The 115,123-nt window shown below is 35.4% G+C and overlaps 6 protein-coding genes and 3 long non-coding RNA genes across 11 annotated transcripts; 4 read left to right on the top strand and 5 right to left on the bottom strand.

Annotated features, from left to right (window-relative positions):
- Positions 1 to 15,716: 15,716 nt before the first annotated feature.
- On the bottom strand, positions 15,717 to 18,478 carry LOC142613494 (protein neprosin-like). Its single transcript, XM_075785858.1, has 7 exons — positions 18,326 to 18,478; positions 18,135 to 18,224; positions 17,787 to 17,999; positions 16,613 to 16,765; positions 16,471 to 16,524; positions 16,238 to 16,372; positions 15,717 to 16,094 (listed from the first exon to the last, which is right to left on the bottom strand). The coding sequence occupies exons 1-7, from the start codon at positions 18,476 to 18,478 to the stop codon at positions 15,717 to 15,719; spliced, it is 1,176 nt and encodes a 391-aa protein (XP_075641973.1).
- A 13,286-nt stretch (positions 18,479 to 31,764) lies between these two features.
- LOC142613429 (uncharacterized) lies at positions 31,765 to 37,630 on the bottom strand. Of its 3 annotated transcripts, none has more exons than XR_012840280.1 (4): positions 35,804 to 37,630; positions 35,583 to 35,704; positions 33,119 to 33,313; positions 31,765 to 32,071 (listed from the first exon to the last, which is right to left on the bottom strand). It is a non-coding gene; the product is annotated as an uncharacterized LOC142613429 (long non-coding RNA). The 3 variants fall into 3 exon arrangements; XR_012840279.1 differs by having other exon boundaries at positions 33,119 to 33,248; XR_012840281.1 differs by lacking the exons at positions 31,765 to 32,071; positions 33,119 to 33,313 and adding an exon at positions 35,269 to 35,338.
- A 6,480-nt stretch (positions 37,631 to 44,110) lies between these two features.
- Positions 44,111 to 46,827, top strand: LOC142613493 (protein neprosin-like). The gene is made up of 8 exons (XM_075785856.1): positions 44,111 to 44,121; positions 44,164 to 44,263; positions 44,360 to 44,452; positions 44,568 to 44,780; positions 45,772 to 45,921; positions 46,010 to 46,063; positions 46,165 to 46,299; positions 46,447 to 46,827. The coding sequence occupies exons 1-8, from the start codon at positions 44,111 to 44,113 to the stop codon at positions 46,825 to 46,827; spliced, it is 1,137 nt and encodes a 378-aa protein (XP_075641971.1).
- A 315-nt stretch (positions 46,828 to 47,142) lies between these two features.
- Positions 47,143 to 53,444, top strand: LOC142613492 (uncharacterized). The gene is made up of 6 exons (XM_075785855.1): positions 47,143 to 47,303; positions 51,439 to 51,538; positions 51,642 to 51,734; positions 51,854 to 52,066; positions 52,637 to 52,690; positions 53,070 to 53,444. Exons 1-6 carry the CDS (start codon positions 47,143 to 47,145, stop codon positions 53,442 to 53,444), a joined length of 996 nt encoding a protein of 331 aa, XP_075641970.1.
- Positions 53,445 to 53,566: 122 nt separating this feature from the next.
- On the bottom strand, positions 53,567 to 55,298 carry LOC142611640 (uncharacterized). Its single transcript, XR_012840082.1, has 4 exons — positions 54,581 to 55,298; positions 54,361 to 54,473; positions 53,959 to 54,136; positions 53,567 to 53,883 (listed from the first exon to the last, which is right to left on the bottom strand). It is a non-coding gene; the product is annotated as an uncharacterized LOC142611640 (long non-coding RNA).
- Positions 55,299 to 60,396: 5,098 nt separating this feature from the next.
- LOC142613491 (uncharacterized) lies at positions 60,397 to 63,720 on the bottom strand. The gene is made up of 4 exons (XM_075785854.1): positions 63,472 to 63,720; positions 63,277 to 63,369; positions 61,276 to 61,831; positions 60,397 to 61,217 (listed from the first exon to the last, which is right to left on the bottom strand). Exons 1-4 carry the CDS (start codon positions 63,718 to 63,720, stop codon positions 60,397 to 60,399), a joined length of 1,719 nt encoding a protein of 572 aa, XP_075641969.1.
- A 4,429-nt stretch (positions 63,721 to 68,149) lies between these two features.
- Positions 68,150 to 68,890, top strand: LOC142613490 (uncharacterized). Its single transcript, XM_075785853.1, has 2 exons — positions 68,150 to 68,555; positions 68,649 to 68,890. The coding sequence occupies exons 1-2, from the start codon at positions 68,150 to 68,152 to the stop codon at positions 68,888 to 68,890; spliced, it is 648 nt and encodes a 215-aa protein (XP_075641968.1).
- A 20,251-nt stretch (positions 68,891 to 89,141) lies between these two features.
- LOC142613488 (uncharacterized) lies at positions 89,142 to 98,391 on the top strand. The gene is made up of 14 exons (XM_075785851.1): positions 89,142 to 89,152; positions 89,195 to 89,294; positions 89,391 to 89,483; positions 89,624 to 89,836; positions 90,821 to 90,970; positions 91,059 to 91,112; positions 91,214 to 91,348; positions 91,496 to 91,837; positions 92,242 to 92,354; positions 96,405 to 96,504; positions 97,344 to 97,496; positions 97,585 to 97,638; positions 97,738 to 97,872; positions 98,017 to 98,391. The coding sequence occupies exons 1-14, from the start codon at positions 89,142 to 89,144 to the stop codon at positions 98,389 to 98,391; spliced, it is 2,028 nt and encodes a 675-aa protein (XP_075641966.1).
- Positions 98,392 to 98,545: 154 nt separating this feature from the next.
- LOC142612556 (uncharacterized) lies at positions 98,546 to 99,594 on the bottom strand. Its single transcript, XR_012840145.1, has 4 exons — positions 99,480 to 99,594; positions 99,260 to 99,372; positions 98,858 to 99,035; positions 98,546 to 98,782 (listed from the first exon to the last, which is right to left on the bottom strand). It is a non-coding gene; the product is annotated as an uncharacterized LOC142612556 (long non-coding RNA).
- Between the last annotated feature and the right edge of the window lie 15,529 nt (positions 99,595 to 115,123).

The following is a 115,123-nucleotide window of genomic DNA, read 5'->3' as shown; positions in this document are numbered from 1 at the left end:
ATGAAGCATTTTATATATTTTAAATGTTACTTAAATGTTCTATGATTGTTGTTTTATACTTCTCTCATAATTTTTGCTTGTGGTTTTGTCACGGCTTGCCAAAGGGGAAGATTGTTAGGGTCATTTTTTTTTCTTTATGTTCTCGCCTAACCTTTGACAAAACGTACTTTACTTGTAATTGGATAGATCTAAGTTGGGTTTAATGTATCAAGAAGTATGTTACTCAAAGACATCAAGTGGTATCATTAAAGACATGAAAATTGATCCAAGAAATAAGTAAAGAAAAACTAATTCAGTAAAGCTCGACACTAGTATCTATTGGGATTTAATGAAGCAGCTCAACACAAGCTTGATCTATCGATACTTACGAATTTAAAATTCTCAAATCTAGATTTCGGCCGATGATGACTTGAATGATTGGGATTTCTCTCTTTACAACCCTAGCAATATATATGGCTTTATTTTAAAAGTGATCAAGAACAAAAACAAAGACTTAGAACTCATATACTCTGTGAGAAGCTAATGCGTTTGTACACCTTAAAGTTTTGTAACCAAGTAAGAAAACCAAATATAAACTAGATACAAGGAAGCAAATACCGAATGACAACTCATAAAAGCAAATGTAATTTGTTGTCATACAGAGAACCCAACATGCATGAGACATCTAAATAGAGGTCACCAAATATTTCTTCTTTGCCAAATTACTATATATATATATATATATATATATATATATATATATATATATATATGGCTGTTACATCCAAATTGTAGCAATTGAGTACTTGACTACTTGGGTTCTCGTTGAACATGGAAGAGATAAGCCGAAAATTAGAATGCAAAATTTTTATGTGAATCAGAATATGAAATGGCATATACCTATGCTCCATGAAATCCAACCCTCTGTGTAGCTTCTACCGACCTATAAAAATAGCAATGATACAAAAATTTACAATCCAATTAAGAACTTCTTTTGATATTTAAAATAAAAAAAAAAAAAGAAGAAGAGAGAAAGTTACCTTAATAGAGACATGAAGAGTACATGCTTATGCAAATCTGCTATAGTACCCAAACTTTAAAATTAGTATTCAGATTCTTTTTTTGTTTTTTTATTATTGAATTTAATTTTGTAAATATTTACAATATAGATACTTGGATGAGTTTAAAATTATTCACTACTAAAATTTAATTGATCTAATGCTCTACATTAACTCATCAAGAATATATCCTACTCACTTAAAGTACCCCAACTTACTTGATTTGGTATTAAGTTTGTTTGGTCATGAAAATCCAACAAATAATAAATAAATAAACACGAAATTGTTGGTGTTCCAATGAGTCAAAGAATGAGAAAAGAAGGTACCTGTGAAAGAAGACATTGGTGGTGATTGTTGGACAAGGCTTGAAATTGCTTCGTTTCATATAGGGGTGGCAAAATCTGACACGATCCGCAAACCTGACACAATTAACCCATTTATAAACTAGTCATGGGTTAAGGCTAAACGGGTTTGAGTCATATTCAGGTTGACACGGCTAACCCGTTTAATAAACGAGTTGTGTTCGTGTTCAACATGCAAACCCGTCTAACCCGTTTGACCCGTTTAGCTTATAAAGTTATTATTTATTTTGATATTATTGCTTCATTAATGGTTTGTTTTATATGTTTATTACTATATTTCTAGTTATAATTGTATTTTAATTTTAGATATATGGGAAATGATAAAAATTATATAGGTTAAGTATGACCTATTAATCAAATATATTATTAAATGAATCATTTGTATTGACCTTTACATGGCTTGTTAATTAAATGAGTTAAACGTGTCGGGTTAGGTCAACCTGTTTAATAAACAGGTTGTATTTAGGTTGAGGATTCTTGACACGTTTTCTAAACAAGTCGGGTTCGAGTCAACCTATATAGCTAAATACTCATGTCTTAACAAGACACGAACCCGACCCGCGAACACGAATTGCCACCCCTAGTTTCATAGTGTCAGCATTGAACTCAAGGATCCAAAAATCACAAACACAATCAAAACTAATTAAAATGCAAAATTGGACTTCGAAATCAGAACCCCACAAATAAATAAAAATCTATGAACTGCAACCTCAAAAAATAGAGAAGTATGAATGAATAATAGTTATGTGATGAACAAAAGCATAATTAGAGATTAGAATCTGAGCACGCGCTCACGTGCGTGTTTAGAGGCTCTTTTATGTTTTTGGAAGAAATTAATAATTTGCATCCATTATAAATTGGGTTACTATTTTTTTCAATCACAAAAATACTTAGGAGTGTGATGAGTGTTATGTGTTTGTACCAAATATTAAAATTATTAACCTTTTTCCACGCATAATACTCATTACACCCCTATGTACTTTTGTGATTGAAAAATATAATAACCCAATTTACAATGGATTCAAATTATTAATTTTTTGCCAAAAAAAAAAAAAAATAGAAGAGCTTTTGAGCACACATGTGAATGCGTGCTCAGAGGCTAGTATTGTTAAAAATTATGCGGGTTATGGTGGAGAAGTTGGTGGAGCATTATTTTTATCGCCCATTCTAATTGCTTTCTAGCAGTATTTACTATAAACCTATAAGCAGAAATACAAAATGTGTTACTTTTGTGTTATTAATAGACACTTTAAAACGTACACAACAATGATAGGTACAATACATATGAAGCGTATACTTGTGGAAGGAATATTTGAATTTACCTTGTGATGATATTGCATAGCTCTATGTATGGAGAAATTGTAAGATCTTCATGGTAAATCAGGACAAGTGATGTGATTCACCATTTCACTAAAAGACTTACACTTGTTTAAAATTGACGAGTTAGAAAATTTTGTAAAACAAAAATTGATTACTAACTCAACAATTTTAAACAAGTGGCAATTTTTTAGTAGAATAGTGGACAAGTGACGTGGTCCATTAGAGAGCTGTATAATTTCTCCTATGTATGTGAAATTGTCTATTTCTTGGGACTTGAAGAACTATCATTTAATTACCATTTAAAATAAATAAATAAATAAAGGTCTACTTAAGATGAGGAGTTTACATTTATGTAAATTTGGACTTCGAGATAATTCACGAAATCTCTCCACAAATGGGTTATGCATGTCTAACAACCCAGTTTTGAAAATAAAGAAAAAAAGAATATTTGTGCCATCAATGTAAACTTAATTAAAAATATATCATTATGAACCAAATCATGGGGTCCATACACGCACATACATATAATGCACAAATACATACCCCATATATACATGTTCATAGCATCATATAAAACCATTTTCCTTCATCCAATAGACAACAGTGTCAAACCCGACATATCAAAGAATTTTGGAACTTTTTCATAAGACCCAATATTTTATTTTAATCCTTATATACATTAGCATATGTTACATCTTGGTTCCCAAAGTTGTACATATAACGAAAACAAAAATAAAAGAAGAAACACCGGTATTAAGAATACTTACCAAAATAAAAATGGTATTAAAAATAGGAAATGGACAGAGCAGAAGTTTGCAAATATCTATATTCTAACCTAAAATCTGATTACAGAAGCCAAAGAGTTCTCAGTGTGTGCAATCTTTTTTTTTTTTTTTTTTTGAGAAATGAATACTTGCTGTTTTTATTAATCAAGAATTAGGACAATCATCCAAAACAAAAGAGATAATATCCAGTGGAACACACTTCAACTAGATTTGAGAAGAAAAAGATTGTTTCACTCATTGGGCTAAGGCATGTGCAACTGCATTGCCTTGCCGACCTACATGGGCAAAAGAAATACTCTGAAATGAGTTTGATTGAGATATGATATATGAGATGCCCTCCCCTTGAATTTTCCATTCCTGATCCCTTTAATGAGTTGAAAACAGATTCAGAATCACCTTCGCAAACAAAGTGAGCATGACTTGATTCTGCAGTAAAAGTGACAGCTCGCCAGGCAGCAAAAAGCTCCAGGATTTCCACTGTTGGACGGGATTCACAATCTGCTCGGATAGGGCAGCCAACACCTGACCCTCACTATTCCGAATTACCACACCTATTCCCGCTTTGTCAGACTCTCCGTACATTGCTCCATCATGATTTGTCTTCAGCAAGCCCACTACAGGAGGTAGCCACCTGTGAGGAACAACCTGTCGTCTGTGGGAAGGAGGATTTTCCAGCCCCTGAATTCGCTGAGGTAGTTCTTTGCAAAACCAGCAATATTGCGAAGGGGCAGGGGATTTTCTTGGAGGCGAGACCAAAGTGACCAAGCCGTCGCTGCAAACAAGGATAGTAAGGCAGGTTTGGATCGGATTTTTTGTATACATCCGAGAAAGAATCAGAAGTTGCTGAGCTCCTATCCACCCAGTCGAAATCAGTTTCCCAGACCACTTTGATGCAGGCACAACTCCACAAAGCATGCACAACAGTCTCCGATTCTCCAGAGCAGCGAGGACAAACCGATTCTTGAAGAATTTTTCGCTTCTGTAGATTTTCTTTTGTAGGCAGTGAATTAGTGCATGCCTTCCAAAGAAAATGCTTGATCTTGCCTGGGACCTTCAACTTCCATGCTTTTCGCAAAAACCCCTCTGTGATTCTGAGACTTGTGGTCGATTTGTGTCAAGAGTATGAAGCTCACAGAGAAGTTTATAACCTGACTTCACTAAGTAGTTGCCCGATTTTTCTACTCTCCAAACTAAGGTATCGGGCTGTGGGGTGGAACACAGGCAGAGACTTGATAAGTTTTGCTTCAGGTGGATAAAAACAAAAATCGATTAGATTGATGTTCCACCAACCCGTTGCAGAATTTATCAGAGAATCCACAGTGGAATCCGGTGCTAGGTGCAAAGCTGGAGAGCAGATTCTGCCTTCAGGACTTGGTAGCCAAGCATCTTCATATATCCGGACAGATTCACCGCTACCAATTCTCCAGATGGCTCCTTTTTCAATTAAATCCCTGGACCATAGTCTTCCATGAGAGAGCCGGTAGAAAGTTTAGCTTCAAAAATTGAGCTATTTGGAAAATACTTCGCCTCAAAAATTCTATAAAATAGAGACTCCTTATCATCTATCAATCTCCACAACTATTTAGCCAACATGGCTTTATTAAATTTGCAAAGATCTTTAAAGCCCAATCCCCCCTCGCTCTTTGGTTGACATAAGACCTCCCATTTTGCCCAATGAAATTTTCTCCTATCACCCCTTTGTCCCTACCAAAATTTTCAAATGAGCATCTCAATATCTTGGCAAAGACCAATTGGCAATCAAAAACAACTCATGACAAACGGAGGAATGACTTTGACCACCGCCTTCAAAAGAACTTCTTTACCCGCTTGCGATAATATTTTCTCTTTTCACCCTTGGAGCTTACCCCACACTCTATCTTTTAAGAAATTCAAGCTTGCCTTTTTTTTTTTTTCTTCCCACCATCGCCGATAAACCCAAATATCTTTCATACTCCTTTATTTTGGACACCCCAAGCAAATTTTTTATTTCCTCCTTTGTAGCAATAGAGGAATTATTGCTAAAAAAGAGAGTAGTCTTGTCCGAATTTATTTTTTGTCTCGACGCCTGTTCATATTTCCCCAATATCTCCTGAATTTTTTCCACGTCCCCCACTCTAGCTCAACAAAACAAGAGGCTATCATTTGTAAAAAAAAAAAAAAAAAGGTGAGAGATCTTTGGGTCATTTCTACAGAGAGAAACACCCTCAATATGTTTACCATCCACTGCATGTTCAATTAATCCATTTAGACCTTCAGAGCATAATAGAAAAAGATAAGGGGAAAGAGGATCTCCTTGATGAGTACCTCATGTGAGAATAATATGGCCTTTTGGTTCACTATTGACTAAAATCGAATAGGTCATAGATTTTATACACTCCAAAATCCAGCCTATCCAAGTCAAATGAAAGCCTATCTTCTCCATGATCCTTTGAAGGAATACCCATTCCAAACGATCATAAGATTTGCTCGTGTCCAATTTTAAAGCCATATATCCAATTTTCCCTTTTTTTTTCCTCTTCATATGGTGTAAAGTCTTAAAGGCCACCAAGATGTTATCAGAGATTCCAAAATAATATGGGGTAAAACTTTCTTCAACCTGTTTGCCAACACTTTAAAGACAAGTTCATATAAGATATTACAAAGGGTAATGGGGCGAAATTCAGTAACAATTTAGGACTCTTCAATTTTGGAATAAGAGTAATAAAAGTATGATTCAAACCTATCTCTATTGAGTTAGAGTTTAGACAAGATAACACAGCTTTGACTACATCATCCCCTATACTCACCCAATAATGTTGGAAAAAGATTGGCATGATTCCATCTGGATCCGAGGCTTTTAATGGGGTCATTTGTTTCAAAGCTATCTCCACTTCATCCTCTGTAAAATTTCTAATTAAACAACAGTTCATGTCTTCAGTCACCACCTGTTTTGTAAATTGAACTACTTCCTCTATTTCATGCGGATTTGAGGTAGTAAACAATTGTTTATAATACTCTACAATTATCACCCAAACCTCTTCATCACCTGAGACCAATTTGCCCTATAAGTCTCTGAGTTTTGAAAAGTTGATTCGCCAGAATCGCTGTGATGCCCGATTATGGAAATAGCTAGAATTTTTGTCACCCCATACCATCCAGTGCACATGGCTTCGCTGTTGCCACATTTTTTCCTCCAATCTAAGTAACTTGGCCACCTCTGCTTTTAACTGAAGAAAAAACTCTTACTCGACAAAGCGTTAACTACATTGCAAAAAGACTTCTTACTCTAAGCTTGCAGCTGGGTTTTACACTTATCCACATTCTGCATAACTCTGGTCATAGGTGGCTCCATGGAGATGGTTTTCCAAGCACTTTTAACAATGTCGTGGCATCCTTGCTCATCAAGCCTAATTTATTCAAAACACCAGGGGCATTGGGGCTTTGAATTGATCCCCTCGAGTAGGACCATGATAGGACTATGGTCTGAAAAAGCACATACCAGAGTTGTTACACATGTTGCTCGGAACAAGTCAAACCATGCTGTTGTGCTCATAGCTCTGTCCAGCCTTTCCCAAACCACTCCACCATCCGAATGAGTTTTAAACCATGTAAACTTATTTCCCACAAAACCGATGTCAAACAACCCACACTCGTCTAAGGCTTCTCTGAATTTTTGCATCTGTCCATAAGGTCGTAAAGAGCCTCCCAACTTTTCACGTGACTTCACAAGTTCATTAAAATCACCTCCACACAGCCACGGTATGGAGAAGCGATTGTTTAAATCTTGTAACAAATCCCAGGATTCCATATGAAGCTGAGTTTCTAGTGCTCCATAAAAACCCTTAAACGGCTAAACATTTTCCTTTCCTCTGTTGATCAGGATATCAATATGATTATGAAAGGAAGACATGGCTTACAAGTCAAACCATGAGTTAATCTTGAAACCCCATGATGATGACCAAAATGAAGCGAGTCACGAATTCCAATTAGCCTAGTATCATCCAGCCATATTTTGGCTAAAAACACTACTGTAGGATCTTGTGTTGAATTGTCTGCAGGTTCCCCAAGCTCTCGACAGTTCCAACAAAGGAGACTCATTGTTTTTGGCAAGGCTGGGAACCAGCCGCTGCCAATACAAAATCAATATCCTAATCATCACAAGAAACCAATTTTTTCTTCTTTGGTAACCCACAATGATCTTCCCGTGTTAGAGCTTCGTTTGTTTCTTGTATGTACTTCAATCTTATCTGAACTCCCATGCCCAACACGTGATAGACGAACCCATTTTGGACCAGCTAGAGGTGTGACCTGGCTTGTAGGCCCTTGCAGATTTGAATTGTCACTTAAAGGAGTTTCAAAAGGATCCAACAAAGATTTTGACTCCTTGCTGTCAAGGGAACTTTGTACCTGATTTATGGGATTTTTACATAAGGAGAGCCAGATTTTGGAAGACCTTTGTTTCCTTCACAATTCCCTCCATGCTGTCAAACTTACATATCTCTTTATCAATTTCCTCCAACTGGCATTCAAAATTCCCTTTTTTAGATTGTTGACCCTCAAAACCCGGAGGAAAATCCTCATTTTCCGTGAGAACTTCAACCAAAATAGGATTAGTATTAACTAGGGGCAAGTTTTTAGGATATACCTTATGTGAAGTAGTCCCCTGAGATTTTGAATTTGGCGGTGGTGGTCGTGGTGGTGATTGGGCGGCGTCACTGCTAGTAGGGTGTCTGCTTCCACTCCCCTTTCTTTTTTCATAGAACCTTGGAACAACCATTATGGATTTTTTTGCAAGATTAAAGATTGGTGCACGAGTCCATGGGCCATATTGGCGAGATTCCAGGGTTAGAGTGCCTTCGCTGTCGAACTACAATTCACATTCCTTGTCACTGTGTGTTAAACATCCACACCAATAGCAAATGTTTGTCAACCTCTCAAACTTGAAAGATACCCAGCCAACCTCACCATCGTCCAAGGTAATCTTTTGACCTTGACTGAGAGGTTTTGAAATATCCATAAGGACACTGCTCTCATAAAATCTCCCCCCTCCATCTCTACATAGTCCGAGGGACAAACTTCTCCTATCCCTAAACATATTCCTTCTGTCACCTCTCTATTCATGAAGCGTATGGGGATATCGCAAACCTGGACCCAAAAAGGAACCATGTTGAAACATACTTCATGGATATGCATACTGCGTTCATAGTGTTCTATAGCGACTAAATGTTTATCGAAACTCCATGGTTGGCTTGCAATAACTCTATTGGCTTCGAGTTTGTTATCAAAAATGAACAGAACAATGTGGTTTCCTATATCCTTGACCTTGAAGCCGTTTCAAGAACACCAAAGTTGCTTAAAGTTTCTTGCAATAGCATCAGTGTTAAGCATCCTCCTCATGAAGAATTTTGCAGCCAAAATGAACTCATTAGATCCCATCTCATTCCTCAGCCTAAAACCATCACCCTCTTGTCCTGACAGGGATAAACGGCTCCATCCCTTTGTTATCTCTTCCATTTGAAGGAGGCTCAAAGAACAAAGTGTTTCCCAAATCCCCAACAAAAAAAAACCCACAAGCCTTACATGAAAATAAAGTTCGAGTAAGGGACAGACTAGCCTTTACAAAGAAGGGACAGAAAATTCTACTGCCTAGGAGAAGCAAGGAAAAAAACCTTGCTTTCTCTAGCGACAGAGAAACCTTCAGTGTGTGCAATCTAACTATCAAAAAACAAACTCTTAGAAAGGTAACGGTTCCAACGGGTAAGGTACAAAGACACAAATAGAGGGCTGCGAATTAGTCTTTTTTTTTGATAGGGTGAATTAGTCTATTTAATAAGAAATATATTTTTTTTTTTTGTTTTTTTTTACAAACACGTAAACCATTTGAATTTTTATATAACTATTTTTTTTAGAATCTAGTTTATAATAACTATGTGAGCAAGTTTACTATACACTCTTCTGTGCTTTGGTTGACCATAAATCATTCCAAACATATTCCACTTTCTTTGTTGCACTTTGGGCTTTTCTTCCCTTCTCTAGATTGATACCACTCCTAATAGAATGAGTATCTTGAATAGGGAATACATTTAAAGGATTGGTGCACTGAACATCAAACACATCACCCTTATCTTTCAAACCCAACTTATTACTTAAATCTTAAATAAACTTGAACCAATATCTGGCCTCAATTCTTAAATCTAAAATAAACTTGCAGATACAGTTAATATATATATTTTTTTAGAGCTCTTCCATTTTTTTCCCCAAAGTACAATACTTTCAATTCAACATATTTGTTTTTTAGAGCTTCAAAAGGACTAAGAAATTGTAACAAAGAGGGAAGATGTTAACAATAAAAAGTAAATCTCAACAAATGCTTGCTAATAATCAGATAGAAACAACCCAGTTTTGAAAATTTTTCACATCAAGATTTTAAATAGAGAAGCAATTCGTCAACTACACACATTATCACAAAGAAAGGGAGGGAGTGCAAATATTTATAAAAACCGGCTAAGAAACGCATCAAAATCTTAAAGTAAATACCTAAACATCGATAATTTAATTTTCTCACCTCTATTACTTAGATTCTGTAACAAATTACACTGGGGTAATTCACCCAAAACTTACCTCTTTTTTTGTCTTCACATAAGCAAAGAATTTTAGTTTTGAATTTTGATTGATATACTGTAATCGTCTTTTATAGCAGAAAATGGTAGCTTGGTTGGATAATGTTTTGGGAGTTATTGTCTTTTTTTTTTTTTTTGAATTTTGAAATATAAAAAAAATTGTTATAAAAAAGAGTGGTAACTGTTTATTAAAACGCGGATGAGAAACTAATTGTAAGTTGGATAATTCAGGGGGAAAAATGGAACTGGGATAACGGGATAAGGGGATTGAGGGAAAAAACTAAGACATTGATTTAGATGGCTAAAAAAAAAAAAAAAAAAGACAAATTTTGACGGCTATAAAAAAAATGTGGATTAAGGAAAGAAACTATCTTTTTAAAAATTCCAAGTAACGTGTTTTGATAGGAGTGATTATAGTAGATTTTTTTTTTTTTTTTTTTTGAGAATTAGGGATTATAGTAGATTTGAATACCTCTTTTGTAGGAAATGTTTTAGGTCCTATTTTGCAGAAGTGTTTTAGGTGGGAGTTAAAGAAGCATTTTTACCAAATTTTACTCCTACTTAAACATAGATTGTAGGGGTATTTTAGAACACACAAAAAATTCGGTCCAAACAAGAGAAGCCCTTTAAATAATAATATAGAAGAAGAAGCAATTTGAGTTTGAACACCAACGTGAGTGCACTGGAGTGTGATCCTATTTTGTAGATAGTATTTTACGTGGGAGGTGAAGAAGCATTTTTACCAAATTTTTCCCCCTACTTAAATGTAGGTTGTAGGGGTATTTTGGAACCAGGAAAATGTTCAATCCAAACCGGAAAAGCCCCTTAAATAGTAGTATAGATAAGGAGAGAGAGAGAGAGAGAGAGAGAGAGGAAAAACAAAAATGGCTAGGTTTTTTTTTAGGTAAATTACAAATTTGATCCCTAACCTTTACATTGAATGTCAATTTCCCTAATATTTTTCCCTAACCTTTTGGTTTTGTGTCAAAATAGTTCTTGTCATTAAGTAATGGATAGAAGATGTTGACATAGCTAATGGTGATAATAATAAATTAATTTTCATGCCACTAGACACCCATGTAGATAGCCATGTGGCCTAAATTAAAAATAATTTAAATAAATAAAAACTCAAGTATATTAAAATAAAAACTTTCTTGTAACTCAGTAATAAAACCTGATGATGCAAAGAAAATTAGTAGGCTGGATGCTTCGGATTTGAAGGGCCTATTTGCTGTCTTGATAGCCTGAAAAAGAAAGAACAATGATCAAAGGTGAATCGGGTTGCCGGCCAAGAACCTTCCGATGGCAAAGTTAGTTTTCTTTTTATAATTTTGGAGTTCCAACTTTTTAGAAAATGTCAAAACCTACCTTTGTTTGGTCTGAATGAGCGTTTATATAGTTTCCTAAAAATAATTATTAAACTTGTAACCTCTTCTGGATTTGAGGAGGTGTGAGGGTTCAAGGATAACTTCCATAATTGTTTAGGAGTTACATTTTTCTCATATAACGGTTATTGGAAGTTATGCATGTGATAAGGAGTTGTAGTACACACTCAGAAATTTTCCTAAGTGTCAAGGGCTCGTCTAAGGGTCCTCTTGTTGAGCGCACCTCACTTCCATGGAAGGTCGTTCCTCTATGGATGACCTTTTTCAGGACGAGGTTGATGGCACTCTTGGATGAGACGGTGTGGTTTTGTCAAACTTGACCATGCGAAGCTCATCCAAGCATCTAACTGCAAAGATTTTCTCCAGAAAATTGAACTACTCGATGGTAACCTGTGGACGATCACGAGCTGTAAAAAAGACGATTAGGACAACCAAACAAAAGTAATAGGAAAAAACCTAATAAGGACGGAGACATACCAGACGAGGGCATTATACCCCATGTCATATCAATAGGCATATACTCATGATCATCTGGACGACCCATCCAATTATCCCCACGAAGGAAAAAGTAATGACCCTTCCAGTTCCTATTAAAGTTTAGGATCTCGCACACTAGCCTAAGTACCGGACTTCGTGCGAGAAAACTATACATCCCTTTAGATTGGGCAATCTCAGAAGGATGGTAACAATGGAAAAATTCTTCCACTGTCAACCATCTCGCCCCATTGGACATTACCCCGTACAAGACTTCTACACCCAAGAAAACCCTCCAGGTGTTCGGAGAAATCTGGGAGACGGACAATCCCAGATATTGGAGAAGAAGATGGTGAAGAGCACTCAACAAAAAGCAAAGCCCAGCTTTCAACATCTACTCATATACCCTGACGTCTTCAAAACCCCTATAATAGCACTTCTCTGACTTAAAGGGTAGACAGATAGATCTGTTGTCGGGTATTTGGTACTTCTCCCTAAGTGTGTTGAAGTGCAATGGTTTGATAGTGGAGACGAAGTCATTCGCCGTCCACAAGGGAAGTATGATGAATTCCTTAAACCCATCAGGACCTATGACGGATTGGATGGGAGGATCTATGCCGTCTAGATCATCATTTGAGTCATACTCTAACCCGTCCTCATCCTGCACCTCATCCTCCATATTGGAAGGTGAGTTGGCTAACGGTTCGCTCTCCTCGCTGGAGGTGCCGGGGTCTGCTTAACCTGACGGAAACACCTCATCGTAGCCCGCTCCATCGCGGACAAACGATTGACCATTTAATGCCTCACTAGACATCTAACCTACAAATGATGGATAAAAAACCCTAAGACTCTAGGTCTACACTGACGACAGACAAGCGAATGGAATAAATAAAGAGAAAAACTTGAGTTAAGGGTAAGAATACTCACAGTTGACAGAATGAAAAGGACAACGGGAGTCTGAAAAGCATGGTAGATCAAAATCAACAAGGTGATAGTCCGAGAAGAGTGAACGGAAGCGCTCTGATCAACAAAAATTTCTCCAAAATGTGAAAATGAAAGGGAACAGCAACATATATAGGGGGAACGGCGCAGAAGACGAAGGGATGCTTCGGTTCAAGCAAACAACCATTAATAGCTCAACACGTGTCCCTACCATCTTAATGACCCTAGACTAGCCTGTCAATCAACACACGCTTCTTAAGGATAGAGACATACCGTCACTTCATGGATCTGTGAGAAGCGACGGATCCATGGAGTAAGGAGGTAGCTGAAGAGGGTAAAAGTAAAGTGGACGGTCGGAACTTGCAAAACCCACAATGGGATGACAGATTAAGTCATGCAATGACAAATCCCATAAACAGTGGACGGATAGTGTGTTGGGACAGATCACCTCTAGTGTACAAGAGATTCCAAGAAGGACAGGTTGCTTGAAAAGGACAGATAGCCCCCTAGACGGACACTAAGGTTGACAAGACCAAACACACATGGCGATGACATGGCTTACGTGATTTCCAAGGACATTTTGAATAATAATGACTTGTGAACCACGCTTAATCCTAGTCAATAAAACCCTTATATGGAAAGGGTCCCTAAAATCATGTGCATTTATTAAGATCTTCTTTATAAGGAAATATTCCTCTTCTCCAAGGAACCAAGGCCGGTTCCTCATCACTATAAAAAGGTCATAACCTACAAAAAACAGGTACGCATAATTCATCCCAGCTCTAGCCCTCCAGAGTTGTGACAATCTCTCTAACTTAACATTCGGAGGGTATTTGACTAGTACCACACTGGTACCTTCTTGAGGTCTTTTTCTTTCTTGGTGTTGTGCAGGTGTTGTCGTGAGCAAGTAAGAGCTATGCAGCCTACTGACGATTTTCAGCATCATCACCTCTCATGGAAACAAACTTCTGATCTGCATATATGATCCCCTATCAGGCTATCCTTGCATAAGCATGATAGCCTTTGCAAGAGAAATATGGTTGTTTTAGTTTATTTTTGTGGTATGTTTTTAACATACTAGAAGCATATATACTCATTTTGGTTGGTATTTGAGAAGTACACTTAAAATTGGATATGGCCCTATTGACAACCATTATCATTTACTTTGGTTCTTTTACGTTTCCAGTCCCCCTCCCCCACCCCCTTTCTCTCCCCCTCCTCTAATTATCTCAGAATTGATTTCAAATACAAAGAATTTCCTGATTACCTATCTCCCATAGTTTCTTTTCTGTGCAATGCTTTTGAGTGCAAAAGCATTGGGTAGAGCCCATGATGATCTCATTTATTCAAAGACAAAGGCATTGTCATAACCTTGTGTCATAACTATTTGTTGTTCACCATCTTTCATTTTGGCAGAAAACTTCATCATCATACAATGTTGTTATTACCCTAATATGTGCTTTTGTTTATTGCTTTTCCCTCTAATATTGTTCTCTCTTTTTTAGGGCTTTGCTAAAAAATTTTGAAGTATGATGAAAATCTCTTTTGGATAGTATTTTGGATAATATACTGCACAGTTAATGGATAGCATTTTAGACATTATTGCACAATGGAGGAACATCTTAAATAGTATTTTTGACTTGATAATTTTTTAAATAGTATAACTGAAAATTTGGACAAGTGATTGCATAGCCAATGTTGTGGGGCTTGCTTTCAAAAGTACAAATATAAGAAAACCAATTGTGAAATTTTCTTCATGTTTAATAATATGAATCTTAATTAATTGGTACAACAAGAAAAACTGTATAATTAGGATTTGATTTTGAAAACCAATAATATATATTATATTATTTACTCCAAAACGAAGCCAAAAATAGGGCATGCAATAACCTAAGGATAGGTACAAAAGGCTTCATTTTGGATACAAAGGAATAACCTCTCATATGCCAATGCCATCTTTCGTGCAGTAAACATGGAAGTTGCATATTCACGACATGCCGGTCCTATTTTTTAATTCAATTTTAATGTGATTTAAAATTGAATAAATTACCAAAACCTACAAAAAATTAAACTTGAATATCTAAAATATTTGAAATGTTTGGTTCCTTTGAAACCCCAATTCTCATGGCAGAGGAGATATTGTTGATGAGTTGTCACAGTGGTTATTAAATTGAGACCAAGACCTCGTGCACAGTAAACGCACTCACAAAATATTAGTATTTTTATCTACTGATTTTATTCCCAAAAATATTCCATCAATTAAATTTCAATCACATGGATTTATCACTCAGAAAATCCTTCAAATCCCACAACTTGTTCCAAGGGGAAGAGGGACTGGATTGCTTGACGTTGATGACAACTTCATGTGAAGGAATTTAGAGTTAGGCTGTGAGTTATTTGGTTACAAGGTTTTATTATACACTTACACATGTAGGAAATTGCAGACTACAAACATAAATTGCTGACTGTGTTTGATTGCTCTGGTACAACTGTTTAAGAAAAGGAACAGGTTCTAATGTAAAAAATTTTTACATAAATAAAAATTATGTCACAAACGCTTTTTTGACGTTGTAACAAAGAAATAAGAGATTAAGGAAACCACAAACATGGTTATTAACAACATGATCTTGCCAACTTTTGAATGGATCGGGCTAATACCTATGTACAATGACAATAAGAATGATACACATGAGAGTTACAAAACAGAGATGAACAATGGCAATTATGATCATAAAATGTGAAATTTATTGATAAAAATCTTAAATGATTTGATAAGAATACATGCACTGAACCAAAAGAAAACTTAGAAATCTTAATCCCCTGTATAACCACCCACACCCCCAAACAATATTAGGTGTTGAAAATCAGCTGAACCTGTTATTCCTTCATCAAAAACGTCATAATATGGTTGGATGTCAGAAAGTTTTTCAGTATCAACAGCGTTCACAACATAATCAGTCTCATTAATTGTTTTAATTTGCTTGCAATATGCATCATATTTGATGTCTTGTTGTAAGTTTCTATTAGAGCCCATGGGAGGGCTAGGCACATCTGGAGGACTAAAAACCTCTCCTCCCCATTCAACGTAATTAGCACCGTCTCCTAAAGCAGTGAATACATTTTTTGGCCAAAATCCAATTACAGTTTCATCTTGACCAAATTTTAGAAACCAGTTTCCATTGCTAGAATCCTATCATTCAAGAGAAAAAACACAAACACAGGAAGTAAGAACAAATTATGTGCTTTTTTTGTATCATACTTGATGCACAAAGAGGTTAGTACCAAAGAAACACACACGCACATCTATATAAACACATGTATCTATTTATTTACCCAAAAAAGCATTAATTGCAAGTCAAATTGCTGTTCTGGCGTTGAAATTGACTCTAAAGGCATGCCGAGAGGAATATCAGTCCTCACAGGAATTAGTGAATTACATAATGTATCGAAGCATGAGGAACTAGACGTCTGTAGATGGAAACATCAATATTAAAAGGTAGGTAAATACCACAGTTTATAACCTAATTAATAGAACAACATATGAATAGGAAAAATATAGTAATTACTTTTGTAAATGTGTATAGTCGGGTTTGAGTATCGTTGTACAAGGTTGGATTTACCTAAGACAAAAAGAAATGAGTATTAGATTTAACAAGCTCATATACATATATAAATACATATTGTAAACTTGTTTCCTCTGTCACTTACTGTCCATCCAACTTCTATGCTCTCTGGACCATTAATAACCTTTATGCGGGCAGAACTATATTGAGCTCCTTCAACTTTTGGGTTATATATGCTGATAATTGCAGAACCTCCATGGTACACGATGTTCGTATTTTTTGTCCGCACTATAGCATACTAAGAATAAATATATAAAATTTTAAAGCAATCATATGAAAATTATTCTTAAAGGAAAATGTGTGATTATTCTTAGTATTACTCCTCCAACTCTATTTGCACATTGAGTATGTGTGTGCTTATGCACTCCAAGCCAAATTACTAATCATCAATCACACCATATTAACAGCAAACTCGTTTTTTTTTTTTTTTTGGGTGTATTATATGCTAAATTTGTAGGAAACTATAAATATATTTGCATGTCATTGAAGATCAAATCAATATATTTAAAGCCAAAGAATACCATGAGATTTTTAAAATTCATTGAAGACAATATCATGTCATTGATTGTTAAAGAAAATTATGAGATTGGCTAATGAATCAAAAGATTTATTTCTAAGGAGAGGTAATGGTGCAACCCACTCTTTTTGCTATGAAAATAGATGATGTAAGGAAACTGAAAAAACTAATCACGCCGAACCGTGGCTTTCATGGTTAGTTTGGTACAGTTTTGTTAATGTATTAGTCTGTATTGGTTTTAAATCTAGGAAAACTGAGAAACTCCCCCTTCAACTCGACCAAACCTGATCGATTTCAATGCTAGAAAACCATTGTAGTGTATTATTATTATTATTATTTTGAGTAAAATTGTAGTGTATTATTAAGTTAAGTGAATGAGACATTGTATCACTTTCTGCTTTTGTTCCTTGTGTGTTGATAAGAACTACATACACTCTCATGTATTCTCTCCCTTTTCTCTCCTCTCTTATCCCAAAAATTATCAAATTTGTTCACATCACAAAATAATCAATCACATATTCATTGGACCTTTGAAATAATTAATATGGTATTGGATTGGGTTGGGGTGTATTAGTTAAAACTTACAGGGGGGAAAGAAAATAATTCACACAATTAGATATTTATTTTCCTATCAAAAGAAAATAATATACAAAAAATGAACCAACTACTACAATAACACAAAAATATATGCAAATGTATGAAATAAAAATAAATAAATTAGACTGTAGTAATGATAACTCACATGAGTACCAGGTCTATCAACAGTGAGCGGTTTATATTTTGAGTTCTGTATCTCTGTAGCTAATTTTGCCCTTTTGAGATCATCCTCTGTATATCTCTTAATGGGAACCATACCATCTGGACAACCTTTCCCATTTAGCCAATAATTAGATGGGTTAAATAGTGATGAAGACTTTTGGTCTCTAATTCCTTTAGGGTTGGAGGTAGATCTCACCTGTACATTAATTAATTCAATATTGAAGTAAGTGTTACTTTTATATATATATATATATATATATATATATATATATATAAAATAAAGAAAAAGACTAAAAAGTAAGAAAAATGTGACATAGTAATAGAAGTTTACTGGAAAATCATAAGTAAGGTTCTTGAGTGAACGATAATTGAAGTGTTGCTCATAGATTCTTATGCAATCATATGTATCGCCATACTTTGTCTACAAATCAAAAAATCATTTTTTCAATATAATAGCTGCAACATTATTTCTTCAACATAAATATATACACACATACACATGAATAGAAATATTCATCTCACCCGAATAGTTTTCTTGGCGAACTCATGTAAAAGCTTAGGTTGCCTTTTCAACTCCATGTGATCTTCTCGATATATTCTCTTGCAACCAACCTCTTTATTGCTAAAAGAGAGAAACAATGTGAACAAAACCAGTAAGACAACCATTTTAGCCATTAGTATGTGATCTATACCCCTATACCACAAACCATGTCTGTTGTCATTTATATACCCACAAATTAAATTTTATTTGTTCTGTGATTTGAATTTCCCTTCATATTCCTATAAAAAGAAACTTATTAATTATAAATAAATTGTTTAATTCTCATTATAATGAAATTTATTTGTAGTTAATCTTGTGGTAGATAAAAAGGTATAAGTTTTAATTTTTATGGAGATTTGGATTCTTGCATTTAACTTTAATCTTTATTTCCCCCTCAAAAAAAAAACTTTAATCTCTATCTACAAATTCTCACCATGACATAAATATGTATATTATTTACGTGAATAAATGGGTTATAATTCCCATTAGTATTGATATATTTGTTGCCCCTTATAGGAAGTGGTGCCGCTTTCTATAAAATTTGGAGTGATTATCTAGAGCATTCATGAAAACAAGATTAGGCACAAGGCCAAAACCTGTCAACTTAAAAAGCTCATGTTAACACCTTGATTGTTATGTGCTAGGTTCTAAGTACTTAGGAACTAATCTATTAGAACTTTAATATGTATTGTTGGCAAACCATGATCAAAACAGGTGTCTAGTTATGTTTTAGACTTGCTCAAAATATGTGATTTATGTAAAGTTGGAATCAAGTTAACTGCAGAAGTTACTGTGTATTTCTGTCTGACTCGATTAATCGAGAATTAGACTCGACCGATCGAAAGTCATGCAGATTGTTTTTTCTGCAGAATTTCCAACTCAGCCCTAAGCCCATATGACGTGTAGGGTTTTATGTTTTGCCCTAGGTATAAAAGGCAAACCCTAATCATGTTTTTGAGGTTGTTCATATTGCTATTTGTGTGAATCTCTTGTGAGATCTGAAAGGTGTTTGCCTTTACACAAGCTTGGAATTATCAAGAAGGAGATTTCTTCGAGAACTTGATAATCATTCAGTTGCTGTCATAAGAGTTTAAAGATACACAAGCGGGAGTGTTTGTGCTTGTACTTGCTGGAGAATTCAAGAAAGAAGAAGTCTGTGGTCTCGGAGCTTGCACATGGTCGTATCAGTAAGTTCTTGGTGGGTAGCAATAGGATGTTAGTGGTCTAAATCGCTATTATACAAGTTTGATTATTTCATAATGGATCCAGGTTTACCTTAAGGATAGCTAGGCTAAATCCTCCCTAGGTTTTTTACCGGTTTGGTTTTCCTAGGTCATCATATCTTTGTGTTTTTATATTCCGTATTTGATGTGATTATATGATTGTGTTAACCTAGATTTGGAATTTGGACTAAGTAATAACTTGGCTTATTAACTAGGTTAATCCAATTGTAGTTTAAGGGGTCTAAATAAACTCTACAAGTGGTATCAGAGCGGGTAGTTCTTGTGTGTAGATCTTTTGATCTCTGAGTTGATCCTTGACCCTTGTTGTCATGGAATACGGACACTCTCTTGTTATTCCTCCTCACTTTGATGGGAATAATTATGCTTACTAGAAAGTAAGGATGAAAGCTTTCCTGAAATCCATAAATGATAGAGTTTGGAACTCTATTGAATACGGATGGGAGAAGCCCACTACTCTTGTGAGTGAGTGCAAACTTCTTAGAAAGAAGCAGCAGCCTTTAATAGCATAGCTATGAATGCTATCTTTAATGCTGTTTTTATGGAGGAATTTAAGAGAATCTCTAATTTTGAGGTTGCTCACACTGCTTGAAATATCCTCCAGACTGTGCATGAAGGCACAAAGGCAGTTAAGATCAATAAATTGCAACAATTAAAAACTAGATTTGAAAGCATTAAGATGTCTGATAATGAATCTTTTGATGAATTCTATACTAAACTAAATGACATTGTTAATTCTGCTTACAACTTGGGTGAAATCTATGATCAACCTAAAATTGTTAGGAAGATTCTTAGATCTTTAACTGAAGATTTTAAACCAAAAGTGACTGCCATCACTGAGAGCAAGGATGTGGACTCCATCCTTGTTGATGAACTTGTAGGATCTCTTCAGTCCTATGAGTTGGACCTACCCAAAACTAGCAAATCCAAATCAATGGCTCTTAAGTCTGTTGATGATGTTGAGGTATTGATTACTATTGGGTTGAAGAGGGAGTCTATTTTTATACATATTTAAATTAAATATTACAAATCTAAGGTTTAAAGAGTCTCACATTATTTAAAGCGTAATTCTACGATACTCCTCAAAAAAAGGAGGGGTACGGTACCCATTAGTAGGTAACCTGCTATACCAGGTTACATTTTTCTCACATCTGACGGTTTCATCTTCACATTGTACAATTCCAACATCACATGTGACAGTTCTTTTATCATATTTGGTGATTCCCTTACTTTTTTCTCACATTTGACGGTTACATTCTCACATTGTGCAGTTTCAACATCACATGTGACAGTTCTTTTTTCACATTTCGTAGTTTCCTTACTTTTTTTTCTCACATTTAACGGTTCCATTCTCACATTGTGCAGTTCCAACATCACATGTGACAGTTATTTTGTCACATTGGGTGGTTCCCTTACCTTTTTTTCACACTTGACGGTTTCATCCTCACATTGTGTAATTCCAACATCACATATGACAGTTCTTTTTGTCACATTTAATGGTTCCCTTACTTTTTTCTCACATTTAATTGTTCCATCCTCACATTGTACAGTTCCAATATCACATGTAACAGTTCTTTTGTCACATTTGGTGGTTTCCTTACCTTTTTTTTTCACATTCAACGATTTCATCTTTACATTGTGCAATTCCAACATCACATGTAACAGTTCTTTTGTCACATTGGGTGGTTCCTTTACTTTTTTCTCACACTTGACAGTTCCATCTTCACATTTTGTAGTTTCAACATCACATATGACAGTTCTTTTCTCACATTCAATGGTTCCTTTACTTTTTTCTCACATCTGATGGTTTTATCATCACATTGTGCAGTTTCAACATCACATGTAATAATTATTTTCTCACATTTGGTGGTTCTCTTACATTTTTTTCTCACATTTGACGGTTTCATCCTCACATTGTGCAATTTCAACATCATATGTGACAGTTCTTTTCTCACAATTTGGTGGTTCCCTTTTTTTTTCTCACATTTGACAGTTCTATTATCACATTGTGTAGTTTCAATATCACATTTGACGGTTCTTTTGTCACATATATTGGTTCCTTTTTTTTTCTCAAATTTGATGGTTTCATTATTATATTAAGCAGTACCAACATCGTATCTGTTCTAGTTTTGTCACATGTGATAGTTCTTTTTTCACATTTGATGGTTCTCTTACTTTTTTTCCCATATTTGACGGTTTCGTCATCACATTGTACAATTCCAACATCACATGTGATAGTTATTTTTTCACATTTAGTGGTTCCCTTACTCTCTTTTTTTTCTCACATTTGATGGTTCCATTATCACATTATGCAGTTCTAACATCACATTATTTATATATGATGGTGAAACAAAAATTAGACTATCTCCAATTCGTCCATAGTGTTGTCCAAGACTAGAAAAGTCATCCAAGTGCAAGAATGTCGTCTAGCATAGAGTCACCTAGACGACCGCCAAACACTTAGAAATTTTCAAAATAAATCTATATCCAAAAACTTATGATTCGGACCACGTTCTACTATTCTAAACTAGGAACAAAATCTTTATTCATCGTTCTAACTTCCCACTAAATTCTTAACTTCTGATTGCAGTTATAGAAGTTAAGTTTGAACCTTCTAACTTCCATCCACGTCGAGAAAGTTACTAAACAAGTAACCACTCCAAAGCTCACTACAAAAGGACTCAGCCATATAAAATCAAAGTAAGTTTTTCACCACTTGTAGAGTTGGAATTCCTGAGTTTAAGAGAGAAAACTAACTCAAACATCAGAGGGTTCTTGGCCAGTTCACCCCGGTCAACTTTGATCTTGTTCTTCTTTCTTTTTAGGCCTTCTAAGTAATCTCAAACCCATTGAAGCCCAGATAAATTAACATTAATGTGTGAGATTAATAGGGATAAATTATTTATTTATATCTATTAATATATATTTTAAGATGTGCTTTGCAACATCTTAGTGGCATTAGCTTGCTAGTAATACGAACATGTTTTTGCTTGTGTACATTTTTTTTTTTTAATCTCACACATAAAGGCACAATTATAAATTTGCCAAGTTTCAATAAAAGATAATCCAAACACAAAGGAATCATTCCAAAGCAATATGCAAAATGAGAAAAAATTATCTTGATTAAACAAATAGTTAGATGTTTCACTAGCACAATCGTCCATATATATCCCATTACATATATAAACCGTTTCATTTTTTCCTCCAAGACATAGATTTCATGTTCTTGAAAAGCAACACACTCATATCTCCACCTAAAAAAATACTTACACTCCCCATGCTTGTCAATATTTACTCAAGCTATAAGTTACAGATGTAACAAATACTTTCCGAAGTGCAGCCAATAAATGTTTGCAGCTATGGTTGTTCTCGTCTGGAATGAGGCCACTGAGCAAGACTAATCTTCTTCTCGGTCCCTGCATGTCAAACAGCTTTGGTGAGAACAAATTAATTATTTTCCATTGGACATCTATACATAAATTGAAGATGATACACAAGTCAGCTCAAGGTGATTGGCCAGTAAAGGGGCCTTTCAGCTGCGGTCAATAGTCAGTATTTACACTGAGTTGAACTTATTTCCATACATTTTATTGGGCTCACATTAGACTAAAATGTTCAAAGAATAAGACAGGAATCAAAATGTTCAAAGAATTTTCATCACTTTAAAACTCATTATAATCTCAAAGAAAGCACTTCCCTAGACCACCTTGAACCTGGTGGTGCTTTTGGAAAAGAAGCTAGGAACTAAATTCACCCCCTGCTATAACCAAGGTTTAAACTCCTATCTCTTCTCTCTAATTTTGCAGCAACTGAATAAAGCATAAAGCTTCTCCTATTTTTCCTCAGCAATCAAGAAATGTATTTAATTGTCTCAACAGCCTATATGGTCCTAACCTAAAATCCCTAAAACCATCAATCTAGACCATCATGAAATACTAGCAAATTATACCCAATCAGTTTAAGTTCACAAAGCAACTAAACAATACGCACCGCTTGTTCATGGACCAAAAACCATTGGCATTACTCCTAAATCTCTCTTCCCTGGACCATTTTCTTCCACTAGTACTAGGATGTGTGTGGGCATAGCCTGATATATTTCCTTCCCCCTTTACTACCTACAAAAGAATTGAACCACACAAACATTGAATCAACAAAACAACACACACAACGCAACTACAAAGGAACTAAACTCAATCTAATCAACAAAACAAGTTACTTCTCTAAAACCCAAATCCAATAATTCACCCACCAATTCACACACTTAATAAAACTAAACTCAATTTAACCAACAAAATTAGTTACTTCCCCAAAACCTGTATCTGAAAACTCACCAATTAGTTCACATGGTCCTACAAGCTAAGCTCAACTTAACCAACAAAATTAGTTACTTCTAAAACAAACCCAAGTCCGAAAATTCACCAATCAATTCATACATTCAACGAGTTAAACTCAATATAACCAAAAAAACCCAGTTCCTTTTCCAAAACTCGAATTCGAAAACTAGTCAATCATTCAAGCAGGCACAAAAAAGGGTATACAGAATTAGAATCATGCAACAAAACAAACAACTCAAAAAAATCCATAGGTTCATAGTATCGTATCCTCCCCACACTCCGAACCAAATCTAATGTCATCCCAACTTATGGATAAGGGTTCCCATGTCTCACTCAAGTTTCAAGTTTGAACATCCTCAAACTCAAAAGTGCAACGATTAAATCACATATATAAGAACCGAAACTCAAACAAAACAAAAATAGCATAAACCCACAAAGTTTAGAGAAATAATATAAACCCATATCAGTGTTAATCCTATGTAGAGAGAGAACCTGAAAAATTGTGGGTGGCGCCGCTGAGTGTGATTGGAAGAGAAAAAGCGCTGCCGATTTGAGGTTGTGGGTGTGTCGCCGAGTTGGATTGGAATTTGTAACTCTGTTTCTTCTCTTGTGGGTATGGTTTTGTTTAGTAGCTGTCTGGTTCTTGTGGTTGGATTAGAAGAGAAGCTAGAGAGGCAAACCGGGAAGAAGATGAGATAGAGCCTGATGCCGTAGAGAGAAAAGCGTAGATGAATGATTTGTTTGCTTCTTCTATTTTTGGTTTATATACAAAACCTGCCTAACCGGTAACCAGTACCCTTTAAAATTACATGAATGGTGAAGATTAAAACAATGATAAATTAATGGTTGAGATATAAGTGGGTACCGGTTTGGGTACGGTAGAATGATTTTTACGCTGTGTTTGTTTCAATAATGATGTTTTTTAAAAAATGAGTCATCTTTCAAGAAATATTTTTTATAAATTTATCTCATATTTCAATGTTTGGTAGCAACTTTAAATGAGTTAAAAAATAACCTCCTAACTTTCCTTATTTAGCTTAATGTGAAATAGTATTGTTTTCCAAAAAAAAATTAATGGAAAATAATTTCTAAAAATAAACCATACTTTTTATGTTAACCAAAAATAATTTTCTTTTGACTCATTTTTTTTTTTATGCTATTAAACAATGAAAAATAAAAAATACTATTTTTACACAAAATTTTCTATCCAAACAGACGGACCATTATTTAAAACTAAGTTTGTTTAGCCGTCACTTTAAAATAACATGATAAGCACGGGCCAATGCAAGAGAAACTAAAGTAAACTGATCAGATCAACGAAACCAATTTAGTAATTGATCCTAGCTTGACTGCCAATATAACAATCTTTCAACATATATTCCATTTACTGATTGATCCTACGTACGTACTCTGACAGCGAATATAAGAATCTTTCAACATACCAATATACCATTTAAAAGCTTTACGAAACCTCCCAATATAATTTCCTTCTAATATTTATAAGATATATAGTAGTCAATAATCCATTCAATACACAAAAAGGTTAACAAAAATTTTGTTGTTTTTCTTTTATCTTTTGTCTAAATTAAATATGATAATTATGGTAATTAAGAGTGAGTATTTTATTATAAATGTTTTGGGATTTGACTTAGTTGCAGTACTTTTTTAATTGGATACTCATTTTATTTTAAACATATAATAAAAAGTGGTAGAAGGTGTTAATTTTTATTTTTTATTTAGTTAATTAGTGATATAATAATTTTTCATTAAAATAAAAATAAATTCCAATTAAAAAAATATTAAAAGTAAACCAAACTGTTGTTTTGTATATAGAAATATCTGATCTAATATGATGTAGTAAGGTTCTTATTGAAGGTTTATTGACTACTATCTAATCTAATAAATAGTAGAAGGAAGTTTATTTTGAGAGGTCTCATAAGCTTTTAAATAATACGTTGGAAGATTATTTATTATATTATTATATCAAATAAATATTACATGGAAATTTAACCCGGCATCTAATGTGACGGCCAAACTTATCTAGTTTATGATAATGATAATATAACAATCAATCAACGTTTTGAATTTTACTTCCCTTTGCTTTGACATATATATAATCTTCCAACTTATTACTTAAAAAGCTTATGAATGCGACCTCTCAAAATAAATTTCCTTTTAATATTTATTAGATAAATTTCCTTATAATATTTATATTAGGTTTAAAGTTAAGAAAACTAATACTGTTACTAGATAAATTAAAGACAAAGTTTGACAATAAACTCACAGAATTATAGTTTAAAATTATAACTCTACTCAATATTTTTTTATTGGATATGAATTTTAACAAATATTCGTCACTGCTCTAATATTTTACATTTGTGGATAAAATAATAGATTGAGATTATAAGGTTAATGGTATTCTTACATGAAGTGATAGCGTAAGTATGAAATTATATATATTCTTATTAGACACTATTTTGTTTCTTAGACTTAAGTTTCGAAGATCTTTGTGACAAACCTTGTGCAAGGTGATTTTGCTTATTGAGTTTGTGCAGTTAAGGTGAGTAGAACTCCACGTATACTTACCTAGCTATTTCCTTATTTGAATAGCTTTTGAGTTATATGATGTGTATCCTTTCTTGTATACTTGTGACTGATACAGATATTGTATACTTGTGACTTCATCATTGTCCTTATGACATATTTGTAATTTTCGATTTATTATTATTAATTTATTATTACGGAATATTTATATGTTATATTTTTTAATCATGAGTGAATTAGTTTTGTTTGATTCTCATTAAATTCATGACATTTTCACATTAAATCATGCATATATGATAAGTTGTTATTATTATTATTATTAATGAGTAAAAAAGTAATTTCAATTATAGGTTAAATTAAAACCTATAACAACATGTCATCACTACAAAATGTTTGAGCTATAACGACGTTTCTAAACCACTGCTATAAGTCTTTAAAGTGCTAGTATAGATCCGATTGGGTTATGTCGGCAGTTTTTATTCCGGCAGTGCATCTAAAATTTATCATAAAAATATTATAGACATGACACTTCTCATTAGTGATTTCAATTACCCGTTTATGGAGGTAATACTTGGGCCATAATATGTGATGTTTGGAGAATGCGGTGATTACTGAGGTTCTAAGTAGCTTTTTCAATGAGGCCATCACCTAGGACGTTGCTCTTACATGTGGATACACGGGACTTTGCGCTATTAATCTATTTTGGTTACAACTCTCATTAGATTCTTATTTCAATTATCTGTAAGTGAATTAATATATATTCTTCTTTTCTTTTTTTCCCTAATAGTTGATTACTTCAATTGTTGAAAATCTGTCACTTTGACAACTAAATAGTTGCACCTTTATCCATTAATGCATTACCTATACAACTTTCACTCGTGTTTTTTCTAAATTATTTTATAGCTCTCTCATCGTGTTGATGTGCCATTTTTCTACTTACTGGGGGCCATGTAATTCATTTTATATTATTTTTATATTAATTTATCGGATTGAAAATGAAAATTAATAACCGCTAATATTTTCTAAATTTAATAGTCAATTCCCAGTAGATTAAGGGTTCACACCTTTCTAGTGACTTCATACCAGAACCTTTTGGCGAACATATAAGAAATGATGCACTGCATTTTGGATCATGATCATGGGTACTTTTTCCAAGATTTATTCCCTAAAGTTTAATGAGATGTTTGCCTGAGCTTTGGTGGAAACATACAATAATACATGCATATGACCTTTCGTGTGGAAGTGGGTTTTCCAATCCAGGATTTTTGGTTGTATCGAAGTAATTACAGCTTTGAATTTGAATTAACATTTTCTGAAGTTTTTCTTGGTGGACCATGCATGCGGTAACTTTGATATATTATTTGAGAATTTTCACATAAAGTCTTATCTTAGTTATCTTCATGAATCATGACTATTCTTCCTTTTTCCGTTTAGAGTTTTACGTCATTAAAAATCTATATATGACTAAATCAAGTATTGAAAAACAACCCAAAACTTAACAACAACATTAAAAGACTTAATCCAAATAAAACAAAATAACTCTAAGTAGAAGTTTCTTTTATAAAAAACTTACTATTTGAACTCAACAACTAAAACTTACCAATTAAGAGAAGAAAAAACTAAAAAGAATTACTTTTTTTGCTTACAAGATGGATAGTTTGTTGTTATTAACCAATAATTTTTGGAACCCACAATTAGTTGTTCAATTACTTTTTGTAGGGGCCAACTTTTATTTTTTGGAGGGGTTATCTATTAAGTTTAAGGTCTAATATTTTAAAAAAATTGCAATACACATATACATTATGAAGTTTTTATAAAAATTTGGGGGGGCCATGGTAAGTGAGCTCCGCCCCTGCTTTTGAATCCTCTTTGTCACAACCCAAAGTTCTGAGAAAAAGTGAGAAAGAGAGAGAGAAAGAAAGTGTTGAGAGAAAGAGAGAAAATGGCTACCAATGCAACCCGCTGGAATAATTATTGGAAGGAAATGCCTACATTAGAGCCGCGTGGGATTATAGGGATAGGAGTAGCTGTTGTTCTAGTATTTGCTCTGATTGTGATCTTTTTTTGGTGGAAGAAGAAGATCCAAACAGGACCGGAAGAACACAATAACGCGGAGCTTTCTCATGATCATCAGCCGCACGCTACCATGCCGGAGCTACCACAAAGAGATTTCCATGCCAGTGAAGCCGCCACGGACTGCCCTGTCTGCCTTGAGGAGTTTGTGGAGGGTGAGAGCTTTGTTGAGCTTCCTACATGTCTCCATGCATTCCATCCTGCATGTATTGAGACGTGGTTGACTCGGAACCATACTTCTTGTCCTGTTTGTCGACTCCGCATAGAGCTCCAAGTTGACAATGCTATTTAATTGGGCTTTTAGTAGTCTAGCAAAAATAATATGGGCTTTTGCTTTTATGAATGTATTTATATTTATATTTATATATAATGTTGTTTAGACGTATTGTGTAAATGAGTGTGTGATGATATCTTCATATTGGGTTCATTTGACTAAAATTGCTTGCGAATTTAAGTTGCAGCTATGAGTCTATGAGGGAGCAAGATAAAGGAAATCGTATTTTATGCATTGTGATTGTTTGACTAATGATGGATTGTGATTTTGATTGCTGAGTAGTTTGGCCTAGGATTCTTTTTGCATAAACAGTGCTTAAGATGACACAGCTTAGTTTTCAAAAACTACATTTGTGTTGTGTGTATAAATTATAAAGTAGGAATAGTTATCTCTTGTAAAGAATTCTCTGCGGCCATTATGCTTACAAGGGCCTCAAAGGCAAAAATGACTTCAAATCACTTACAACTGGAAATTTGCCATGACTAGAAAATCACTTAGGCAAGGATAGGAAAATCTAAACGGTCAAACAAAGTATCCAAGAGCTGAAGTAGAGATGACCCAATAGCAACCCTTACCTTAACTTCTCATTTAACAATTTTGATGATATTATCCTCGAATTAATCATGCCTCGATGAAGAACACCGATTCGAGCCGCCACATGTGATGGAAAGCAAACCGTAAGGCAGTTTTGTATATGATAAATCTCAAACTCGTTCCCTTCAAACTGATTTTCGCCCCCACAACATTATATCTTGACAATGGAATTTAGGATTCCTAATAGAAGCGCCAACCCGTAATAGTTTTCCATCCTCTCTTTTAGACCGAGGGCACTCGAAGAAAAGATCATACCTATCCCCAATTATATTTCTACAGAATCAGGATTTTTCCTCAAAAATGGTTTTTTTTTTAATTTTAATCCAAGTATATATCTTAGTGGATTTTTTCCCCTCAAAGAGAGCATGTTAGTTTTGACTTTGGTGTAATAGATTAATAATTCAAAAAAGGGGCGAATGTGCATTTGCTTGAAATAGTTCCCCAATAACTGTTTTACGAATGTTTCATAGTTAGTAATTTCTTGGTACTTTGTGATTTTACAGCTATAAGCTTATAACTAATACAATCCTTTTATATAGTTCAAGTTCTAGTTGTGAATTAAGCTTTGTCAATTTACTTATTAGGTTGGAAGTTCGCACAAGCACAAAATGCAGTCCAAAGAAGCCCCTACTTCCATGGATGTTGAAGCAGTTCCATCTGAACCAAAGGCTGAATTTGGGTCTTTGCCAATGAAGCCAAAGTTTAAGCCTTTTGAGTGCTCACGAGATGTCTGATGGTCAAGTTCAGTTTAGAAAGGTCAATGTGCCATCACACAGGTTCTCACCTCTCAAGAAAGCATGGATGGAAATCTACACTCCAGTATATGAGCAAATGAAGATTGACATTCGAATGAATCTCAAAGCTCGAAGAGTTGAGTTGAAGACCAGAATTGACACACCGGACATTAGTAACCTACAAAGTGTGCAGATTTTGTGCATGCATTCATGTTGGGTTTTGATGTCATTGAAGTCATTAGTCAAACAATCACAATGCATAAAATTCGATTGCCTTTATCTACCTTGCTCCCTCATAGACTCATAGCTGCAACTTAAATTCGCAAGCAATTTTAGTCAAATGAACCCAATATGAAGATATCATCACACACTCATTTACACAATACATCTAAAAAAGCAGGCTCTGTCACTTAATCTGAAACAAAATTTCACAAAAACAGCATATGAGGAAACATGGTAGTGCATTGCGAAGAACGCCAAAGCCACAAACCAGACCTTTGATTCGTATAATAGTTGAAATAGCCCTCTCCTCCCATCCTCCATTCTCCGTCCAAGTAGGCAAAGCCCTCTTTGCTCCTTCAGCAAATAGAGTGCGGATCGGTGAGAGAAACTCAAAGTTCTTTCAGCTCTGCTATCACTAATGAGGTCTCTTGTCTTTCAGCCCTCCCTGTTTCTCGCTCTCACCCGCTTCCATCTCTATTTCCCTTCCACACGTAAAAAAATAATAAAACAAAGCGTTTTGCTTCACCAAAATGCAACTGAGGTGAAGAACAATGAAACAGTGCGTTTTGGCATAACAAAACTTGACTAAACCAAAACACGGTAGAAAGAGCAATTCACTCTTTTTATATAGTTAATAGATATTTGGAATTCAATTTTTAAGTTTAAATGACTTGAATTGAGGATGAAATGGTAAATTTTTTTCTATTGATGAAATTTATGGATGGTTCTAAGCTTTATTTATACTAGAAGCTAACCTGTGCGATGCACAGGATGGTTAAATAAAAAATGAAGAACCAATAATTGTTTCTAAATTCATAAAAAAGAAAATTAAACTAAAATGCACTACCATTAATTGTTTTTAGTAAAGATTACAAAAAGAAGTTAAGGAATATACTGCCCCATATATATTTAACTATTGATAAGACCACACATTACATACGCAAACTTATCATGATTAGCAATCACGCTGCAAAGAAAGCATGCAAGATAGGAATAACAATTAGATCAATATAAATTCAAAATGTGAAGATGCACCAACAGGGGGTGGTTGGATGAAAATTTTCAAAAATGTCTCTCTTCACTTGAGACAATCATAATCCTAATGCATTTGGAATTCAAGCAAGCAGTCAGCATTGACCAAAATAACAACAGGTGAATAAAAAATCAAATCAATGCAAACTTGTTTCAGTTATACAGTAGCATCCCTTGTAAAATTAAATTTATCATGATTACCTATGCTGGGGAAAAAAATTCCATAATCTACCTTTAAAGTGGTCTTATTAGATATTACATAACAGCAAACATACATAGAAAGATTAATAGCTTTGGTACTATTAGAAATATAACATTTATATAACACAAACAAAGAAAAAAAAAAGTAAACATAGAATAACAATATTCATAGTAAGATTAATAGTTCTCTTAAAAAAAAGAATCCATACATAAAAAAGAAAAAGAAAAAAAGAGAGTAGCAAACCTACAAAATTATAGATGAATAGGCCATCAGCCTTCTTTCTTTTCTTTCTCAATAAGAATAACATCAACACAAATTAAGTGAATGATTGATCCATGAGTCTACTTGCCTAGCAAATTCGAATAAGATTTATCAACTCCATATTTGCTCCATCTTTTATCAGTTATGGATAAAAGCCACTTGATTTATTTTCTCCACCTTGCTTTCTTCTCTGAAGACATAGGAGATGTGCTTCATCTACCATATACAATATCCAACAATTGGTGGAAATTTTCAACCCAATAACCAAAATAATTTTAAAAAATTGCTCCAAAGTGCAACATGGAGATTAAGATACTATGAGACTCCTCATTATGATATTAATCTCAAAATGAAGTACTTCACATTGAACATAGTTAGGCTTCAAAAAAATCCATCTCAATGAAAAGAAAAAAGGAGAAAATAAATCTGAATTTCATAAGAACTCTAAAATAATTATGGATTTTTGGAAATCATATTTGTTGGAGAAATTAATAAATTGTATGGATTCAGAATATCCATCTACGAATTCATTGGGTAAAAATATATCCATTTTACAAAAATCTAATCATGGGAAAGTGGCTAATTTGTGGCAACTGTGAGGTTGGAGCCTTTAGGGATGATGGCAACCTGGTAAGCATTGCAAGGCATTCAGCTTATTATTTTCATGGGAGGGAAGGCCCGCCCAGAAAGAATTGACAACGTCAAATTTCTTAGGCTCTTACAACCTGATTCTTACAGCCTGATTTAAAGCATAATAATTATAACAGATTATGTAGGTCTTTTTTTTGTCTCCAAACAGCCCATGTTTGGAGGGCCTTGAAGTAAGTGGTCAAATTAATTAGAAACTCATAATCAAATTTCCTCCACAATTACCCTAAATGAACCAATCAAGGCAGAATCAAAATAACTGCATCTCTAACAAAACAAAAGCACTCCTGGTAAAATGAATTAGATGAAGACAAAGTGGTCAAAGAAGAACACACGCATGGATTTTGAAGGTGCTGAAAGCTTCTACCAATGGATGTAATCCACAAATCCACTAAAGAACCTATAAATTCAAATTCCAAAAACAAAAACAGATTTATAAATAAGCAAGAGAGTCATAGTCACTATATTAAAGCAAAATTCCAATTAACAATTATTAACAAATTAACAGAAATAAAAAATTATTAATAAAAGTTGCTCTAGAGGCTATTGAAAATATTATATGAATTCCAATTATCTACTAGAATTCATACAATATGTTATAATTGTTAACATCACCTCATAAGATTGATTCATAATCTATGTCCATTGCAGCTTTGGTTGTCCCAATATGCCCAAAACTGCTATTGAACTTCAATCTTCAAAGACCCACAATATCAAACCTCCCCCAAGCTGCCAATGACTAAGCCTTCACTCAACAACAAAAATCCATAGTAAAAGAGACATCGGTGAAATCCATAGTGCTTTGCAAAACTGAATCAATAATAAAGGGCACAAATCAATGATTAAAAAAATAATCATTGATTTATAGTTACAGAAATTTTCGTCATACAACAATATCAAGACAATCGGGTTACATATAATACACGGTAAACAGATATCTAAATTTGATTGCAAGATTTAGAACAGTAAGACCTATCATTGAAGGTTGAAAATATGGCAATCATTAAAGCATGTCCAACCAAATTCAATTTCCAATCTAATATATATATATATATATATATATATATATATATATTTTTTTTTTTTTTTTTGAAGAGTGACTGGTCTATCATTCAACTGAAAATCAAGGAGTCATTATACAAAGCATCCCTGGCAGGTTGTGGACAATCCTCAATCCATACCAATTCATCAGATACATTCCTAGCAAAACGAGCTAAATAATGGGCAGCAGTATTGGCACTACGCTTTACACAGCTTACTGAACTCCATCTCAGGCCACTTATAAGGCAATGAATGTCTTCAATTACCATGCCTAGTCTGGAATTGTCCATACACTTCCATGCAATGGCTCTCATGACATTTACATTATCGCCTTCAACTACCAAATCCGAGAATCCCGCATCTATGGCGAATTCAAGAGCTATTCGGCAAGCAACTATCTCGGCTTCCTCACTATCTTGAACAAAAGGTCCCATAGCAGACAAGGCAGCCATGACTTCTCCATTCTCATTTCGAATAATTGCTCCCACACCTGAACGCCCCATGTCTGTGTATATCGCCGCATCGAAGTTCAACTTGTACTGAGCAGATTGATGAGGCTGCCAACCCATTGTCTGCTGGGGTGTATTCGGCATCAACAACAGCTGTTCCTGTGCTTGGTGATACTCTGTCAGAAAATCCTCTGCCCTTGTGAGAAGTTACCTAGGATCTTTCAACTTCCCCCCATGGATCACTGAATTCTGTTGGTTCCAGATAAACTGTGCCAGAACTAAGAACAATTCAAACTCCTCTGTGGACAGCCTCTTCAGTAAGTCAGCAAAGAGTTGCAAAACATCTCCTTGGCCTTGAGTACACTTCTGTAGTTTGACCAAGCTTCCAGCCCATATCCCTTGCGCTACACCACACTCCCAAAGCGCATGAATTCCATTCTCCGGAGCTCTTTTGCACAACTCACAGCAAGTATTCTCAATAATTTTTCGTTGGGCTAAATTCACACGTGTTGGGCAGAATATTTTGACAGGCCCTCCACCCAAATGGGACATTCAATTTCCACAGCTTCATCCACACATCCATCCCAGCAGAACCCGATGAGCATTCAGTCCATTCGTCCGCTCTAAGAATCTGTCTCGCCACGTGATATCCAGATTTTACAGAGTATTTCCCATTTCTGTTATGAATCCATATGAGTTGGTCTGCTACACACCGATGGCTCAAGGGAATTCTACAGATTGCCTCAGCATCCTCTTCATGAAACTTTGTCCAAATCAGCTCTCTGTCCCAACACCTCAGATTCGGGTCTATCAAGTCTGAGACTCTCCATTCCCATTCCTGCACATCTGGGGGGTGAAGAACCTTGCATGTAGGATGGTTCATAATCCATTTTTCATGCATGACACTAATTGAAGCTCCATTCCCAACATGCCAACAGCTTCCTTGTTTCAAAATAGGCATAGCAGCCATTAAGCTCTTCCATACATATGAGCTATTTGTGGAATCACTTGCCTCCAACAGATTGCATCAAGGGAAATATCTATGTTTAAAACATTGGTAAATGAGAGACTCCGGATTTTGCAACATACACCAAAGTTGTTTTGCTAGCATGGCAAGATTGAAGGCCCTTAGATCACGAAAACCCATACCCCCCTTCCTTTTTGATTGAGACAGCCTCCCCCAACTCTTCCAATGTATCTTCCTTTCATTTTCAGCTTGTCCCCACAAAACCTTCCACACATTGAGTTTAGCTCATCACATAATTTTACTGGTAATAAGAATACACCCATTGTGTATGTAGGAATCGATTGGGCCACCGCCTTGATTAATATTTCCTTCCCGGCTCTAGATAGCAACGCTTGCACCACTTATAAATGTGTATTGATGGTTATTCAAAATAATACTTTCGCAACAGTTCTCTTACACATACGTTCTATACCTTTGACACCAATAACAGTAACAGTAAAGCCTCAATATCCCTTTTACATTATCACAAAAATAAATTATTTCTGTAATATATCAACAGTCTTACATTCAGGGTTTGTGGAGTCAGATTTTATGAAGGTAAAAGCCAAATTCAATAACATACCTTTCTTAAGAAGAAGCTTCTCGAACGGACTACGAACAAAGAAACAAAAAACCCTCATTTTGATCACAGCCTAAGTCCTCAGATTTCCTTGCATTGTTTGTGAAATAAAAGCAGCAGCTCCACTAAATCAAAAGGTATTTTCATCTATTAGAACGTATATGGTAAGGATTATCAAACTAAACCCTAGAAATCAATAAATAGCAAATAGAAAAAATCCTAACCTTGATTTGATTGCTCAGTTGTGGCAATCAGAGAAGGAGTATTAAAGAAAGAGAGAGTATGAACTGCTGAAACTGCTGCTGGAGAAGAAGAAGCCTGGCTTTTATAGTGGTGGAGTATAAAACAATGTAAGGTTTTCTGCATTGGATTAGTAGTAAGGTTTTGTTTCTGTTTTTCAAAGGTGGAGGTGGAGCATTGGGTTTTTGTTTTTGGGTTTTCAAGTGTGTTATGTAGGTTTTTTTTTTTTTTTTGAGGAAGTAGTGTGTTATGTAGTTAAAAAATTAAAACCTGACAAGGATCATTCATTTGCATAGATAAATAATCAAACATTTGCATAATAGATACATTATCAACAGCATTAAGTTTTAAAACCTGACAAGGATCATTCATTCTTGCTGTAAGGTTCACTTACATGCAAGGTCCAAGTTAACGCAATCTTCATAGTAATTATAGAAAATATGCACTCTGACCAACAATATAATATAGTCCAGGGAGTTCAACTGCCTACACAATATCCAGTATCAGGGCATCTAAACCACCTATGTCAGCTTAAGTGGAGCCTTCTCAACCTTCACAAACACCATTGAATCAACTTTGTCTTGAAGAAGCTCCACAACATAAAGAACCTTACGATTGATATTGTTGATAGGCTTAGAGATTATTATTATCATTATTACTTAAAACAAATCAAAGAATATATTACATAGTTTTCCAATTATAATTAATTCATAGAGAGCAACTTGAATCAGCCAAAAATCAAAAGATAACCAAAAAAAGTTTGATTAATTACAAAAAATTGTACCAATTAACTTCCCAAAAAGAAACTCATTTTAGGGTATTCCAAAATGGAATAGAACAACAATAAAACAGCACAGAATGAGTATAACCTATCTCATAAGGATTCTATGCAAACCCAAGTCTTCCAATCTTAAATAGTGAAATGTCAGTAGGGTACAGAAAGACAGCTTAAATTACAACAACTAATTTATAGACCAATTACTCACTCATACAGGTAAAAACCAAACCAACAGCAAAACTGAATAGGCCATCGAGTTAGGTTGGTCTTCTTGCACAACTAAAATCAAATAGCTTATCAAGATGAAAAAGGAGGTTTCTTTTTTCTTTTTCTTTTTTGATAAGTGATTGTAAATTATTAAATTTGGAAAAGCGTATACTAGAAGTATTCAGAGATTTAAAAAATAGAAAGAAAGAAAAGAAAGAAAAGGAAGCTATAAGATTAGCGATACAAGTACAATGAGTCGAAAAACTCCATAAGAAAAAAGGTTGAGATAGTAAAAGAGTGCATCACCCATTCAAAGAGAGTTTTCAAGAAAAGAAACATGAGATTCGGTATAGACAGCTTCTTCTCCGCAAATATATATCTGCTGATTTCTCTCTCCAAATGCACCATAGAATACAGGCTGGCCCTGCCCCCCATACAGTTCCATACCTACAATGCCCCATCATTCCACTCCAAGGCCCCATCATAGACTTGACTGAATTTGGCATGACCCAAGCAATCCTAATGGCGCAGACGAAAAAAAAAACCCGCAAATCAAAGGCAATTGAACAATGGAACAACAAAATGACTTAATGTTTCACCAGATAATTTACACATGCAACACCAATCCGTAATTACAATACCCCTTTTACAGAGGTTATTTGCCATTAGAATTTTTCCCAGTGTTGCCTCCCAGACAAAAAAGGATACTAGGTGGGGAAATACCTCTCCAGACACACTTCCAAGGAAAATTAAGATTATGAGCTGCTCTAGTATTGATCACCGTGTAATAACTCTTGATTTGAAACGCTTTGTTGGTGGAAGGGAGCCAAACCGGCTTATCACCACCGGATGAACCAACCCGTGCGGCATACGGATCATCTAAAAACCGAGTCATAGGCTCCAACTTGCAATCTTGAACATCTCGAATAAAAAATAGGTATCCGGTGTGCCTTGCCATGTACCCATTCCATACAATCAAAGACTCGAGCATTTTTGTCTCTAGCAAATCTAAACGGCTCCAACCGTCTATCTTGAAAGGAACTACTACCGCCGATAAAATTAGATAAGCATTACCGAGTAGTGAATATCTAGCCAAAGGTTACAGGAAAAGTTTTCAAGACAAGGAAATCACAGTTAACAAGAGACTAGTCAACTGCATAATTTGACAAGGTTTCCAATAAACATCATATTAAATTCCACTGTTCAACATGTTTGAACTCCCTTGAACTGTTTCAATCCACTTCAAATACACATTTATCTCCACAAGCGCCTTCACTTCTACATATTTATCCACAAGAAATTTCGTTCGCTTCTGCACTTGTGTATTCTTATAGAAATTTGTAATTCTTCTGGATGTCTCACTCGCAACAGTCATATCTCAACAAGTGACATTTCATCAGAATTATTATCTTCATATATCTTTACCTCCCCTCCTTCATATTTGTATGGATTATTCTTAATCTTCCACCAATAGTAAAGGCCGATTGTGAAGTCAAAGTCGTCCATCCCTACAACAAGAGCAAGGAATTTACCATTAAAAACAGACATAGCAAAGGGCTAAATTATTTTTACGAAGTTATTCTACAATTTCAATACACATTTAGAAGCGATGGAAGTAGTATAATAAGATAACCAATGTCTAAGTGTGAAGATTAGAGGGAATGCCACCATGGCAGTGGATGTTGCTTTGGACAAGAATGCGTGAGCCAGGAAGCCACTGTCTCCAGCGGAGGGCGGCGGCGGCTGGGCTTGGGTCTGTTCAATCCCCCTCTCTCTCCCTCTCGTGGTTTGATTTGGAACCGGGTTTGGTTTGGATTGAATTTGGTACGGGTCTTCTTTTTATTTTTTACGTGTAAATTCAATTTTCTTTTTTTTTTGGTAATTTTTAATTAAAAGAAGTGTCACGTCATTAAAAGAAATATCAAGTTATCATTTAGTTGGTCACGTAAATAACATCACTGATAGAAATTAACAAACATACTTATATTGCTCATTTTAAAAACTTAAAGAACCAATTACACTCACTTAAAATTTTAGAAACCAATTATGCTCGCAAGTAAACAAGAGGAACTTAAATTATAGTTTCCCAAAAAACAAAAAAAAAAATGCCTACTCATATGCTAATTAAAAAAGAGAGATTAAGATATACATCTTTTTTTTTTTTATACAGAAAAGCATAAAACATAAATCGTTATTATTATTTATAATTATTTTTATTTTTATTTTTATTTTTATGTTATGAAGAAGAGAGAGAAATATGGAGAGATAAAGTCTAAGGAGAGAGAGAGAGAGGAGAGGGGGGGAATGAAAAACATAAATGGTTAGTTAGTTTTATTTAAAAGAAATTAATGGTTGTAATTATAAGAGTATATAGCTCATCATTTTATTCTTGGAGAAAGCTTAAATGTCATTATTTTATGCTTGAAAAAAGTAAAAGTCGTAACTACACTATTAGTCCCTAAATTTTAATTACTGAACACTGTTAGTCTCTTAAGTTTCAAAAATAATTACAATTGATTTGAATCTGAATTTTGTGCAGGCTACTAGCTTTGTTTTTATTTGAGGCTAATTGAGCTAATTGGCTATAAAGTTTTACAAACTTTTATTGTAGCAAATATTCATTGTCATAAACAAAAAAGTTGTGTACGGCTCCTTTTTAACACTTTGGTCATCTCAATGATTTGATTGTTTTTTGGTTTCTTATAGGGGAGTTATAATATGTGGAATCTTTGCCTTAGGCATTTTCCTCAGTTTCTCTTTCTGGGTATATGGTAAAATTAATAAAACATCTAGGTCGGATCCAAAATTTTTATCGACTTATTTCACTTTTTATCTGAAACCTGTTTGTTTTTTTTCACAGCTTTGATCCTTTTGATTTGAAGTTTCGTAGTGAGATTATACTTCTGTTTTGTGTCGTTTTGCAACTTTGTTAGTGCTGGCATAACAGTGGTTGAGACGAGATAAGAGATGGAGTCTGTGGCGTAGGGCCAGGAGTGTCAACGGAAGAAGCAACGGAGGAAGGATGAGTTTTAACAGTGTTGAGCATTCAATGGAGGCCTCGTCGATTGGCAAGGTGCTGTAGCATTTGGGTTTCTAATTTTTTTTATTTATTTATAATTAACATCTTTTCTAAAATTAAGTAGTAAATAAAAAAATAAAAGTTATCGGCAGAAACTAACGGCACATTAATAGAAGACTTAATTAGAAAGTAATAAAACTTAGAAGGCTGAAATGACAAAACCCAAACTTATAAGACTAAAATGACAAATTGTGGAACTTAAAAGGGTGAGTTTTGTATTTTAGCCACAAAAAAAAAAAAAAAATCATTAGAAGCCAAATGCCCAAACCATTTCAAATTGACCCGTTGACAAACAGGTATTCTCATATCATTAAAAATTACTAGCCCTAATCTTAACACCGCCATCCTGCCCCTCCTGTCATCCTTCTCTCATGACCAATGTCCTCTCACACGCATAGCCACTGGTGCCATGTTGTGCAGTCACATACCCATTAGTGTGAGTGCAACTATTTGGATCTTCGAATCCCATTTTCTTGATTTATCAAATTTTCAATGATATTAACATACCCCATGTGTGTTTCCCACATGCCTCCTCGTGTCAATTAGCATGGTTTGCAGTTGTGGATTTATCAATGAAACAAAATGGAAATATTTCCAATAATTGGACTTAAAAGCAAAAATCCAAGGCCAGTACTTCAATTAGTTCATACAAATCCTCTAATATTTCGTCTCTATCTCTCACTTTCTCTCAGATTGGGGTTAGCGATTTTCAGTTTGATTTGGGAATACTCATTTCTCAATGGGTCAGTTTGAATTGGTTTGGCTTCTAACGGGTTGATGAGTTTTTTAATGAGTCAAATTTTGAATTTTAATTTTTTGAAAAAATTATAATTTACCCACTTATGGTTTGGCCAAAATTCAAATTGTTTATCTATGGTTTGAAATTTGACACATTAGTACATTACCCATTTGAGGTTTGATCAAAATTTAAGTTATTTATCTATAGTTTGAAATCTCTTGATACAAGTGTTTCACTGGATTTTTTATATATATCTTATTTTATTTTGTATTTTTGTGTTTTTTGTGTTTTCTGAGGAGAGAGACATAAAATTGGAGTAAAATTACATATTTAACCCTATTTTTTACAAAAGTGGGTTACAAAACTCTAACTAATTAGCTAACCTCATGTGGGTAAAGTGTCAAATTTCAAATCATATGTAGGCAACTTAAGTTTCGGCTAAACCACAAGTTGGTAAATTGTAATTTGCCTTTTTTTTTTCAATTTTAAATTTGATGTCATGTCACTTAGAAATTGACACATTACACCTTCCTTAGCCATGTAAGCACTGAGACTAACAGCTGTTAATAGAAAGACCAATTGTATTCATTTTTTAAACTTGAATGACCAATAGTGCTTAGTAGACAAACTTCAAGGATCTATAGTGTAGTTTCGTCAAAGTAAAATATGTCATCATTGTATGCATCCTCCCATTTAGGGATTAAACTTTTATAATAGATAATAGATTGTTAGATTGTTAGACGCACTCACACAAATGTCAAGGGCATTGTAGCTTAATTGACACATCTTCATGTACAAAGTATTTTGAGAGTAGAGGAGAAATGATTCGAGTTATAGAATTAACACAATATTATAACTATCTCCAAAAAAAAAACACACATACACACACAGAGACAAATACACACTCACTGGTGTGTGAGTGGGTATATATATAATGATGCAAATAGTCCTATTTATTGACTTTAAGGCCCACTCAAGATTAATGAGCATTATAACTTATTTATTCACATAACTCAAGTATAAATGCTTGTGGGGTGTGGGGAGCAATGGTCGTTTTCAAGAGGGAGCTTCACACACGTATACACTTAGATTAGGTTAGAATAGGAATTTTATCTTGTATTTAAAATAAATAAATAAATAAAAGAAGAAGAAGAAGAAGAAGAAGAAGATAGTTTATTATATCTTATGAAGGTGTATCTATGTATCCTACATTGAATAGTTCTAGATTCATAAGTTCTCTGAATAATCACTCCAAATTTCATAGAAAACGACACCACTTTCTATATGGGGCTACAAAGACACCAAAAATATATCAATACTAAACGGAATTATAACTTATTTATTCACATAAATTATATACCAATTTATGTCATGGTGAGAGTTTCTAAATAAAGATTGGAGTTAAATGCAATATGCCAAATCTCCATAAAAATTAAAACTTAAACCTTTTTATTTTTACAACATTTTTATAACAAATTATAGGTGGTTAGTTATTATTCGTTCTAATTTGAATTTATCACTTGATGGGACTGACGAGGTGAAACATGGACGAGGTGGCCTCAAGGACGAACATAACCCGTTATCGTCATCATCAGAGGAAGAGTTAAGGCCATTGAATGCTGCCAATAAAGCCTCAACCGTTACAAGACCAGCTGGACGAACTAACGGGAAGGCATTAACTCCCATTACTCCCCTGAAGACGTTATCAGAAGAGGCATTAATGCCCCAACGGATACAATCCCCAAGGGTATATAAAACCCTTTCAACACCAAAACAAGGTACATACAAAAAAAGAACTACATCACAATTTTAGCTATTTTTTATTCCTAATATCTCAACAACTGTCTTTTTTCCGTACTGACTTTATCATCGGAGGTGTTATGGCAGGCACCACACCGGTGACCATTTGATTCAATCCCTGCTCCCACAGGTCCATCAGAGTGCCTCCAGGAGCCATCTAGACGAATCCTAGCAAATCAACGAAATACAACTTCATCATCACTGAAATTACTTTTTTCCCACCACTAACAACCTGTAATAACCTGTCACTTAGGATTTGTTGTGAAAATGTTGTGGATATAACATTTTTCTTTTAGTTACCATAAAATTCACAACAGATAATTTTCATTATAATGAAAATTTAACAGTTTATTTATAATTAATATTAAAATGTGCCAACGTGATATTTCTTTTATAGAAGGATAATAATATATATATATATATATTTTATATAAGATAGAATTTCTACTCTAGCCTAATCTAAATATAAATGTGTGTGAAGTTCCCTCCTGGAGACTTAAACCCTAGCCCTTGCCCCCCACACCTCACAAGCATTTATATGTGTAGAGTGACCACTGCACCAATGAGGAGCGGTGATAATAATATGTTTATTTTTATAGGAATATGAAGCAAAATACAAATGATAGAACAACTAAATTTAATGTGTGCATGTATAAAAATGAATAAACAACTAAATTTAATGTTTGCATGTATATAAGGGTCTCATATTTGAACTGTGACTACTTGGGGAAATAAAGAATAATTGCTCACACATAACAATCAAGGTCTTAACATGAGCTTTTTTAAGTTAGTAGGTTTCAGCCTTGTGCCTAATCTCAGTTTCATGAGTGTTCAAGATAATCGCTCCAAATTTCAAACGAAGCGGCACCACTTCCTATAAGGGGCTACAAAGTCACCAAAAATATATTAATACTAATGTGAATTATAAACCCACTTATTCACATAAATAATATGCCTATATTTGTCATGGTGAGATTTTCTAAAATAAATATTGGAGTTAAATGTAAGACGCTAACTCTCCATAAAAATTAAAACTTACACTTTTTTTATTTACCACAAAATTCACTGCTAATAAATTTCATTATAAATGAGAATTTAAAATTTTATTTATAATTAATATTAAAATGTGCCAACGTGATATTTCTTTCATAGGAGAATAATAATATGTTTATTTTCATAGGAATATGAAGCGAAATACAAATGACAGTACAACTAAATTTAATGTGTGCATGTATACAAATAGAACAACGAAATTTAATGTGTGCGTGTATATAATGGTCTAAGATTTGAACTTTGACTACTTAGGGAAATAAAGAATAATTTCTCACGCATAACAATCAAGGTGTTAACATGAAAGTGTATTCCCTTATCTCATCCCCTTCCCCTATATGTGTGTGTGTGTTTGTTTCTCAAAAAAAAAAAAAAAAGGTGTTAACATGACCTTTTTAAGTTGGCAGGTTTCAGCCTTGTGCCTAATCTCGATTTTATAATGAGAATCCAACAATTTATTTATAATTAATATTAATATATGCCAAAATAATATTTCTTTTATAGAGTGATAATAATACGTTTGTTTATATAGGAATATGGAAGGAAATACAAATGACAGAACAACTAAATTTAATGTGTTTACATATACAAATGACAACACTCATGGTTTGCGGTGTAGGGTTGTAGATCACATACCAATGGCTAGAAGGTTTGTCTTATTGGTTTTGTTCACATTGTTTCTTTCTTTTAGCAGTAATGATGTTGGTTGCAAGAGAATTTATCGAGAAGATCACATGGAGTTGAAAAGGAAACATAAGCTTTTAAATAAGTTGGTCAAGAAAACTATTCAGGTGAGATCAATATTTCCATTGTATGTGTATATATATTTATGTTGAAGAAATAATGTTGCAGCTATTATAGTGACAAAATGATTTTGTGATTTGTAGACAAAGTATGGCGATACATATGATTGCATAAATCTCTATGAACAACCGTTCTTCAATTATCATTCACTCAAGAACCATACTCATGATTTTCCAGTAAACTTCAATTACTATGTCACATTTTTCTAATTTTCTTTTATTCTTTTTTTTTTTTTTTTTTTTTATAAAGAAAAGTAACACTAACTTCAATATTGAATTAATTAATGTACAGGTGAGATCTTCCTCCAACCCTAAAGGAAGCAGAGACCAAAAGTCTTCACCACTATTTAACCCATCTAATTTTTGGCTAAATGGTAAAGGTTGTCCAAATGGTATGGTTCCCATTAAGAGAAATACGGAGGATGATCTCAAAAGGGCAAAGTTAGCTACAGAGATACATAACTTAAAATATAAACCACTCACTATTGATAGACCTGGTACTCATGTAAGTTATCATTGCTACACTCTAATTTATTTTTATCTATTTCATACATTTGCATATATTTTGTGTTGTAGTTGTAGTTGGTTCCTTTTTTGTATATTATTTTCTTTTGATAGGAAAATAAATAGTATCTAATTATGTCAAGCAATAGCTGTGTGTGAATTATTTTTTTAAAACTAATACACAGTACCCCAACCCAATCCAATACCATATTAATGATATATATGTGATTGATTATTTTTTTGTTGTGAACAAATTTGTTAATTTGAGGGATAAAAGAGGAGACAAAAGAGAATACATGAGAGTTTATGCAGTTCTTATCAACATACAAGCTAAGGGAAAAAAGCTGAAAGTGATACAATAATGTGTCATTCACTTATAATAATACACTACAATGGATAGCACTGATATCGGTCGGGTTTGGTCAAGCTTAAGGGAGATTTTCACGTTTTTGCTAGATTCAAAACCAATACAGACTGATACTTTAACAAAGCCGTACCAAACTAACCATGAAAGCCACGGTTCGGCCCGTTCGGCGTGATTAGAGTTTTTTCAGTTTCCTTAAATCATCTATTTTCTTCTCAAAAAGAGTGAGTAGCACCGTTACCTCCCCTTAGAAATCAATCTATTGATTCATTTGCCAATCTCATGATTTTCTTTTAACAATCAATGACTTGATATTGTCTTCAATGAATTTCAAAAATCTCATGATATATATTCTTTGGCTTTAAATTTATTGATTTGATCTTCAATGACATGCAAATATATTTATAGTATCCTAAAAATTCAGCATATAAATCACACACGAAAAAAAAAAAGACTCTGTTGTTAATTATGGTGTGATTGATGATTAGTAATTTGGCTTGGAGTGCATAAGCACGCACATACTCAATGTGCAACTAGAGTTGGAGGAGAAACACAATGAGTAATCACACAATTTCCTTTAAGAATAATTTTCAAATGATTGCTTTAAAATGTTATATATTATTCTCAGTATGCTGTAGTGCGGACAAAATATACGAACGTGTACCATGGAGGTTCTGCAATCATCAGCATATATAACCCAAAAGTCGAAGGAACTCAATACAGTTCTGCTCGAATAAAGGTTCAAAATGGTCCGGATAGCATAGAAGTTGGATGGACAGTAAGTGATAGAGGAAACAAGTTTACAATATGTATCTATGTATGTAAATGAGCTTGTTAATTCTAATACTCATTTATTTTTGTCTTAGGTAAATCCAACCTTGTACAATGATACTCGTACCCGATTATACACATTTACAAAAGTAATTAACATATTTTTTTTTCTATTCATATTTTGTTCTATTAATTATGTAATAAACTGCACTATTTACCTACCTTTTGATATTGATGTTTCCATCTACAGACAGGTAGTTCCTCATGCTTCAATACATTATGTAATTCAATAATTCCTACAAGTACGGATATTCCTCTTGGCATTGCTATAGAGCCAATTTCAACGACAAAACAGCAATTTGACATGGAATTCATGCTTTTTTGGGTAAATAAATAGATATATGTTTTTATATAGATGTGTGTCTGCGTGTGTTTCTTTGGTACTAACCTCTTTGTGCATCAAGTATGATACAAAAAAAGCACATGATTTGTTCTTACTTCCTGTGTTTGTGTTTTTTCTCTTGAATGATAGGATTCTAGCAATGGAAACTGGTTTCTAAAATTTGGTCAAGATGAAACTGTCATCGGATTTTGGCCAAAAAATGTATTCACTGCTTTAGGAGACGGTGCTAATTACGTTGAATGGGGAGGAGAGGTTTTTAGTCCTCCTGGTGTGCCTAGCCCTCCCATGGGCTCTGGGTATAGTGCAAAGTTAAATGAAGACACCAGATATGATGCATATTGCAGGCAAATTAAAACAATTAATGAGACTGATTATGTTGTGAATGCTGTTGATACCGAAGTTTTTTCAGATATTGTACAATATGAAGTTCTTGATAAAGGAATATTTGGTCGAGTTGATGTTCAGCACATGGTACTATTTGGGGGTTTGGGTGGTTATACTGGGACTTAAGATTTCTAATTTTTCTTTTGGTTCAGTGCATGTATTCTTATCAAATAATTAAATATTTTGATCAATAAAATGACTTTCAAGTCAACTTTCAACTCACTATACTTATAGCATGAATATTGTTGTCTATTTTCCATCCAACAGAAAAGAGCCGTAAGTGATCAAATGCAAATGATTAATGAGACCACTATTAATGTAGAATACCATAAATTGAGAAAGATGCAAAGAAATGTAGTACAAAGCCAAACAAACGAAGATTCTCATTGTTAACTTTGCCTAGTGTAGCAAAGATATCAGGACATCCTTAGTCGTTGGCAGATGGGAAGACTGAGTAATGCTGACTTCTCATTTGACACAAAATACCAGAAGCAGATTGTTGATGCCATAGAATCTGTTCAGTTGTTTGCTTCTCTGTTTAAAGTTGGGAATGGCTGTCGTTGTCAATCTCTGGAATGCTTGAAGCATGATACAGGCCTAAAGTAATTGAGATAATACTTGTAAGTAAATAAAAAATATGGAAACAAAGACTCAAAGTAATTTCTATTTCACCTGAATTACATTGTCCTGAAATCAAACACTTTTCTGCACTCCTTTTGAGTTCATAATTCCATAAACTTCTTGACTCAAGGTAACCATATATAACAATGATAAGAATGAGAAGGGACGGTTGCTTGTGTATCTTCTTTGATGACTGACAATTACACTCAAGTAAGATCTGCTTGATCTAATAATTTAAGGTATATAACATTTAACCAAAAGCTAGACATCTTATAACATGATAGATTGATAGTTATAACTATATCCTTGATAATCAGAATTTTATATATAACACTAAAATTTTTGACATGTACTCATTTTAACTGGATTTCATTCACTAGTTTAAGATGGATTTGTTTTACATTGACAGCGAAATCCATTGAAAAGAAGAAAACGATTATACCCTGCAAAATCAGAATCAGAGTCATCTACTTTATTTTTCTGAGTCATCGGAACATTATGTTGTCCTCATGCTCTTTGTTCTTCATCTCTAACATGTGTGGATTGTGTTGAAGTTTCTGCACAGATTAGGTTATTGTGAACTTAGTTTTGTTTGACATGGTGCCATTGGAGACACCATGAATTTCTTTATTTTGATAGCTAATAAAAATACACAACACAACTCACACCTGCACAGATTGAGCCCCTGACCTCACCTTCACATTGATTTGTTCTAGGATTACTAGCTTCACATTGAGTTTGAACTAAGAAACAGATAATAAAAATTTCCTTTGTCTCATGGCATTAGCTAAATTAGAACCATAAAACATTCATTAACAATGGAATCATCCAGCATGTTAAAGCAGCTCTAAAATATAATCTTAACAACCTTAAATAGTATATGTGTTTACATCAACACTAATGTAAAAAGTTTTTACTAATGTAAAAATGTTATAAAGAGAGATGTTACGTCCACAACATTTTTACTACGCCCACAACATTTTTACAATATTTTCACAATAAATCATAAGTGGCAAGTTGTTACTGATTGTTATTGTTGGAGCAAAAAAGTAATCTTAGTGTTAGGTTCAAATTTGAATCAATAACAACTAATCATCTATGATTTGTTGTGAAAATGTTATGTACGTAGCATCTCTCTTTTTTAAATAGCTGTACCACGACAATCAAACACAATCAACAATTCCTACATGTATAGCAAAACATTGTAAACAAACAACTCACAGCCCAACTCTAAAATCCTTCACATGAAGTTGGAATGAGTTGTGGGATTTGAAGGATTTTCTGAGTGAGAAATCCATGTGATTGAGATTTACTTAATGGAATGTTTTTGGGAATAAAATCAAAAAATAAATAAATACTAATATTTTGTGAGTGTGCTTAAGTGTGCACGAGGTCTTGATCTCAATTTAATATTCAAGTTTAATTTTGGCGAAAATGCACTTTTGGTTTCTACATTTTGGGTCAATTCTCATTTTGGTCCCAAAATTGATTTCATTACTAATGTAGTCCCTAAAAAAAGAAAATCGTTTTTAAAATGGTCCCTGCCATCAACCCACTAATGAAAACCTCCTACGTGGCGGATGAAGGCATAGGTGGCACAAAAAATGCTGATGTGGCTATTAAAATATTATTAAAAAAATACCACATCAGCATCTTATTTTAAAAAAATTAATTTATCAATTTTAGCAAAATTAAAAAACAGAAAAAATAAAAATAAAAACGTAAAAACACAAATTCAAATCATATCGAAGAACATGTATAAACAAGAACTTAAACCCTGATTACAAGAACACAACCTCAAATCACAAGAATGAAGAACATAGTACTCAAAGATTTTTTTTTCCAACATTTCTCACAACACAAATTCAACTAAATACATAGAATTATATCTCCAAAACCAGTAAATCAAAACCCAACCAAATTAACAACAAAGCATCTAAATCATCCAACATCAACAACAAAACAAAACCCAATCATCAAACCAAAATCCACAAATTTCAGACCACAAATTCTCAACAAACCCTAGAGAAAACCCAATCATCAACGCCGATTCGTGCAGGGTCAGAGCCTTCGCCAGGCTGCATGGTTCCTCCGCCAAGCCAGCAGCCGCCACATGATGCGCGAGCCGTCAATGATGGTTCGGGAGACCGTGACGGAGCAACTCGAGGAGCATCAGAGTGACTGGGCCTACTCGAAACCCGTGGTGCTCCTCGACGTGCTTTGGAATCTTGCCTTTGAGCTTTTAAAAAAAAAATTGGTGGGGTTGTTTGGTGGTTAAGAAAATGGGGGAAAATTTTTGGTGATGGGGATTTAGAGCATAGGTTCTTGGTTATTTGTGATGTGGGTAATGGAAAAAGGTTAAGTTTTTGTGAGGTTGATGTGGTTATATAGCTTAAATGACACTTTTTTTTTTTGGTATGTGTTTTTGTTTGGTAATTGAGAAAATGAGGTGCAATTTTGAAAATTGGAATGTTAGAGCTCGGGTTTTTGGTTATTGTGATGTGGGTGCTTTTGATTTTGTTTTCTCTTCTTACTTGTGTGTTCTTCATTTAGATTAAGAAATAATTAATTAAGATCAAAGGATTTAAAAGTCCACCCAAATGTGAATTTTTCTAGTTTTGAACTTTTCAGGGCTTGAGGATGTATGTTCTTACGGAAAAAAAATGAAAAGTAAAAAAAAAAAAAAATTAGATTAATGTTTACTTTGAATTTTTTATTTATTTTCTGACCAAGCTTTTTATTTTCTAGGCTTTTTATTTTTATTTTTTATTTTTTTATTAATTAAAATGCTGATGTGGTATTTAAAAATGTTAAATATTTATTTTTAATAATATTTTAATGGCCACATTAGCGCCACGTTAACAAGTAGGGCACTCCGTTTGCCATGTAATAGGTTTCTGTTAGTGGATTGACGGCAGGAACCATTTTAAAAATGATTTTTTTTTTTTTTTTAGGGACTACATTAGTAATGAAATCAATTTTGGGACCAAAATGAGAGTTGACCAAAAATGTAGGGACCAAAAGTGCATTTTCGCATTTAATTTTTTATGGGTTTTTTTGTTTGGTGCAGATTCTGGGTTTTCTTGGGTTTAATTTTTGTTAATCCGAGTTTGGGTTTCAATTTATTTCTGTCCTTATGTAAACTGATTCATTTTTTCCCCTCTGTAACATTAGTTCACTCTTCATTAGCATTTTCGAGGCAAGAAAATTACCTAAAAGTTGTGCACTTCATTTGAAGATTTCAGTTCTATTGATTTATTGTCAAACTTAAATATCAGAGAGAGAGAGAGAGAGAGAGAGAGAGAGAGAGAGAGAGAGAGAGAGAGAGAGAGATTTAATTACTCATACATAACAATCAAGGCGTTCACATGAGATTTTTAATTGGCTAGTTTTATAGAAGAGAAATGCTAATAGATGTCCTTAAGACAACGGTTAAAAATTCATTTAAAAAAAGTTTTTATGGAAAAAGAAAAAAAAACAATTAATATTTTGATAGTTTTTTTCATTTTTCATAAAAGTGGTGTCAAAATTTTCCTAAAATTGATTGTTAACCATTCCCTAAGGGTACTAGTTAGCTTGACCCTTTATAGAAAGCCTAGATAATCAAGGTGTTCACATGAGATTTTTAGTTGGCCAGTTTTATAGAAAGCCTACATAATCACTCCAAATATTATAGAAAGTGGCACCACTTCCTATAAGGGGCTACAAAGACACCAAATATATATCAATACTAATGATAATTATAACCCATTTATTCACATAAGTAATATACCTATTTATGTCATGGTGAGATTTTTTTTTTTTGTTTTTTTTGAGAAGAGAATAAAGATTAAAGTTAAATGCAAGAATCCAAATCTCCATAAAAATTAAAGTTTATGCCTTTTTATTTACCACAACTTAACTACAAATAAATTTCATTATAATGAGAATTTAACAATTTATTTATAATTAATAAGTTTCTTTTTTATAGGAATATGAAGGAGATACAAATGACAGAACAACTGTATTTAATGTGTGGGTATATAAATGACAACACACATGGGTTGTGGTATAGATCACGTACCAATGGCTAAAATGATTGTCTTACTGGTTTTGTTCACATTGTTTCTCTTTTAGCAGTAATGAGGTTGGTTGCAAGAGAATATATCGAGAAGATCACATGGACCTGAAAAGGCAACTTAAGTTTTTAAATAAGTTAGCCAAGAAAACTATTCAGGTGAGATAAAAATTTCTATTTATGTGTGTGTATATATATTTATGTTGAAGAAATAATGTTGCAGCTATATATTATAATGACAAAATGATTTTGTGATTTGTAGACAAAGTATGGCGATACATACGATTGCATAAATCTCTATGAACAACCGTTCTTCAATTATTATTCACTCAAGAGCCATATTTATGATTTTCCAGTAAACTTCTATTTCTATGTCACGTTTTTCTAATTTTTTAGTTTTTTTTTTTTTTAGTTTTTTTTTTTAAAATGAAGAAAAGTAACACTTACTTCAATATTGAATTAATTAATGTACAGGTGAGATCTGCCTCCAACCCTGAAGGAATCAGAGACCAAAAGTCTTCACCACTATTTAATCCATCTAATTTTTGGCTAAATGGTAAAGGTTGTCCAGTTGGTATGGTTCCCATTAGGAGAAATACCATGGCTGATCTCAAAAGGGCAAAGTTAGCTACAAAGATACATAACTCAAAATATAAACCACTTACCGTTGATAAACCTGGTACTCATGTGAGTTATCATTGCTACACTCTAATTTATTTTTATTTATTTCATACATTTACATATATTTTGTGTTGTAGTTGTAGTTGACTTCATTGACATGCAAATATATTTATAGTTTCCTACAAATTTAACATATAAATCACAAAAAATATATACATGAGTTTGCTGTTAATTATGGTGTGATTGATTATTAGTAATTTGGCTTGGAGTGCATAAGCACACACATACTCAATGTGCAACTAGAGCTGGAGGAGTAATACTAAGAATAATTACACATTTTCTTTTATAAATAATTTTCAAATGATTGATTTAAAATGTTATATATTTTTCTCAGCATGCTATAGTGGGGACAAAAAAATAAGAACAACGTGTACCATGGAGGTTCTGCAAGCATCAGCATATATAACCCAAAAGTCAAAGGAACTCAATAAAGTTCTGCTCGCATAAAGGTTCAAAATTATCCAGATAGCATAGAAGTTGGATGGACAGTAAGTGATAGAGAAAAAAAGTTTACAATATGTATTTATGTACGTATATGAGCTTGTTAAATCTAATACTCATTTCTTTTTGTCTTAGGTAAATCCAACCTTGTACAACGATACTCGTACCAGATTATACACATTTACAAAAGTAATTAATATTTTTTTTTTCTATTCATACGTTGTTCTATTAATTATGTAATAAACTGCGCTATTTACCTAACTTTTAATATTTGATGTTTCTATCTACAGACAGTTAAATCCTCATGCTTCGATACATTATGCAATTCACTAATTCCGTGAGGACGGATATTCCTCTCGGCATTCCTTTAGAGTCAATTTCAACACCAGAACAGCAATTTGACTTGCAGTTAATGCTTTTTTGGGTAAATAAATAGATACATGTGTTTATATAGATGTGTGGGTGTGTTTCTTTCGTACTAACCTCTTTGTGCATCAAGTATGATACCAAAAAAAGCACATAATTTGTTCTTACTTCCTGAGTTTGTGTTTTTGCTCATGAATGATAGGATTCTAGCAATGGAAACTGGTTTCTAAAATTTGGTCAAGATGAAACTGTAATCGGATTTTGGCCAAAAAATGTATTCACTGCTTTAGGAGACGGTGCTAATTACGTTGAATGGGGAGGAGAGGTTTTTAGTCCTCCTGATGTGCCTAGCCCTCCCATGGGCTCTGGGTATAGTGAAAGGTTAGAAGAAAACACCAAATATGATGCATATTGCAGGCAAATTAAAACAATTAATGAGACTGAATATGTTGTGAATGCTGCTGATACTGAAAATTTTTCAGATATTGTACAATATCAAGTTATTGATGAAGGAAGAGTAGGTGCAGATCAGCACCTAGTACTGTTTGGGGGTGTGGGTGGTTATATTGGGGAATAAATATTTCTAAGTTTTCTTTTGGTTCAGTGCATGTATTCTTATCAATAAAATGACTTTCAAGTCAACTTTCAACTAACAATACTTCTAGCATGAATATTGTTGGCTATTTTCCATCCAACAGTGAACCATAAGTGAACAAATGCAAATGATGATGAGACCATCATTAATGAAGAATACCAGAAACTGAGAAAGATGCAAAGTAATGAAGTACAGACGAAGATTCTCATTGTTAACTTTGCCTAGTGTAGCAAAAATATTAGGACATCCTTAGTTGATGGCAGATGGGAAGCCCGGGTAACGTGCTGACTTCTCATTTGACACAAAATACCATAAACAGATTGTTGATGCCATAGAATCGGTTCAGTTATTTGCTTCTCTGTTTAAAGTTGGGAATGGCTGTCGTGGTCAATCTTTGGAATGCTTGAAGCATGATACTGGCCTAAAGTAATTGAGTTAATACTTATAAGTAAATAAAAATATGGAAACAAAGACTCAAAAGTAATTTCTATCTCACCTGAATTACATTGACCTGAAATCAAACACTTTTCTGCACTCTTTTTGAGTTCATAATTTCCATGAACTTCTTGACTAAATTCCCTTTCTAGGTAACCATATATAACAATGATAAGATTGAGAAGGGATGGTTGCTTGAGTATATTCTTTGATGACCGACAATTACGCTCAAGTGAGATCTGCTTGATTTAATAATTTAAGGTATTTAACATTTAACCAAAAGCTAGACATCTTATAACATGATAGATTGATAGTTATAACTATATCCTTGATAATCAGAATTTTATATATAACACTAAAATTTTTGCCATGTACATATTTTAACTGGATCTCATTCACAAGTTTAAGATGGATTTGTTTTACATTGACAGCGAAATCCATTGAAAAAAGAAAAGGGTTATACCTTGGTTCAGACTTGGAGCCACCTACTTTGTTTTTCTGAATCATCGGAACATTATGTTTGTCCTCATGTTCTTTGTTCTTCGTCCCTAACATGTGTGGATCATCTTGAAGTTTCTGCAGAGATTAGGTTATTGTGAACTTAGTTTTTTTTGACACAGTGCCACTGGATACACCACGAATTTCTTTATTTTGATAGCTAAAATAGACAACGCAACTCACACCTGCACAGATTGAGTCCCTGACCTCACCTTCCTTATAGGGTGATGAGATGCCATTTGTTCCAGGATCACTAGCTTCACATTGAGTATGAACTAAGAAATAGATTAAAAAAAATTCCTTTGTATCATGGCATTAACTCAATAAGAACCATAGAACATTCGTTAACAATGGAATCATCCAGCACGTTAAAGCAGCTCTAAAATATAATCTTAACAACCTTAAATAGTATATGGTTTTGGCATGTGCAAATCCTCTATTTTGCATTTCATCCTTAGAAAACATTGGTCTAATTCTGATAAACTTGCATCAATGCTGATAAAATCTTTGACAGATAATGCCTTTGTTTTGAATTGAAAGCTGCAAAGAGAGGGATCATCAAGTATCTTAAATCATATAACAAAATCCACGACTGCCATAGAGAGAGAGACGGAGAGGGGTTCTGGTGTTGTACTTGTATTGGAGACAGCTGTGTAAAAGGATCAAATCATGTCAGCAAAATGATGCCTATATACATTATAAGCATTAAGAGGCTTTGGATTTCTCACACAGAGACTAGATAACAATCATACAACTGATCAACAAAGATTATTGTCTGGCTCATGCCAAATACTCTATTACTTGGTAAAACGCAGGCACCAAAATCATCTAAAACAAGAATGTCCAACATAGTCCATTCTTAAGGGTGACAACTTCTTGTATGGTTTTAGGGTCATAGAAAAATACTCTAGAAATAAACCTTATTAGATACATAGAGTACAGAGCTCAAGAAAAACATACCAATTAACTAGTAAACATTTCCAAAATTATGATAACAAAAACACCGATCAAACCTGTGTTAACTAACACTAACCACATAGCTCAAAAGGTAAATAAACCACTCAAGCTTCTAGCTTCCTTCAAAATAAACCTCTATGCGGCCTCCTGAACCGCTGCCTCCTTGCTTTTTCAGCTGCTTCTTCTTGCCTCCTCGCCCTCGTCCCCCTCCTGCTCCTGCTCGAGCGGAGCAGTGAACAGAGAAATGGGTTTTGAGAGAATTGGGGCATTGGATTTGGGGGAAGCGAAGAAAATAGGGGATAAAATGGAAGTGGGTTTTTGAGAGAGAGAGTGAGAGTGTTGAGGTTTTGAGGAGGGTTTTGCATTTTTGCTTTTGTTTTTGAGGTTTGTACATAGCTATATCTATTTATTTGTTAGTTAAGACCACAACAAAAAATATTATAGGAAATTGCAATGAGCTGTTTTTTTTTTTTTTTTTTTAAATATAAAATTATTTATACTCACTTCCCATTTATTTTTAAATAAAATTCAAATTATTTACATTAATCTACCATGAATGGCTAAAAAAAAGGGTTTTTAAAAAGCTCAAAAGAAAAAAAGTTTCAAATTTCCTATGAGATGGTGGTGTGGATGGCAAATTTAGGGAGGGTAAAATAGAAATTCAAGATTTTTTAAAAGCATTTTTTTTTTAAGGGAAGTGAATGTTTTATTCCAAAGAAGGGATAATTAGATAAATAGCAAGACCAATAATGAATGTGTAATAATAATGGCGATTCCACACCAGGTTCAATAAAATAATTAAACTAGATTGAAGTTATATATTAGTTTCATTGATTAACGTTGTTAAGTAGTAGTTTAATCATAAATTTCAGTTAAGTGAATGAAAGTTGGGGGTTCAGGAAGCTCTTGTTGTTGGTAGAGGGAGTTCTATGAATTTTGGACTTAAGGCGAAGATTAAAATGAAGCATTTTATATATTTTAAATGTTACTTAAATGTTCTATGATTGTTGTTTTATACTTCTTTCATAATTTTTGTTTGTGGTTTTGTCACGGCTTGCCAAAGGGGAAGATTTTTAGGGTCATTTTTTTTTCTTTATGTTTTGGCCTAACCTTTGACAAAACGTACTTTACTTGTAATTGGATAGATCTAAGTTGGGTTTAATGTATCAAGAAGTATGTTGCTCAAAGACATCAAGTGGAATCATTAAAGACATGAAGATTGATCCAAGAAATAAGTAAAAAAAAAGCTAATTCAATAAAGCTCGACACTAGTATCTATTGGGATTTAATGAAGCAGCTCAACACAAGCTCGATCTATCGATACTTACGAATTTAAAATTCTCAAATCTAGATTTCGGCCCATGATGACTTGAATGATTAGGATTTCTCTCTTTACAACCCTAGCAATATATAAAGCTTATTTTAAAAGTCATCAAGAACGGAAACAAAGACTTAGAACTCATATATTTTGTGAGAAGCTAATACTTTTGTACACCTTAAAGTTTTGTAACCAAGTAAGAAAACCAAATATAAACTAGATACAAGGAAGCAAATACTGAATGACAACTCATAAAAGCAAACGTAATTTGTTGTCATACAGAGAACCCAACACGCATGAGACTTCTAAATAGAGGTCATCAAATAATTCTTCTTTGCCAAATTACAATATATATATATATATATATATATATATATATATATATAATATGGCTGTTACATCCATATTGTAGCAATTGAGTACTTGACTACTTGGGTTCTTGTTGAAAATGGAAGAGATAAGCCAAAAATTAGAATGCAAAATTTTTATGTGAATCAGAATATGAAATGGCATATACCTATGCTTCATGAAATCCAACCCTCTGTGTGGCTTCTACCAACCTATAAAAATAGCAATGATACAAAAATTTACAATCCAAATCCAATACCAAGGAATATTCAATCAAGAACTTCTTTTGATATTTTTTATAAATAAAAAAAGAGAGAAAGTTACCTTAATAGAGACATGAAGAGTACATGCTTATGCAAATCTGCTATAGTGCCCAAACTTTAATATTAGTATTCAGATTCTTTTTTTTTGTTTTTTATTTTTGAATTTAATTTTGTAAATATTTACATTATAGATACTTGGATGAGTTTAAAATTATTCACTACTAAAATTTAATTGATCTAATGCTCTACATTAACTCATCAAGAATATATCCTACTCACTTAAAGTACCCCAACTTACTTGATTTGGTATTAAGTTTGTTGGTCATGAAAATCCAACCAACTAAATAAATAAACACGAAATTGCTGCTGTTCCAATGAGTCAAAGAATGAGAAAAGAAGGTACCTGTGAAAGAAGACATTGGTGGTGATTGTTGGAGAGGGCTTGAAATTGCTTCGTTTCATGGTGTCAACATTGAACTCAAGGATCCAAAATCACAAACACAATCAAAATTAATTAAAATGCAAAACTGGACTTTGAAATTAGAACCCCACAAATTAAAAAAGCTACAAACTGCAAACTCAGAAAATAGAGAAGTATGAGTGAATAATAGTTATGTGATGAACAAAAGCATAATTAGAGACTAGCCTCTGAGCACACACACGTAAGTGCGTGTTCAGAGGCTCTTCTATTTTTTTTTTTTTATAAAAATTAATAATTTGTATCAATCATAAATTGGGTTACTATATTTTTCAATCACAAAAATACCTAGGGGTGTGATGAGTGTTATGCGTTTGTACCAAATATTAAAATTATTAACATTTTTCCACGCATAACACTTATCACACCCTTAGGTATTTTTGTGATTGAAAAATATAGTAACCCAATTTATAATGGATGCAAATTATTAATTTTTACTAAAAAAAAATAGAAGTGCCTCTGAGCACGCATGTGAGTGCATGCTCAAAGGCTAGTATTGTTAAAAATTATGCGGGTTATGGTACAGAAGTTGGTGGAGTAGTGTTTTGTGTCGCCCATTCTAATTGCTTTCCAGCAGTATTTACCATAAACCTATGAGTAGAAATACAAAATGTGTTACTTTTGTGTTATTAATAGACACTTTAAAACGTACACAACAATGATAGGTACAATATATATGAAGCGTATACTTGTGGAAGGAATATTTGAATTTACCTTGTGATGATATTGCATAGCTCTATGTATAGAGAAATTGTAAGGTTCTCATGGTGGACCAGGACAAGTGACGTGATCTACCATTTCACTAAAAGACTTACACCTGTTTAAAATTGATGAGTTAGAAATTTTTTTAAAACAGAAATTGATTAATGACTCAACAATTTTAAACAAGTGGCAGTTTTTTAGTAGAACGATGGACAAGTGACGTGGTCCACTAGAGGACTGTATAATTTCTCTTATCTATGTGAAATTGTCTATTTCTTGGGACTTAAAGAACTGTCATTTAATTACCATTTAAAATAAATAAATAAATAAAAACTGTCTATTTAAGATGAGGAGTTTACATTTATGTAAACTAGTGCATGTCCCGCGCGATGCGCGTGTTCGCTATTAGTTATTTTATAATACTCGTGTTATAATATTTGAAAAATTAATTTCGATTATGTATTATACGTCACTAAAATAATGAATGAAAAAAAAATGTAACACAATATATCCATAAGTAACCATAATTAATTAGACTCTAAAAATGTCACTATATGCCATTTTTTGTTTGATTAATTGTATATGTATATTTAGTTCTTACATTTGACGATTCAAATATAAATTTTTTATTATTTCCTTTTCTTTTCTTTTTTAGAAGTATTTTTTTTAAAGAAAACACGTGAAATTTTGAAGGCTTGAACATCTAAGATTTAAGGTTTATAATTTCTAATTCGCAAAACTAAATATACATGCCAAGTGATTAAAAATAAAACAATAATTGAACAGAGAAATATAAACTTATATTATTTCATACTTTACGTTTAATTTTACTTACATCTGAGTACTTTAATCACTTATAAAGATTAAACACTTTCCAAAAATATAAATAGAGAAAAAAAACACATACCTTTTAGAAACCTCATATATTGTTAAAGTATTGTATCAAGCTTTGATAGTGTTGTTAAGAAGTTTAGATCATATGCACTTGAAACCAAAGCCAATTTCATACTCTTTTTTACACTGATTTTCTCACTCTTTATCTTTCTATCTCTCCCGTCCTACTTTTCTTTTGGCCTTTTGATATTTTGTGAAACTGGAATATATAAAAGAACATGAAAACTAACGTTAAATAGAGAAAACCTTTGATTTTTTAAATTAATGAAATTAAAAGTGAAAGAGTTCAAGAAGTTGGAAAAGGGAGTAGAACCAAATATTTTAATTTTCTACATTTATGGCTTAAACTAATCATTGATAAGAAGATGGGAAATGAAAGGTTAAACGAAAAAGTATTCATACAAAGCGCCACATGGCAGAACCTCATGCATTTCCGCATGAGGTCTCTACTTTTATATATATATTGATTTGGACTTTGAGATAATTCACGAAATCTCTCCACAAATGGGTTATGCATGTCAAACAACCTAGGTTTGAAAATAAAGAAAAAAAGAATATTTGTGCCATCAATGTAAACTTAATTAAAAATATATCATTATAAACCAAATCATGGGGTCCATACACACACATACATATAATGCACAAATACATACCCCATATATATATGTTCATAGCATCATATAAAACCATTTTCCTTCATCCAATAGACAACAATGTCAAACCCGACATATCAAAGAATTTTGGAACATTTTCATAAGACCCAATATTTTACTTTAATCCTTATATACATTAGCATATGTTACATCTTCATTCCCAAAGTTGTACATATAACGAAAATAAAAATAAAAGAAGAAACACTGGTATTAAGAATACTTACCAAAATAAAAATGGTATTAAAAATAGGAAATGGACAAAGTAGAAGTTTGCAGATATCTATATTCTAACCTGAAATTTGATTACAGAAGCCAAAGAGTTCTCAGTGTGTGCAATCTTTTTTTTTTTTTTTTTTTTTGAGAAATGAATACTTGCTGTTTTTATTAATCAAGAATTGGGACAATCATCCAAAACAAAAGAGATAATATTCAGTGGAACACACTCCAACCAGATTTGCGAAGAAAAAGATTGTCTCGCTCGTTGGGCTAAGGCATGTGCAACTGCATTGCCTTGCCGACCTACATGAGCGAAAGAAATACTCTGAAATGAGTTTGATTGAGATATGATATCCCTGATGAGATGCCCTCCCCTAGAATTTTCCATGCCTGATCCCTTTAATGAGTTGACAACAGATTCAGAATCACCTTCGCAAACAAACTGAGCATGACCCAATTCTGCAGTAAAAGTGACAGCTCGCCGGGCAGCAAGAAGCTCCAGGATTTCCACTGTTGGAGGTTTCACAATCTGCTCGGATAGGGCAGCCAACACCTGACCCTCACTATTCCGAATTACCACACCTATTCCCGCTTTGTCTGACTCTCCGTACATTTTGTCTTCACCAAGCCCGCTACAGGAGGTAGCCACCTGTGAGGAACAGCCCATCGTTTGTGGGAAGGAGGATTTTCCAGCCCCTGAATTCGCTGAGGTAGTTCTTTGCAAAACCAGCAATATTGCGAAGGGGCAGGGGGTTTTCTTGGAGGCGAGATTTATTTCTCTGATACCAAAGTGACCAAGCCGTCGCTGCAAACAAGGATAGTAAGGCAGGTTTGGATCGGATTTTTTGTATACATCCAAGAAAGAATCAGAAGTTGCTGAGCTCCTATCCACCCAGTCGAAATCAGTTTCCCAGACCACTTTGATGCAGGCACAACTCCACAAAGCATGCACAACAGTCTCCGATTCTCCAGAGCAGCGAGGACAAACCGAATCTTGAAGAATTTTTCACTTCAGTAGATTTTCTTTTGTAGGCAGCGAATTAATGCATGCCTTCCGAAGAAAATGCTTGATCTTGTGGGACCTTCAACTTCCAGATGCTTTTCCAAAAACCCCTCTGTGATTCTGAGACTTGTGGTCGATTTGTATCAAGAGTATGAAGTTCACAGAGAAGTTTATAACCTGACTTCACTGAGTAGTTGCCCGATTTTTCTGCTCTCCAAACTAAGGTATCAGGCTGTGGGGGACGAGACTTGATAAGTTTTGCTTCAGGTGGATAAAAACAAAAATCAATTAGATTGATGTTCCACCAACCTGTTGTAGAATTTATCAGAGAATCCACAGTGGAATCTGGTGCTAGGTGTAAAGCTGGAGAGCTGATTCTGCCTTCAGGACTTGGTAGCCAAGCATCTTCATATATCCGAACAGATTCACCGCTACCGATTCTCTGGATGGCTCCTTTTTCAATTAAATCCCTGAACCACAGCATACTCTTCCATGAGAAAGAGCCGGTAGAAGGTTTAGCTTCCAAAATTAAGCTATTTGGAAAATACTTCGCCTTAAAAACTCTATAAAATAGAGACTCCTTATCATGTATCAATCTCCACACCTGTTTAGCCAATATGGCTTTATTAAATTTGCAAAGATCTTTAAAGCCCAATCCCCCCTCGCTCTTTGGTTGACATTAGACCTCCCAGTTTGCCCAATGAATTTTTCTCCTATCACCCCTTTGTCCATACCAAAATTTTCAAATGAGCATCTCAATATCTTGGCAAAGACCGATTGTCAATCAAAAATAACTCATGGCAAACGTAGGAATGGCTTGGACCACCGCTTTCAAAAGAACTTCTTTACCTACTTGCGATAATATTTTCTCTTTCCATCCTTGGAGCTTACCCCACACCCTATCTTTTAAGAAATTCAAGCTTGCCTTTTTTTTTTCTTCCTGCCACCGCCGGTAAACCCAAATATCTTTCATACTCCTTTATTTTGGACACCCCAAGCAGATTTTTTATTTCCTCCTTTGTAGCAATAGAGGAATTATTGCTAAAAAATAGAGTAGTCTTGTCCGAATTTATTTTTTGTCCCGACGCCCGTTCATATTTCCCCAATATCTCCTGAATTTTTTCCACGCCCCCCACTCTAGCTCGGCAAAACAAGAGGCTATCATTTGCAAAAAAGATGTGAGAGATCTTTGGGCTATTTTTACAGAGAGAAACACTCTCAATATGTTTACCATCCGCTACATGTTCAATTAATCCATTTAGACCTTCAAAGCATAATAGAAAAAGATAAGGGGAAAGAGGATCTCCTTGATGAATACCTCGTGTGAGAATAATATGGCCTTTTGGTTCGCCATTGACTAAAATCGAATAGGTCACAGATTTTATAGACTCCAAAATCCAGCCTATCCAAGTCAAATGAAAGCCCATCTTCTTCATGATCCTTTGAAGGAATACCCATTCCAAACGATCATAAACTTTGCTCACGTCCAATTTTAAAACCATATATCCAATTTTCTTTTTCTTTTTTTTTCCTCTTCATATGGTGTAAAGTCTCAAAGGCCACCAAGATGTTATCGGAAATAGCTTTATCCGATAGAAAGGCACTTTGAGATTCCAAAATAATATGGGGTAAAACTTTCTTCAACCTGTTTGCCAACACTTTAAAGACAAGTGCATATAAGATATTGCAAAAGGCAATGGGGTGGAATTTAGTAACAAATTTAGGACTCTTAACTTTTGGAATAAGAGTAATAAAAGTATGATTCAAACATGTCTCTATTGAGTTAGAGTTTAGACAAGATAACACAGCTTTGACTACATCATCCCCTATACTCTCCCAATAATGTTGGAAAAAGATTGGTGGCATTCCATTTGGACCCGGGGCTTTTAATGGGGCCATTTGCTTCAAAGCTATCTCCACTCCATCCTTTGTAAAATTTCTAATTAAACAACAGTTCATGTCTTCGGTCACCACCTGTTTTGTAAATTGAACTACTTCCTCTATTTCATACGGATTTGAGGTAGTAAACAATTGTTTATAATACTTTACAATCATCACCGAAACCTCTTCATCACCCGAGGCCAATGTGCCTTGTGAGTCTCTGAATTCTGAAATGTTGTTTCGCCGGAATTGCTGTGAAGCCTGATTATGGAAATAGCTAGAATTTTTGTCACCCGATACCATCCAGTGCACATGGCTTCGCTATTGCTACATTTTTTCCTCCAATCTAAGTAGCTCGGCCACCTCAGCTTTTAACTGAAGAAAAAACTCTACACTCCCACCTTTCACTGCTGCCTCTTCCGCTTTTTTCAGATTCTTTTTTCTCCCAGACAAAGTGTTAACTACATTGCAAAAAGACTTCTTACTCCAAGCTTGCAGCTGGGTTTTACACGTATCCACATTCTGCATAACTCCGGTTATAGGTGGGTCCACGAAGATGGCTTCCCAAGCACTTTTAGCAGTGTCGTGGCATCCTTGCTCATCAATCCACATTTCTTCAAAACGCCAGGGGCGTTGGGGCTTTGAATTGATCCCCTCAAGTAGGACCACTATGGTCTGAAGAAGCAGATACCAGAGTTGTTACCTTTGTTGCTGGGAACAAGTCAAACCATGCTGCTGTGCTCATAGCTCTGTCCAGCCTTTCAAAAACCATTCCACCATCCAGATCAGTTTTAAACCATGTAAACTTATTTCCCACAAAACTGAGATCAAACAACCCACACTCGTTTAAGGCTTCTCTGAATTTCTGCATCTGTCCATAAGGTCATAAACGGCCTCCCAACTTTTCATGTGACTTCAAAAGTTCATTAAAATCACCTCCACATAGCCACGATATGGAGAAGCAATTGTTAAAATCTCGTAACAAATCCTAGGATTCCATACGAAGCTGAGTTTCTAGTGCTCCGTAAAAACTCGTAAAGCGCTAAACATTTTCCTTTCCTCTGTTGATCAGGATGTCAATATGTTTATGAGAGGAAGACATGACTTGCAAGTCAAAGTCCTTCCAAAACAACACCAAGCCACCACCACGAGTTAATCTTGAAACCCCATGATGATGACCAAAACGAAGCGAGTCACGAATTCCAATTAGCCTAGTATCATCCAACCATGTTTAGGCTTAAAACACTACTGTAAGATCTTGTGTGTGGACTAAATCACTAAGCTCTTGAACTGTTTGCCGGTTCCCAAGCCCCCGACAGTTTTAACAAAGGAGACTCATTGTTTTTGGTAGGGCTGGGAACCAGCTGCCACCAATACAAAATCAATATCCTGACATCACGAGAAACCAATTTTTTCTTCTTTGGTAACCCACAATGACCTTCCCCTGTGTTAGAGCTTCGTTTGTTTCTTGTATGTACTTCAATCTTATCTGAATTCCCATGCCCAGCACATGATAAGCGAACCCACTTTGGACCAGCTGGAGGCATGACCTGGCTTGTAGGCCCTTGCAGATTTGAATTGTCACTTAAAGGAGTTTCAAAAGGATCCCCCGAAGATTTTGACTCCTTGCTGTCAAGGGAACTTTGTACCTGATTTATGGGATTTTTTTCCATGTGAGGAAAGTCAGACTCCTGATTTTGAAAGACCTTTGTTTCCCTCACAATACCTGGGGGAAAAAAAAAAAAAAGAGCAACGTATTCAACAGTAAAATCTTACTCTTCACACATGGCTTTTTTTTATAGATAATTATTGTAACATCTTATCAATTCTTATAAACTTTTCTTCCATTGGTTTATATCACTTATTTGGATAAAGTTATATTGATAACAGCTTATTCTTCTTTGCATGTTTTTTTATTTTATTTTAGGTTTTAATTTCTACATTAATTGATAATAATTTAAAGAAAAAAAATTCTATCATATTTCCTTACAACCATCAATCACGTTTTTTTTTCCCTTTATTTTTATTTATGTTACTTCTTATCAACATTTTTTTTCCTTTCGTACTATTCATATAATTTTTTTTATAATTCAAATTGCATCAATTTTTTTAACTCTAAAAAAATGTAAATAAATCACCTTCTTTGTTCTTATCAACTTTTCTTCTATGGTCTTCTTATTTCCTTCTTTCCATATTTTTTTTTTTGGTTTCGTTTCTTAAAATTTTAACCACTGAATTATCAAATGAATAAGATGTAACAATGGTTGTTTTTTTGTTTTTTTTGGTGTATCGTATTAGGGATTTAATTTGTGGTTTATATAGATCTAATTTTGGCGTTTGATTTAGGGGCATCATTTGGGGGTTTGATTTGGGTGTTCAATTTAGGGTTGATTTTATTAACAGATTTTTGACATTTTGGTATTCTATGGAGTTAGTGAAATACCAGAATTTGACATTATGTCTTTCACATAGACAGACAAATTAATGACTTTTAGTTTTCTCTAAATTAGTGAACTATTTCTCTAAATTAGGCTTGACTGAATTTGGCATGACCCAAGCAATCCTGATGGCGCAGATGAAAAAAAACCCACAAATCAAAGGCAATTGAACAATGGAACAACAAAATGACTTAATGTTTCACCAGATAATTTACACATGCAACACCAATCCGCAATTACAATACCCCTTTTACAGAGGTTATTTGCCATTAGAATTTTTCCCAGTGTTGCCTCCCAGACAAAAAAGGATACTAGGTGGGGAAATACCTCTCCAGCCGCACTTCCAAGGAAAATTAAGAGTATGAGCTGCTTTAGTATTGATCATTGTGTAATAACTCTTGATTTGAAACCCTTTGTTGGTGGAAGGGAGCCAAACCAGCTTATCACCACCAGATGAACCAACCTGTGCAGCATACAGATCATCTAAAAATTGAGTCATAGGCTCCAACTCGCAATCTTGAACATCTCGAATAAAAATAGGAATCCAGTGTGCCTTGCCATGTACCCATTCCATACAGTCAAAGACTCGAGCATTTTTGTCTCTAGCAAATCTAAATAGCTCTGGATGTCTATCTTGAAAGGAACTATTACCGCCGATAAAATTAGATAAGCATTACTGAGTAGTGAATATCTAGCCAAAGGGAGGCCACCATGGCAGTGGCTATTGCTTGGACAAGAATGCGTGAGGCAGGAAGCCACTGTCTCCAGTGGAGGGCGGCGGCGTCGCGGCGGCTAGTCCTGGGCCTGTTCAATCCCTCTCTCTCTCTCTCTCTCTCTCTCTCTCTCTCTCTCTCATGGGTTTGTGAATCTCCCATCAGATTGCAAATCGCAAATTGAATTTTGATTTGGAATAGGGGTTAGGATTAGGATTGAATTTAGAACAGGTCTTCTTTATTATTTACGTGTAAATTCAATTTTGTAATTTTTAATAAAAAAAATTGTCCCGTCATTTAAAAAAAATGTTAAGTTATTATTTAGTTAGCCACGTAAGCAACACTACTAATAGAAGTTAACAAATAGACCTTTTTTTTTTTTTTTTTTTTTTTTTAAGAATCAAGTTAACAAACAGACTTATATCACTCATTTTAAAAATGTGAGAAACCAATTACGCTTACTTGAAACTTTAGGAACCAATTTGGTAAACAAGAGGAATTCAAATGGTAGTTTCCCAAAAAAAAAAAAACTACCTACTCATATGCTAATTAAAAAAGAGATAGATTAAGATATACCTCTTTTATTTAATGGAAAAGCATAAAACATAAATCGTTAGTATTTTTTATTTTTATTTTTATTTTATGAACAAGAGTGAGAAATATGGAGAGATAAAGTCTAAGGACAGTAAAAAAAAAACCATAGATGGTCTTTTTTGTGTGTGTAGTTAATGGTATATATGCAAAGAGAGAGAGAGAGAGAGAGAGAAGGAAATGAAAAACATAAATGGTTAGTTTTATTTAAAAGAAATTAATGGTTGTTGATAGGCCCGACAATACCCTCGTCTAGAGAGAGAGGCAGTGGACGAGAATAGCCTTAATCTTCGTCCAACATGACATCCGTCGGACGAGGAAAAGACCATTCATCCACAATCAATAGCCAAAAGCATTACACAACAGTAATGAGTCTCCTTACCATTGGAGAGATGAAGACATTACCATTAACACCTCACAGAGGTGTTGCAGATACCACAATGAAACTACCATTAATATACCTCCAACAGCTAGGAGAAGAAAACAAGTGTATATATGCTAGAACCTCAGATTAGAGAAGGTACGAAATTCTGATCTAGGAACACTACTACTTTGATATTAAGCAATCTCTTCTCTCCCTCAATTGTCTAACTTTGCCATTGGAGGTTCTGTGGCAGGCACCACACCAGTGTTCCTTTACCATTACGTTCTTGCAGAGCTTTGGACGATCATTTAGACTAACAATTCCAGCATCATTAGTTTGGCACCGTCTGTAGGGACGACATGTTCGCACTTAGGTTACGAAGTGAGTTCCATTCAACTCACAAAGTCCAGATGGAGTCCAACGTTTCCCAAGATCCTACAGCATTAGCCTTGCAAATCCAAGCAGTCACAGCTAGCATAGAGAAGCTTACCAAACAAAACCAGGAAATGCGGCTGCGACTATAGTAAGAGGACAATTGTTCCAAGACCAACTAGGACGACGAAGAGGATAGCCAAAGAAGGGAAGACCGTCAACAACTAGCTATTCCAAAAGGAACGAGCTTAGACCTTTTTCGAGAAATGAGAAAGGAGATGGACGAGCTAAGGAGTGCAATCAAGGAAAAAACAGATCAAAGCTTAGACCGAATGGTTAGGAAGACAGATTCACCCTTCACCATGGTAACCCTAGAATGCCCGGTGCCCTTAAAGTTTCATCTACCATCGCTTAAGCCATTTGACGAACTGAAGGATCCCTTGGATCACCTCAACACCTTCAAGATGACTTTAGGTCTCCAATAGCCTCCTGAAGAGATATTATGCCGTTCTTTCCCCACCACTCTCAAAGGAGCGGCCAAAGAGTGGTTCACTAAGCTACCAATGTCATCCATCGACAACTTTGAGCAGCTAGGCAATTCTTTCCTCCATCACTTCGTCGGCGAATGGCAACCGAAAAGGCTGGCAGACCATTTGCTTACCATCAGACAAGGAGAAAAAGAGACCCTGAGGTCGTATGTAACGTGTTTCACTCGAGAAACTTTGGAGGTGGACGAAGCAGATGATAAAGTACAACTGATGACCTTCAAAGCTGGGTTGAAGTCCAGGGAGTTCATGGTCTCTCTCGTGAAGAATCCTCCTAAGACAATGGCTGAAATGCTCTTGAAGGCGCAGAAATACATGAATGTTGAGGACGCCCTGGCAGCAATTGAAGGAATAGATAAGCCCAAGAAGAACAGGAAAAAGAAGGAGGACGACCGAAGAGGACAAAAAAAGGAACAGACAGACTGTTAGAATATTGAAGGGAACAGACGGAGAGATGACAAAAACCCTCGGACGGTAAAATTCACTCCTTTAGTTATGCTCGTTGACCAAATTCTAGCGCAAATTAAAGACGAACACTACCTCAAATGGCCTAGGTCGTTACACTCGTCACCCAACGTGTGTGACAATAGGAAATACTGTTGTTTCCACAAGGATCATGGACACTACTCAGAGGACTGCAAAAACCTGAAGAAGCAGATAGAGGAGCTCATACGAAAAGCGAGGTTGCAGAAATTTGTAAAGAAGGGAGATTCCAGTAGATCTAGGGATGATAACAAGGGCCAACAGGAAGCTTCTTAGAGGGACGAAGACCATATATCCCTTCATCCACAAAGTGTAATAGGGGAGATAAAGACAATCACAGGAGGACTGTCCACAGGGGGATCGTTCAAGTCCCTTAAGAAGTCATACCAGAGGCAGGTAAATAGCATTCATAGGATACCACCTCTAAAGCAAAGGTGAACGGACAAGGATATTTTTTTCTCGGAAGAAGATGCTAGAGGAGTGAAGCAGCCTCATGACAACCTGTTGGTTATTATGCTCATGATTGAAGGATTCAATACCAAGAGAATTTTGGTAGACAATGGGAGCTCGGTAGATATCATTTACCTTTCTGCCTTCCAACAGTTAAAAGTAGACCCGAAAAGACTTTGTCCATTCGAATCCCCCTTGTCAATTTCAGCAGAGACAAGGTGTATCCAAGGGGAATAGTGATGCTGGCGGTCACAGTTGGCTCATACCCCCTCAAGGTAACCAATCGACACAACTTCTTGGTGGTGGACTCACCTTCGTCCTAGAATGTGATCATAGGAAGGCTCACCCTCAATCGTTGGAAAGCAGCCACCTCCAAGTATTGTCTGAAGGTGAAATTCCCAATAGAATAGGGAATTGGGGAAGTAAGGGGAGACCAGGTGTTGGCACGAGAATGCTACCAGGCAATCTTGGCGTCAAAAGAAAACCATACATGGATAATTGAGGAAAAGATGCTGGAAATTGTGGAAAAACTAGAAACAGTTGAGTTGGTCGAGGGAGATCCTGCAAAGACGACCTAGGTAGGGACAAGCTTGAACCTCCAGACGAAGAAGGAAATCATCAGCTTTCTAAAGGATAACCTGGATGTATTCGCCTGGAGTCATGAAGATATGCCTGGCATACCAGCAGACATCATTCAAAATCGCCTAAATGTGGATCCTAAGAAGAAACCCATCCAGCAGAGAAGAAGATTTTTCGCTCCTGAATGAAACAAAGCAGTCATGCACGAGGTGGACAAACTGCTCGCTACTAACTTCATCAGAGAAGTCTATTTATCCTGAATGGTTACCCAACATCGTTATGGTCAAAAAGGCCAATAGGAAATGGAGAATGTGTGTCGACTTCACAAATTTGAATAGCGTTTGCCCAAAGGACAACTTCCCCCTACCCAAGATTGACCAGCTTGTGGACTCAACGACCGGGCACAAGCTTCTTACCTTTATGGACGCATTTTCCGGATACAACCAAATACAAATGGCAGAGGAGGATCAAGAGAAAACTGCCTTCATCACTAGCTAGGGGCTCTATTACTACTAGGCCATGCCCTTAGGTTTAAAGAAGGTAGGAGCGACATACAAAAGGCTGGTAAACCAAATGTTTAGCAAGCAAATTGGGAGGAACATAGAAGTATATGTCGATGACATGCTCGTCAAGTGCAAGGAAGAGGAGGATCATTTGGATGATCTTAAGGAGATGTTCTACACACTGAGTTAATATAGTATAAAGCTAAACCTGGCCAAATGCGCCTTTAGGGTCTCCTCTACGAAATTCCTCGGCTTCATGGTGTCACAGAGAGGAATAGAAGCAAATCTAGAAAAGGTGAGAGCCATCCTCAAGATGTCCTCCCCAAAGACGATCAAAGAAGTGCAGTCCCTTACGGGAAGGGTGGCAACCCTTAATAGGTTCGCCTCCAAAGCAACAAACAAATGCCTTCCTTTCTTCAAGAACTTAAAGTAGGCTTTCGTCTGGATAGACGAGTGTGAAGCAGGGTTCTAGGAACTAAAGCGTTACTTGAGCAACCCTCCACTCTTGAGTTTGTCCAAAGAAGGAGAAGACCTATTCCTGCACTTAGCTGTGTCTGCAACTACGGTGAGCGTGGCCTTGATCAGGGAAGTGTTAGGATGTGTGCCCTTAAATCCTATTGTATGATGCTATGTATTTTATTATGTATGACATTCTGTATGACTTAATGTGTTGTTTAATAAAGTTGTTTTATTATTATCTAAAAATAATGATAACATGAATATTGGGACATTATCATATAGTCCATGAGATGCATTGTATGTGATTTAGTCACAGAAGATGTAAATCACAAGTTCCTTATAAACTCAGAATTGTAGTTCGTAGTCGGTGATGAAATTGGACATTTCATCTGCGAAGACTATAACGTATCAACTAAGATGATTTTTCTTGATCATGGAAATATAGATTTTTAGTTGGTATGTTGATATGTTTTAAGAGTTAAAGCATATTGAACTGGACCGTGTGAGATTTATCATTCTTCCAACGACTGTCAAATGAATAATAAACTCACGACTTATATTTGTATGAACTATTAATCCTGAGAGAATAATGGACTTGATCATGAGGTGTAGGTTGCTTTGATATATTAGGAGTGAGATCTAGAGTAACGATCAAAACCTCAGTATGTTGGGCAACCACATTTAGTGTTGATGGAACATATATTCTCAAGATGGAATTCATAATCTCTTAACGGAGATACAAAATATTCCATTGAGATAAGTTTAATGGGTTTGTTATTCAGAGAGTTAGGCCTAACCACTTTAGTAAGGAGTTACTAAAGTATATATTTATGGAATTAGATTTCATGAATATATGATGAATAACTTAAAGGATTAAACTGGGTACTCAAGGATAAGATGTAGTGATTTACAAGGTGGCAGTCTACATTCATGACTTTGTGTTACTACGAATATTTTAATGAAGGGGTTGTATGTACAATAAAGTCTTGGGATATAATTTATAGATAAGGCCTAGAGTGTAACTATATTTATATAGTGGTATTAAATATAGTTAATGGTAACTTTGGACTTGTCAAGAGTTGACAGAAAAGCCCAAGGCCCATTGGAGCTAGTATCTTATTGGTCAATTTTGGTCCCACTCCAAGCCACACACTTAAGCCCAATTGAAAATGCCCAAAAGGCCAGCCCAATTAGATAATCGGTTAGACACAAAGGGAGAAACATACAGAATTTTCTGTAGAGAATTTTGTAGAGAACACTATTGCGAAGTGGTGCATGTTAGAGATAGACACTTTGACATTTCTTCCTTTGGAACTGATTGAGAGACCACACATCTTGGGCGTTAGTGGAATTGGAGTGAAGATTGAAAGTGTTCCCAAGCGCTTCTAATCTTCGGTTTTGAAATTCACCGCTCCAAGGTACACTCTCTTGTTCTTAAATTCTAAAACTTATATAATACATGTTAACTTTTATGAATGAAGTAGATCCGTTATTTTTTCGCTACGCACATTGTATTTCCTTCAGGAAGAAGATAGAATACATCGCCTGGTGTATTACATCAGCTAGGCCTTCCAAGGAGTTGAAGCCCGATACCCGTGAATAGAAAAGATCACATTCGCCCTAATAGTGGCCTCTAGAAAGCTTCGTCTGTACTTTCAAGCTAACCCGATCATAGTAATGACGGACCAGCCCATTAAGAAAGCAATGAATAAACTTGAGGCCGTTGGACGAATGGTATAGTGGGCCATTGAGCTTAGCCAGTTCGACATAAAGCATTGACCCCGGACGGCCATAAAAGCCCAAGCACTGGCAGACTTCATAGCCGAGTTCACCTCCCCTGAACACGAAGATAGCCAGGACGAACCAGCTTTCTGGACGATACATACAGACGGGTCATCCACTCATAAGAGAGGAGGAGCAAGCATTGTCATTACCTCTCCTGAGGGAGACACTTTGAAATATGGAGTTCAACTTAACTTTCCTATAACCAACAACGAAGCAATGTATGAGGCCATATTGACAGGGCTAAAGATTGCCCAGGCACTTGGAGCAAAAGCCACCTTGCTAAAAAGTGATTCACAGCTCGTCATAAGGCAAGTCAACGAAGAATTCGAAGCAAATGAGTCAAGGATGCAGAGATATCTAAAATTGACAAATCAATTAATTGGCAAGTTTGATCAGGTAAAATTTGCTCAAATCCCACGGGATCAAAATGCTGAAGTTGACAAAGTAGCTAGGAGTGCATCATCAGATGTCCAAGTGAAAGTAACTGATTGGAAGCTAGAGGAACAGAAATCTCCCAACATCGAGGAATTCCAAACATTTTCGGTGTACACCAGTACTAGTTGGACGAATCCCATCCTATCCTATCTCAAGGATGGACGATTACCTCATAATCTCGAAGAAGCCAAAAACATTAAGAAGTGAGCGGCCAGATTCACTGTGCTCAATGAGGAACTCTACAAAAGGGGTTTCTCACAGCCCTACTTGAGATGCGTTGAAGAAGAAGAAGCCAAATACATTTTGGAAGAGGTTCACGAAGGCATCTGTGGCAACCACATGGGGGCAAAGTCTCTGGTAATGAAGATTATGAGAATAGGTTATTTCTGGCCAATGATACAATAAGACGCCGCAGATTTCGTAAGGAAATGTGACAGCTGCCAAAGGTATGGGAACATCCAAAGAGTCTCAGGGCAAAAGATGACGGCCATTACTTCGCCTTGGCCATTTGCACAATGGAGGATTGACATCATGGGACCTCTACCACAAGGGAAGAAGCAAGTAAAGTTCTTACTTGTCTTTATCGACTACTTCATGAAGTGGGTGGAGGTAGAAGTGCTAGCCACAATCACAGAAGCAAAGGTACAAAACTTTATGTGGAGAAACATTGTATGCAGGTTTGAGATCCCACAGGTGATCATCTTAGAGAATGGTTGCTAGTTCGACAGTCAGGGATTCAGATCGTTTTGCTTAAGTCTCGGAATTAAGAACAAATACTCATCCCCAGGACATCCTCAAGCCAATGGATAGACTGAAGTAACAAATTGAACATTGCTGAAAATCATCAAAGCCCGATTAGTGGGAGCAAAAGGAGCATGGCCTGAAAAGTTATCGAACGTGTTATGGGCCTACAGAACTACAACAAGAACCCCAACAAGAGAAACACCTTTCAACTTGACGTATGGCACAAAAGCAATCATCCCCATCGAAATAGGGCTCGCCAACCCCAGGAAGAAGTTCTTTGACGAACACAGCAACGACGACCAATTAAAACTGAACCTAGATTGTTTGGACGAAGTCAGAGACCAAGCCTCTCAAAGAGTGGCCAAGTACCAGCAGAAGATGGCCAAGTACTACAACTAGAAGGTAAAACTCAAAAGGTTCAACATCAAAGATCTCATCCTACAAAAAGTGACTCCTGCAACGAAGGATCTAGCACAAGGAAAGTTAGGACCAACATGGGAAGGACCATATAAGGTCGTTCACTATTCTCGACAAGGAAGCTATCAACTGAAAGACCTGTTGGGAACAAGTTGCCTCGTCCATGAAACGTTGAGCATCTGAAAAAGGTATTACATATAGGATTTGTAGCCCATTTGTAAGCAACCAGTGATACCTTACGTTTTTTTTCTTAAAGAAGATCAATAAACTTATTATCCAGTGTTTAACATACTCTACCTATCTTTTTCCTCATGTTTGAACTAAGTCACTAATCAAATACAAAAATTCCAACCAAGTTAAAATGATAAGATTCCTCCAGAGGATGTAAATCATTTTAACTAGAAAAGACGATAAGATTCCTTAAATGGATGTACATCCTCCACACCAAGTAAAAACAATAAGATTCCTTCAATGGATGTGCATCGTCCACACCAACTAAAGACGATAAGATTCCTTAAATAGATGTACATCATCCACACCAACTAAAGATGACAAGATTCCTTAAAGAAGATGTGACTCGCTTGAAGCCGAGATCTTGAATGGAAGAAAGTCAGGTAACTAAAAACTAAGGCCAAGGCAGTAAAACGGCAAAGTAAAATTCATAAGCGGGCAAAAATTTTCTAAGTCCCAGAATGGACGAAGAGCGTGCCCCAGCAAAGCAAATCATAACAAAACAAGAAGTGCAAACCAGAAGTATTCACAAACAACATGAATGCAAAGAAGGTAAACACACACACACACACAGAGCAAGTACGAGGAGCATGTTCGAGAAGCTGTTCAGTACGCAAGCACCATCGATGATTTTGACAAGCTAGTTAACCCCCGGACTTTATCTCATCACTGTTTAGGACCAGAGCCTTCTCACTACGTCCTTCGTGCCATTCGTCGGGAAGAAAAGAAGAGTAAGTTATCTTTAAGATGAAAAATGGATAGTCTTTCTTCCTTTCCTTGTCACTTCTTCTTTTTCTGACTTCTCCATTGTTATCCCTTTTTTTTTTGCAAAGATGACTGCTAAGTTTAACTAAGAGTTGTACGTTATGATCAAGGTGAAGAAGAATGAGCCCCTCTCCAGCATCAGTCAACGAAGGGTGAAGCAGAAGGACGAACAACTCACGGCGGTCAACTAGAAGATGAAGAGCACCGTTGCCAAGGCCGTCCATGCCTTTCAACTTATGGATGAGTATAATGCCATTCTATTTGGTTGGTACTTCAAGGGTTTTGAATTTCTGAGAAGGTACTTGGTGAAACACGTTCCAAAGACAGATTTGGAGGATTTAGACTTTAAAGCCATTGATAAGGAGATCGAGGCAGACGAGACAGTGCAGGCTGCCCAAGCTACTGCAATTACTGGCAAGGATCCTCCAGAGCCTGAAAAAGATGGGACACGCTCCTACAGCATGATTCTATCACATGATTCTATATGCAAAAGTTGTAAATTGTTCAATAGCCCAAAAACAGGTAGGGCACCCAAAAAAAAAAGGGGAAAGGAAAGCAGGTGATAGAATCATGTTGTAGGAGCATGTCCCGTCTTTTTCAAGCTTTGGAGGATCCTTGCCAGTAACTGCAGTAGCCTGGGCAGCCTGCGCCGCCTCATCTGCCTCGATCTCCTTATCAATGGCTTTAAAGTCCAAATCCTCCAAATCTGTCTCTGGAACGTGTTTCACCAAGTACCTTCTCAGCAATTCAAAAACCTTGAAGTACCAGCCAAATAGAATGGCATTATACTCATCCGTAAGTTGAAAGGCATGGACGGCCTTGGCAACGGTGCTCTTCATCTTCTAGTTGACCGCCATGAGTTATTCATCCTTCTGCTTCACCCTTCGTTGACTGATGCTGGAGAGGGGCTCATTCTTCTTTGCCTTGATCATAGCGTACAACTCTTAGTTAAACTTAGCAGTCATCTTTGCAAAAAAAAAAAGAAGGGGATAACAACGGAGAAGTCAGAAAAAGAAGAAGTGACAAGGAAAGGAAGAAAGACTATCCATTTTTCGTCTTAAAGATAACTTACTCTTCTTTTCTTCCTGACGAATGGCACGAAGGATGTAGTGAGAAGGCTCCGGTCCTAAACAGTGATGAGATAAAGTCCGAGGGTTAACTAGCTTGTCAAAATCGTCGATGGTGCTTACGTACTGAACAGCTTCTCGAACATGCTCCTCGTACTTGCTCTCAAGCTCAGGACGCTCTTTAACTACAAAAAATAAAGTTATACAAGGTAAGAATGGACAATCAAAACAAGTGATAAATTGAAAGAAAGGTGTCACTTGAGAGGCACACGCACCAAGTTAAGGGGTCTCCCACTGACGCAGCAGTCTAGGGACATCACCCCAAAAGTCATTAGAAAGGGTCTCCCAACCATCACCCAACACTAATGAATATCTATACTTCCAATAACGGAAGGACGAAGGGAGATCGACGATGAGGCGAGACCTTCTATCTTAGGGCACAAGCTCATAATATCCAAACTCTTTATACTCTTTCAGACGGTAAAGGCAAACAAACTTATTTAACATGATCATATCCCTGTCAGTTATGGTTATCCAAATCACCATGCAACTTTTGACGATTCTCCATGAATTCGACATAAGCTGTCCCAGAGCTATGTTCAGATGATGTAGGAGCTCCATTATAAATGGATGGATAGGAAATCTATGGCCACACAAGAACGCGGCCTCATAAAAAAAAACCTCAATATGGGCAAAAGGGCAAGACTTCTTGCCCTTTGTAGGAAGACAAACCCTGGTTTCATCAGGAAACTGGAACCTATCCCTAAATTTGCTAAAGGTATCTCCCTTCAGAGAGCATGCTTCTTTGAGGGTGTGAAATGCTCGAGGTGGGGTAGGAATGGATGGGTGAGAGGAAAAGGGTACGGAAGAAGGCATGAAGGTTGCTATGTCTATCTCGGCCCCAGCCATGCCAACACTAGATGACAGGCCTGTCTCTAAGTCACTCGATTTAACCTCAGAAGCAATGTTCTCCTTCCTTAAAGCCTCTCGTACGGACCTAAACCAATCCAAGGACTAGCACAAATTACCCAACACTAAACCTAGACTGCTATTGCCTAGAGCAAAATCCTCAACTAGCGGGCAATGGTTACTAGAGGAACCTAAAAACGCACCCAAGCGAGCAAAAAAGAAGGCAACAGAGGGGGAAATACGCCTAATTTCAAAATAATCAACCATCAAGGGAAGAACTAAAGCTCTAAAAGGAAAAAGAAGCACAAAGAAAGGGAAGAAATAAAAACTCTAAAAGGAAAAAAGGAGTAAAAAGAGGAGTACCTGAGAAAAGGGAGAAACTGTGAAGTCAAAGAGCAAAACGCAAAAGGAAAATGAAGAAATGAGAGGAGAAAGGAAAGGGTTAAAAAGGTTGCCTCGAAAAATGCAGGAAAGCTAAAAGGTCTCATCAGAAACAAGACCCCCCAGCCAGTCCGGATGTGACATGTGGCCATGATGCATGCAACACCGCCATTGAACAATTAATGCGGAAGGGAGGAACCCCAAGCACCATAATCGCCAAAAAAAAAAAAACTCTTCATATTCCCATGGTCGTCCCAAAGTTGGACGACCTTGGAATAGAGGGGCAGTCGATAGGCCCGATAATACCCTCGTCCAGAGAGAGAGGCAGTGGTCGAGGGTAGCCTCAGTCTTCGTCCAACATGACATTCGTTGGACGAGGAAAAGACCATTCATCCACAATCAATAGCCAAAAGTGTTACACAACAATAATGAGTCTCCTTACCATTAGAGAGACGAAGACCTTATCATTAACACCTCACAGAAGCGCTATAGATACCACATTGAAACTACCATTAATATACCTCCAACGGCTAGGAGAAGAAAACATGTGTATATATACTAGAACCTCAGACTGGAGAAGGTACTGAATTCTAATCTAGGAATACTGCTACTTTGATATTAAGCAATCTCTTCTGTCCCTCAATTGTCTGACTTTACCATTGGAGGTTTTGTGCCAGGCACCACACTGGTATTCCTTTACCATTACGTTCTTGCAAGGCTTTGGATGATCCTGGTCGGCTCTCCTTTTGGACGATCATTCAGACTAACAATTCTAGCATCATTAATTGTAATTATAAGAAAGCTTATATCTCATCATTTTATGCTTGGAGAAAGCATATATGTCATTATTTTATGCTTGGAGAAAGTAAAAGACGAAATTACACTATTGGTCCCTAAAATTCGATTACTGAGCACTATTGGTCCCTTAAGTTTCAAAGATAATTACAATTGATTTTTATGTTAATAGCAGTTAGTTTCAATGCTTACATGGCTAACAAAGGTATGACGTGGCAATTTTTAAGTGGTATGACATCAAATTTAACATTAAAAAATTAGAATCCAAAACCTGACTCATAATAAAAAATAAAAAATAAAAGCTAAAATGCAAAACAAATCCTCTAAGTTTCACAATTTTTCATTTTAGTCTTATAAGTTTGGGTTTTGTCATTTTAGTCCTCTAAGTTTCATTCCTTCCCAATTAAGTCTTTCGTTAATGTGCAGTTAGTTTTCGCCGTTAACTTTTTATTTTTTTATATTTTATATTTATATATTATTTTTTTCTTAATATTAGAAAAAGAATGAGAAACCAAGAATGAAAAAGAGGTGGAAGTAAAGAGAAGGAGAGATCGAGAAGGGGGAAAAAGGGAGAAGAGAGATTGTGATCATGACTTAACTCATCGAGACGCTCTCCACATAGTCCATTCTCTTTAAATTCTGTTTCTAGAAGTTCCTACAGTTTTTTGTGCAACCAAATAGACCATTATGTCTTCAATTTGATTTTGTGGTTGGTGCTGATTTGCTAATCTAATTTGAATCTAGATTTTGTGTAGGCTACTAGCTTTGTTTTTATTTGAGACTAATTGAGCTAATTGACTATAAAGTTTTACAAACTTTTATTGGGGCAGAGATTCATTGTCATAGACAAAAAAGTTGTGTACGGCTCCTTTTTAACACTTTGGTCATCTCAATGATATGATTGTTTTTTGGTTTATTCTGGGCCGAGTTATAATATATTTGGTTGTGGAATCTTTGCCTTAAACATTTTCCTCAGTTTCTCATTCTAGGTTTATAGTAAAATTAATAAAACATCTGGGTTGGATCCAAAATTTGTAACGACTTATTTCACTTTTTATCTGAAACCTGTTTGTTTTATTCACAGCTTTGACCCTTTTGATTTGAAGTTTCGTAGTGAGGTTATACTTTCTGTTTTGTGTCGTTTTGCAACTTTTTTAGTGCTGGCATAACAGTGGTTGAGACGAGATAAGAGACGAAGTCTACGGCGTAGAGCCAGCAGTGTCGACAGAAGAAGCGGTAGAGGAAGGATGAGTTTTAACAGTGTTGAGCATTCGATGGAGGCCTCATCGATTGGCAAGGTGCCGTAGCGTTTGGGTTTCTCATTCTAATTTTTTTTTTAAAATTTTTTTAATTAACATCTTTTCTAAAATTAAGTAGTAAATAAAAAAATAAAAGTTAATGGCAGAAACTAATGGCACATTAATAGAAGACTTAATTGGAAATGAATGACAATGCTATCATCTGCGAAAAATAGGTGAGATATCTATGGCGCCCCTCTACCCACTGAGATTCCCCAGATATTACCTTGCTCTTCCTCCTTTCTTAACATGGCAAACAGCCCCTTGGCACACAACAAGAACAGATATAGAGATATTGGATCTCCTTGCCTTAAACCCCTTGATGGAACAATATTGCCTTTGGCCTCCCCATTGATTAGAACCGAGTAGGAAACAGTACTAATACACATCATCATTAAAGAAATCCATCTCTCATTAAACCCCAATCTTCGCATTATAACTTCCAAATACTGCCACTCCACCCTATCGTATACTTTACTCAAATCTAGCTTTAGGGCCATCAAAGCATTCTTACCCTTTCTCCTCCCATTAATGCAGTGCATTGTTTAAAGGCCACCATCACATTATCTGAAATTAACCTCCCTGGGACAAAGGCACTCTGTGATTCAGTGCCTACTTCAGCAAGGATTTTTTTTCAAACGGTTAGCAAGGATTTTTGAAATTAACTTGTAGCTCACATTACATAAACTTATAGGATGGTACTTAGTGATTTTTTGGGGAGATTTCACCTTTGGGATAAGACAGATATAGGTTTCATTAAGTCCATTAGGCATCACACCCGTATTAATGGTTTTTAGAACACAATTACTAACATTCGGCCCTACTAAATCCCAATACTTTTGGTAAAAGATCGGAGACATACCAGCAGGGCCTGGGGACTTTGTTAGATGCATTTGATGAAGTGCACTCCATATTTCCTCAACCCTAAACTCAACAGTCAGAGCTACATTCATGGTCGGGGTCACTCTGGGGCTTATCGCAGTAGGGCTTGCATCAAACTCAAATGGATGATTTGATTTGAATATGGAAGTAAAGTAGTCCAAAATCATACCTTCATACTCCTTGGGTCTTCCTGCCACTTTCCATCCAAGTCCATAAGTCCCATAATGAAATTTCTTCGCCGCCTTTGACTGGCAGTGGCATGGAAAAATTTTGTATTCCGGTCACCTCATTTCATCCACATCGCTCTTGACCTCTGGCTCCACATGATTTCCTCTCTGGTTAAGGCCTCGTTTATATCCGATTTCAATTTCTAAACCTCTTCTGCCCTATCATGGAGGCTATTTAAGGACTCTAGATGTTGCAATTGTTCTCATTTCTGTTTAATCATAGGATTCACATTCCCAAACTCTCTCCAATTCCAACTCTGAAGATTTTCCTTTCACTGCTTCAGTCTGTCAGAGAGTTCTAAATTAGGATCACTTCCATCAGAATCCCAAGCCAACTCTACCACCTCTCTACATCGATCATCCCTTGTCCACATTGCCTCAAACATGAACCTTTTCTTAGCCTTCCTCCGATACTGCCTGTTGCTCAGTCTCAGTTTAAAAAGGCAGTGGTTTGAGATAGACATTACGGTGTGGAATACTCTAGCCTCTGAGAAGCGCTTCAACCATGTTTCATTAGCCACCATCCTATCAAGCCTAAGTTTTGTTTAGCTATCACTGAACCGACCATTACACCAAGTGAATTTCTATCCAACAAAACCCAAATTGACTAACCCACATTTATTCAGACAATCTCGTAAGGCCTCCATCTGCATTGCCTCCTTATCCACTCCACCCAATTTCTCATATGAAAACATGATTTCATTGAAATCACCAAATACAACCCAGGGAATATTATATTGAGCATTAAGAGATTCAAGAAGTTGCCATGAAATGTACCTTCTATTCGCATTGGGATGTCCATAAAATCCCGTGGCTCACCAGTGCACCAAGGACGAAGACCCGTGGATGATCACGTCTATATGGGAGTTAGAGCAGCTTTTGAAGGTAATTTCGGTGCCCTCCTTCCACAATAAAGCTAATCCTCCGCTCCGACCATCACTGGGGACCATAATCTCCTGGGAATACTCGATCTTTCGCTGAATACCGTTGATGTGATTCATGCTGGCCTTCGTTTCAACTAGGAAAACCAGCGTCGGGTCCGTTGCCTTCACCTCATCGATGAGTATGCGAACTGCTAGGGTGGACCTTAAACCTGGCAGTTCCACACCAGAAGTGTTATTGGGCTCGGTGGGGCTGCTCCGCAGCAACCTCCACACCGCCAACCCTTTGTTCATTCTCTAAAACCTCACTCAACTTACTCTTTCCCCATCGTCTTTTCTTCTCTAATGCATTTGGGTCCAGGTCAATCAATGGAGTAGAGTCCTCTTTCTTCTATTTGATTGGGCTTTCGGTTTTAATGGGCTTACTTGTTTTACTGCCCCTTGCCAACCTTTTCCAATGCTTGGTTGTTGGGCCCATTTTTTCTACAACCCAGCCCGCTGTTAAGTCATATATCATTGCCATTGGGCCCAACTCAGGCTTGGAGCCTTCTTCCTTTGACTCAAACACAAATGGGAAAGAGTTTGGCGCTTATTGATATTTCAAATTTGGGCTCATCCTTTTGAGTCTTGGAACCTTCCCACAACATATTTGCCCTTTTTTCAGCCTAGGATCTTTGTGAACCCGATTACATTTCACTTAAAAGGGCTACCCTCTCTTCAATCTTTCCTGTCATCCCATTGACCTTACCAAATTCATCAAAGCCCTCTCCCACGCCTCTCATCTTCTTTGACTTTGTTATCTCCCCCATTGATGCATTGAGATCTACAACTGAGAGCGATGGCACGTGACTCTCGCCACTTCCATCTCCTGCGACAGCTATACATGTCAGCTCCATTTGCTTTTCCCGAATGTCTTCGGCGAACTTTTGGCAAGCAACAAACTCCCTTCCCGATCCAACCTGGGTTGTATTCCATCTGTTCCTCCTCCATGGGTCCCCTCTTAACCAAGCCCCACACTGTAAATTTCCTTATTCAAGCATACTCTTCTCTGCCTAACCTTCACTACAGTCTTTAATGGCATGGTTAAGTAAACCACATCCATAGCAGAAGTTTGGGAGTCTTTCGTACTTGAAATTCACCCATCTGCTCTTCCCTCCTTCAACGTTTATCTTCTTCCCTCGGAAACTTTCCCCACTGCACCCCTGACTTAGAGACATCCACTTCCATTACCTCTCCCCAGCTTTGATCCGATAGTCAAACTCATTTCCTTTGTTCTACTCTTTAGAGGGAGATTGAAAATTTGAATCCAGAAAGGTGCCCACTTCAAGACTATATCCTTAGGGACAAGCTCCCCCTCGAACTCCTGCATGATGACCAATTGCTTTTTGAAACTCCATGGACATATGTCTAGGACTCTTTGCTTATCCTTACCGTCACCAAATTCTACTAGGAATAGATCATTCTTTATTTCCGAAATTTGAACCCCTATGTTTGGCTTCCACAACATTCTCATGTTCTTTCTCAACGCATCCATGCTTACACTCCTGGAAGTAAGGACCTTCATTACTACACAATTCCTCCCTACAGCCCTCGCAACTTTAGTGCAGTTGCTACCTAGTTCGATGCCTTTGTCTTCCTCCTTTGTAAAGGAAAATTTGCTCCACAATTTCTCAAGTTCCTCTGCCATAATCAGTCTCTCTCGCTCACTAAAACTTTTACAACAGTTATTCACTACGTAGACTAAACAATAGCACACAACCTCACACCAAGGAGGTCACTTAAACTCCTATAAGGTCATTGTAGGACTCCCCACTGCTACCACATGCGCTAGGCATGAGAGCACCTCTGTTGGAAGTTAGTGCGGTTTCACTTTCACTTAGACTCTTTGGCAGTCTAGGCTTAAAGTGTTAAAGGATTATGAAGCTGAATCGGGGCAAAAACTTAACAAGGAAAAAACATCCTTGTTTTTTAGCAAGAACACTAAGAGAGAAGTCCAAGACCAAGTGAAGTAGATTTTTTGGAGACTAAATCATCCAACACCGTGAAAATTAGCTTGGCTTGCCTCCTTTGGTGGGGAAGGGCAAAAGAAAGGCTTTTAATTGCATTAAGGACCAAGTGGGGAGGAAAATAGCCGGATGGAAGGGGAGATTTCTTTCAAGTGCAGGGAGAGAGATCCTAATCAAGGCAATTGCTCAAGCAACTCCCACATACACAATGAGTTGCTTTAAGCTACCGGATTCGCTTTGCAAAGAATTAAATTTGATGATGAGCAACTTTTGGTGGGGGCAGAAGGATAAGGAGAGGAAAATGGCATGGATTGCATGGGATAAGCTTTGTACTTCTAAGGAAGAGAATGGCATGGGTTTTAGGGACCTTAGAGCATTCAATCTTGCCCTTCTTGCCAAACAAGGGGGAAGAATTCAACAAAACACCCAACTCCCTAGTTCATAAGGTCCCTAAGGCTAAGTACTTTGCAGATAGGACCTTTAAGGAAGCTCAGTTGGGAAGAAGATCATCTTACATTTGGCGAAGTATAATGGCAACCAAGGATATTATGGAAGTAGAATCTAGGTGGATTATTGGAAATGGGGAGCAAGTAGATATTTGGACGGATAGGTGGTTACCCACTCCGGATTCTTTCAAGCCTGTCAACCTGAGGGTCCCTTTAGAGTCAGAGAAGGTGGCTTGCCTCCTGGATAAAGAAACAGGGTCTTGGAATGTAGACAAAGTGAAATGCTCCTTCCTCCCCCATGAAGCCGAGGTGATATTAGGGATCTCCATCAGTCCTCGCTTAATGGAAGATTCCTTAATCTGGGCATGGACAAATAATGGAAGCTTCTCGGTGAAAAGTGCATACAAGGTGGCTCAAAAATGGTTGAAGAATCGTAATGTTAAGGCTGTTGCTGGGGGAACCTTTGATAACTCACGGATGCAAGCTCTTTGGAAGTTGATTTGGAAACTAAATTGTCCAAATAAGATCAAACAATTCATGTGGCGCTCATGTAGAAATATCCTTCTGACAAAATACAGGTTAAAGTCTAGGGGAATTACCATTGAGGATTGTTGTGACCAATGTGGCTTAAGTGAAACCTCGGGTCACATTTTGTGGGGCTGCTAATGAGCATCAGAAGTGTGGAGTGAATCAAGGTTGAAGCTTCCCTATGTCCCAAACCATATGCAATAGTTCATTGAGCTAGTCTGGGAAGTCAAAGAGAGGACGCCTAACATTGACAAGGAACTCTTTGTTGTCACGACTTAGAGTCTATGGAACCATAGGAATGCAGTCAAGCATGGGGGGCAGAGCAAGAATGCAACCAGGATCACAAAGGAAGTTACTGAATACATGAAGGAAATCCGACAAGACACCCATAACCCAGGCAAGAGCTCACGCGTTTCCAATCTTCAATGGTCCCCCAGAAGGGGCTGGTACAAGATCAATACAGACGGTGTAGTGTTTAAAGAGAGTGGCAGCTGTGGGATTGGGGTGGTTATTAGGAATGAGGAAGGCTGTATGATGGGTGCAGTGAGTAAGCGGATTAAACTCCCATTGAAGGCATTAGAGACAAAAGCTCTAGCTGTGCAAGAGCATATTGTGCTTGCTTGGGATTTAGGTTTGAGGGAAATAGAAATTGAAAGTGGTTCCCAAATGGTGGTATCTGCCCTGGTGAATGCTAAAACCGGGCCTTGGTCCATTTCCAAAGTAATTAAAGGAGTGAAGTTAAGCCTTCATTGCTTCAAGGCGTGGAAGGTAGCTCACGTGCGTAGAAAGGGGAATGTAGATGCGCATCTAATGGTGAGGGAGGTTATCTCTGTGTTAGATTGTAATGTTTGGGTTGAGGATATCCCGCCCAGTATTGCTGAACAAGTGCTCAAAGATGCACCAAATCTATATGATGTTTCAATTTAATGAAAGTCTTTCAAAGCTTCTTATCAAAAAAAAAAAAAGAAATGAATGAAACTTAGAGGACTGAAATGACAAAACCCAAACTTATAAGACTGAAATGAAAAATTATAAAACTTAGATGGTGAGTTTTGATTTTAGCCCAAAAAAAAAAACATCATCTCCTTAGAAGCCAAATGCCCAAACCATTTCTAATTGACCGGTTGACAAATATTCTCATATCACTAAAAATTACTAGCCCTAATCTTAACACCGCCATCCTGCCCCTCACTTGCGTCATCCTTCTCTCGTGACCAATGTCCTCTCACACACATAGCCATTGGTGCAACGCTGTGCAATCACATACCCATTAGTGTGTGTGCAACTATTTGGATCTTTGAACCCCAATTTCTTGATTTATCAAATTTTCAATGATATTAACATACCCCATGTGTATTTCCCACATGCCTCCTCGTGTCAATTAGCATGGTTTGCAGTTGTGGATTTATCAATGAAACAAAATGCAAATATTTCCAAAAATTGGACCAAAAAGCAAACATCCAAGGCCAGTACTTCAGTCAGTTCATAAAAATCCTCTAATATTTCGTCTCTATCTCTCTCTTTCTCTCAGATTGGGGTTAGCAATTTTCAGTTTGATTTGGGAATACCCATTTCTCAATGGGTCAGTTTGAAATGGTTTGGCTTCTTACGAGTTGATGGGTTTTTTAATGAGTCAAATTTTGGACTCTAATTTTTTGAAAAACTTACAACTTACCCACTTGTGATTTGACCGAAATTCAAATTTCCTACCCGTGGTTTGAAATTTGACACTTTACCCATTTGAGGTTTGATCAAAATTTAAGTTGCGTATCTGTAATTTGAAATCTCATAATAAAAGTGTTCCATTGGATTTTTTTTTTTAATCTTATTTGATATTGTATTTTTATGTTTTTTGAGGAGAGAGGCATAAAATTGGAGTAAAATTACATATTTAACATTGTTTCTTACAAAATGGGTTACAAAACTCTAACCAAGCTAACCTCAAGTGGGTAAAGTGTTAGATTTCAAATCACATGTAGACAACTTAAATTTCAACCAAAACCACAAGTGGGTAAGTTGTAATTTGCCCTGATTTTTTTTTTTAATTTTAAATTTGATGTCATGTCACTTAAAAATTGACACATCATACCTTCGTTCGCCATGTAAGCACTGAGACTAACAACTGTTAATAGAAAGACCAATTGTATTCATTTTTTAAACTTGAGGGGACAAAGTGCTCAGTAGGCAAACTTCATGGACCCATAGTGTAGTTGCGCCAAAGTAAAATATGCCATCATTGTATGCATCCTCTAGTTTAGGGATTAAACTTTTATAATAGATATATAGATTGTTAGACACACTCATACAAATGTCAAGGGCATTGTAGTTTAATTGACACATCTTCATGTACAAAGTACTTGCAAGTTTGGGGGAAAGGGTTCGAGCTATAGGATTAACACAATATTATAACTATCTAAAAAAAAAAAAAATACACTCTCACTAGTGTGTGCGTGTGTGTGTATAATGATGCAAATAGTCCTATTTATTGACTTTAGGGCCTACTCAAGATTAATGAGCATTATAACTCATTTATTCATATAACTCAAGATAGTTCATTACATCTTTTGAAGGTGTTGTGGATATAGCATTTCTCTTTTAGTTACCATAAAATTCACACCAGATAAATTTCATTATAATGAAAATTTAATAGTTTATTTATAATTAATATTAAAATGTGCCAACGTGATATTTCTTTTATAGAAGGATAATAATATGTTTATTTTTATAGGAATATGAAGCAAAATATAAATGATAGAACAACTAAATTTAATGTGTGCATGTATATAAGGGTCTCATATTTGAACTGTGGCTACTTGGGGAAATAAAGAATAATTGCTCACACATAATAATCAAGGTGTTAACATGAGCTTTTTAAGTTGGTAGGTTTCGGCCTTGTGCCTAATCTCGGTTTCATGAGTGTTCTAGATAATCGCTCCAAATTTTATAGGAACACTTCCTATGAGGGGCTACAAAGTCACCAAAAATATATTAATACTAATGTGAATATAAACCCACTTATTCACATAAATAATATACCTATATTTGTCATGGTGAGAGTTTCAAAATAAAGATTGGAGTTAAATGTAAGACACTAACTCTCCATAAAAATTAAAACTTACACTTTTTTATTTATCACAAAATTCACTGCTAATAAATTTCATTATAATGAGAATTTAAAATTTTATTTATAATTAATATCAAAATGTGCCAACATGATATTTCTTTCATAGGATAATAATATTATGTTTATTTTTATAGGAATATGAAGCGAAATACAAATGATAGTACAACTAAATTTAATGTGTGCATGTATAAAAATGATAGAACAACGAAATTGAATGTGTGCGTGTATATAATGGTCTCAGATTTAAACTTTGAATACTTAGGGAAATAAAGAAAAATTTCTCACACATAGCAATCAAGGTGTTAACATAACCTTTTTAAGTTGGCAGGTTTTGGCCTTGTGCCTAATTTCGGTTACCGTAAGGGTCATCAAATAGCCCACGACCCATAGCCCGACTTAAAAACCCGACGGCCCACTGGGCTAATGGGTGGTCCGGCCCGTTGTTATTGAAACTCATGGGTAGCCCACTAGCCCAACCCACTAGCCCAGTGGGTTAGGCCGTGGGCTAGTTTTTATACCCATGGATACCCGGTGTGCTAGCCCAGTAGCCCAACCCATTGCCCAGCCTGTTGGCCTAACCCGTTGGCCGAACCGAATAACTCATAATTCATAACAAAAATATATAAGAAGTGTATGAAGGATTGATCTTGAGATATTATAGAAGAATTTTTTAAGAGAACTCCCTGAACCACTAAGATACTCAAAGTAATTGTGCTAAACTTAGTTTACTAAATATATATTTTTCTAGTAACCATTTGATATTTTTTTTATTAAAGATAAAAATAAAAAACTATTTAAAGCCTTAATAAAAAAGATTAAATATGTTTCCATCAACAAAAAAAAAAATTAAATAGATTTGACTGTAAAAAATTTGTAATTAAGTATTAAATTCTTTAATTCTTTCCTTTAAAAAAATAGATTGATTATTTCCTTATAAAAAATTGATCATTTCCTTATAAAAATAATAAAATAATATGCTAACATAAGCCCATGGGTAACCTATTAGGCCCAACTCGATAGCCGAGCTTACTAAAGACAAAATGGGCATTGCCCATGGGCTGACGTATTCTCTTTCGGCCCAACCCAACCCAGCCCATTAACTAGTTAATAGCCAATTATGCCCAGCTCATTGTGCCCATGGGCCAAGTAAAAATGGTCCGGGCCAGCCCGACCCGGCCCATTGACAGCCCTTATTTCGGTTTCATGAGTGCTCTATATAATCACTCCAAATTTTATAGGAAGTGGCACCACTTCCTATAAGGGGCCACAAAGACACCAAAGATATATCAATACTAATGAGAATTATAACTCATTTATTGACATAAATAATATAACTATTTATGTCATGGTGAGAGTTTCTAAATAAAGATAGGAGTTAATTGCCACTAAATTTATTACAAGTAAATTTCATTATAATGAGAATCTAACAATTTATTTATAATTAATATTAAAATATGCCAAAATGATGTTTCTTTTATAGAATGATAATAATACGTTTGTTTTTATAGGAATATGGAGGGAAATACAAATGACAGAACAACTAAATTTAATGTGTGTTTATAAATGACAACACTCATGGTTAAATTTGCGGTGTAGGGTTGTAGATCACATACCAATGGCTAGAAGGTTTGTCTTATTGGTTTTGTTCACATTGTTTCTTTCTTTTAGCAGTAATGATGTTGGTTGCAAGAGAATTTATCGAGAAGATCACATGGAGTTGAAAAGGAAACATAAGCTTTTAAATAAGTTGGTCAAGAAAACTATTCAGGTGAGATCAATATTTCCATTGTATGTGTATATATATTTATGTTGAAGAAATAATGTTGCAGCTATTATAGTGACAAAATGATTTTGTGATTTGTAGACAAAGTATGGCGATACATATGATTGCATAAATCTCTATGAACAACCGTTCTTCAATTATCATTCACTCAAGAACCATACTCATGATTTTCCAGTAAACTTCAATTACTATGTCACATTTTTCTAATTTTCTTTTATTCTTTTATATATATATATATATATATATATATATATATATATATATATATAAAGAAAAGTAACACTAACTTCAATATTGAATTAATTAATGTACAGGTGAGATCTTCCTCCAACCCTAAAGGAAGCAGAGACCAAAAGTCTTCACCACTATTTAACTCATCTAATTTTTGGCTAAATGGTAAAGGTTGTCCAGATGGTATGGTTCCCATTAAGAGAAATACGGAGGATGATCTCAAAAGGGCAAAGTTAGCTACAGAGATACATAACTTAAAATATAGACCACTCACTATTGATAGACCTGGTACTCATGTAAGTTATCATTGCTACACTCTAATTTATTTTTATTTATTTCATACATTTGCATATATTTTGTGTTGTAGTTGTAGTTGGTTCCTTTTTTTGTATACTATTTTCTTTTGATAGAAAAATAAATAGTATCTAATTATGTCAAGCAATAGCTGTGTGTGAATTATTTTTTTAATAATACACAGTACCCCAACCCCATCCAATACCATATTAATGATATATATGTGATTGATTATTTTCTGTTGTGAACAAATTTGTTAATTTGAGGGATAAAAGAGGAGACAAAAGAGAATACATGAGAGTTTATGCAGTTCTTATCAACATACAAGCTAAGGGACAAAAGCTGAAAGTGATACAATAATGTGTCATTCACTTATAATAATACACTACAATGGATAGCACTGATATCGGTCGGGTTTGGTCAAGCTGAGATTTTCACGGTTTTGCTAGATTCAAAACCAATACAGACTGATACTTTAACAAAGCCGTACCAAACTAACCATGAAAGCCACGGTTCGGCCCGTTCGGCGTGATTAGAGTTTTTTCAGTTTCCTTAAATCATCTATTTTCTTCTCAAAAAGAGTGAGTAGCACCGTTACCTCCCCTTAGAAATCAATCTATTGATTCATTAGCCAATCTCATGATTTTCTTTTAACAATCAATGACTTGATATTGTCTTCAATGAATTTCAAAAATCTCATGATATATATTCTTTGGCTTTAAATTTATTGATTTGATCTTCAATGACATGCAAATATATTTATAGTATCCTAAAAATTCAGCATATAAATCACACACAAAAAAAAAAAAAGACTCTGTTGTTAATTATGGTGTGATTGATGATTAGTAATTTGGCTTGGAGTGCATAAGCACGCACATACTCAATGTGCAACTAGAGTTGGAGGAGAAACACAATGAGTAATCACACAATTTCCTTTAAGAATAATTTTCAAATGATTGCTTTAAAATGTTATATATTATTCTCAGTATGCTGTAGTGCGGACAAAATATACGAACGTGTACCATGGAGGTTCTGCAATCATCAGCATATATAACCCAAAAGTCGAAGGAACTCAATACAGTTCTGCTCGCATAAAGGTTCAAAATGGTCCGGATAGCATAGAAGTTGGATGGACAGTAAGTGATAGAGGAAACAAGTTTACAATATGTATCTATGTATGTAAATGAGCTTGTTAATTCTAATACTCATTTATTTTTGTCTTAGGTAAATCCAACCTTGTACAATGATACTCGTACCCGATTATACACATTTACAAAAGTAATTAACATATATTTTTTTCTATTCATATTTTGTTCTATTAATTATGTAATAAACTGCACTATTTACCTACCTTTTGATATTGATGTTTCCATCTACAGACAGGTAGTTCCTCATGCTTCAATACATTATGTAATTCAATAATTCCTACAAGTACGGATATTCCTCTTGGCATTGCTATAGAACCAATTTCAACGACAAAACAGCAATTTGACATGAAATTCATGCTTTTTTGGGTAAATAAATAGATATATGTTTTTATATAGATGTGTGTCTGCGTGTGTTTCTTTGGTACTAACCTCTTTGTGCATCAAGTATGATACAAAAAAAGCACATGATTTGTTCTTACTTCCTGTGTTTGTGTTTTTTCTCTTGAATGATAGGATTCTAGCAATGGAAACTGGTTTCTAAAATTTGGTCAAGATGAAACTGTCATCGGATTTTGGCCAAAAAATGTATTCACTGCTTTAGGAGACGGTGCTAATTACGTTGAATGGGGAGGAGAGGTTTTTAGTCCTCCTGGTGTGCCTAGCCCTCCCATGGGCTCTGGGTATAGTGCGAAGTTAAATGAAGACACCAGATATGATGCATATTGCAGGCAAATTAAAACAATTAATGAGACTGATTATGTTGTGAATGCTGTTGATACCGAAGTTTTTTCAGATATTGTACAATATGAAGTTCTTGATGAAGGAATATTTAGTCGAGCTGATGTTCAGCACATGGTACTATTTGGGGGTTTGGGTGGTTATACTGGGACTTAAGATTTCTAATTTTTCTTTTGGTTCAGTGCATGTATTCTTATCAAATAATTTAATATTTTGATCAATAAAATGACTTTGAAGTCAACTTTCAACTCACTATACTTATAGCATGAATATTGTTGTCTATTTTCCATCCAACAGAAAAGAGCCGTAAGTGATCAAATGCAAATGATTAATGAGACCATTATTAATGCAGAATACCAGAAACTGAGAAAGATGCAAAGAAATGTAGTACAAAGCCAAACAAACAAAGATTCTCATTGTTAACTTTGCCTAGTGTAGCAAAGATATCAGGACATCCTTAGTCGATGGCAGATGGGAAGACTGAGTAACATGCTGACTTCTCATTTGACACAAAATACCAGAAACAGATTGTTGATGCCATAGAATCTGTTCAGTTGTTTGCTTCTCTGTTTAAAGTTGGGAATGGCTGTTGTGGTCAATCTCTAGAATGCTTGAAGCATGATACAGGCCTAAAGTAATTGAGATAATACTTGTAAGTAAATAAAAATATGGAAACAAAGACTCAAAGTAATTTCTATCTCACCTGAATTACATTGTCCTGAAATCAAACACTTTTCTGCACTCCTTTTGAGTTCATAATTCCATAAACTTCTTGACTCAAGGTAACCATATATAACAATGATAAGAATGAGAAGGGATGGTTGCTTGAGTATCTTCTTTGATGACTGACAATTACACTCAAGTAAGATCTGCTTGATCTAATAATTTAAGGTATATAACATTTAACCAAAAGCTAGACATCTTATAACATGATAGATTGATAGTTATAACTATATCCTTGATAATCAAAATTTTATATATAACACTAAAATTTTTGACATGTACTCATTTTAACTGGATTTCATTTACTAGTTTAAGATGGATTTGTTTTACATTGACAGCGAAATCCATTGAAAAGAAGAAAACGATTATACCCTGCAAATTCAGAATCAGAGTCATCTACTTTATTTTTTTGAGTCATCGGAACATTATGTTGTCCTCATGCTCTTTGTTCTTCATCCCTAACATGTGTGGATTGTGTTGAAGTTTCTGCACAGATTAGGTTATTGTGAACTTACTTTTGTTTGACATGGTGCCATTGGAGACACCATGAATTTTTTTATTTTGATAGCTAATAAAAATACACAACACAACTCACACCTGCACAGATTGAGGCCCTGACCTCACCTTCACATTGATTTGTTCTAGGATTACTAGCTTCACGTTGAGTTTGAACTAAGAAACAGATAATAAAAATTTCCTTTGTCTCATGGCATTAGCTAAATTAGAACCATAAAACATTCATTAACAATGGAATCATCCAGCATGTTAAAGCAGCTCTAAAATATAATCTTAACAACCTTAAATAGTATATGTGTTTACATCAACACTAATGTAAAAATGTTGTAAAAAGAGATGTTACGTCCACAACATTTTTACAACAAACCATAAGTGGCAAGTTGTTACTGGTTGTTATTGTTGGAGCAAAAAAGTAATCTTAGTGTTAGGTTCAAATTTGAACCAATAACAACTAATCATCTATGATTTGTTATGAAAATATTGTGGACATAGCATCTCTCTTTTTTAAATAGCTGTATCACGACAATCTAACACAATCAACAATTCCTACATGTATAGCAAAACCTTGTAACCAAACAACTCACAGCCCAACTCTAAATTCCTTCACATGAAGTTGGAACGAGTTGTGGGATTTGAAGGATTTTCTAAGTGAGAAATCCATATGATTGAGATTTACTTAATGGAATGTTTTTGGGAATAAAATCAAAAAATAAATAAATACTAATATTTTGTGAGTGTGCTTAAGTGTGCACGAGGTCTTGATCTCAATTTAATATTCAAGTTTAATTTTGGCGAAAATGCACTTTTAGTCCCTATATTTTGGGTCAATTCTCATTTTGATCCCAAAATTGATTTCATTACTAATGTAGTCTCTAAAAAAAGAAAATCGGTTTTAAAATGGTCCTTGTCGTCAACCCACTAACGAAAACCTCCTACGTGGCAGATGAAGGCACAAGTGGCACAAAAAATGCTGATGTGGCTATTAAAATAATATTAAAAAATACCACATCAGCATCTTATTTAAAAAAAATTAATTTATCAATTTTAGCAAAATTAAAAAACAGAAAAAATAAAAATAAAAACACATAAATTCAAATCATATCGAAGAACATGTATAAACAAGAACTTAAATCCAGATTACAAGAACACAACCCCAGATCACAAGAATGAAGAACATAGTACTCAAAGATTTTCTTTTCCAACATTTCTCATAACACAAATTCAACTAAATACATAGAATTATATCTCCAAAACCAATAAATCAAAACCCAACCAAACCAACAACAAAGCATCTAAATCATCCAACATCAACAACAAAACAAAACCCAATCATCAAACCAAAATCCCTAAATTTCAAACCACAAATCCTCAACAAACCCTAGAGAAAACCCAATCATCAACGCCGATTTGTGCAGGGTCAGAGCCTCCGCCAGGCCGCGCGGTTCCTCCGCCAAGCCAGCAGTCTCCGCATGATGCGCGAGCCGTCAATGATGGTTTGGGAGACCGCGACGAAGCCACTCGAGGAGCGTCAGAGCGACTGGGCCTACTCGAAACCCATGGTGCTCCTCGACGTGCTTTGGAATCTCGCCTTTTGAGCTTTTAAAAAAAAAATTGGTGGGGTTGTTTGGTGGCTAAGAAAATGGGGGAAAATTTTTGGTGATGGGGATTTGGAGCTTAGGTTCTTGGTTATTTGTGATGTGGGTAATGGAAAAAGGTTAAGTTTTTGTGAGGTTGATGTGGTTATATAGCTTAAATGACACTTTTTTTTTTCTTTGTATGTGTTTTTGTTTGGTAATTGAGAAAATGAGGTACAATTTTGAAAATTGGAATGTTAGAGCTCGGGTTTTTGGTTATTGTGATGTGGGTGCTTTTGATTTTGTTTTCTCTTCTTACTTGTGTGTTCTTCATTTAGATTAAGAAATAATTAATTAAGATCAAAGGATTTCAAAGTCCACCCAAATGTGAATTTTTCTAGTTTTGAACTTTTCAGGGCTTGAGGATGTATGTTCTTACGGAAAAAAAATGAAAAGTAAAAAAAAAAAAAAAAATTAGATTAATGTTTATTTTGAATTTTTTATTTATTTTCTGACCAAGCTTTTTATTTTCTAGGCTTTTTATTTTTATTTTTTATTTTTTTATTTATTAAAATGCTGATGTGATATTTAAAAATGTTAAATATTTATTTTTAATAATATTTTAATGGCCACATTAGCGCCACGTTAACAAGTAGGGCACTCCGTTTGTCATGTAATAGGTTTCTGTTAGTGGATTGACGGCAGGAACCATTTTAAAAATGATTTTCTTTTTTTAGGGACTACATTAGTAATGAAATCAATTTTGGGACCAAAATGAGAGTTGACCAAAAATGTAGGGACCAAAAGTGCATTTTCGCATTTAATTTTTTATGGGTTTTTTTGTTTGGTGCAGATTCTGGGTTTTCTTGGGTTTAATTTTTGTTAATCCGAGTTTGGGTTTCAATTTATTTCTGTCCTTATGTAAACTGATTCATTTTTTCCCCTCTGTAACATTAGTTCACTCTTCATTAACATTTTCGAGGCAAGAAAATTACCTAAAAGTTGTGCACTTCATTTGAAGATTTCAGTTCTATTGATTTATTGTCAAACTTAAATATCAGAGAGAGAGAGAGAGAGAGAGAGAGAGAGAGATTTAATTACTCATACATAACAATCAAGGCGTTCACATGAGATTTTTAATTGGCTGGTTTTATAGAAGAGAAATGCTAATAGATGTCCTTAAGACAACGGTTAAAAATTCATTTAAAAAAAGTTTTTATGGAAAAAGAAAAAAAAACAATTAATATTTTGATAGTTTTTTTCATTTCTCATAAAAATGGTGTCAAAATTTTCCTAAAATTGATTGTTAACCATTCCCTAAGGGTACTAGTTAGCTTGACCCTTTATAGAAAGCCTAGATAATCAAGGTGTTCACATGAGATTTTTAGTTGGCCAGTTTTATAGAAAGCCTACATAATCACTCCAAATATTATAGAAAGTGGCACCACTTCCTATAAGGCGCTACAAAGACTCCAAATATATATCAATACTAATGATAATTATAACCCATTTATTCACATAAGTAATATACCTATTTATGTCATGGTGAGATTTTTTTTTTTTTTTGAGAAGAGAATAAAGATTAAAGTTAAATGCAAGAATCCAAATCTCCATAAAAATTAAAGTTTATGCCTTTTTATTTACCACAACTTAACTACAAATAAATTTCATTATAATGAGAATTTAACAATTTATTTATAATTAATAAGTTTCTTTTTTATAGGAATATGAAGGAGATACAAATGACAGAACAACTGTATTTAATGTGTGGGTATATAAATGACAACACACATGGGTTGTGGTATAGATCACATACCAATGGCTAAAATGATTGTCTTACTGGTTTTGTTCACATTGTTTCTCTCTTTTAGCAGTAATGAGGTTGGTTGCAAGAGAATATATCGAGAAGATCACATGGACCTGAAAAGGCAACTTAAGTTTTTAAATAAGTTAGCCAAGAAAACTATTCAGGTGAGATAAAAATTTCTATTTATGTGTGTGTATATATATTTATGTTGAAGAAATAATGTTGCAGCTATATATTATAATGACAAAATGATTTTGTGATTTGTAGACAAAGTATGGCGATACATACGATTGCATAAATCTCTATGAACAACCGTTCTTCAATTATTATTCACTCAAGAGCCATATTTATGATTTTCCAGTAAACTTCTATTTCTATGTCACGTTTTTCTAATTTTTTAGTTTTTTTTTTTAAATGAAGAAAAGTAACACTTACTTCAATATTGAATTAATTAATGTACAGGTGAGATCTGCCTCCAACCCTGAAGGAATTAGAGACCAATAGTCTTCACCACTATTTAATCCATCTAATTTTTGGCTAAATGGTAAAGGTTGTCCAGTTGGTATGGTTCCCATTAGGAGAAATACCATGGCTGACCTCAAAAGGGCAAAGTTAGCTACAAAGATACATAACTCAAAATATAAACCACTTACCGTTGATAAACCTGGTACTCATGTGAGTTATCATTGCTACACTCTAATTTATTTTTATTTATTTCATACATTTACACATATTTTGTGTTGTAGTTGTAGTTGACTTCAATGACATGCAAATATATTTATAGTTTCCTACAAATTTAGCATATAAATCACAAAAAATATATACATGAGTTTGCTGTTAATTATGGTGTGATTGATGATTAGTAATTTGGCTTGGAGTGCATAAGCACACACATACTCAATGTGCAACTAGAGTTGGAGGAGTAATACTAAGAATAATTACACATTTTCTTTTATAAATAATTTTCAAATGATTGATTTAAAATGTTATATATTTTTCTCAGTATGCTATAGTGGGGACAAAAAATAAGAACAACGTGTACCATGGAGGTTCTGCAAGCATCAGCATATATAACCCAAAAGTCAAAGGAACTCAATACAGTTCTGCTCGCATAAAGGTTCAAAATTATCCAGATAGCATAGAAGTTGGATGGACAGTAAGTGATAGAGAAAAAAAGTTTACAATATGTATTTATGTACGTATATGAGCTTGTTAAATCTAATACTCATTTCTTTTTGTCTTAGGTAAATCCAACCTTGTACAACGATACTCGTACCAGATTATACACATTTACAAAAGTAATTAATTTTTTTTTTCTATTCATACGTTGTTCTATTAATTATGTAATAAACTGCGCTATTTACCTAACTTTTAATATTTGATGTTTCTATCTACAGACAGTTAAATCCTCATGCTTCGATACATTATGCAATTCACTAATTCCTGTGAGGACGGATATTCCTCTCGGCATTCCTTTAGAGTCAATTTCAACACCAGAACAGCAATTTGACTTGCAGTTAATGCTTTTTTGGGTAAATAAATAGATACATGTGTTTATATAGATGTGTGTGTGTGTTTCTTTCGTACTAACCTCTTTGTGCATCAAGTATGATACCAAAAAAAGCACATAATTTGTTCTTACTTCTGAGTTTGTGTTTTTTTCTCTTGAATGATAGGATTCTAGCAATGGAAACTGGTTTCTAAAATTTGGTCAAGATGAAATTGTAATCGGATTTTGGCCAAAAAATGTATTCACGGCTTTAGGAGACGGTGCTAATTACATTGAATGGGGAGGAGAGGTTTTTAGTCCTCCTGGTGTGCCTAGCCCTCCCATGGGCTCTGGGTATAGTGAAAGGTTAGAAGAAAACACCAAATATGATGCATATTGCAGGCAAATTAAAACAATTAATGAGACTGATTATGTTGTGAATGCTGTTGATACTGAAAGTTTTTCAGATATTGTACAATATCAAGTTATTGATGAAGGAAGAGTAGGTGCAGATCAGCACCTAGTACTGTTTGGGGGTGTGGGTGGTTATATTGGGGAATAAAATGACTTTCAAGTCAACTTTCAACTAACAATACTTCTAGCATGAATATTGTTGGCTATTTTCCATCCAACAGTGAACCATAAGTGAACAAATGCAAATGATGATGAGACCATCATTAATGAAGAATACCAGAAACGGGGAAAGATGCAAAGAAATGAAGTACAAACGAAGATTCTCATTGTTAACTTTGCCTAGTGTACCAAAAATATTAGGACATCCTTAGTTGATGGCAGATGGGAAGCCCGGGTAACATGCTGACTTCTCATTTGACACAAAATACCATAAACAGATTGTTGATGCCATAGAATCTGTTCAGTTGTTTGCTTCTCTGTTTAAAGTTGGGAATGGCTGTCGTGGTCAATCTTTGGAATGCTTGAAGCATGATACTGGCCTAAAGTAATTGAGTTAATACTTATAAGTAAATAAAAATATGGAAACAAAGACTCAAAAGTAATTTCTATCTCACCTGAATTACATTGACCTGAAACCAAGCACTTTTCTGCACTCTTTTTGAGTTCATAATTTCCATGAACTTCTTGACTAAATTCCCTTTCTAGGAAACCATATATAACAATGATAAGATTGAGAAGGGATGGTTGCTTGAGTATCTTCTTTGATGACCGACAATTACGCTCAAGTGAGATCTGCTTGATTTAATAATTTAAAGTATGTAAGATTTAACCAAAAGCTAGACATCTTATAACATGATAGATTGATAGTTATAACTATAACCTTGATAATCAGAATTTTATATATAACACTAAAAATTTTGCCATGTACTCGTTTTAACTGGATTTCATTCACAAGTTTAAGATGGATTTGTTTTACATTGACAGCGAAATCCATTGGAAAAAGAAAAGGGTTATACCTTGGTTCAGACTTGGAGCCACCTACTTTGTTTTTCTGAATCATCGGAACATTATGTTTGTCCTCATGCTCTTTGTTCTTCGTCCCTAACATGTGTGGATCATCTTGAAGTTTCTGCACAGATTAGGTTATTGTGAACTTAGTTTTTTTTGACACAATGCCACTGGATACACCACGAATTTCTTTATTTTGATAGCTAAAATAGATAACGCAACTCACACCTGCACAGATTGAGTCCCTGACCTCACCTTCCTTATAGGGTGATGAGATGCCACTTGTTCCAGGATCACTAGCTTCACATGGAGTATGAACTAAGAAACAGATAAAAAAAAAATTTCCTTTGTATCATGGCATTAACTCAATAAGAACCATAGAACATTCATTAACAATGGAATCATCCAGGATGTTAAAGCAGCTCAAAAAATTTAATCTTTACAACCTTAAATAGTATATGGTTTTGGCATGTGCAAATCCTCTATTTTGCATTTCATCCTCAAAAAACATTGGTCTAATTCTGATAAACTTGCATCAATGCTGATAAAATCTTTGACAGATAATGCCTTTGTTTTGAATTGAAAGCTGCAAAGAGAGGGATCATCAAGTATCTTAAATCATATAACAAAATCCACGACTGCCATAGAGAGAGAAACGGAGAGGGGTTCTGGTGTTGTACTTGTATTGGAGACAGCTGTGTAAAAGGATCAAATCATGTCAGCAAAATGATGCCTATATACATTATAAGCATTAAGAGGCTTTGGGTTTCTCACACAGAGACTAGATAACAATCGTACAACTGATCAACAAAGATTACTGTCTGGCTCAGGCCAAATCCTCTATTACTTGGTAAAACGCAGGCACCAAAATCATCTAAAACAAGAATGTCCAACATAGTCCATTCTTAAGGGTGACAACTTGTTGTATGGTTTTAGGGTCATAGAAAAATACTCTAGAAATAAACTTTACTAGATACATAGAGAGTACAGAGCTCAAGAAAAACATACCAATTAACTAGTAAAAATTTCCAAAATTATGGAAACAAAAACACTGATCAAACCTGTGTTAACTGACACTAACCACATAGCTCAAAAGGTAAATAAACCACTCAAGCTTCTAGCTTCCTTCAAAATAAACCTCTATGCGGCCTCCTGAACCGCTGCCTCCTTGCTTTTTCAGCTGCTTCTTCTTGCCTCCTCGCCCTCGTCCCCCTCCTGCTCCTGCTCGAGCGGAGCAGTGAACAGAGAAATGGGTTTTGAGAGAATTGGGGCATTGGATTTGGGGGAAGCGAAGAAAATAGGGGATAAAATGGAAGTGGGTTTTTGAGAGAGAGAGTGAGAGTGTGAGGTTTTGAGGAGGGTTTTGCATTTTTGCTTTTGTTTTTGAGGTTTGTACATAGCTATATCTATTTATTTGCTAGTTAAGACAACAACAAAAAATATTATAGGAAATTGCAATGAGCTCCCTAGAGTGTTTTTTTTTTTAAATAAAATTATTTATACTCGCTTCCCATTTATTTTAAATAAAATTCAAATTATTTACATTAATCTACCATGAATGGCTAAAAAAAATGGGTTTTTAAAAAGCTCAAAAGAAAAAAAGTTTCAAATTTCCTATGAGATGGGGTGTGGGTGACAAATTAAGGGAGGGTAAAATAGAAATTCAAGATTTTCTAAAAGCATTTTTTTTTAAGGGAAGTGAATGTTTTGTCTTCGTTTGAATACACGGCACGTCCACGTTTCTGGGTTCAGTGCATTTTCAGTTTTTTTTTTGTTCAACCACATATTGTTGACTTTTCAGCAGTGAACAGTGCACCCGTGCACTGTTCATGAGTCCCACAAACTCCACTTTTCAGCCACTTTTTCATTAAAAATGGGTCTTACGTCACTATTTACACATTTAAAAATTATTTTGCTACAGTGCTTTCAGTTTTCAATTTCAGCAAAATAAGTTATATTCAAACAGACTATTTATTACAAAGAAGGGATAATTAGACAAATAACACGACCAATAATGAATGTGTAATAATAATGGCGATTCCACATCGGGTTCAATAAAATAATTAAACTAGATTGAAGTTATATATTAGCTTCATTGATTAACGTTGTTAAGTAGCAGTTTAATCACAAATTTAAGTTAAGTGAATGAAAGTTGGGGGTTCAGGAAGCTCTTGTTGTTGGTAAGGGTAGTTCTATGAATTTTGGACTTAAGGCGAAGATTAAAATGAAGCATTTTATATATTTTAAATGTTACTTAAATGTTCTATGATTGTTGTTTTATACTTCTCTCATAATTTTTGCTTGTGATTTTGTCACGGCTTGCCAAAGAGGAAGATTGTTAGGATCATTTTTTTTTCTTTATGTTTTCGCCTAACTTTTGATAAAACGTACTTTACTTGTAATTGGATAGATCTAAGTTAGGTTTAATGTATCAAGAAGTATGTTGCTCAAAGACATCAAGTGGTATCATTAAAGACATGAAGATTGATCCAAGAAATAAGTAAAGAAAAGCTAATTCAGTAAACCTCGACACTAGTATCTATTGGGATTTGATGAAGCAGCTGAACACAAGCTCGATCTATCGATACTTACGAATTTAAAATTCTCAAATCTAGATTTCGGCCCATGATGACTTGAATGATTGGGATTTCTCTCTTTACAACCCTAGCAATATACATGGCTTATTTTAAAAGTGATCAAGAACAAAAACGAAGACTTAGAACTCATATACTCTGCGAGAAGCTAATGCGTTTGTACACCTTAAAGTTTTGTAACCAAGTAAGAAAACCAAATATAAACTAGATACAAGGAAGCAAATACTGAATGACAACTCATAAAAGCAAACATAATTTGCTGTCATACAGAGAACCCAACATGCATGAGACATCTAAATAGAGGTCACCAAATAATTCTTCTTTGCCAAATTACAATATATATATATATATATATATATATATATATATATATATATATATATATATATATATGGCTGTTACATCCAAATTGTAGCAATTGAGTACTTGACTACTTGGGTTCTCGTTGAACATGGAAGAGATAAGCCAAAAATTAGAATGCAAAATTTTTATGTGAATCAGAATATGAAATGGCATATACCTATGCTCCATGAAATCCAACCCTCTGTGTAGCTTCTACCAACCTATAAAAATAGCAATGATACAAAAATTTACAATCCAAATCCAATACCAAGGAATATTCAATTAAGAACTTCTTTTGATATTCTTTATAAAAATAAAAAATAAAAAAGAAGAAGAGAAAGTTACCTTAATAGAGACATGAAGAGTACATGCTTATGCAAATCTGCTATAGTACCCAAACTTTAAAATTAGTATTCAGATTCTTTTTTTGTTTTTTATTTTTGAATTTAATTTTGTAAATATTTACAATATAGATACTTGGATGAGTTTAAAATTATTCACTACTAAAATTTAATTGATCTAATGCTCTACATTAACTCATCAAGAATATATCCTACTCACTTAAAGTACCCCAACTTACTTGATTTGGTATTAAGTTTGTTTGGTCATGAAAATCCAACAAACAATAAATAAATAAACACAAAATTGTTGGTGTTCCAATGAGTCAAAGAATGAGAAAAGAAGGTACCTGTGAAAGAAGACATTGGTGGTGATTGTTGGACAAGGCTTGAAATTGCTTCGTTTCATATAGGGGTGGAAAAATCTGACACGACCCACAAACCCGACACAATTAACCCATTTATAAACTGGTCATGGGTTAAGACTAAACGGGTTTGGGTCATATTCAGGTTGACACGGCTAACCCGTTTAATAAACGGGTCATGTTCGTGTCCAACATGCGAACCCGTCTAACGTGTTTGACCCGTTTAGCTTATAAAGTTATTATTTATTTTGATATTATTGTTTCATTAATGGTTTGTTTTATATGTTTATTACTATATTTATAGTTATAATTGTATTTTAATTTTAGATATATGGGAAATGATAAAAATTATATAGGTTAAGTATGATCTATTAATCAAATATATTATTAAATGAGTCATTTGTATTGACCTTTACATGGCTTGTTAATTAAACGAGTTAAACGTGTCGGGTTAGGTCAACCTGTTTAATAAACAGGTCGTGTTCAAGTTGAGGATTCTTAACACGTTTCCTAAACAAGTCGGGTTCAGGTTAACCTATATAGCTAAATACTCATGTCTCAACAAGACACGAACCTGACCTGCGAACACGAATTGCCACCCCTAGTTTCATAGTGTCAGCATTGAACTCAAGGATCCAAAAATCACAAACACAATCAAAACTAATTAAAATGCAAAATTGGACTTCAAAATCAGAACCCCACAAATAAAAAAAAGCTATGAACTGCAACCTCAAAAAATAGAGAAGTATGAGTGAATAATAGTTATGTGATGAACAAAAGCATAGTTAGAGATTAGCTTCTGAGCACGCGCTCATGTGCGTGCTTAGAGGCTTTTTTATGTTTTTGGTAAAAATTAATAATTTGCATCCATTATAAATTGGGTTACTATTTTTTTCAATCACAAAAATACTTAGGGGTGTGATGAGTGTTATGCGTTTGTACCAAATATTAAAATTATTAACCTTTTTCCACGCATAATACTCATTACACCCCTATGTATTTTTGTGATTGAAAAATATAGTAACCCAATTTACAATGGATTCAAATTATTAATTTTTTCCCAAAAAAAAAAAAAAATAGAAGAGCCTTTGAGCACACATGTGAATGCATGCTCAAAGGCTAGTATTGTTAAAAATTATGCAGGTTATGGTGGAGAAGTTGGTGGAGCACTATTTTTATCGCCCATTCTAATTGCTTTCTAGCAATATTTACCATAAACCTATGAGCAAAAATACAAAATGTGTTACTTTTGTGTTATTAATAGACACTTTAAAACGTACACAACAATGATAGGTACAATACATATGAAGCGTATACTTGTGGAAGGAATATTTGAATTTACCTTGTGATGATATTGCATAGCTCTATGTATGGAGAAATTGTAAGATTCTCATGGTAGACCAGGACAAGTGACGTGATTCACCATTTCACTAAAAGACTCACCTGTTTAAAATTGACGAGTTCGAAAATTTTTTAAAACAAAAATTGATTACTAACTCAACAATTTTAAACAAGTGGCAGTTTTTTAGTAGAATAGTGGACAAGTAACGTGATCCATTAGAGAGCTGTATAATTTCTCCTATGTATGTGAAATTGTCTATTTCTTGAGACTTGAAGAACTATCATTTAGTTACCATTTAAAATAAATAAATAAATAAAAACTGTCTACTTAAGATGAGGAGTTTACATTTATATAAATTTGGACTTTGAGATAATTCACGAAATCTCTCCACAAATGGGTTATGCATGTCTAAACAACCCAATTTTGAAAATAAAGAAAAAAAGAATATTTGTGCCATCAATGTAAACTTAATTAAAAATATATCATTATGAACCAAATCATGGGGTCCATACAGGCACATACATATAATGCACAAATACATACCTCATATATACATGTTCATAGCATCATATAAAACCATTTTCCTTCATCCAATAGACAACAGTGTCAAACCCGACATATCAAAGAATTTTGGAACTTTTTCATAAGACCCAATATTTTATTTTAGTCCTTATATACATTAGCATACGTTGCATCTTGGTTCCCAAAGTTGTACATATAACGAAAACAAAAATAAAAGAAGAAACACCGGTATTAAGAATACTTACCAAAATAAAAATGGTATTAAAAATAGGAAATGGACAAAGCAGAAGTTTGTAGATATCTATATTCTAACCTGAAATCTGATTACAGAAGCCAAAGAGTTCTCAGTGTGTGCAATCTTTTTTTTTTTTTTTGAGAAATGAATACTTGCTGTTTTTATTAATCAAGAATTGGGACAATCATCCAAAACAAAAGACATAATATCCGGTGGAACACACTCCAACCAGATTTGAGAAGAAAAAGATTGTCTCACTCATTGGGCTAAGGCATGTGCAACTGCATTACCTTGCCGACCTACATGAGCAAAAGAAATACTCTGAAATGAGTTTGATTGAGATATGATATATGAGATGCCCTCCCCTTGAATTTTCCATTCCTGATCCCTTTAATGAGTTGACAACAGATTCAGAATCACCTTCGCAAACAAAGTGAGCATGACTTGATTCTGCTGTAAAAGTGACAGCTCGCCAGGCAGCAAAAAGCTCCAGGATTTCCACTGTTGGAGGGGATTCACAATCTGCTCGGATAGGGCAGCCAACACCTGACCCTCACTATTCCGAATTACCACACCTATTCCCGCTTTGTCAGACTCTCCGTACATTGCTCCATCATGATTTGTCTTCAGCAAGCCCGCTACAGGAGGTAGCCACCTGTGAGGAACAACCTCTCGTCTGTGGGAAGGAGGATTTTCCAGCCCCTGAATACGCTGAGGTAGTTCTTTGCAAAACCAGCAATATTGCGAAGGGGCAGGGGGTTTTCTTGGAGGCGAGATTTATTTCTCTGATACCAAAGTGACCAAGCCGTCGCTGCAAACAAGGATAGTAAGGCAGGTTTGGATCGGATTTTTTGTATACATCCAAGAAAGAATCAGAAGTTGCTGAGCTCCTATCCACCCAGTCGAAATCAGTTTCCCAGACCACTTTGATGCAGGCACAACTCCACAAAGCATGCACAACAGTCTCCGATTCTCCAGAGCAGCGAGGACAAACCGATTCTTGAAGAATTTTTCACTTCAGTAGATTTTCTTTTGTAGGCAGTGAATTAGTGCATGCCTTCCAAAGAAAATGCTTGATCTTGCCTGGGACCTTCAACTTCCATGCTTTTCCAAAAAACCCCTCTGTGATTCTGAGACTTGTGGTTGATTTGTGTCAAGAGTATGAAGCTCACAGAGAAGTTTATAACCTGACTTCACTGAGTAGTTGCCCGATTTTTCTACTCTCCAAACTAAGGTATCGGGCTGTGGGGTGGAACACAGAGGCAGAGACTTGATAAGTTTTGCTTCAGGTGGATAAAAACAAAAATCGATTAGATTGATGTTCCACCAACCCGTTGCAGAATTTATCAGAGAATCCACAGTGGAATCCGGTGCTAGGTGCAAAGCTGGAGAGCAGATTCTGCCTTCAGGACTTGGTAGCCAAGCATCTTCATATATCCGGACAGATTCACCGCTACCAATTCTCCAGATGGCTCCTTTTTCAATTAAATCCCTGGACCATAGTCTTCCATGAGAGAGCCGGTAGAAGGTTTAGCTTCAAAAATTGAGCTATTTGGAAAATACTTCGCCTTAAAAATTCTATAAAATAGAGACTCCTTATCATCTATCAATCTCCACAACTATTTAGCCAACATGGCTTTATTAAATTTGCAAAGATCTTTAAAGCCCAATCCCCCCTCGCCCTTTGGTTGACATAAGACCTCCCATTTTGCCCAATGAAATTTTCTCCTATCACCCCTTTGTCCCTACCAAAATTTTCAAATGAGCATCTCAATATCTTGGCAAAGACCAATTGGCAATCAAAAACAACTCATGACAAACGGAGGAATGACTTTGACCACCGCCTTCAAAAGAACTTCTTTACCCGCTTGCGATAATATTTTCTCTTTCCACCCTTGGAGCTTACCTCACACTCTATCTTTTAAGAAATTCAAGCTTGCCTTTTTTTTTTCTTCCCACCACCGCCGATAAACCCAAATATCTTTCATACTCCTTTATTTTGGACACCCCAAGAAAATTTTTTATTTCCTCCTTTGTAGCAATAGAGGAATTATTGCTAAAAAAGAGAGTAGTCTTGTCCGAATTTATTTTTTGTCCCGTCGCCCGTTCATATTTCCCCAATATCTCCTGAATTTTTTCCACGTCCCCCACTCTAGCTCAGCAAAACAAGAGGCTATCATCTGTAAAAAAAAAAAAAAAAGAAAAAAAAAAAAAGAAGGTGAGAGATCTTTGGGCCATTTCTACAGAGAGAAACACCCTCAATATGTTTACCATCCACTGCATGTTCAATTAATCCATTTAGACCTTCAGAGCATAATAAAAAAAGATAAGGGGAAAGAGGATCTCCTTGATGAATACCTCATGTGAGAATAATATGGCCTTTTGGTTCGCCATTGACTAAAATCGAATAGGTCATAGATTTTATACACTCCAAAATCCAGCCTATCCAAGTCAAATGAAAGCCTATTTTCTCCATGATCCTTTGAAGGAATACCCATTCCAAATGATCATAAGATTTGCTCATGTCCAATTTTAAAGCCATATATCCAATTTTCCCTTTTTTTTCCTCTTCATATGGTGTAAAGTCTTAAAGGCCACCAAGATGTTATCAGAGATTCCGAAATAATATGGGGTAAAACTTTCTTCAACCTGTTTGCCAACACTTTAAAGACAAGTTCATATAAGATATTACAAAGGGTAATGGGGCGGAATTCAGTAACAATTTAGGACTCTTCAATTTTGGAATAAGAGTAATAAAAGTATGATTCAAACCTGTCTCTATTGAGTTAGAGTTTAGACAAGATAACACAACTTTGACTACATCATCCCCTATACTCACCCAATAATGTTGGAAAAAGATTGGCGGCATTCCATCTGGATCCGAGGCTTTTAATGGGGTCATTTGCTTCAAAGCTATCTCCACTTCATCCTCTGTAAAATTCTAATTAAACAACAGTTCATGTCTTCGGTCACCACCTGTTTTGTAAATTGAACTACTTCCTCTATTTCATGCGGATTTGAGGTAGTAAACAATTGTTTATAATACTCTACAATTATCACCGAAACCTCTTCATCACCCGAGACCAATCTGCCCTATGAGTCTCTGAGTTTTGAAATGTTGATTCGCCGGAATCGCTGTGATGCCCGATTATGGAAATAGCTAGAATTTTTGTCACCCGATACCATCCAGTGCACATGGCTTCGCTGTTGCCACGTTTTTTCCTCCAATCTAAGTAACTCGGCCACCTCAGCTTTTAACTGAAGAAAAAACTCTTACTCGACAAAGCGTTAACTACATTGCAAAAAGACTTCTTACTCTAAGCTTGCAGTTGGGTTTTAAACGTATCCACATTCTGCATAACTCTGGTCATAGGTGGGTCCACGGAGATGGTTTTCCAAGCACTTTTAACAATGTCGTGGCATCCTTGCTCATCAAGCCACATTTATTCAAAATGCCAGGGGCATTGGGGCTTTGAATTAATCCCCTCGAGTAGGACCATGATAGGACTATGGTCTGAAGAAGCACATACTAGAGTTGTTACACATATTGCTGGGAACAAGTCAAACCATGTTGTTGTGCTGGGAACAAGTCACTCCACCATCTGGATGAGTTTTAAACCAGGTAAACTTATTTCCCACAAAACCGATATCAAACAACCCACACTCATCTAAGGCTTTTCTGAATTTTTGCATCTGTCCATAAGGTCGTAAATAGCCTCCCAACTTTTCATGTGACTTCAAAAGTTCATTAAATTCACCTCCACACAGCCACAGTACGGAGAAGCGATTGTTTAAATCTTGTAACAAATCCCAGGATTCCATATGAAGCTGAGTTTCTGGTGCTCCATAAAAACCCTTAAACCGCTAAACATTTTCCTTTCCTCTGTTGATCAGGACGTCAATATGATTATGAGAGGAAGACATGGCTTACAAGTCAAACCACAAGTTAATCTTGAAACCCCATGATGATGACCAAAATGAAGCGAGTCACGAATTCCAATTAGCCTAGTATCATCCAGCCATATTTCGGCTAAAAACACTACTGTAGGATCTTGTGCCTAACTAAATTACTAAGCTTTTGAACTGTTTGCAGGTTCCCCAAGCTCTCGACAGTTCCAACAAAGGAGACTCATTGTTTTTGGCAAGGTTGGGAACCAGCCGCTGCCAATACAAAATCAATATCCTGATCATCACGAGAAACCAATTTTTTCTTCTTTGGTAACCCACAATGATCTTCCTGTGTTAGAGCTTCATTTGTTTCCTGTATGTACTTCAATCTTATCTGAATTCCCATGCCCAACACGTGATAGGCGAACCCACTTTGGACCAGCTAGAGGCGTGACCTGGCTTGTAGGTCCTTGCAGATTTGAATTGTCACTTAAAGGAGTTTCAAAAGGATCCCCCAAAGATTTTGACTCCTTGCTGTCAAGGGAACTTTGTACCTGATTTATGGGATTTTTACATAAGGAGAGCTAGACTCCTGATTTTGGAAGACCTTTGTTTCCTTCACAATTCCCTCCATGCCGTCAAACTTACGTATCTCTTTATCAATTTCCTCCAACTGGCATTCAAAATTCCCTTTTTTAGATTGTTGACCCTCAAAACCCGGAGGAAAATCCTCATTTTCCGTGAGAACTTCAACCAAAATAGGATTAGTATTAACTAGGGGCGAGTTTTTAGGATATACCTTATGTGAAGTAGTCCCCCGAGATTCTAAATTTGGCGGTGGTGGTCGTGGTGGTGATTGGGCGGCATCACTGCTAGCAAGGTGTCTGCTTCCACTCCCCTTTCTTTTTTCTAGAACCCCGGAACAACCATTGTGGATTTTTTCGCAAGATTAAAGATTGGTGCACGCATCCATGGGCCGTATTGGCGAGATTCCAGGGTTAGAGTGCCTTCGTTGTCGAACCACAATTCACATTCCTTATCACTGTGTGTTAAACATCCACACCAATAGAAAATGTTTGTCAACCTCTCAAACTTGAAAGATACCCGGCCAACCTCACCATCGTCCAAGGTAATCTTTCGACCTTGACTGAGAGGTTTTGAAATATCCATAAGGACACTGCTCTCATAAAATCTCCCCCCTCCATCTTTGCATAGTCCGAGGGACAAACTTCTCCTATCCCTAAACATATTCCTTCCGTCACCTCTCTATTCATGAAGCGTATGGGGATATCGCAGACTTGGACCCAAAAAGGAACCATGTTGAAACATACTTCACGGATATGCATACCGCATTCATAGTGTTGTATAGTGACTAAATGTTTATCGAAACTCCATGGTTGGCTTGCAATAACTCTATTGGCTTCGAGTTTGTTATAAAAAATGAACTGAACAATGTGGTTTCCTATATCCTTGACCTTGAAGCCGTTTCGAGAACGCCAAAGTTGCTTAAAGTTTCTTGCAATAGCATCAGTGTTAAGCATCCTCCTCATGAAGAATTTTGCAGCCAAAATGAACTCATTAGATCCCATCTCATTCCTCACCTTGAAACCATCACCCTCTTGTCCTGACAAGGATAAACAGCTCCATCCCTTTGTTATCTCTTCCATTTGAAGGAGGCTCAAAGAACAAAGTGTTTCCCAAATCCCCAACAAGAAAAACCCACAAGCCTTACACGAAAACAAAGTTCGAGTAAGGGACAGACTAGCCTCTACAAAGAAGGGACAGAAAATTCTACAGGCTAGGAGAAGCAAGGAAAAAAACCTTGCTTTCACTAGCAACAGAGAAACCTTTAGTGTGTGCAATCTAACTATCAAAAAACAAACTCTTAGAAAGGTAACAATTCCAACAGGTAAGGTACAAAGACACAAATAGAGGGCTGCGAATTAGTCTTTTTTTTTTTTTTTTGATAGGGCGAATTAGTCTATTTAATAAGAAATTTTTTTTTTGTTGTTTTTTTTTACAAACACGTAAACCATTTGAATTTTTATATAACTCTTTTTTTTAGAATCTAATTTATAATAACTATGTGAGCAGGTTTACTATACACTCTTCTGTGCTTTGGTTGACCATAAATCATTCCAAACGTATTCCACTTTCTTTGTTGTACTTTGGGCTTTTCTTCCCTTCTCTAGATTGATACCACTCCTGATAGAATGAGTATCTTGAATAGGGAATACATTTAAAGGATTGGTGCACTGAACATCAAACACATCACCCTTATCTTTCAAACCCAACTTATTACTTAAATCTTAAATAAACTTGAACCAATATCTGGCCTCAATTCTTAAATCTAAAATAAACTTGCAGATACAGTTAATATATTTGTTTTTTAGAGCTCTTCAATTTTTTCCCCAAAGTACAATACTTTCAATTCAACATATTTGTTTTTTAGAGCTTCAAAAGGACTAAGAAATTGTAACAAAGAGAGAAGATGTTAACAATAAAAAGTAAATCTCAACAAATGCTTGCTAATAATTAGATAGAAACAACCCAGTTTTGAAAAATTTTCACATCAAGATTTTAAATAGAGAAGCAATTCATCAACTACACACTTTATCACAAAGAAAGGGAGGGAGTGCAAATATTTATAAAAACCGGCTAAGATTCTGTAACAAATTACACTGGGGTAATTCACCGAAAACTTACCTCTTTTTTTGTCTTCACATAAGCAAAGAATTTTAGTTTTGAATTTTGATTGATATACTGTAATCGTCTTTTATAGTAGAAAATCATAGCATGGTTGGATAATGTTTTGGAAGTTATTGTCTTTTTTTTTTTTTTGAATTTTGAAATATAAAAAAAATTGTTATAAAAAAGAGTGGTAACTGTTTATTAAAACGCAGATGAGAAACTAATTGTAAGTTGGATAATTCAGGAGGAAAAATGGAAGTGGGATAACCGGATAAGGGGATTGAGGGAGAAAACTAAGACATTGATTTAGATGGCTATAAGAAAAAAAAAAAAAAAAAAAAAAAAGACAAATTTTGACGGCTATAAAAAAAATGTGGATTAAGGAAAGAAACTATCTTTTTAAAAATTCCAAGTAACGTGTTTTGATAGGAGTGATTATTGTAGATTTTTTTTTTTTTTTTTTTTTTTTTGAGAATTAGGGATTATAGTAGATTTGAATACCTCTTTTGTAGGAAATGTTTTAGGTCCTATTTTGCAGAAGTGTTTTAGATGGGAGTTAAAGAAGCATTTTTACCAAATTTTACTCCTACTTAAACGTAGATTGTAGGGGTATTTTAGAACACACAAAAAATTCGGTCCAAACAAGAGAAGCCCTTTAAATAATAGTATAGAAGAAGAAGCAATTTGAGTTTGAACACCAACGTGAGTGCACTGGAGTGTGATCCTATTTTGTAGATAGTATTTTATGTGGGAGGTGAAGAAGCATTTTTACCAAATTTTCCCCCTACTTAAACGTAGGTTGTAGGGGTATTTTGGAACCAGAAAAATGTTCAATCCAAACTGGAAAAACCCCTTACATAGTAGTATAGATAAGGAGAGAAAGAGAGAGAGAGAGAGAGAGAGAGAGGAAAAACAAAAATGGCTAGGTTTTTTTTTTAGGTAAATTACAAATTTGATCCCTAACCTTTACATTGAATGTCAATTTCCCTAATATTTTTCCCTAACCTTTTGGTTTTGTGTCAAAATCGTTCTTGTCATTAAGTAATGGATAGAAGATGTTGACATAGCTAATGGTGATAATAATAAATTAATTTTCATGCCACTAGGCACCCATGTAGATAGCCATGTGGCCTAAATTAAAAATAATTTAAATAAATAAAAACTCAAGTATATTAAAATAAAAACTTTCTTGTAACTCAGTAATAAAACTTGATGATGCGAAGAAAATTAGAAGGCTAAATGCTTCGGATTTGAAGGGCCTATTTGCTGTCTTGATAGCCTGAAAAAGAAAGAACAATGATTAAAGGTGAATGGGGTTGCCGGCCAAGAACCCTCCGATGGCAAAGTTAGTTTTCTTTTTATAATTTTGGAGTTCCAACTTTTTAGAAAATGTCAAAACCTACCTTTGTTTGGTCTAAATGAGCGTTTATATAGTTTCCTAAAAATAATTATTAAACTTGTAACCTCTTCTGGATTTGAGGAGGTGTGAGGGTTCAAGGATAACTTCCATAACTGTTTAGGAGTTACATTTTTCTCATATAACGGTTACTGGAAGTTATGCGTGTGATAAGGAGTTGTAGTACACGCCTAGGAATTTTCCTAAGTGTCAAGGGCTCGTCTAAAGGTCCTCTTGTTGAGCTCACCTCACTTCCATGGAAGGTCGTTCCTCTATGGACGACCTTTTTTAGGACGAGGTTGATGGCTCTCTTGGATGAGACGGTGTGGTTTTGTCAAACTTGACCATGCGAAGCTCATCCAAGCATCTAACTGCAAAGATTTTCTCCAGAAAACTAAACTGCTCAATGGTAACCTGTGGACGGTCACGAGATGCAAAAAAGACAATTAGGACAACCAAACAAAAGTAGTAGGAAAAAACCTAATAAGGACGGAGACATACCAGACGGGGGCATTATACCCCATGTCGTATCAATAGGCATATACTCATGATCATCTGGACGACCCATCCAATTGTCCCCACGAAGGAAAAAGTAACGACCCTTCCAGTTCCTATCAGAGCTTGGGATCTCGCACACTAGCCTAAGTACCGGACTTCGTGCGAGAAAACTATACATCCCCTTAGATTGGGCAATCTCAGAAGGATGGTAACAATGGAAAAATTCTTCCACTGTCAACCATCTCGCCCCATTGGACATTACCCCGTACAAGACTTCTACACCCAGGAAAACCCTCCAGGTGTTCAGAGAAATCTGGGAGACGGACAATCCCAGATATTGGAGAAGACGACGGTGAAGAGCACACAACGAAAAGCAAAGCCCAGCTTTCAGCATCTACTCATATACCCCGACGTCTTCAAAACCCCTATAATAGCACTTCTCTAACTTAAAGGGTAGACAGATAGATATGTTGTCGGGTATTTGGTACTTCTCCCTAAGTGTGTTGAAGTGCAATGGTTTGATAGTGGAAACGAAGTCATTCACCGTCCACAAGGGAAGTATGATGAATTCCCTAAACCCATCAGGACCTATGATGGATTGGATAGGAGGATCTACGCCGTCTAGGTCATCATTTGAGTCATACTCTGACTCGTCCTCATCCTGCACCTCATCCTCCATATTGGAAGGTGAGTTGGCTGACAGTTCGCTCTCCTCACTAGAGGTGCCAGGGTCTGCTTAACTTGACGAAAACACCTCATCGTAGCCCACTCCATCGCGGACAAACGATTGACTATTTGATGCCTCACTAGACATCTAACCTACAAATGATGGATAAAAAACCCTAAGACTCTAGGTCTACACTGACGATAGACAAGCGAGCAGAATAAATAAAGAGAAAAACTTGAGTTAAGGGAAAGAATACTCACAGTTGACGGAATTAAAAGGACGACGGGAGTCTGAAAAGCATGGTAGATCAAAATCAACAAGGTGACAGTCCGAGAAGAGTGAACAGAAGCACTCTGATCAACAAAAATTTCTCCAAAATGTGAAAATGAAAGGGAACAGCAACATATATAGGGGGAACGGCGCGGAAGACGAAGGGATGCTTCAGTTCAAGCAAACAACCATTAATAGCTCAACACGTGTCCCTACCATATTAATGACCCTAGACTAGCCTATCAATCAACACACGCTTCTTAAGGATAGAGGCATACCGTCACTTCATGGATCTGTGAGAAGCGACAGATCCATGGAGTGAGGAGGTAGCTGAAGAGGGTAAAAGTAAAGTGGACGGTCGAAACTTGCAAAACCCACAATGGGATGACAGATTAAGTCATGCAATGACAAATCCCATAAATAGTGGATGGATAGTGTGTTGGGACAGATCACCTCTAGTGTACAGGAGATTCCAAGAAGGACAGTTCGCCTGAAAAGGACAGATAGCCCCCTAGACGAACACTAAGGTTGACGGGACCAAACACACATGGTGATGACATGGCTTACGTGATTTCCAAGGACATTTCGAATAATAATGACTTGTGAACCACGCTTAATCCTAGTCAATAAAACCCTTATATGGAAAGGGTCCCTAAAATCATGTGCATTTATGAAGATTTTCTTTATAAGGAAATATTCCTCTTCTCCAAGGAACCAAGGTCGG

Source organism: Castanea sativa, chromosome 10 (genome assembly GCF_040712315.1).
Source record: "Castanea sativa cultivar Marrone di Chiusa Pesio chromosome 10, ASM4071231v1".
Taxonomy (NCBI): Eukaryota; Viridiplantae; Streptophyta; class Magnoliopsida; order Fagales; family Fagaceae; genus Castanea; species Castanea sativa.
The sequence above is the reverse complement of the archived record's forward strand: the minus strand, read 5'-3'. Positions and strand labels throughout refer to the sequence as shown.

What these genes read in the sequence shown, in the direction of transcription:
- LOC142613490 (XM_075785853.1), top strand. Translation starts at nt 68,150, where the DNA reads ATGTCATCCATCGACAACTTTGAGCAGCTAGGCAATTCTTTCCTCCAT. An exon ending in AAAAAAGGAACAGACAGACT is followed by an intron (nt 68,556 to 68,648) that starts GTTAGAATATTG and finishes ACCAAATTCTAG; the next exon opens with CGCAAATTAAAGACGAACAC.
- LOC142613488 (XM_075785851.1), top strand. An exon ending in GAGCTGATGTTCAGCACATG is followed by an intron (nt 91,838 to 92,241) that starts GTACTATTTGGG and finishes ACAAAATACCAG; the next exon opens with AAACAGATTGTTGATGCCAT. An exon ending in TGCAGTTAATGCTTTTTTGG is followed by an intron (nt 97,873 to 98,016) that starts GTAAATAAATAG and finishes CTTGAATGATAG; the next exon opens with GATTCTAGCAATGGAAACTG.
- LOC142613492 (XM_075785855.1), top strand. Translation starts at nt 47,143, where the DNA reads ATGGGAAGACTGAGTAATGCTGACTTCTCATTTGACACAAAATACCAG. An exon ending in GCCATATTTATGATTTTCCA is followed by an intron (nt 51,735 to 51,853) that starts GTAAACTTCTAT and finishes ATTAATGTACAG; the next exon opens with GTGAGATCTGCCTCCAACCC. An exon ending in GATTATACACATTTACAAAA is followed by an intron (nt 52,691 to 53,069) that starts GTAATTAATATT and finishes CATGAATGATAG; the next exon opens with GATTCTAGCAATGGAAACTG.
- LOC142613493 (XM_075785856.1), top strand. An exon ending in TGGTCAAGAAAACTATTCAG is followed by an intron (nt 44,264 to 44,359) that starts GTGAGATCAATA and finishes TGTGATTTGTAG; the next exon opens with ACAAAGTATGGCGATACATA. An exon ending in GCATAGAAGTTGGATGGACA is followed by an intron (nt 45,922 to 46,009) that starts GTAAGTGATAGA and finishes TTTTTGTCTTAG; the next exon opens with GTAAATCCAACCTTGTACAA.
- LOC142613494 (XM_075785858.1), bottom strand. Translation starts at nt 18,478, where the DNA reads ATGGCTAAAATGGTTGTCTTACTGGTTTTGTTCACATTGTTTCTCTCT. An exon ending in TTGATAGACCTGGTACTCAT is followed by an intron (nt 16,766 to 17,786) that starts GTGAGTTATCAT and finishes ATTTATTCTTAG; the next exon opens with TATGCTATAGTGCGGACAAA. An exon ending in GCATAGAAGTTGGATGGACA is followed by an intron (nt 16,525 to 16,612) that starts GTAAGTGACAGA and finishes TTTTTGTCTTAG; the next exon opens with GTAAATCCAACCTTGTACAA.
- LOC142613491 (XM_075785854.1), bottom strand. Translation starts at nt 63,720, where the DNA reads ATGTGGATTGATGAGCAAGGATGCCACGACACTGCTAAAAGTGCTTGG. An exon ending in TTCTTCAGTTAAAAGCTGAG is followed by an intron (nt 63,370 to 63,471) that starts GTGGCCGAGCTA and finishes TTCCATAATCAG; the next exon opens with GCTTCACAGCAATTCCGGCG. An exon ending in TCAAGCATTTTCTTCGGAAG is followed by an intron (nt 61,218 to 61,275) that starts GCATGCATTAAT and finishes AAATTCTTCAAG; the next exon opens with ATTCGGTTTGTCCTCGCTGC.